General features: G+C 42.2%; 7 protein-coding genes across 11 annotated transcripts; 4 read left to right on the top strand and 3 right to left on the bottom strand.

The window, feature by feature from the left end:
• Positions 1–47,462: 47,462 nt before the first annotated feature.
• On the bottom strand, positions 47,463–48,762 carry LOC308318441 (hepcidin-like). Its single transcript, XM_080767998.1, has 4 exons — positions 48,532–48,762; positions 48,188–48,265; positions 47,992–48,069; positions 47,463–47,731 (listed from the first exon to the last, which is right to left on the bottom strand). Exons 1-4 carry the CDS (start codon positions 48,616–48,618, stop codon positions 47,618–47,620), a joined length of 357 nt encoding a protein of 118 aa, XP_080624124.1. The 5' UTR covers positions 48,619–48,762; the 3' UTR covers positions 47,463–47,617.
• A 7,379-nt stretch (positions 48,763–56,141) lies between these two features.
• Positions 56,142–75,027, bottom strand: usf2l (upstream transcription factor 2, c-fos interacting-like). 2 transcript variants are annotated; one of them, XM_080768652.1, is made up of 11 exons: positions 74,894–75,027; positions 74,355–74,395; positions 74,003–74,112; positions 72,531–72,650; positions 71,493–71,646; positions 70,861–70,948; positions 68,535–68,573; positions 65,826–65,884; positions 65,429–65,523; positions 65,153–65,300; positions 56,142–58,947 (listed from the first exon to the last, which is right to left on the bottom strand). In XM_080768652.1, exons 1-11 carry the CDS (start codon positions 74,926–74,928, stop codon positions 58,943–58,945), a joined length of 894 nt encoding a protein of 297 aa, XP_080624778.1. In that variant the 5' UTR covers positions 74,929–75,027; the 3' UTR covers positions 56,142–58,942. The 2 variants fall into 2 exon arrangements, with proteins under 2 accessions (XP_080624778.1, XP_080624777.1); XM_080768651.1 differs by having other exon boundaries at positions 65,172–65,300.
• etfb (electron transfer flavoprotein subunit beta) lies at positions 74,120–87,120 on the top strand. 3 transcript variants are annotated; one of them, XM_080768655.1, is made up of 7 exons: positions 74,120–74,300; positions 80,499–80,657; positions 82,258–82,416; positions 82,686–82,748; positions 83,312–83,470; positions 83,726–83,932; positions 86,261–87,120. In XM_080768655.1, exons 2-6 carry the CDS (start codon positions 80,553–80,555, stop codon positions 83,894–83,896), a joined length of 657 nt encoding a protein of 218 aa, XP_080624781.1. In that variant the 5' UTR covers positions 74,120–74,300; positions 80,499–80,552; the 3' UTR covers positions 83,897–83,932; positions 86,261–87,120. The 3 variants fall into 3 exon arrangements, with proteins under 3 accessions (XP_080624781.1, XP_080624782.1, XP_080624780.1); XM_080768656.1 differs by lacking the exon at positions 74,120–74,300 and adding an exon at positions 74,894–75,036; XM_080768654.1 differs by lacking the exon at positions 74,120–74,300 and adding an exon at positions 78,025–78,151.
• Positions 87,121–87,683: 563 nt separating this feature from the next.
• On the bottom strand, positions 87,684–95,961 carry LOC308318573 (NACHT, LRR and PYD domains-containing protein 12-like; the record flags this gene model as incomplete). The annotated part of the gene is made up of 8 exons (XM_080768189.1): positions 95,934–95,961; positions 95,199–95,546; positions 91,063–91,143; positions 90,847–90,897; positions 88,609–90,421; positions 88,372–88,458; positions 88,098–88,265; positions 87,684–87,996 (listed from the first exon to the last, which is right to left on the bottom strand). The coding sequence occupies exons 2-8, from the start codon at positions 95,524–95,526 to the stop codon at positions 87,684–87,686; spliced, it is 2,841 nt and encodes a 946-aa protein (XP_080624315.1). The 5' UTR covers positions 95,527–95,546; positions 95,934–95,961.
• A 703-nt stretch (positions 95,962–96,664) lies between these two features.
• Positions 96,665–100,960, top strand: LOC308318347 (myelin-associated glycoprotein). Its single transcript, XM_080767870.1, has 8 exons — positions 96,665–96,741; positions 97,387–97,785; positions 98,169–98,483; positions 98,638–98,904; positions 99,195–99,494; positions 99,791–99,899; positions 100,009–100,174; positions 100,282–100,960. The coding sequence occupies exons 1-8, from the start codon at positions 96,699–96,701 to the stop codon at positions 100,444–100,446; spliced, it is 1,764 nt and encodes a 587-aa protein (XP_080623996.1). The 5' UTR covers positions 96,665–96,698; the 3' UTR covers positions 100,447–100,960.
• Positions 100,961–101,442: 482 nt separating this feature from the next.
• On the top strand, positions 101,443–117,261 carry xrcc1 (X-ray repair complementing defective repair in Chinese hamster cells 1). Of its 2 annotated transcripts, none has more exons than XM_080767417.1 (17): positions 101,443–101,903; positions 102,079–102,171; positions 102,383–102,490; positions 103,198–103,356; positions 103,627–103,704; positions 104,096–104,216; positions 105,013–105,119; positions 106,409–106,580; positions 106,713–106,956; positions 107,113–107,229; positions 110,481–110,562; positions 110,679–110,778; positions 113,888–113,933; positions 115,506–115,642; positions 115,997–116,087; positions 116,273–116,348; positions 116,959–117,261. In XM_080767417.1, exons 1-17 carry the CDS (start codon positions 101,853–101,855, stop codon positions 117,064–117,066), a joined length of 1,890 nt encoding a protein of 629 aa, XP_080623543.1. In that variant the 5' UTR covers positions 101,443–101,852; the 3' UTR covers positions 117,067–117,261. The 2 variants fall into 2 exon arrangements, with proteins under 2 accessions (XP_080623543.1, XP_080623542.1); XM_080767416.1 differs by having other exon boundaries at positions 104,093–104,216.
• An 8,013-nt stretch (positions 117,262–125,274) lies between these two features.
• drd2l (dopamine receptor D2 like) lies at positions 125,275–134,715 on the top strand (the record flags this gene model as incomplete). The annotated part of the gene is made up of 9 exons (XM_080768188.1): positions 125,275–125,356; positions 125,920–126,110; positions 126,882–127,052; positions 129,202–129,311; positions 130,504–130,640; positions 132,675–132,886; positions 133,429–133,512; positions 133,989–134,343; positions 134,519–134,715. The coding sequence occupies 9 exons, from the start codon at positions 125,275–125,277 to the stop codon at positions 134,713–134,715; spliced, it is 1,539 nt and encodes a 512-aa protein (XP_080624314.1).
• Positions 134,716–144,179: the final 9,464 nt, after the last annotated feature.

Genomic DNA, 144,179 nt, shown 5'->3' with positions numbered 1-144,179 from the left:
AATGGTATGGATGAGACTGAATGGGTGTCAAAAATGAAGACTGTATCAAGAGCATTCATTTACAATCAAGGACTATTACATTCATGTTTGTCTTAGCAATAGATGGCCAATATTTTTATACTGTAGCTATATAAAACTACCCTTAAGATAAAGAGAAAAGTTAGTCCAAATGAAAATGTAGATAATATGGAAACCAAAAATTCAAATAACAATAAAATAAACCTGATCTCTAAATAGAAAATCCGTGCTGTATGCCTATAGTACCTAGTTTGTCTAGGATCTGTCTAGGCTTTTTCTGAGGAAAGAAAATTCTGCAAAGCTAGCCAATATTTGATGGATTACTGAAACGGAAATGGGATTTCAAATTTGAAAACAAATTAAAAACAAACTAGACAATCTCTGTAAATATTTCTTCACATACTGCTATCTTTGTGGTTCCAGAAGACTCCCATGCAGACAATTAGAGGTTTTTACCTCCTTAATAGCAAGATGGCATCTTCTTCTCCAGTGGAAGTCTAAGCCTCCCTCTAGTACTCAGTAGCTTAGAGAAGTAATGTCTTTTTTTTAATGAAAATATGAGATAATGAGATATTCTATATTCTATTCAGAGGTAATATGATTAGTTCCAAAATAAATGGGATTCATTCATATCCTTCCTGTTTACAAAAGCAACATTATGTGCCATTCAATTATATTTTTATTTTATTATATATATTTTTTCTTCATACCTTCTGTTGTCTGTTTTTTATGTTTGTGTTTTATGTTGTACAAAAACAGCATACTGTATAATGGCAAGTGTTCTTGTGTTGATGGAGAGTTGTCATTCTGTATTTTCCTGAATATGCTTCTGTGTGCAGTAATGCCATTGTAAACTTACTTAACATTGCTTTAGTGTCTAACTTCTAATACAAAAAATAACTCCACAGATCGTATTACTGCCAGGCCTGGGCCTAACCAGAGCTACATGTGTACTCTCCTCAATACGTTGTTCATATTTGGGATTGAACTGACAATGTTTTTGAGGAAAATCCCATGGTCTTGATAGAGCCCTAGACGGGACTGCCGTCTACCCGCTCCCATCCACATCAAAGTTTAAGTACCGACTGCTCCTGCAATATTGTCATTGGGGCCCAAGAGGGAAGGGTGTTAGGGTAAGATACTGTATGACCATTTCAGCACCACGGACAGAGACACAGTTGGCTTGGGCTAACTGCTACTATTCAGTATTAAAGACCAGCTGAAATGAAACATGTTTTTCATACTTTTAACACATCAGGAATTTGGTCACAAAAACCATTTCAGCCGGTCTTTAATGAATAGATGCCTATCTAGATTGCCTGCCAGTAATAATATTTCAGAATTGTGTTCTCCACAAGACTGTCAATTTAGGCAGTCAAATAGGCTGTCACTAACAGTCTCACAGTCAAGTTCTATGTGCTCTTTAGATACCGCAATAAAATGTATATAGTGCGCACATCTAAATACAAGAGATCAGAGAACAACTTATGATACGTCTTCTGTTATTTTCCTGAAACGAATATTTGACAAATACCACACTAATACAAAGTACCCCGCTTTTCTCTACCCCGCTTTCTTAGATTTCCATAAAATGTTCGGCTCCCACATGACATTGGACCATTCCAGAAACTTAAAAACTGTCCATTCCTATTATATTAGCATTGTGTCCTGTGGGATACCAATCTAATACATGCATTATGATCCAAGGATTCCTGCATTTTGGTCGTATGACCTATATGGTTCCAGAGGCCACAATGTAAAGTGGGCTGGTATGTGCCACCACGCATGAGACTGATTTGAAACATTTGGGGAGGAGTTACTTCCTTAGCCTAGCTGCTGTGCATGAGACATTTGGTTGATGATGCGCGCGCACGGAGTAGCTGAGACAACTAAAACAATGAACGAAAACAGGGTAAGACACAATAACCTGTCCTATAACGATTGAAGTCACCGCACAGAATTGGAACCATATCTTTTCATTGTGAAGGTCTGTGGCGGTCACCTCCACTTACTCTACTTATTCTGCACACCATGGTGTTGAAGCAACATCTCTCCTCTTCCACTCCCTCCTTCCATTCCCCAGTTTTGATCGCCGTTTCCTTTGTTTCACTCACTCCCAAATCAATCTTTCTCATTTCGTCCAGAATTGATTCTGCCATCTCTTATCGTAACCGCCATCCTCCAATCCACTCACCACCCCATCCACCTCTATCTTCTTCCAGATCCCCCCACCACCACCACTATCTCTCCCTCTATCTGTCCCTACACTGCATTCTACTACAACTCATTTCAAATGGGGCCCTTTCTGCTCTGTTTCCGTTCCTAGGTAACCTCCCCTGAGTTGTCGAACAATGTTTTGAATAGGTGTGGATGGCATCCCTGAGCAGACAATTTCATCCAAGAGAATTGCTCATTATCCTTAAATTATTCATGACTCCCCTCTATTCTAAAAGCAGGCATTTTAACAGTTAATACTTTGTTGTGTGTAGTGTGTGATATATTTCTTTGCAGCCCACATTAGTTTGAAAATACATTTGGTCTTTTGGTGTAGATGTTTATTCCAAAATATTTATAGCTTTATTTATATTAAAATTGGCTTGTGGAGTGAGTGTTGGATGTCACAAACAGAACATGTCAGTTCTGTTTATTTATAGGCATGCCGTACACTCCATATGTGCATAAAAGGGACGCAGACAGATACAGTAGAGAGTAGAGGAATCTCCAATATATGGGCATAAAATGGGGAGAGACCAAAGAGACTGGTACAATGAGTACACTAACAATAGTTGGGCAGCATTGCAAAACCAGGCGGGGAATGCATTCCCAACTTGCATTGTTCCCAACTTGCATCATCGATGTTCAAACTAACCAGTCTTTCTGCAGCAGTGGGTATGATTTCACATGCACTTACATTTTGATGTATTCAACTATGGGAAAGGGCAGATATTGATTCATTCTACTTACCTCCCTACTACTCTGTACCCTAACCCTATGTTGTGTAGCAGTGAAAGTGGCCCACACGCTATTGATTTATCTCTTTCTACGTGCTCTTAGATAGGTCCTTCTCATGGAAACACATTTCCCCTATAGAAGTTATGGGGTGTTGGTTGACTGATTGATGAACAAATGGAAGAGAATCTCGTTTCTGGAGTCGTATAGGGAAAGGCTGGGTGGGGTAGATTTGTGTAGCACAAATGCAAACTAGAGAGTTACAAAATTAAAACACAGACTTTATGGAAGTTAGGTTCTTTATGTAAATCTTCTCAAAAGATCCATAGAAAAGAGACAACAGTCAGCCGTTTCTACCGCAGTCAGACAAGCATAGACAGAGCGAAATCACCCATTTCTCATAAGCGCTTAACACACCCACACAATGTGACTGTATCCAATACATGAGCACAGAGGTATCATCAATCTGTGCCATGCAGAATATCTCAGAAGGCTATATGGATGGCCTTGAAAGAGCAAGAACTAAGAGAAATTCAGAGGTTGAAAGAGAAGCACAGAGACCCCCATTCCACCGGGAACCGGTTCAGTTCTTTGTGGTTCTTAGTCCATGAGCCAGAGCTCCAAAATTGGTGGGAAAAACTAGAGCTATATTTAATTGTTTATATGATCAATACAAGTAAATTAATACATGATAACCCTTCCACAGTAGTAGCTTTTTCATATTTTCGATTATTTTGCATATTTTCCTACATAATGCCTAATTTGCATATTTTAAAATGTAAAATTTGTATTACAATAAATCATTGTCTTCGTGTAAGTACTCAATTGGGGAAGTTTCATGTTGATAACAATCTAGTATAGGTACTGTATGGTTTTGCCCACTCAATTCATAATTAACGTTCCAATTTTGGAGCCCTGGCTCATGGACTAAGAACCACAAAGAACTTAACCGGTTCCCATTGGGAACCAACCGGTGGAAAAGGGGCCAGAAAGAGTTTCAGTTATGCATTCTGTTTTGTGTACAGCTTAAGTGTAGGCTTTCAACACAGTGGTGATAACTTTATACCATTAACTTTATTCATCATCTGAATCGGTGCTCCTGAGAATCAACACTATGGCTTCTAGAATTGATTATCGTCAGCCACACGTGTTCCTAAGTGGAATGGAATGTACAAATAATGTTAGATTGCTTACGACGCTGTCATTCATTTCGCCAAGCTACTGTATCTAATAAGCCATTTTCTGAAGCCCATCAATACCCTTTACAGTGGCATCTGTTTGACTGGCTGCACATCTAATGCCACAACTGTGGCACATTTGAGTTAACCAGTTTTAAATGTATGTATTGACTACTAAGACCACCGGATTCTTTCCAATTTGGGTTAAAGGAGGCAGTTTGAGGTCCATCCACTCTGCATGCTCCTGGTGAGTCCTCTGACCTGCACCTTGTTTTGCCCATTAATTAAACATGTCCTGTCCCCCTTGCAAACACCAGGGACCGTTTGTCAATTCACTTCAAATCGAATGCTTCACTGCTAATGTGGAATCTGTCGCAGCACTATGAGTGTGCCAATCAATGAAGTGTAACCGAGCTTCTCTACGTTTCTCTGCCTTCAGCTCTTCATCTCAGTCACTCATCTGATATCCATCTCGCTCTGACCCCCTCCAGCCCTCTCCTCTTTTCACCTCTATTATATCCCTCTCTTCAATATGCATGAATCATTTTAATTTCAATGCAGTGTCTCCCGTTTTTTATGTTTGTGCTATGTGCTACCGCAATACCATTACTCAAACGATACAGAGCAATATTGAGCTGAAACCTCTGGCTCTGAATCTTTTTTGATAGAGTCATCATGAAAAGACAACAGCTGCTGCTGTAACGTGGCTCTGAGGCTCAGCTGACGTTTCTAGAACCGAGCAGATTTGCAACTCAGCGTGGCTCTCATTATCATGTATTTGCAAACTTGTGTGACCTTTAGGATAATCTATTTTGGCGGTTTACGCAGAAGCACATGGGCCATGGCTGTGCACCACCTGCGAGACATACCTTGGACATACCTTGTGGGCAACTCATAATAGGCTACCTTTCTTGTCAACACGCACTATTATGGAAGTCTGTTGTTCTTGGTTGCTTCTTGGTTGCTCATAACAAATAACAATAACAATAACAACAATAACACTACACTATAGTACTTTTAGGATTAACACATACAGTATGTTTTGCCAAATACCAAATACCAGTGAACGTGAGGTTGAGTAGAAATGTATATATTGAGTATAATTGTATTTCCCCATATTTATTTGCTGAAATGACCACTGGGATTCACTTTGCAATTGTTTCTGGAACGTGTGCTACTTTGATCTTCTGTACTTCAGTTGTGACCTAAATTAGGAAAAGGAGCTACTAAACAGTGTCTGGCAGATTATACAAAGTCTGGGGATAGACAAGCTGTGTGTGCTGCTGTTGTTGCTGCTTTCATAAAGCAAAGTGCTTTTCTTGATGTTAGATTACATCTGCAGTTGATTTATGAGGCGCCTCTGGATGAAACTCTAGTGGATAAACAAGTGTAGAGTTGATCAATGTAAATGGGTGTGTGAATGGGCACCGTGACCTTTAGGAAGGTCCACACTGTGGAAGTGGAAGCCACTCTCTGTTCTAGTTCTCTGTTGTCCCTCCAGTCACAGCAGGAAACGGTTAATGGCTTTCAACGCACTGAAGATTAGCATGTCTGAGTTCTCTAGGACAGGTGTCTTCAACGTGTTTTTTTAGGCCAAGGAGCTCTTTGCTGAGAGAGGGAGGAAGCAGGGACCCCCACTACATATTGGATTCATGTGTATTTTCACGTGTATTTTCAGACTTTTAACGACTTAAACCCTCAATACTTTTAACTTGGTACTTGGTCTGCTCTTTTTTCCCTGTACACTAAACCTAGATCTACAAGCTCACAATGCGTCCTAGACCTATACTGTCCTAGGACATTCCTGGGCCTTCTATGTCTTTAAGTCATGGAGTAATCAAATACTCAACCAAATACAATCAAATACAACAACAAATACATTATTTACACTTGTGAAAAGTGTTTTTATGATTAACATACTGATGATTGCACCTGACTTGATAAGGCTAAATGGTTGAAATTCTTCCATGTACACAAATACATATGGCTGAGATTTCAGTTATTTATTTCTTGTTCTCAGTTTGCTGGAAAGTTAGTCAAATTGCTAGTCAAATTATTTGTGGTTTGTCCTCAAACGTCTTTCCAAGTTCTCTTTCTTCACCATCACTGTTCAGTTCTTGCTGATGAGACAAATAATTAGTAGAATAATGATGAGAGAGCTCTATCCAGTTCCATGTATGGCTGAGTAGATATTGTCAACCAGCTGTAAAAGGGAATGATTAAAACCATGATCAGTGCCAAATCTCTCACTCATAGAATGCCATATATTAAAGTAAAAACTCACACCGTGTGAACTGAGTGGTGCAACTCCCCTCTCTCCCCCCCCTCCTCTCCTCTCTCTCTCTCTCTCTCTCTCTCTCTCTCTCTCTCTCTCTCTCTCATTAGCAGGCAAATTTGACTCATAATGGAAGTCAATAGGGCTCTGATTATGATCTAATCATATGATGTGTAAAAGCTGTAGAACTTTTAATAAAATATTGAAAAAAATTGTCTCATTATGCTGAACCATTTACCCAAACCAGGGGATGGAGCCTACCCAAGCTACACTGGTGAAAATTAAGCTCAGAATGGTGTCTGTGAATGATGGCCCTCCTGTTCAGTCCCAAGCACTTAACTCTCACTGTGAAAGGCAGGCAATGAAAAAGGCTGTCTTTAGAAAAGCACTCTCAAGGTTGTGCAGTTAGATACAGCATTTCATTCACAGGTTTTAACATGCCAGCGGCACATCTACACTAAAATACAGTACTTACAGTACAGTACGTTTATGCATTTCTGCGACAAAGATTTTTATCAGCTTTAGCTGCACACAACATACTTTGATAATGTAGTTGTCTTTTCTTTTCTTTTCTTTTCAGCCTTTAGCCACACCGAACAAATACGGTGAGACCCTTGCTGGAGGATTCTATTGCAGCTAATAAAATTCCCTATACAACCATGAGCATCTGGACGGTTGGACCTCTCTAGCGTCTATCCCATAGAGTTTTAAAAGGATAGAGACTGAACCGGAGCGATAGCCCCGCTATTCGTTCGTTTCAGTGGAAGTTGGTCAGTGGCGTTTTGAAGCACCTGGAAGAACGGTCTACTTCAGTGCAAACACACTCAACGTTAAAGACCAGCTGCATGGGGTTTCCTCGTCATAACTCCACGTGTCCGCCTGCAGTCCCTCCTCTTACCACTAGGGCCCAGTGCTTCAACGTTGGAGAGCCTCACTGGGGCCTTGGTCTATCTTACTGTATGTATTGGTCGGGGGGGTAGGACCAAGGGATTTGGGATTTGTTTATAAACATTTTGGTATTTGTTTATAAACATTTGTGATTTGTTTATAAACATTTGTGATTTGTTTATAAACATTTTGGGATTTGTTTATAAACATTTGGGATTTGTTTACAAACATTTGGGATTTTTTTTTATAAACATTTGGGATTTGTAAGTCTCATGGGGGGGGTAGGACCACTACCAGTTGACCTGTAGTAAGTCTCATGGTCGGGGGGGTAGGACCAAGGGATTTGGGATTTGTTTATAAACATTTTGGTATTTGTTTATAAACATTTGTGATTTGTTTATAAACATTTGTGATTTGTTTATAAACATTTGTGATTTGTTTATAAACATTTTGGGATTTGTTTATAAACATTTGGGATTTGTTTACAAACATTTGGGATTTGTTTATAAACATTTGGGATTTGTAAGTCTCATGGGGGGGGGTAGGACCACTACCAGTTGACCTGTAGTAAGTCTCATGGTCGGGGGGGTAGGACCAAGTCTCATGGGATTTGGGATTTGTTTATAAACATTTTGGTATTTGTTTATAAACATTTGGGATTTGTTTATAAACATTTGGGATTTGTTTATAAACATTTGGGATTTGTTTATAAACATATGTGGCCCCCACCTAGCTTCTTAATTTTGATCTCAAAGTGCACCAGATTGAAGCATTTTCATGGCAAATTTACAATTTTTATCCGGCGTGGCAAAGCAGGAGGGGGGGGGCCTCTGTATAATATGTTGCCTAGGGCCTCAAAAGGCCTAGAACCGGCACTGTATGTAACGACCACTTCCTAGGGTCCTTCAGGCATCTTCAAAGACAGCTATGCATTTATATAATGCTGCCTCTCTCCAGCACCTGTTTCTGGAAGGTGAACTTGCTAACTAATGTCCTTGAGGGACACCTGTAACCTGAGACTGAAGCAGATGTTTGTTGCTGGGCCTCTTTAAAGGAGGCCAAAAGTGCCTGTTTACACATAATCTCCCTTTGGGCTACTACCAAGGGGCCAGTGAGGCACACGTTGAAGCACTGGGCCCTAGTGGTAAGAGGAGGGACTACAGGCGGACCCGTGGATTCATGACCGGGTAACCCCGTGCAGCTGGGCTTTAACATTGAGCGCTCGGTTGCACTTCCGCATTGGACCACCAAAATTTGGTGGTCCAATGCGGAAGTAGACGTTTTGAGACAGTCATTCAGGGTGCTTCAAAACGCCACTGAGCAACTTCCACTGACATGAATAGCGGAGGGGGCGGAGCTTCACACCAGATCAGTCTCTATCCTTCTCTATGGCTACTACTCCATGGGTGTCTGGTTCAACACTTTGCTTCGAGATACACTGCCTACGTATGAATTCCTCAACTAAGCACGGTTATAGTATGGTTATAGTATGTCACAGTAAATGTGTCAAAATACGTGTTGTCTTAATTATTAGCTAACACAAGTGTCATTGATTGATTGAATACTTTATTATAAATGAAAACAGTACGGGTACAGACAGTCATACACTTGTCTTGGGCTAAAAGGATAACACAAAAAAGTCCTGAGGACTTATTTCCTTGTGCATGTATTACATCAGATATATAAAAAATCTCTCCTGTGTGAAGTGAGGGGCACTCTTATCGTCATACATCATCTCATTCTGGCCAATCACACTTTTCCCTCTTCACTTTACTGTTTACACAAACCCAGAAAGCTGGGCATAGCCTCAAAAACACAATCACATTTGACACACTATCATACAGCAATTTCTATTGTTCTAACGAATTCTATGCTCTGCCACACTATAATGAGAGTGTCAAAGTGACACTCAGGCGTCATCCAGTTTGCCAGATTGGGTTGTTTTCCGCCCAATTGGGCTGCTTTTGATTTGATTGTGTAGGGAGAATGTGCTTGGGTTGGTGGGAAAAAAAGGTTTTGGTTTTCTATGATTTGGGTATTTTTTTTTAATCTAACATTCATAATTTACATTGCAATTTGTATAATTTATCTCCACACCCAGTCATTTATCCAAATATTGTATTCCATACTGCACTATTGAGTATATACTTACTTACTTGTTAGGTGCATACTGCGTGCACACACACTTTTTGCTACAGGTTACAGGTTTTGTCTCACACAGATCTCTACACATTCATGATTCATATTCTTTGAGGGGCGCTAGCGCCTCCTATATCAGCTTTTGTCCCCACACGTCTCAATATTTGCCATTGACAATGAAAGGAGAAATTAGGTCAAATATCTGCCAAATATGACGTAAATGACGGGGTGTATTTCTGAAATGATATAACTCTATTATAGCACTATAGCCTGCCTAGCATTAAGCCAGGCCTGCCACTATATAACCAACCACACTCTCAATTTCATCTCATTCTGGCATATGACATTGAAATTGCACATTTCCCACATAATCATCTTTTATTTGACAACTATAACTCTTAAATTGCTATTACTGGATCATTCACAGTGTCTTTGTTACATGTCTATCTGATACTACTGCAGCTAAATGAATCAAAGACCTGAGGACGATTCTACAAATGTCTTCTAAATCATTACAGTTTTCTGAAAAACCTATGCTTCTATATCAATGGTTCTCAAACAATTTCATGTCAAGGACCCCCAGAATGATATGTAATTGGCCGCCGACCCACACCTGAAAATATGGTGTTCCAGGGACCCCCCTGCAGAAGCAAAGATTTGAGCTGAAACGGTTCGCTCTGAAAGAATATATATTCAAAGATTTGTGCCACATTTTTGCAATAAAAAAGAAATAGATCTACAAGCTCGTAGCTATGAGCTTGTAGATCTGCTATTTTTCAATAGCTAAAGTATAACATAATGCTTAAAACACCAAAAGGGTTTCCAGTCCTGAATGGGTTAATTCAATGCTTTGTCTCAATACAACAGCTTCTCGAAAACATTGCCCTCTAAAAAAGAATAATAAAACAAAAGAGGTTAGCTTCATGGAACAGTGCAACAACCAAACCTGCAAATTAAAGCACACATTGTGAAAACTTTAAAGTATATGGCAAAAAAAACCTTGATTAGTTTGGCAAGATAGTCTTAAAATATATAAGACCCTCTGTAATGCCTGCTACAGATGACCTATTACTCATAGAGGAAAATAAAATAAAACAACCCTATAAAGTAGATTCCCTTTCAGCACATAATTTGGCCAGGCTGAGTCATAACTCTATTGATCCATGTACAATTTACAATGTAGGCATTCAGCAGATGCTCTTATCCAGACTTACAAAGTGGAAGGAGTAAATGGTATGAAACCAAAAGGCAGGGGGTAGGGCCCCTTAAAGGCGTAGTGAAATGAAAAATAAGTTTTTCATACTTTTCGACCATATCCGTGGTCATCATATGGGCATACCTAACAATGGATGCCAAAAAAATTATACCTTTTCTCACCGGTGCCTGAACCAGAAATGTATCTATGGGGCTTTTTCGGTTTTGTTAGGGAATTGGGGAAACCTGTTATGCGCAAAACTCGCGGATTTGTAGATGGCGAAATACATTTTGTCTTGGGAGATCGAACAAATTTGAAAGCTCTTGGAACGAGCCAAAAACGTTATTAATACATACATTTTTGAATTGTTTGTTTCCCAGATATGGCAAATGCCCTATCTGATACGGAAGGATGAAAGACATGGTTTTCTATCAGTGGGGCCAGGGTGGAGAAGATCTGTAGGTCATAGTGTCGTTTAAACTGATTCCAAATTTGTATTTAACAATTATATTATTTGTGTACAAGGAGGAGTTGCAATTGGGAGGGCAATGTACCAGAGCAGCCAGAGATACAGGCCTTGAGGGAAATGTCTCCATCTCTAACCACTCTGGTGGAGGGCTAAGTGCTCCTGGATATAGCCAGAGTTGTAGCATACTGAGATTCGCAGCCCAATAGTAGAATCTAAAATTTGGCAAGGCCATTCCTCCCAATGGTTTTGATTTTTGTAGAAAATCCTTACGGAGTCTAGTTTTTTTTTATTCAAAATAAAATCCAGTATTAAGCTATCAAACTTTTTAAAGAACGTCTGTGGGAGAAAAAATGTTATGCACTGAAATAAGTAGGAGAACTTTAACATTTTAACAGAGTTAATCCTTGCGGCCAAGTATAGTGGAAGCAGTGACCATCGCTGTCGCATACGAAGTAGGCATGGCTCAAAATTGGCCTTGAACAGATTGTTGAAATCACTTGTAACTTGAATTCCTAAATAAATAAGCAGATATTTTAAATGGGAAATTATGTATAAAAGATAGCTTTGGGCTGTTGTGCCCAGAGGGAAAAGTTCACTTTTGCCAAGGCTAAGTTTTATCCTGAAATAAAACTAAATGAGTTCAGCGTGCCAGCTGTGCAGCTGGAGCAGATATGGACAACTTGGAGAGGTATAAAAGGAGTTCATCAGCTTAAATTGTATATATTAGATATAGATCTTGACTCCAGAGCAGAGATGATGACAAAACTGGGCAGACTGGGCAAAATCTATATAGTGTGTGTGTGTGTGTGTGTGTGTGTGTGTGTGTGTGTGTGTGTGTGTGTGTGTGTGTGTGTGTGTGTGTGTGTGTGTGTGTGTGTGTGTGTGTGTGTGTGTGCGCACACACACACACACACACACACACACACACACACACAAATGGCATAAATAAAATGTATTCCATTTCCTGAAAAGTAACGGTTTTGGACATACAGTTGCAGTATAAGTTTTCCACTCGACAGTGACGAAATACAACACGATGGGGTTGTTATTGAAAGTACGTCAGTCAGTGAAGTGTCTGTATCCAAAATATACACCAATGTTTCTTTAAAACCTCTACAATGTCTCTTCCAACCTGTGATACTGAGTACAGCATCTTCCGTTTGAGACACATTTTCAAAAGGTGTAGCTGTGATCCACTCTTCCCTGTAGTCGCATTTTCTGAAGCGGTCCTTAAGAACAACTGATTGTTCCTGACAATCCTCATCAGAGCTGCAAATCCGTCTACTTAGATGGTTGGATTGTGACTGAGACAGGGAGGCTCTTCTTAAGAGATGTGGGATGGTAAGATTTCCCATGCAGTAATGCGTTTTTCTCTGTTCTCTTACGATAGACTCATAGTTTAGTTTTAAGGGCATTACCCTCCTAATCACCAGAATGTGTTTGTTTGTTTGATTGATTGAATAATTTATGAACAGTTGGCATAGACAAGCACAGGGAAGTAGTCTACAGTACAATACAAGGTCTGCTAAAAGGATTTATCCAAGAAAGCCTATTATGGCTTGATTCCATGTCCGAAGTTCGTTTTGTAAGCATCCATAAACCCCCATGGAATACATAAAGTGAATTGAACCTCATCCTAAAATAAGCTAAACAGAACTCCTCTTCAGTGAAGCAGCATATATAACTCTTTATTGTGCCCAAATCCCTCACTACCATGCTTTGTCATGCTACAAAAAGTGCATAAAGACCTATAGGCTCAGGCAATAATATATGGATCCTGGCCCAGCCCCCTGGGCCTGTTCCTGGGGGTCTGGATGTTCCGGGGACCCCCACACGGTAACTCTCATTTCTCGACCGTTTTCGGACACGGGGCAGCTCGCCGGAACCGGGCCGGCACCCTGGGCGCGGTCCTGTGGGTCTAGAAGTTCCGGGGACCCCCACACGGAGTTGCACCACTCAGTTCACACGGGTGTGATGTTTTAATAATAATCGAAATCTACAAAGTAACTAGTAACTAAAGTTACCAAATAAATGTAGTGGAGTAATAGTAGGTACAATATTTGCCTCTGAGATGTAGTGAAGTAAAAGTATTGGAAATTGGAAATACTCAAGTAAAGTACAAATACAGTACCTCAAACTTATACTTAAGTAATAAGTACAGTACTTTTAAGTACTTTTAAGTAAAGTTGATTTGTTATAAAATAGATATACCATAAGCGTTAAATGAAAAAGCAGTGGTGGAAAGCACCACTGCTTTTTTAAATGGAGGCCACAAAATAAATTGAAAAGACAGGTTCTCCTGCAGCAGAAAAAGAGTGAACTATAGAGCTACAAAATCTATAACAAGCGACTTTACATCTATTTTCCCCAACAAATCAAATGAAAGTGTATTATTTGGCCCTCCCCTGAATCCCTGCATAATCCTTCTTCCCCTCACCCCCCACCCCAGGAGAATTGTGTTCGTGGTGTGTGTTGTGTCGATCAAAGAAGGACCACCCTCTTGAGAACCCACCATTTTGTTAAAACACAAATGTGCAAAAATATTTGCTGACAAAATGGGCCAAGATAATACAGCAGAGACTGGTGAAATGAAATATAGCAGATACGTCCAGTGGTTGGTGATGACAGCAAAGCTGTGTGCAGCTACTGTAAATCTGAGAATATGCATAGTAATTATATACACACACACACACACACACACACACACACACACACACACACACACACACACACACACACACACACACACTTTAACAGTCAGTGTTCATTGCCATCTCCTGACTCCTCTGAAAGAAATATAGTACATGGCTCTATATATATATATATACTGTATAATTACTTGCGCGAGCAGAGCAGCGCAAGAAAGTAGGCTACTGTTTTCGGCTGCGTATGTCATGACGGCCTCGGCCAATCGGGGATTGTGAATTTTTGGTGACACCCTCGGCCAATCAGGAACCACCGTTTTGACATTAAACATATGTCATCAGCCAATCCCTGATTGGCTGAGAGGGGCATATGTCGGTCTTGTCCCTCGGCCAATCAGGAAAAATACACAGTTTATATATAGGACACTTAATACACATAACTCAGATGTTTGGTCAGCTTGGTTGAGTTGCGCGCTCTGCTCGCCATTCATGGCCAACAAGTAAGCCATTCATGGCCAACTTGTGTGTAAAGCGCAAGTTGGCAATTTCCCTCTCTATAAACTTTAATTTACTCTTTGGATGAATTGTATGACCGTCTTTCCAGTTCCAAGCAATTTTTGGTGGATTTAATCAAACTGTTCTGTCCATTTTATATTGGAACTATCTCTGCATCTTGGATCTTATACTTTATTTATTTATTTGACGTCATCTGGCTCTAGCTTAGCTTTTTTTTTTTGTGCTGGCCATGTATGAGGCAGCTGCCAGCCTGCCTCCTCACAACTTGCAGACAGCGATCAGCACTTGAATTGAGGGAGATGGATCTGTTTTCTTCTGGGTATATCTGCTGGCGGCACCACACAGACTAAACACATCTTATTATGTTCTGTGTCAGAGTGGTTCCCGACCGACACTGTCTGATTCTTTTTAAAGTGTGAAACAGGAACATTGGACACAGGAGCAGAGTGAATGGAGGTAGAGCAATTTGAGTTTTATTGCAAAGCAATAAACAGTCCAAAAGGGACGGGCAAAATCTCAAAATACAAAAAAGGAGGAAAAACAGCTGGCAAAACAAAATCTTAGCATGCAGAACTCAGTCAGAAATACAGGATACAGGCAAGCAGAAGGCTAGGGAGCCAAGACAGTTATTCACGCCAAACATATAATTAACAAACTGGCAAGGAACACAGTAAACAGGGCTGTACAATACACAAGATGGCTAACTAGACACAGGTGAACATGATTGACAATTAACACGGGATTGGTTGAGGGAAATGAGCTGAAGTGGAAAGCAATGTGGGAGTGGCCAGAGGGGACAGACAGGGAAGGAAGAGACAAGAGGTAAAATCTACAAGGGAAAAAAACACAATAATAGAACATGACTTCAAAATGAAAGGAGCAGAATGTGACAGATACTGTACCAACCTGCCATGGTTTGGGTCCTTTGTCGCTGCATGGGGCGAGCTGGCTCTATTTGCATCCTGCTGGGCCGGCTCTGAATGACGACCTGTGGCCCAGCGCGGCAACCTTCAAGCAAAGCCAAACACCCAAGCCATTTCCTCTTCAATCCAACTCACATTAGTAGCAGTACTCATGTTTATATATTCCTGTAATTATTAACAACTTACGAGCCGTCGTTCTATTGTGCACAAGATGTTAACAATAGTATGTCCTAATTTATAATGTTAACTAAGCAAAGAATTCAGATTTTGTTTTGTCATTTAGTTAATGGTTTTAATGTACTCTGCACCTCTAATTTAGACATGTCTGCAACATCTTCAAACTATCACAGTGGTCCTTGAGGGGGTTCCAGGTGGTCTCCAGTTAAACTTTAAATGATTTAGTTGGTAATGGACCTTTAAGATCTTTATCTCTTGAAAGCATAACATGAAACCAAATGGACCGGGTTTCTTTTTTTTTTTAAATATACAAACACCATGTTTTGTTTGGGGTGTCATAGCACCAAATCCTTGTGTTATGTCTCACTGACAACTGTTTGATTGTGCTGCGCTCGTTGCATATTCCTGTGTTCCCTTGTGATGATTGGGGGCATTATCTGGGATGGACTACTTCAGTCTTATACAACATGTGTGATGATGTTGCGTTTGCTGTTATGTTTACTCTGAGTTTGAAAGTAAAGAAGAGTTGTGTTTAAGCTGTGTCATGGTCCACTGATTGACAAACACAATACCTTGTATGAAACTTAATTCTTAACTGTTTACCAATGGTTTAATTGAAAGCTTCCAAACTCCAACACCTGCACATAATTTCTTGACAGAAAATAGCTCATATAAACATGTCTACAGTGGATTTTTATGAAACACTGCACAATGAAAGAGGATAATTCAAGCTTTCCTTACAGTTGCAATGTTGGTGAGTTCATCAGATCAGACCTTTCTGTTTGGATGATGGGCTGTCAATGGCTGATGTTGCAACTAGATTCAACCCGTTAAAAAAATATAGTGTTGCAAATTGCGGTACTATAGGCTGTATGCTGTAACCGGAAGGATGCAGTATACAGGCTGTGTATGTTATGTCTGCTGTTGCTAGTGAGTTGTGACAGGGTACAGTGTACAGTACACTACTGTATGTGGTTCTTGGTCAGCTTTCTATGGGCATTTCTACCTGTTTACTTTCTTATATTCAAAGCTTATGTTGTCTCTCAACCTTCTTCACAGGTACACGAGTCACGCCAGAGTGATGACTCCAGATTCCCAAGATCAGCTTCTTCTCAGCCCTGAGTCCATTCTCCAGTGACATGCTGTGAATGCTGAACCCTAGAGTCTGCCCTAAATCCCTGACCACTGCACTACACCAGAATGCTATGTTCAGTACTAAACATCCAAGACTGAGTGAGAAGATGGCAGCCAGGAGCATGAGGCTGGTCTGTGCCATTGATACTGGGAGGAAACTACTGGCCAGAAACGCCACTGGAGGCCTCATCATGAACTAGACTAGAGAGATAGACAGAGTTTGACTCTGGCATCACTTACAGGACTGATGAACTCAAGTAGAAGACGACTCAAGGTAGGAAACTTAAGGGGTGCTAGCCCCTCCTAACACACACACATTGAATGCCATTGACAATGAATGGCTAGTTTTGAGTGTTTGTGCAAACACTAACATTGAATGCCATTGACTTTGAATGGTCAGTTTTGAGTGTTTGTGCAAACACTAGCATTGAATGCCAATTATAATGAATGGACAGTTTTGAACACAAACATTGAAGACGAAGGTGAGGACGCAAATTGTGATTGGCCGGAATGAGATGATGTATGTCTGATGTATGTACTCAGTAGGTGCTTTGGCATAACTTCCGGATACACGTACTGTATATGATGATGATGTCACCGGCATGCCCTCTATAGGAGAATTACTAGTATATTTAATTTTCAAGCTAGAGGACTTGTCTAGGTCCAGTTGCAAATTGCGGCCGGTTTTGAAGGAGGGTAGGGAGTCACTCTATTTGATGGCTGGTGATATAGTAGGGCATTCCACATTTTGGTGGCATAGTAGAATTAATCCAACCCCATGTTTTTGCTGAATCTGGGGGCAATGAGATCAGTGGAGCTCCCTCTGATGTGCCCGTGGGTGTTTTTCACTTTTTTGAAGTAGTTTGACAGGTACATGGTCACTGGTCGCTTGAGTATCTTAAACAGGCCCATTGCACCTTGTCACTGTAACTATGGTTACCACATGAGAGAGGCCGGCGGGGTGAGTGGGTCAAGAGGTTGCTTCCCGTCTGAAAAACCCTTAACTTAAAGTACTTGTTTAAAATGTTGGCTAGATTAGAAGAATGGTAAATTCATTATGGTCAATTGAATTTTGTGTTGGCCAACATTTAATTAAATGAACACAGTTGGCAGTGTTTGTAGGCGGAAAGCAGGCAGGGGATTGTGTCCTTGTCAATGCGCTAACAACTACACTACAGTTGGTACGTGTTCAGCAGGGAGCAGAACTGGCTGAGATAGCGCGAACGTCCACGCACATCACACTCAACCATTGAAATTGAAAAGAAGCGCCTGGCAACTTCACGTGCATCGGAGGAGGCATGTGGTATAGTCACTCCCCTGTGACAGGGGAGTTGGCAAGCCATCAAGGCATAAGGAAGCTGGGGGGATAGCATTTCGATGACAAACAATGCAACTTATTGAATTTCTGGCATCCCCTGTCGGCAGTATGTGATAGTTGCAAGAGTTACCCAGCCCTGTCTAGGCAACCCAACCTGGTGGAGAAATGTGCTCGGTGGAAGACCTTTCTAGTTTACATATTACTAATGGACAGATCTAAGTGCTTACCACGCCTACGTTCTTATCCGTGAACGGCTGTAGTTTCAGTCCATCCAATTACATGCAAGCTAGGCCATCCCACCACCAGTATTATTACTGCTAATGCTGCACAGTGAACACAAAGAATCTCTTCAAACCCAGTCTGTGATTGCAGAATGACACACTTTTTTCCCCCTTTTCTTTTTTTTTTTTTACTGCATTTCAACATTACTGTTGTGTGAGCTGTTGTCATCAGTGAGGTTATGTGACAATGTAATGATGGGACAGGAGTAAGCTTGTAACCAGTTATTTGGAGACTGCAAAAGTTGCATTTACTGCTTGTAAACAACACTGACATTTTATTATGGGCTTCCAAAGTTACAAAAAGGTTTATTATTTCAGCTGTAAGAAGGTAGAACTTTGAAACAGTTGAAGTAACTATACCAACTGGGTCGAAACTCAAAACACAAGCTGTGCTTCTACTTTTCTTGGTAACAAATAGACAAAGGGTTATTAGTCCCTCAACTATCATTCATTCGCCTGTGGGATAATAAATTGTAACTCAAGTGGGTGTTGTTAGGTGTTATGGAATGAAAATGCAAAGGCAGTGCTTTGCATCTTGTCTGCAAAAACAAAAAAGAATAGAATGGGGAACATTTTAAACGAGGAGGTGCTTGCATCATTTGATGCACCCCACTCCTCAAATATACTGTGTGATCTCTTGAATGTTCTGCTCCACTGAATGCACTTTTCTTTTATCGACTGTAATGTAATGGCTTTATTTTGTCTCCGACGACAGAATAATGCACGTTCGGCAACAATGGCTTTTATTATACTTAGGTAAGAAGCGGGCACGGGAGGGGTCTTGGTGTTTCGCCGCCAGGGGAACCCATAACAAAATATCCTAAACTGATTATAGGACGTGAATAATAAACCAACGCAACTCAATATGGAACAACGTACTCATGACACTGCTGTGATTGATGAAGTTGTCGTGCTTGTGAATTAGGGAATTTCTAACCTATTGCCAATGTGGGCATCTGATGCTGGTGTATAAGGTACCAGAGGCCATCGTGTTGGATGTGCAAGATCAGGCAGTAGTATACAGAGGAAAAAACTCAGTGTTAATTTATTTATTTGTAACTCAGAGTTAGTGTATCTTCCTCTTGCCTTCTGCTCTTTTTCTCTTCCTTCCCTTCCTCTATACCTTTGCCTTACACGCACGCACACTCACACACATGCGCACAGCCGCACACAAGTGTGTGTGTGTGTGTGTGTGTGTGTTATGGTTCTATACTCGCCTAAAGCTGCAATAGCCGATCTATAAGTTTGCAACGTGTCGCGCTGTGAAGCATTGTGAGTATCTATTTATCTAATTGTACTATACCTTAAGACATAAGACATTAAGGCCCTCACAAGTATGGTAATACACACACACACACACACACACACACACACACACACACACACACACTCCCTCACCTCCCTATGGTGACAGATGACACTGAAGGCAGGGGGTCCAGAGTACCCACCCCCTGCTCCCCCCTCTGGCGCGGCATATGCCAGCCTCCGCATCACTGCAGCACCTCGCCTGCCCTTCCTCTCCTCCCTTTATGGATACGGGCAGACAGAGCTGCACAGCTTTTAATTACTGTGCACTAAAACTATTCTACATCCCTGGGCTGGACCCAAGCAACGGCTTGAATCTTTGTTTCTGTGGGACCTGGGTTCAAATCCCTGGTAGTACTTAAAACTTATTGACTGAAGTTTTAACCATGCACTTGAACCCCAGCATTCCTATTCTGGAAAGCATTCCTATTCTGGAATGCTGGGAGCTTGTGGATCAGCAAAGTTTGGCCGAGAGATTTGGTGTGGACGGAAAAAGCGGTCCAAATGGAGGTCCATTACTAGCATGCTGGCCACCTTCCTACTCTCCTTTATCTCTATATCTCTATGTCTATGTATCAATAGCTGTTAGTCTTTCTCTCGCACACAGACACTCAATATAAGTCAATATTCCTTCTTTGACAGGTGCTGACAAATGTGATGTATGTCAGCAATTGTTTGGCTTAATTTATCATATTTTCTCTTTTGCTATTTGTTGGACCTCTGGACTGTGTGACTTAAATCTTGCCCAGTCAGGCGGATTTAGGGATTTTTAGACCCATTTCAAGCTGTCATTATCGCTCAGTCAGGCGGATTTAGGGATTTTTAGACCCGTAAATGCATGTGTCATGTATTTGTGTATCCTCCCGTCTTTTCAGATTACTGCAACTAAGCAGTTTGTACAATATGAGACATATTAGTCGCACATATTAGTTAGTTACAGAGATAAACTAATGAAACACTGTGTGTGTGGACTCTTTTGGGACAGGAGGATTTGTAACATGACATGACGGAAACCATGACATAATGAGTTGATGCACATAATCTGCTTCACTCGAACAGACCACTATTTGAAACGACTGGGGAAAAACCCTGGTAGAACTGGGCCTATTTCATTTTAAACAGTGGATAAATAGCTAAACCTGCCTCTGAGTCTGCTTACAGTATTCCCCTTTGTTCCATTCCATCCTAGCAGTGAAGGCCAGGGGGGCAGAGGTAGTGAGTGACTTACACGTTGCTTTTCCATTCTTCCATCTCGTTCACCCTCAGCTTGGATCCACATGGCTGCCCTTCCCTGGGCTCCACTGGTCGGGTACTATCCGTGAGTTAATGGGCCTTGTCGTTCTTTTCTCATCTCCTATATCTTGCTCCATGGACTCTGTCTGGAACCGCCCCATGGTCCCCTTCATCTCTCCCTCTCTGGCTCCACACACACTCACACAAAGACATAGCTACGCTGTACACTCGCCACACACACGTGCCGTGGACACAGACCAGCAACTCCCCCCCGGCTCTATCCATTTCATGCCCTTCACTCTGTGGGGCAAAAAGTATCTCTGTCTCTCTCACTCTCTCGCTCTTTCTTTCATTCCCCCCCCATATCTCCTTATGTTGACTGTCTCGCTTTGCTTAATGTACTTCGTCCCATATGCTGTACCTGTACGGTGCCTTCTGCTGGCACTTTGTTTGTAATCTTCCCATCTTTCTTCTCCTCCTGTCATACCAGTATTCGTCTTATTTGCCGTGCATTTCACCATCTTGTTTCTTTCTCCTCGTGCAGCTGCAGACCCCATCTATTCTCTCTTTCTCTCTCTCGCTCCCTCATTCTTTGCAAAGCCCCCTGTAATTCATTGCCAATACATTTCTCACGGTTGAGGTGTAGCGTGCATTCAAATACGATATAGAATCTGTCATGCAGAAACATTACTCGACATAAATATTTATTTCCCCCTCCTCATTGTGGCTGCCTCCGTCTCCATCTGTTCCTCTCCAAGACCCCCACTTTCCCCGACTCTGTTCCCTCCCTTTATTTTCTCCATCATTTCATCGACTGCCCTCCCTTCCAAACTGTACCGTGCTCGGTTCAAGCGTGCCTGTGCTCCTTGCCGGGTCGTGGAAAGAAATGAAATAAATAAGACATGGCCATTGTTTATGAAAGAAAATCACTTCTGACAGATTGATGCACCATATAAAAGACCTCACCTTTTAATGAAAGTGCGAGTCAGCACAGCTGTTTTTGGCAGTCCCTCTGGGGCCAGGAGTAACAGTACAGTTAAACAGATAAAAAAGAGTGATGCTGTATAAGACTGAAACGATGAAACACGGGTAGAATTCACTCCAATCTCTTTACGTTTATTATTTCACTTATCTCTCTAATTATCTCTTCTGGTTCAGTCGGCCCCTTTGAGGAAGCTCTTGTGCACATTCTCGTTGGGAAATATAAATTACGGTCACAAACCGTAAACTGAGATTGTGTCTCCTTGATTACATTTGCCCCCCCTCCCTGTTTAAATTTCTACCCAGGGAAAAACAAAACACACTTCATCGCTCAGTCTCCGAAATAAAATTCAATATAGAGATCATTTGCTCATTAAGCCAGAAACCCACAAAAGGCTTGTGGGAATTTCCATTGGGTAGAATTAATTTACTTTGCCTTTCGCGTTTTGCCTGTTCTTGTTGATGATGTCGATGTTTTCTGCTTTCCTCTATCATATTAGTCATACTTTTATCATTCTTTCACATTCACTCCCATTAATCTGTTACACTTTTGCTCATTATTAAGGGGCGGTAGGCCCTTCTATAAACAGCTTTTGTCCCCACACGTCTCAAGATTTGCCATTAGCGGTGAACGGAGAAATTATGTCAGATGTCCTTTTTATGACGTAAATTAAACATTAAACGCCATGGAAGGGAAAATTTACGTCATATGTAAACGAGCAAATCAGCTAACCAATCACAGGCAACAGGCATTCTGATTGGCTAGTATGGGATGATGTATGATGATAAGAGCTGCTAATTCAGATAAATATGACGTAAATTAAACATCTGAAAATGAGCTGTCGATCGATTCGCTAACAACGGCCATCGTCTTCCTTGATTTGTATCATGGTCAAATGATAATAAATAACGACATTTCACACAGGTGTGATTTTCTTTAATCCACTTACAGTATATACCTCTTGAGAGGTTACCTGGCCTTTCCATGTTTGTTGGTATACCAGTGCCCTTTTGACCCAAACCCAGTTGATGGAACAGTGACAGGCCAGACGTCCCAGGCAGCGGAGGAAACCTTTTATTGGTTGTTTTGAGACTCTGCACAGCCATGATTGGATACTGAGTGACAGAGGTTCTGCCCAGTGGGAGTGGAACCAGTGAAGTGAAGAGCGGGTTCGCACAATGCCTGCAGCTCTGAATCAGCACGGGGATGACTTGAGACAGAGCATCAATCACATTGCCAGGCTGCGTCAGCTTTTCCTCCAGTCTTTTCTGTGTATAGCTATCTGAGAGATCATATCATGCACATCATACAAATGAATGAGTGGCGCAATAACAGCTTAACCCATTTAGACCTGATTTAAAAACATTCACTTTGAAAGAATATATATTCAAAGATTTTTACGATTCTTCTAAAATAGCAGACCTACAAGCTCGTAGCGCTCCACTCGGTGGCGCGCTATGAGCTTGTAGATCTGCTATTTTTCAATAGCTAAATTATAGCATAATGTTTAAAACCCAAAAATGGGTTCCCGCCCAAAATGGGTTAATGACATTGCAGATATTCTTTAGATATATATCTGAAGGTTTCTGTATTAGAAGTGATTAATTGACCATGACATTGTTTGATGTGGGAAAAACGAAATGACATGTATACTGCTCCGTTTATATGCAAATACAATGCTGGCGCCAGTAGGTTAGGTTACATGCTGAAGCATCATGCGCGTCTGCATTTGAATTACATTTGCCATTGGGCACGCATTGGGAAAGAATGCATATTCTGCAGTAATACACAAACGGCACACGCACACACAGTCAAATGCATGAGCAATTAATTGTTCCTTACCTTCAACATAAGTCTGACATTTGTATTTGTTTACAACAATCTGTAAATATCTGTAATCTGTAAATATGTTCATTGGCATATAGGCCCATCCATGTTATAAGTTGGATGCGAGTATGAGAAGAACATTTTATTATGATGTACTGGCATGGTTGTACACATAGTGTGATATAGCAAACGACTTGATGGAGGTGTTTTGCTCTGATGATGTTTACTGGGCGCTTCTCCCACCTGTCCTTGTTACATGGTGGCTGCCTGTAGCTGGAGCCACCTACAAGCCAGCCGTAATTAAAGTGTTTGATCTCCTTCTCCTCCCCGCCGAGATGTGCATTTCCAGACCGACTGACACACACACACACACACACACACACACACACACACACACACACACACACACACACACACACACACACACACACACACACACAGTACCGCTGTAGCAACTGTGATCAATGACTGAGGGAGAGGCGAGAGCTACGAACTGACAGTGCAGAGATTGAACCGGGGGGGAGGGGGGCGGTGGAGGAGGAGGAGGGGGCTACAGGAAAGCTGGAGGGTGGAGAGGAAGAGTGAGTTAGGGTGAATGCTGCTGCCAGGGCTGATGAAATAAGAGTCATATACCGTATTATATAAAGAATATACAAATGCCCCTTCTTTGCTTGGTGGAAAAGCTGCTTTGTTCAATTTCCTAGTAGGTTCTTTCTTGTACCTCCTAAAAGACAAAATCACTCATTTGTATTCAAATTGAGCAAATCCTACAGGCATTGTAAAGCTATAAACATCGCAAAATGAATGATGCAGAGTAAACTGTAGCAGGTAACGGCAATGGCGATTTTCAGTGCAAAAAACTAAAAAAGCTCAAGGTTTTGAAATAAAGAAGGGCTATGTGGTTTTATATTACCCTTACGGGTCTTACGGGCTCTTTTTGAAGAGCTCTTACTCTTAACTGCCTGATCGGCAAATAGTTTATGTATAGTGTCATCGATACAGCACACATTCATACACTCAAATATCCCATTTTGGCTGTCACACCAAGGTTAATCATCCCTTCTGCTCCAACTGGTAAGGTGGGTGTAGGAGGTCCCTAGCACCAGGACAAGTGAATTGGCTTTTGGCAACCTCTATCCCAGCGGCATGCTGATGGTGTCGCATCTTTGCACACTGCACACTGCATACTGCATACGCACGCATGCATGCACGCACACACCAGAGGGCACACAGAGGTCACACACAGAACCTGCTCAGGCCTGAGCTGTATATCTTGTTCTTAGAATCCCTGTCATCTGCTCCCCTCCCCATCTCACTCTCTCTGTCCCACTTTGTTTCTCTCTCATTTCTCATTCTCTATTGGTATCCTTTATCTCTTTCTTATTCTCGGTCACTTCTCACTTTCCTCTTTTCTCGCATCTCTCTGTCTTACTCACTTTCCATACATGGGTTTCACACGCACGCATGCATGCACGCACGCACGCACGCACGCACGCATGCACGCACACACACACACACACACACACACACACACACACACACACACACACACACACACACACACTTTTTTCACACCTCTGTGCCTGATGCCCACCCCCTCTATCTCTTGCATCTCCTTTTGCCAGTCAGCCAGCCCTCCCATCTCTACACTCCCCTTCTCCAGACCTCTGTGGCTGGCTGACCTTGGGCCATGGAGGACAGATCAGAGACAGACAAGTCGTGAGAGAGGCCCCTATTCATCTTATGTCGGCACAGCAGCCTGGCCAAACAAGCTTGGGGAAACAATCCCTCGCAAGGGAGGGCTCTGAGCGTCGCCGATCTGAGTGGCACGATCCGTCAAATTACCTTAGCTCGCTGGACCATATAGCCCAGCAACAGACTGAGAGGCTGACTGCACCCAATGCATGCACACAAGCACACACATATCATCTCATAGTGCTTGGCCAGTGATTGGCCAGTCCAGTTTGATAATGGATTAATACAAATGTATATTTAATTGTATTTATTTTGATTGGTTAGTTCTCATACGGATTTGTCATTTGACACAAGTGGCATTACTGTAGTGTAAAAATAGATTGTGTATGATACTTATAACTTATAACAAGGTGTTAATAAGGTGATGTCTTGGATGGAGCTCTCTCTGCAATCTCTCTGCAGATTTTCCTGCAAACTTTGAAAGCCAATGTTAGCCAATCGGGATGGAATATGAAATATCGGACAGATCCATCTTGAACACATGACTATAGAGATAGTGTGTAACGATTTGCGGTGTTTTTGGACAGAATCTGGAGGAGTAATATCAAATGTGTTTTTCAAAAGTCTGCCTCCTGGGGGCACTATAACAGGCCATTCTGGAAATTTTGGGGCATCGTTGGCATCCAGAGAGTGTGTGTGCAGAATTTGGCATCAACTGGATTAACGGTACCGGAGATTAGCTGTTCACTTTGCTGATGGAGTACAGAGTAACACCCAGTGTTCATATGTTTATAAGATGATGTATTTGCACTGTTTAGCCATATTGGTGATATAGTGACCATTTCTTGACCTGTGAGTCCAGCCCACCTGCTATTTACAGATATAACCAAGAAGATACCTTTAAAATGATTCATGAAAGGCTGTAATTGATCATTTATCTTCATCAACTGTTGAAAAACCCAGCTTTTGCACTGCAGAATCAGATATTAATATTGTATTAGCTTATTTAGCATCAAAGGTCGCCTATATGCATAATTTATTGCCACATTCCAGAGATGCCCATGTGCAAACAACCACCGGTAAATTTTCAACAGCCGTGTTTACCGTTGCACTGCCATGATACTCTACAAAACCTATTAAAAAAACAGTGAAAGGTCATGACGGTTTACAAGCTATGCAGTCAATACTTTATCAGCCCTTGTAGAGTAACGGAGAGTAAAACAGGATGAAGAGGTGGAAGTGGGTTTTATACAAGTGCCGCTCTGAGAGCTTATCCTACCACAAACATTACAGAGAAGCCGAGAAAATGAAAAGCCTTTCTGACCTGGTGGTTGGAGCAATTTTCCGTACACATTTTGTCCGAGTGATCCAACGTGAGACTTGATATGGCTTCAATAAAGTTACACGATTGGCTGGAAGAAGAGTGGTCTAGGAAGTGAAGTAAGCTGGGTGCCCAGAGGTATGACGGCAGTGGATTAACAGCGTGTGCTAACTGGAGCCAGCCATGGCACCATTCCCTCTGTCTATGTAGAGGTAACAGCTGGAAATGTCTCCACCCTCGCATCCTTTTGCACACTCCTTCCCAAAAACTCTGTTCCTCTCCATTTGGCGCGTCACGCAGTGGCAAGCACAGACGGGGAGCTTTTTGAGGAGGGAGGAATTCACACTTGGGGACCATGGGGACCCTACAGCTGCGCCATGCGGTAGCCATCCAGCTGTTGGAACTTAGTCCACATTGGGGGGGGCAGGGGTGACGACAGATGACAGGCTTACTGCACCAGCACGGCGCAACTCAGGGGCCGGGAGGATGGATGGAGGCTCAGGGAACGGGAGCCTGGAAGTTTTGCTGATTTATGCTCTGGAGATGCCACCGGAGAGCTGAGTCAGCATGGAGAGTTGAGAGGTGTGTGTGTGTGTGTGTGTGTGTGTGTGTGTGTGTGTGTGTGTGTGTGTGTGTGTGTGTGTGTGTGCGTGTGTGTGTGTGTGTGTGTGTGTGTGCGTGCGTGCGTGCGTGGTAGCGGAACCCCTCCTCATGTCAGTATAGCTTTACCCCACTTCCGAGCCAGAGAAATGTGGAAGGACTGCTTGGAGGTCACTGGCTGCCCCCCATTGTCCCAAGATCATATGTGATTAGTTTTTGAAGACAAGACCTCCCTATCCATTCTCAGGTCCTTGAGCCAACAGACAGTAGAAATGCTAATGAGTTTATTGATCATTTAAATTGCCATGAGAGTGCTGACTCATTACACACACACACACACACACACACACACACGAACACACACACACACACACACACAAATAGGCCCACACACATTTTGGATTCTTGAAATGCATCCAAGGCAGTGGGCCAATGTAAATGATCATTCTTCATGCACTGTGCTGTTGACATTAACATGTTGCTTTCAAGAGGTGCTTGGACAATTTCTTTGGGAAATGAGTGTATCAGAGTACTGAAAAAGAGGATGTAAGAAATTTGGGAGGCGTGTGCATATGAGCACACAGTGGAGTGCTGTGTCTTAATTAATACGCAATGAAGTTTCCCCTCTGCTTTTGTGAGAGCATCCTTGGAGAGACTGTGCCAAAAGAGCTGCATGTAAAGTGTTTCTCACACTCACACACATTGTATGTACTGTACACGGTACACGCGTACGCATGCATGAGTGCGCGCGCACACACACACACACACACACACACACACACACACACACACACACACACACACACACCCTTCATGAACACAGCATAGACTGCTGGCCACAATTCAGCATGTGTTTTTCTTTACATATTTTTTGTGAATTTTTTGGGTTGATAATTGAACCATTTTGTAATTTCTTTTGAAAAGTGTCTTTCCACATTTCTATTTAATCCTCAACCTCCCCCCCCCCCCCCCCCCCTTCTCTCTTTCTGTGATATTCCTCCAACCATTTCTCGACTGTACCCGTAGCGAACTGAAATGAAATTCCATTTTGCCAGTGAAATAGTGTAAAGACGGCGTTGGCTGTGTCACCGACTGAATCAAACTAAAACTACGGAGGGAGTGGAGTGTGCCATGAAAATGGACCTTGACCAGTGTAGGGAGGAGGGGAGAAAAGGGTGGGAGGGGAAGTATTGGCGTGTATATGGGGGATGGAGGGTGCAACCCAAAAGATCATCCTTAAGTTGTTTGTGCAGAAGCCGTGGCAATTGCGATGGGGAGGTGGGAAGAGTGCACATATTTGCCTGCAGATTTAATGCCGTCAGCAGGAAGCATATCTCCCCTGGGACCACACGGCGGGCCACTAATATCATTCCCTGCTGTAACCTGCACTACCACCACACACAAACGCATGCACGCCCTCACAGACGTGTGCGTGCACACACATACCTGTACACACACACACACACACAGTGCACCACACGCACACTTACACACCATGTGACCTTACTGATCACCAGACTAGAGTGTTCAACCCGCCGTGCCTCAGTCTGTCCAGCACAGGCAACTAATCGGAGTCATCCATTATGTGTGGATAGGCTTGCTTCGAGTGACCAGCTATTCTCTGTGATGGATGTGGGGAGAGAGACAGAGAGTCTTTGTGTATACAGTATACAGTTGGTGTGTGTGTGTGTGTGTGAGGTTTTGTGAAGAGAGAACAATGTAAGTAAGTCATCTATGACATTATTATGTGATCATGTTATTACATGCGTGTGCACCGATGCATGGCCTCTATGCTGCACGTCCCCTTATTTGTTGCGCAAATCCTGGACTAATTTGTCACTTTGACTCCTGCCACGCTCCCATAGCTTTGCATTGTGATTCCATACAAGAATTTACATCATCAGAGTATTAACATGCACCCATTGAATAATTATAGGTGCAGTGAATAAGACTACCTTGTTATGTTTGACATGATTTAAGTCAGAACTGACTCTACATATTTTCGATAGGTCATGTGAAACAGGACGTGTTGGAAGGATAACTGGGGGACATAGTGAGGAGGCATGCGTGTGGTACTGTGATCATGATTCAATTCAGGATACACCATCTAATTAAGTAGTAAAATAGACACTCAACAATGGGGGGGGTACAATTGCAGCTGAGTTAGCTTGAGTTTAATTTCACTTAGACAGTTTCAGCTCAGGATTAACCTCATCATTTATTTGCAATTTGCAATGATATTGCTTTCAGTTTGGCGGTGTGACTCTGCTCCTGTGATATAACAGATTACCTGTGCATGCATGACACAGAACCCCCGGAGCACGGCATAACGTTGAACCTTCAATTGCATGAGTTAAGATACTACATAGCCTACATATCATATAACAATCCATAGAATCCCAGTACAATTACAAAATCAACCATTACCATAAAAACTAAATGCCACAGGGATGGAGGGAATTTGAACTCTGACAGCTGTACAACAAGTTGTGGCAGCTTAGGCACTTTACGTATAGCCTAGAATGAACAGTGTAATAGAGACGGCATAAATGGACCACCCGAGTTTCACTAGTGTGGGTATGAGGGTGTGTGTGAGTTGAAGTGAGGTTGAACGTGGAGAGACAGACTGACTTGTGGGTGTATGAATGAATTAACTTGTTAGCGGGGCAGGGAAAGTGTACACATCCTGCCTTCCATGCCTACCTGAACTGTCTATGCTGGATGTTACAAACCATGATGGGTGGCGTTGGAGTTGCATGCAAATGGGAAAGGACTAATCATTAATGATGATACCACAGCTGTTACCCAACAGGAGGAGACAAGCTGTGCTTTTATACCTTGCTGGATTTATGAGTCACATGCCGGTGTGGTGAGAAGCCAAATGCAAAAACAATCCAGGTGGAGATAACAAAAAAAAGTTTGGGTGTTTTAATTAATACATGCAGGTGAAACTTACACAGACAAGAACTGAAGGATATAAATAGCATGCACAACACAAGACAACGAACCAACAAGGACAAAACTGGTATTAGCAGTGCTGGGAGAGACAGCTATGAAAGCTAGAATATGAACAGAATACACAGAAATACAAGACCTATAGACAAGAGTCTGTGACTGTGACAAGATGTACATTATGCTGAATACATACGGTAGCCTATACTTTGTTCCTTAATGCAGAGTTTGGCAACCATACGTTTCACAAGTAAAAAATCAGATGAGACTGTGCAACACTGTTCTGCACATCTAAGGACTGTAGCAGATACAGATAACCAGATATGGGATGCAATTCTGAGAAGATTACTGGAGGAAGGGCATGGACTAACACTCACCTACACGTTGGAATTGGCCTCACAGTGAAAGAATTGGAGAACATATTGCTGCTATATGTCTCTGAATGGAGAAAGGAGGGAGACAGAAACTATTCATCATACCACACAAACAGTAGAGGACTATAAAAACAGGATGTAAGATAATGGATAAAGAAGCAAGCCACTCAAGTGTGAAATCACATGGGGCACGGTGGCACAGTCGTTAGTGCTGTCGCCTCACAGCTAGAAGGTCCTGGGTTCGATTCCCGCTGGGAACGCTGTGGGTGCTGGGGGCATGTTCTCTCTTCCGTGTCATCAGTGCCCATACCCGAGGCATGGTTGCGAAAGGGCCTTTCTGTGTGGAGTTTGCATGTTCTCCCTGTGTCCCCTAGGGTAGGTACCCTCACAAAAACATGCAATAATCCTGGTCTCTAAACTACCTCCCCCTGGTCAGCCAGGGCGCCTGATGGAGGGGAAAGGAACTGGTCGGAATAACGTGTTCCTTCCACGCGCTACGTCCGGCCGGGGAAACTCTCCCCTGTCAGGTGAAAAGAATCAGCTTGGACTCCTCATGAATAGAAAGAAGCATGAGGTCAGTCCGCTGCCCCTCCAGGTTGGCAGAGGAAGTGTCGCGCCCAGGATTACATTAGATAATTGACACTGGGTGAAAAAATGGGTTGCAAAATTTGTTACAGGACTGATCAAGGTAAACCACACCTTGGGGGAAACGACAACCATGAAGCTAAGAGTGCTGAGAATAGGTCAATATGTCTCACAAAATCCACACTCCTGCAGCAATACACACATTTTGTTCAAGTGAGTGGGAAGGTTGAACAGATTAGCCTGTACAATGTACATTGAAGCTTCAACAGGTGGTGTAGGAAAAGACAAAATAATGGATGGACATGGGCATTGTAGAATGTGACAAAAGCACAGCCCTGTGTAAACGTGGAGGATCTACTAACCCTGACAAGGATATCAGGATGTGCCTAGATACGATATGAGAGGAGCCAATAATGCAATCATGACAGTGCTCTATTCTATTCAATACTCCAAAACAAGAATGGCTCGCCGCTCTGCTATGTTTAAGATTGACCTGACTATGATTTGAATTGACACCAGAGTCATGGAATACATTTGTAGAACACAACAGTATGTACAGTATGCCGATGCAAGAGGCCAACAGTTGGTGTCCAAAAGCAGAAGTGCAACCGAGCGCTCAATGTTAAACCAGTCAGCTCTCAGCTCTGACCAGTAGGGCTGAGTGCTCAACACTGGAGGTGACAAAATGGCACTGTTGAGCTTCACACTGCACAGGTGCATGATGGGAAGCTGAGTTTTTCTCAGATCTACAAGCTCACAACGTGTTGCCCTCAAGCCCCCAGCTCCGGTTCAGTCTCTATCCTTTTAATACTCGATGGTTTCCCTGCACCAACATGCCGTGCACCAACGCGTGACAAAGTGGCGCTCAACAAGTACAGTATAGTACTACGAAGAACGGTACAGTACAGTATAGTACAGTACAGTATAGTACTACGAAGAACAGTACAGTATAGTACAGTACAGTACTACGAAGTACAGTATAGTACAGTACGAAGAAGTATAGTACAGTACAGTACTACGAAGTACAGTACTACAAAATACAGTACAGTACTACAAAGTATAGTACAGTAAAGTACAGTACAGTACTTCAAAGTACAGTACAGTACTACGAGGTACAGTAAAGTACAGTACGTGCGTGCGTGCTCGCACACGTGCACGTATACTGTACACATGTAGGAATGACAAATTCCCACTCTGTGACTTTGTAGTGCTGTTAACATTGAGTAAAGGCACACTGGGGAGTCTCTACTGCAGCATGGTGGAGTGTGAGCCAGTAAAACAATGACAAGCCCTATCTATCCACCCCAGGGTGGCTCTGGCGAAATCTGCCGTATTAAACTGAGCTCTGCGATAAAGCGGCTTCATGCATAGTTCACCCGCGGGGGAAGGGTGGCGAGCGGGTGTGCGGGGTGGCCCTGCACTCCTTATGTATTCCTGTCGTGCTGCATATTGTTTGATATAATCAGCGTGGACCTGGGGGGTGCTGCGCTGCACTCAAACACACACCTCTCCCAAGGGTAATATAAGTCTTGGTAACATTGACATGATTTATGTGGATTCAACACATGGCTGTGTGCGATATTGCATGTGAGAGAGGCGGGAACCCAGAATTTTCCACGGGTGTCATGGTGAGGTGTTTTTTTTTTTTTTACGTATTCTTGGTGTGTTTGTGTGTGTGTGCACGTACATACATGCTTGTACACATGTAAGCCAAGGGAGAATGTTGCCATGGGGCATATTTTGTGGGCACAGTCCATGCACATCACAATCCTGCCCAGTCATTTATTACTGTACGCTTCACCTAAAATGCATTATTTCTCAGGCACAATCTGCCCTATATAATATATCGTAGCCTAATGCAGATTAGGCATGGATGCGTACCATAGCTTTGCAACGCACTCGAACACTGTATACATTTAGACACTTTGGCTGGGACTCAAGAAGCCTTGGAAAATGAAAAAAGTTCCACTTGCCTGGCCAAGATGGGTCTTTACATACCAATAGGATTAGTTGGGTGTTGAATGTTTCCAAAGCAGTGAACCTATTTCAGGAGAAATATAAATATAGCTGCAAGCAGCGATAAGGCGGGACCAAGAAGGTAGTTTATAAGCAATAAGAACAATATGCAAAATAAGCCATAGAAACATGGAAGACTGAACTTGAGAAAAAGAAGACACTGTACTTGCGCAGGCTTCTTGAAGACTCATACGCTGAGTTGGCGGTGGCCAGATTTGAACCAATGACCTTGTGGTCCAAGGTGAGAGCTCAACCGCTATCCAGACATAATCAGTTGTAGTCTTATTGTAAACAGCAACATCATTTAGTGTTTTTGATGACAATTATGTGTGTCCTGGTTTTGGGGATATCTTTATCCATTACTACAGTGTGTTTTGCTGTAAATGTTTTCACGTACAAACTTCTCTTCGACTTCAGATAATGGTCCATAGATTGTGTGTAGAATGTTTCAGGCAAATTTCTCCAAAAAACAGGCAGAAAATCAAGTATAAGCGTTTTTTAAACTGCTCAAAGTGGCGGAAAATCTGAGGGCAGAGCTTACTGGTCAAAGTGACAGATGTGTTCCCCATGAGTTTTCGTGGAGATAGATTTTATATTTTATATTTTTTTATATAATTCAAAATGGGTTTTAAAGGTCAGAGGTCAAAAGTCAGTATGTATTTGTCAGTAAGTATTTGTATCAAAGTTTCATTGCCAACAGTCGGCAGTTCATGAGCTATGCGCATTCAAAGTTTGCATTTTCAATTGAGTGCTATAGCGCCACCCTTTGGCCAATGGTCATGGGCTTCACATAGTCAGCGTTTGGCATGGCCCTCTACCATATTGCCCCGTTTGGCGCAAACCGATTGCACGGTTCAGCCAGAACTGCTATTTTGGGCGGAAGAAGAAGTAGGAGGAGAACTAATTGGTCCCTTAATAATAATAAAAATCAACACAAACCCCATTGGTTTAGAATCTAGTAGGAAAGCCTGGTGACGTGAGGTTATGAATCTAGGCAGGCAGTGGCACTGCAATGAAGAGGTAAACCATTCCGCTTGGCTACAAGGCTGGTTTGCCTATTTTGGTCGCAAGAGACTCAAGGACTTGATAGGTAATGTAAATCATGGTTTGTGCTTCAGTGGAGAGAGAGACAGAGAGAGAGAGAGGAGAGAGAGAGAGAGAGAGAGAGAGAGAGAGAGAGAGAGAGAGAGAGATGTACAGAGGAATTCTGTTCAGGACCCAAGCTCTCCAAATACAGCTTTGAATTACAATGAAGCAGATATTAAATGGAAGAGCCGACGAGCCGTCATAGGAACTATAGTATTTGACAGTGTCCAGCAGCTATTCCTCAATCCATTACTAAGTATGTATGTAAAGACTTTATGAGTTCATACTAACTTCTTAGTTTCATGTTAGTGATGTAAAAATGGTTAGGCTTAATGGGCCTCATGCGCCAACGGTTCTTAAGAACTTCTTAAGAGGAAATTTGTTCTTAGACCCACTAAGGAGTCAGGACGTTTTTAAGAAGGTTTTGGGATCCCTCAATGTTTTCTTAGCTGTGATTTGTTCGTAGGTAAGAACAGAATCTACGCACACTGTGGAGGACTCTTAGGGTGCCTTTTTTGTTCTTAAGAGCAATCTGCATGATGCTCAAAGTTTGGTCTGAGGACCACAAGGGGTCCTTGAGGAAGTCCAGGCAGTCTACAGCAAAATATGGAATATATTAGCTCACAAACGCGTCCCATTTTGAGCTTTTACATCGGCTATTTTCGAAACATTTTGATAAATCTTCAGAACATTTCCGAAGCAGAAAATATTTTCATTTGGGGGTCCTTGACATGAAAATGTTTGAGAACCACTGGTTTAGAGTTTACAACCCAACCCATACAAACGCACCATATCCACCACTATGCTTCTGAACATGACATATGGAAAATATTGAAAATATGAAAATGTCTGTTCACTTCAGTACCTCCACAGTACTATTGATTTTTAATGTTTGGAGTCTGGTGTTCCACCATATTTAGACTTTATTCTTGATTTCACTCAACTTTATTTCTGTGTGTGAGGTCCTGTGATTTCTGTGTGCTGCAATCACACACAGGTGTGACTGCAGGTAAGGCCATGGAGTCATGCAAAACCACACCCACCTGGGTGAACACAGGTAGGAAAGTGAATTACCAATGCTTTATATGGGATTGGTGGGGCGGTTCCCCATGGTAATTAGGATGCTAATTAGGATATGTGGGGCGTCATGGCACACCCCTTTGTGTGGATTTGGATTCATCACCATAAGAACATGCTTACGAAAAAATCTGACTACTTAAGAACGTTTCATGAATCTGACTGGACTTCTCTTAGGAAAAAATGTAAGAGGAAAAGTTAGGAACTTATTGGCGCATGAGGCCCATTAACTGTAACTGCATCCAAATCCAATCATAAAGGAATCAACAATGTATTATTTATTACCTACACATTGCCTCATGCTACAGAAACATCCAGTCACATCGCTTGGGATTCCCTGGTTCACATTGTGGGAGGTCGGGTGGGAAATACAACTCAGAGTGCAGTTTCAGGGGTTAGACACACGATGGCGCCCCTTGCTTTATTTCTCCAACAGATTCAAACAACGTCAGTTTTCACAAACAGAACTCAGTCAGTAATATTCTTTGTATGAGGTCCCGGTTCCGAGGCGGGAGTCGTCACTGCAGAGGATGAGAGGGGATGTTAGCATACGGTCAGAGCACAGGGTAAGTACAAAGTTGGGGCCTGAGACACCCGGTCTAGGCAGTCTACCAACTAGGCCTTTGTATAACTCTTTCTCTTCTTCTTTTCCAGGTTCCAGAGGAGGCCAGGAGGCTCCCCCGGAGGTAGGTAAGGGGGTGCGTATCTTTCTCTATCCACAAGGCACAGAAGAGTACTTTAGAGTAGAAGTACTCGGATACGGGGTGGTGAGTAATTAGAGTAAAAGTACTTGGTATGGTACCGGGCGGGGATGGTACGGAGGGCCCCTTAGGCTCGGCCGACAGGAAGATACACAAGCATTTATATTCTTATTTCTCTCTATCTACTGGGTGGCCGTGTCGGTACGACAACGGCAGTCAGAGGGTTAACACCAAGTAAGCGCTCTAGTTTCTAACGGTCTTCTTTCACCGGGCCTGGCGGAGCAAGCCAACTTAAAGTCTCTTCAAAGGGTGAAATAAACATAACACGGGCCTGTCTTCTTTCACAGGGTGGACGTGACACTTTATCTAGAGCCTGCTAGCTTCCATTAGTCTCTACGGGGTTATCTTCTTTCAACAATCTTCAGTGTACAACACCACGGTGACACTCTTCATTCACAGTCTTCATTTAGCATCGACAGGGTGACTTCCTTCATTCACAATCTTCGTTATTATCCTTAGCTGCTCATTTGCCACTATGAGTGCCTCTTCTTAATAACACGGGTGATAGATAGTGAACGGTTTGTCTTACTGCGACCTTATGGAGCTGTGGAGCTGCCGTTTCCATACGGGGGTCCCGTCGTCCGCACTCGTCCCCGATACGAGCCAGGTGGGTCTCCAGTATGCATGCGGCTCTCCGTGTATACTTGTCTATGGGGGGGTACACGCTCCTGCGTGTGCTTCCAGCCCCACTCCTACAAGCCTGGTGATGTGAGAATAAGAGAGCAATTGAGTGGTGATACAAACGATCAAACAATAAACATAGTCCATACGTGAGAGTCCATAAGTGAGAGGAGTGTGGACTTACCATCCAACGCCGAGTGGACGGCATATGCTGCGCGAGCGTCTGTGTGTAGCAGGGATCTGATACTGCTAGGTGCAGGTTGTTTATAAAGGGCGCGGCTGACAGGCTGCGGCTGTCCTTAATTGCTAACCAGGGCGGCGGCCGGAATGAGGCGCAGCTGATTTAGAATTGCTCTAGGATAGTACACTGAGTCTATGACACGGCCGTGGGCGTGCCTGGTTGTCATGGTAACTCGCCCCTCCCCCTGAGGTGAGACCTGACAGACTCCACACACTCCCCCCCTAAGTTTCTTGCTACCGCAAGGAGCTTGACTACTTCCCTCGTCTTCGTACAGTCTTGAGAGCGCGTCCGCGTGTTTCATCTTGGTCCCGGGCCGGTGCTCTATCTCGAACTTGTAGCTCTGGAGCTCGACGAACCAGCGGGTGACACGGTCGTTGCGGTCTTTGTTTGCCGCCATCCACTTGAGTGGCGCGTGGTCGGTCACGAGGGTGAACTGTCTGCCCCATAAGTAGTACCGGAGGTGATGGATGGCCCATTTCACGGCCAGGCACTCCTTCTCGACCGTGGAGTAGTTACGCTCGTGCTTCAGCAGCTTCCTGCTGATGTACAGTACGGGATGCTCATCTCCGTCTAGCGGCTGGGACAGGACAGCGCCGACCCCGGTGTTGGACGCATCCGTGGAGAGGATGAAGGGCCTTGTGAAGTCCGGCGCCACGAGCACCGGCTCGCTGCACAGGGCGGTCTTCAACGTGCGGAAGGCTTCGTCCGCCTCGTCCGTCCACTGGACGTGGTGGGGAAGGTTCTTCTTGGTCAAGTCGTGGAGGGGGGCCGCGATCGTGGCGAAGTTCTGGACGAACTTCTGGTAATAGGCGATCAGGCCGAGGAAGGACTTGACCTGCTTCTTGGTCACTGGGCGTGGCCAGGTCTGGATCTTCTCCACCTTCCTCGTCTGTGGTCGGATGCACCCTCGGCCGATGGTGTAGCCGAGGTAGTCCGTCTCGGTCCAACCAATGCGGCACTTCTTTGCGTTGGCGGTCAGGCCGGCCGCCCGTAGGGTGGCTAGGACTGTGTCGACCCGCTCCAGGTGCTGTCCCCAGGTGGCGCTGTGGATGATTACATCGTCCAGGTAGGCCGCCGCGAAGGCCTGGTGGGGTCGCAGTATCCGGTCCATCAGCCGTTGGAACGTGGCGGGGGCCCCGTGTACTCCGAAGGGCATCACTCGGTACTGGAAGAGTCCATCGGGAGTGATGAAGGCCGTCTTCTGCTTGGCTCTCTCCGTGAGGGGAACCTGCCAGTACCCTTTCGTCAGGTCGAGGGTACTGATGAACCGGGCGGGCCCCAGCCGGTCAATCAGCTCATCGACGCGGGCCATGGGATACGCGTCGAACACGGAGATCTCATTTAACTTCCGGAAATCATTGCAGAAGCGGAGTGTGCCGTCGGGTTTGGGGACAATCACGATCGGGCTCGACCAGGCACTGTGGGACTCCTCGATGACCCCCAGCTCGAGCATCTTCTGGACCTCTTCTTGGATTGCCTTCCTTCGTGCCTCCGGGATCCGGTACGGCCGTAGTCTCACTACCTGGCCGTTAGGGGTGTCGATGTCATGCTTTAGCACGGAGGTGTGGCCCGGTAACTCTGAGAACACGTCGCGGTTCCGATCGAGTAGTTCCCGCAAGTCCTGTGTCTGCTGGGGCGTCAGACCCTCACCAAGGGCCACGGCCGGGGCCTGCGGGGAGACAAAGGTTACTAAAGCGGGTAGGGGCACTTCCTCCGGCGTATGCCACCGTTTCAGTATGTTCACGTGGTAGATCTGGTGTCCGCGTCTTCTGCCTGGCTGACTCACCCGGTAGTTCACGTCTCCTTTCCTCTCTACGACTTCATATGGGCCCTTCCATCGGGCCAGGAACTTACATTCGCTGGTGGGGACCAACACCAGCACTTTATCGCCGGGGGCGAACTCTCGGATCTTGGCACCCTTATTGTAGGTGCGCGCCTGGGCCGTCTGGGCTGCGGCCATGTGCTCTCTTACGATGGGCCAGATGCGTTTGGCGCGCTCCTGGAGCGCGTCGACGTGTTCGATGACGCTGCGGAGGGGGGACGGCTGGCTCTCCCAGGCTTCTTTAGCCAGGTCGAGGAGGCCACGCGGTTTCCTCCCGTACAGGAGCTCAAAGGGCGAAAACCCGGTTGACGCTTGGGGTACTTCGCGAATTGCGAAGAGTACAAACGGGATGAGGCGGTCCCAGTCTTTGGCGTCCTCTTCCGTGACGCGTTTTAACATTTTCTTCAGCGTTTGGTTGAACCGTTCGACCAAACCATCCGTCTCAGGGTGGTAGGCGGAGGTCCGTATACGCTTGACCTTCAGCCATTTATACAGGGATGCTAGGACTCTGGACATGAAGCACGTGCCCTGGTCCGTCAGGATTTCGTCCGCTATGCCGACGTGGCTGAATAACATCAGCAACTCGTGGGCGATGGCCCGGGCGTTGGCGGTGCGGAGGGGGATGGCCTCCGGATAGCGCGTCGCATAATCCATGATGACTAGGATGTACCGGTGGCCCCGGGCGGACTTAGGGAGGGGTCCGACAATATCCATGGCGATACGGGAGAACGGTACATCGATAATTGGCATTGGAATTAGGGGGCTATGGGGCACGCCGCGGGGGGCGGTTAGCTGACACTCGGCACAGGAGCGGCAAAACTCCTCAATGGCCTTCTTAACGCCTGGCCAATAGAAACGGGCGGCGACCCGGTCGTAAGTCTTTTGTACGGCCAGGTGGGCCCCTAACTGGTGGGAGTGGGCGAGATACATTACTCGGGACACATACGGTTTGGGGACGAGTAATTGTTCGACGACCTCCCCAGCGGGGTCTTTGCAAGCGCGGTACAGTAAGTCGTGTCGGACGAAGAAGTGTGGGAAAGGTTTCTCACTCACCCCCGGGTTCAGCTTCCCGTCGACAGCCACGACGTTCCGCCTGGCGCCAGCCAGGTTGGGGTCGGCCCACTGAGCGGTGGCGAACGATCCTTGCCGCCGGGGGGGTGGCGCGTCTATTCTGGGGAACTCTAGGAAGGGGTCTTCACCGAGGGCCGGCGTGTCGTCGGCGTCGGAGGCCTCCGCTTCTTCCGGCCAGGGTTCTGGCTGGGGACTTCCTCTGCCGCTGCTGGTGGACGAGGTCCCGTCTTCGCGGAGGGCGGGGCAGGCGACGAGGGGTACGCTACTTCGGCGGCGTCGGCGGCGCCGCGTCCTGGGGGGCCCTCGTCGTCCCGGGTTCCAATATTTCTCGAACAGCGGACAGTCCGTTCCGATCAAGAGGGGGACTGGGAGTTCGGGGACCACTCCGGCGGCGACCAACGCGGAGCCACGGGGGGTCTGTACGGTCACGTGGGCGACGGGGTACCGTCGGACATCTCCGTGAACACACGTGACCGGGATGGTGGGTCCATTGGTGGCGGAGGCGAGGTCACCCCGGACCAGCGTCACCACGCTGCCTGAGTCCAGCAAGGCATGGGTGTCGGTCCCATCAACCCGGGCGGGGAGGGTGGTCTGTCGTCGGCTCTCACTTCCGGTGTGGAGGCAGGGGCGGGGCCCTCTCATGCTGTCCGCGGAGGGCATGGAGACATCGGGGCCGGGGGGCCGCTCTGGGCAGGCCCAGGACAGGTGGTCCTCCCGATTACAGACGTAGCACCTGCGGATCCGCGGGCTGCGGTCGGGGGGGCCGGAGGCACGGGGCCGGACCGGGGCCGGCGGGGTCGGCGGGGCTGGTCGGCATCGGTCTCGGCGGTCGTCTGTCTTGGGGACGGCGTCGCTCTTGGTCTGGCGGAGCATATCCGAGCAGACGTGGTGGTTCTCCAGGAGGGCGATCAGGGCGTCCACGGATGTGGGGCTGACTCGGGCAACATATTTCTTGGCGTCGGATGGCAGGGCCCGGACACACCGGTCTATGACTAATCTCTCAATCCACGGGGTCTCTCCGCCCGTGGTCAGCCAGCTCTGCGTCAGGCGGTAGAGGTCGGCGACCTGAGCGCGAGGGGGCTGGGCCTGCTGATAGGCCCACATGTGGTACCGCTGGGCCCGGGCGGGCAGGCTGTAGCCGAGGGTGGACAAGATGGCGGCCTTCAGCGTCTCGTAGTCTCGAGCGTCTCTGGCGGGAAGGTCCCGACATGCGCGTTGAGCCTCTCCCGAGAGGTAGGGCGCCAGTATGCCGGCCCAGTCGGCGGCGGGCCACTGCTCGCGGTCGGCGGTGCGTTCGAAGAGTTCGAGGTACGCCTCGATGTCATCCTCGGGGGTCTGCTTGGAGAGGACGGCGTTGGGGGTCCTAGGGACATCGCCGTGTCGGTCTAGCCTGCGGACCACCTCACGCACAGCGTTCTGTAGTTCAGTCTGACTTCGGAGAAGGGCGGCCAATTCGAGGCTGGCCATGTTTAGGCGGTGGTTGAGATCAGATGAATACCCACATTCTCCACCATATGTGGGAGGTCGGGTGGGAAATACAACTCAGAGTGCAGTTTCAGGGGTTAGACACACGATGGCGCCCCTTGCTTTATTTCTCCAACAGATTCAAACAACGTCAGTTTTCACAAACAGAACTCAGTCAGTAATATTCTTTGTATGAGGTCCCGGTTCCGAGGCGGGAGTCGTCACTGCAGAGGATGAGAGGGGATGTTAGCATACGGTCAGAGCACAGGGTAAGTACAAAGTTGGGGCCTGAGACACCCGGTCTAGGCAGTCTACCAACTAGGCCTTTGTATAACTCTTTCTCTTCTTCTTTTCCAGGTTCCAGAGGAGGCCAGGAGGCTCCCCCGGAGGTAGGTAAGGGGGTGCGTATCTTTCTCTATCCACAAGGCACAGAAGAGTACTTTAGAGTAGAAGTACTCGGATACGGGGTGGTGAGTAATTAGAGTAAAAGTACTTGGTATGGTACCGGGCGGGGATGGTACGGAGGGCCCCTTAGGCTCGGCCGACAGGAAGATACACAAGCATTTATATTCTTATTTCTCTCTATCTACTGGGTGGCCGTGTCGGTACGACAACGGCAGTCAGAGGGTTAACACCAAGTAAGCGCTCTAGTTTCTAACGGTCTTCTTTCACCGGGCCTGGCGGAGCAAGCCAACTTAAAGTCTCTTCAAAGGGTGAAATAAACATAACACGGGCCTGTCTTCTTTCACAGGGTGGACGTGACACTTTATCTAGAGCCTGCTAGCTTCCATTAGTCTCTACGGGGTTATCTTCTTTCAACAATCTTCAGTGTACAACACCACGGTGACACTCTTCATTCACAGTCTTCATTTAGCATCGACAGGGTGACTTCCTTCATTCACAATCTTCGTTATTATCCTTAGCTGCTCATTTGCCACTATGAGTGCCTCTTCTTAATAACACGGGTGATAGATAGTGAACGGTTTGTCTTACTGCGACCTTATGGAGCTGTGGAGCTGCCGTTTCCATACGGGGGTCCCGTCGTCCGCACTCGTCCCCGATACGAGCCAGGTGGGTCTCCAGTATGCATGCGGCTCTCCGTGTATACTTGTCTATGGGGGGGTACACGCTCCTGCGTGTGCTTCCAGCCCCACTCCTACAAGCCTGGTGATGTGAGAATAAGAGAGCAATTGAGTGGTGATACAAACGATCAAACAATAAACATAGTCCATACGTGAGAGTCCATAAGTGAGAGGAGTGTGGACTTACCATCCAACGCCGAGTGGACGGCATATGCTGCGCGAGCGTCTGTGTGTAGCAGGGATCTGATACTGCTAGGTGCAGGTTGTTTATAAAGGGCGCGGCTGACAGGCTGCGGCTGTCCTTAATTGCTAACCAGGGCGGCGGCCGGAATGAGGCGCAGCTGATTTAGAATTGCTCTAGGATAGTACACTGAGTCTATGACACGGCCGTGGGCGTGCCTGGTTGTCATGGTAACTCGCCCCTCCCCCTGAGGTGAGACCTGACAGACTCCACAACATTCACAAGGTTACTGATCCCCAGTTCATATATATGAGTGAATATATGTACAGTATACTGTATCATATCTCATCACAGTTATCCTTAACATGCATCTGTCAACTGTTCCATATAGTGCACACATCAAAGCCAGAGTAATAATGAAAAAGAACAGATATTGCCAGAGTCAAAGCAGGAGCCAGTAATCCAAAGAACAAAACAGACGGTGCAGGTCTAAGCTCTCATATGTGGGTCAGGCATGGTTGTGAACCCTGATGGCTACTGGCACAAATGACTGTCCAGTCGGCATGGCACAAATGACTGTCCAGTCGCTTTGTGGTGTGGGATGGATGAGCTGAATGTGTTCCTCCTCAGGCCTACTCATCCTTAGAGAGGGGATGGGTTAAGCCGGTTTATCAAGTACGCTCCCCACCCTCACCCTCTGTGCAGCACAAGAGATACTAATGGGCTACCATGTACTCCAGACTAGAGCATGTGAATTGACAAAATGCATTTGACAGAACCATGTTGTTGTTGACATCTCAAGATATTTCTTGACACGCCGGAGGTGTTGTTACTGGTAATCACAAATTAATTACAAATTAATCTCTCTAAATTAGTTAATCTACATGTCAGTGTATTTTTCCCCCTTGCCTCAACCCACCCAACTCTGCCAAGCCTGCTGGGCAGGAGGTGGGATTCTGGACAATAACACTGGGAGACTGAGCCTAACAGAAACAAATGATTACAAATAAATAAACAAATAACAAATAAACAGCGGGATGAGGGAACATCAGTATTCCGTTGCACTCTGAGGGGACGAGTGGGAGGGGGGAGGGAGACCCTATCACTCCCTTCTGCTAATTAAAACTAACGACACCAGGTGTGGCGCTGGAGCCGGACTGGAGGAGAGGCTGGGCGGGGTGTTTGCGTTGTTGGTTCACCTTCATTACCATCTCCATCCATTCTCCTTACGATGCCGCCACGGTATCGACTGGAAGCCTGACATACAGTATTGCAGTGCTGCAACAGAACGGGGTGGAGGATGGTGGTCTAAATGCAAATCATACTGCAACCGCGTGGCATATTAGACACGCGGTGTGAGTAGTGGTGATATAGGCAGTGTCGTGAGGAAGCTATCTTTTTTTGGAGAGCATGCACGTCGTGGTGCAATCTCAATAATGGCCACCAGTCAATAACGGTACCACACCTCTAAATGTTCCCCAAAGCCATGTGGAAGGAAGTTTCTCTGGAGTCAAACAGTCAATTAACATGTTATTTCCCTGGCCTTTAAGCAAGGCTGTGATCAATGAGAGAGATCTGTCAGGCCTGCCGAGCCCTCAGGTCACACCATAGACTGTAAAAAATATGGACAAAGCGTTCCCCGGGTCTAACATGAACGTAAAATGAAGCCTGTCAGTCCTTGCAATGGAAGTCGCCATCTTTCTAGATCCGTTTGGGCCTAGCTGGCCCATTGGCTGGCCCAGACAACGAGGCGGGACTTCCCCCCTTCTTCTTCGTTGGTTTTTATTTTGACTCGAGTGGGTGGGGGATCGCGTTCATAGACTGTAACGGTAGCCACGCCCCTCAGAACATGCACGACTTTATGGTCATTCTTTTTATAAATGGGACCATAATTTTCCAAAAAGAATATTATGTCATTAGAAATGAGACTTTAAACTAGTGACTGGAAGCAAAAAGTATTCATGACCATGTTTATTAAGGTAATACAGTCTAGGTGAAGTTGGGCCCAAATACATGGACCTCTATGTTGTTTTTTGGGCCCAATGACAGCGCCACAACATGGCCATTATATGAACTTTCAGGAAGTCCCGATTTCCTTAGTGGCTTCACAAAATATCTGTCTGACTGCCCCCCTGGGTCACACGCACACGCACACACACGCGCAATGTGCTCTACCCAAAGGCTGCCAACTGCATTGCAGACATTCATAACAATGACACATGATGTTGATTTGCCCAATATATCACCAACACAGTGGAAAATTGGCCTGCATTTAATTCTAAATAATGTAGAGTAGTGTTGTGTAAAAGATATCCTAATGTGCCACGGCTCTGTGTGTGTGTGTGTGTGCGTGTGTGTGTGTGTATAATGCATGTAACTCGAGAACCGTTCGTCCCACCGACTTCAAATTCGACACACGTGTTCCACACCCCCGCTGCCCGCAGGGAGTGCAGTGCCCGGCCTCGAGTCGGTCGGACCCACGGTTCCCCAGAACCACCACAAAAGGCTCTGGTCAGGCTCTGCCAGTGGGCCTAATCAGCCTAAATCCCTTCACCTGTGCAATTTCCAGGCTCTGCCTCAGCCAATTGATTGCCATGGCAACCCCACACCTGACAATTGATTAGCCTACTTAACCATTCCACTTTTCACAGTCGTCTTCTCGTATTTTTATAGATAGAAAGATATGGATGAATGGATGTAGAGAGAGATGAGATAGAGAGATGGATTCAATAACATAAGACTAAGTGCCTCATCATCGTCATCTGTGTCATTGTTCTGTTATTACAGGTATTTGTTATTCAATTGGATGTGGTGGGTCACTAACGCTTATAATGCGGGCCAGTCATCTCATCATGACAACCAAGCTATGGAAGTAATTGAAGTATAGCCTATGAATAGAGGTAAGGTAACGCCTCGGAAATAACAACACCTGGCAATACTGTAACTGTACTGTACACATAATCTGGGTCTTATTTGTCACTGTTTGCAGTATAGGCTACATGATATAACTACAAAGTTGGACCCCAATGGAAAGTGATTTATTGGGTAGATAGAGAGATGGATAGCTGGATATACCAGGCAGGCAGGCAGCGTGGATATGCACGGCTTGGGATATCCGTGGATATGCACGGCTTGGGAAACCGTGGATATGCATGGCTTGGGATACACTGCCATGTCTTCCTTCTCAGAATGACACTACTGCTGCATGGGGCTGATAGAATTAGGGATGTTTCTCACCCCTCCCGCTTGCATCTAAAATGTAATACTCACATTAACACAGTTGATGAGATAAGTTTAATTTGAACAAAATCCAATAAATAAACTTGCCTCAAGGGGAACTGCTAAGTTATCAAGAATGAGACGAGATACAAGGATGAGTTGAATGCTGTGCCAACGGCCTTAGTTGGGTTGAAAACAATTATCCAAGATGAATTTAGCACTTAATGACTCTTTACAACCATCTTGCATTAACTGTAGACAAAACCAGTGGTGGGAAAAGTACTCAAGTAAGTTCTACTCAAGTAAAGTATCAATACTGCAATGTAAAAATACTCTACTATTATTAAAAGTCTGGAATTTAAAATTACTTGAGTAAAAAATGATTGGTATCAAAAACTCAAAATGTACCTAAAGTAGGCTACCAAAAGTCGAAACTACTCATTATGCAGAATGTCCCATTTCACAAGTATTCACAAGTTTTCAAATGTATAAATTGTGGTGTAGGAGTAAGATACTCGTACTGAATGATTGCTATATAGATTAGACTGTAGTCTGGAAATTGGGTTACATATTCTGTGAATTAAAGTTTTGGAAATTCATTGGTAAACATGTGGAGGAACCCTGTAAAAATACTTCAAAAGTGTACTTGAGTAAATGTACTTTGTTACTTTCCACCACTGGACAAAACAGGCACAAATCTCCAGGTTTTAAAAGTAATCTTTTTTTCTCTGAACACAGGATTTCCCTGAAGTTTGTCTTGTCCTAATAAGCATAGGTGTATAACTCTTTGTATGACCTTTTGACTGGATGCAGATGGCACTGGCATCACTCCAAAATGTTTTACCTCCATTTCACCTCAAAACTTGACCTTAGTCATGCTATCTTTTCATTGAAGGCCACATCAGGCCTGCTTTGTTTCTAACTTTAGCTGAGTCATATGCAACATTAGCTTACGATTAATGTAACTTGCCTGATAGAGTTATGTTATGTACATATACAGTAGATTGTTATGATACATAAATAACAGTGATGCCTTATGTTTAAAAATGAGATATTCAGTTCAGAATATCACCAGACAGTGGCCTTGTGGTTAGAGTGTCCGCCCTGAAACTGGGAGGTTGGGGGTTCGATCCCCAGCCGGGTCATACCAAAGACTGTAAAAATGGGACCCAATGCCTCCCTGCTTGACACTCAGCATCAATGGGTTGGATTGGAGGTCAAATCAACTAATGATTCCCGAGTGCGGCACATGCTGCGGCTCACCGCTCCAAGAGATGGGTCAAATGTGGAGAACAAATTTTACTGCAGTAACGTGTTATTGAATGTCAATAATGTGATATCTATGAAATGATGCATTGCACAAAGTCACAAACTGATTATTGTACGTCTTCTACATTAGCATAAGTCCTGAGTTGACAAAATGACACTTCTACAGTCTGAATTTTCTTAGAGATATTATATCTATTGATAAATGTATTAGTTAGGCTACTGATTTTCCATTTACAGATTGGATATATAGCATTTTGGATATGCAGTCTTATCATTAATAAAAAGCACCAACACCTTAGTTTACATAAAGGGGTAAAATCCCAATTATTTTAAATATTAGTATTTTGGCACTCCCAAATATTGAGATAATTTACAATCTGGAACTATAGTTAACTTTGAAAATGGAAATCACTGTGGTGTCTCTGAATTCAGTGAGCTATGAATCCTATTTAGTGCTGCGGTAATGATAAACAAACAACACATCAAGGCAGTTTTCTTCTACTGTTCAGTGAACCTATTTATTTAGCACCAAGTGCAGACTTTGGACCAAATTTAGATAAACACACTGTCACATTTGAGTAATTCCTTTTCAACTCATGTCTTTCATGCTTATACAAAAAAAGCATGGGAAAATATTAGAATCTTACAACAAAATAAATAGAAAAGAGTATTATTTTAATTAGTTCCAACACATCTACTTTTGTCACATTGACAAACATCATACAAAACTAACTAAAATAAGGTAGATGGCAGCAGGGCCCCCAGCCCTGCTGGCCTTTGCAGCAGCTATCGCAAAAGATGCAATGGAAGATATGGCGCTTCTGCCTGGTGTGTCCTGGCTTCTGTGTGGGGAAAGAACAGTGACGCATGGTGTTTACATCTCTAGATGTACACAGTAGGCTACACATACACAATGCACTGCAAAATCACGAGTGTTCATTTTTACACTCAGTTAACAGTGAAATTAACACACACACACACACACACACACGGCTCATTCTGCGGCAAAAGCAGAGTGGCACTCCATTGGGAAAACACATCCACTTAAGGTTTTAATTTGCTCACGGTAATTGGTTTAATTCATTCTGTAAATGAAACATACCATCAACGATTCCATTGACATCTCTTGATATTCTGCAACCGGAGTGTCATTGCTCCCTGTCTCCTCCAGCTCTTGTACCTGATAATGAATTAAGTGCATTCAGGAATAACGTCTTATGCATTTGCTGACAAATCATTTATAGCTAACAAGCAAATGAGGTGAGCTTGGTTTAATTCATTTTGTAAATGAAACATACCATCAATGATTCCATTGACATCTCTTGATATTCTGCAACCGGAGTGTCATTGCTCCCTGTCTCCTCCAGCTTTTGTACCTGATAATGAATTAAGTGCATTCAGGAATAACGTCTTATGCATTTTCTGACAAATCATTTATAGCTAACAAGCAAATGAGGTGAGCTTAACTACTTAAGACCTTTTTTCTGAAGTGAAAAGACACAATATACAAGCTCACAACACGCCACATCACACTGCGTCACATCGTGTCGTGTTGAAACTTGTGAGCTTGTAGATCTTCTATTTTTCACTATTAAAAATGTGTTTTTGAGCGACAACCAGGTTGTTTAACTCAAATACTTACCCCAGTAACGGGGACAGCATAGCTCTCCATAATGCAAATAAAGGCGAGCACGAGTGTCACTGCAACTGCAATGCTGAATGCCTTCATTTTCCTTCTTTAGTTTAGATAGTTTATTTATTCAATCCTTTGAATGTCAGGGTCGACGGGTCTTCTTTTCTCATGGGTGTCGAGTCAAAATCTTCTTCAATTAATTATTGGGCTGTGATACCTTCTTCGAGTCGTTTGAGTGCCTCCTCTCAGTCCTCTGTATGGTGGTTGACTGAGTTGGTACACCCTTTATACACCCTTTGGCCCCAGCTGTTGCCTCATCCTCCATGGAGGTGCAGCCCATTTTTGGCAAGGGTTACCTAACTCCAGCAGGGAATGTTTTGGACCCTTATCCTTTCTGGCTTTCTCCTCTTCATATTTCTGTAATACAAAAAGTAAGGCACATTCTCTAATCTGTTTTTGATTATGGCCCCATAATATCAAATCAACGATAACTTTCTAAATTGTTTTCCACAGACAGGACAAACAATTCCACACGTGAGAAATGCTCTGCTGAAGGAGGCTGTTGTCACTCAAGGGCCGCGGTAGGAGCAATATGCGCTGTATTGATGGAGTGCTAATGCCATCTGACAACAACCTTAAAAATAGTTACCCCCCACCCTCGATTATATTAAAAGGGGAATTCCCACACCACAGGCTCCAAGATTGCATCAGAAGTGGTTAGAATAAGCCTCACTCCCAATCTTCCACCGTAGTCTGAAAACCCACCTCTTCAGACTCCATCAGGGCCCGTAGCACCTGATGATCTTACAGGCGTATGCAAAGGCTCAATTTATGTAACTTAGATAGCATTTTATGTAGACATCACTATAAAGTATATATGCATAGTTTCTTAGCTTACGTATGAGTTGATGTTCAGAAGAATGGAACAAAGAGATCAAGTACAACTGCAAAGGAGAGGAAGAGGGGCCCATAGAGGATGTGTGATGGAAGAGTAACTCAAAGGGGAAGACAAAGAGCCAATGTTTTGATCCATTGATCAAGTAATCAATCACAGCCTTTTAATGAGAGAAGCTGGGCAGCGGGTCCAGACCGCTCTCTGAAAATCAACGGTGGCATCAATAGTAAGAATATTCAGGAATTAAAAAGTTGACTGCGTGTTGATTTATATGTATTTCAGTTCTACTGTAAACTATAATTATGTATAACGGTTATTCCATCCATGTCCTTTATGGAATGATCAATACACCCTTTTCTCCCCTCACAAATGTCTTTACTGAAGTCAAAGACAGGCCTGGGCTGTTGAAACACTTGTACAGTCTTCAATGCAGAGCAAGAAACTGCCATAGTGTGTATGGTTGTTGCCAACAATGCCATCAAGAACACCAGACCAATTCAAGAGCACAATATATGTTTAGCAATGTCAACAGTGTAAGTGCATGTAGCCACATGCTGACCAGGTCCTTACTGTAAAAGATGATGGGATGATGGGAATACCATATGCAAAAGTGAAAGTAAAAGTTAAAGTAGTATAAAAATAATGTAGCCACATGCTGACCAGGTCCTTACTGTAAAAGAAGACAGATAATGGGAATATGTAAAAGTAAAAGTAATGACCGGGTCAAAGTGGTATCAAAATAATGTTGCTGTCGGGAAATCTCGTATTTCATAATCTCGGGCTTTCCTCCGAGGTGGAAAGCCTGGTGAGGTTAATACATGTCATATGATCTTGTAAGCTAACTGTTTTGGACATGCTGTACAAGATGTCCACCTGACAGCAACAATAATGTGTGTTGAAATCTGTAGTGAACTTGTTCTTACACACCTTCCCATAATCTATTTAATTACAATAAAGTAAAGATATTTGCTGCAGCTTTTGCTCTTGAGTGAAATTCTTACTACTATGGTCTTCTTTTGGTATTATCTTTTCCGGCAACAAGAATAGACCATGCTGTGGTCAGTGTGGTGGTAGTGGATTGCCTTTACAACTTAATTATAGTTTCAAAAGTTGCGCACACACACACACACACACACAATAGGTTAGCAATGTTAGAGTATAGTTGCTGTTAGTGTTCATTGGGCCATTGTTTAATGATCGATAGACATAACATTCTGTGAGATGAAAGTTATGCTGTTTTGGTAGGGGTATTTTTGTTGGACATATTTGTTGGACGTTAGACGTATTCTATGTTTTGGTGTCATTTTGGAAACTCTGAGACCGTGTTAACTGTTTTGCAATAGTGACTTCTGTTTGGAAAATGTGCTCAAGCAATCAAGAAAACATTTAACAGGTGATAAACTGCCTGATTAAGATTAATTAACCTGGTTGTCAATATGTTAACAAACTAAAAACGAAATAAAAAACAATGTCAATAACAATATTGATGTTAAAAACACAACTGGATTAAATCGATTGATTGCTGTATAAAATTAGGGGGGGGGAGCATTTAAATAGTCATAAGAGTAATATATATTTATTCAAAGCCTTCATAAATGTCTATGCTATAATACTATATAGGTATAACATGTTATGGGAGCGCTGTTGAAAATAAAATGTGGCATCAATAGTACGAATATTCAGGAATTAAAAAGTGCCTGTGCTATATGTATTTCAGTTCTACTGTATACATTAATTATTATGTAAAACTGTAAACAGTTTTTCCATCCATGTCCTTCATGTAATGATCAATACATGACAGGCCTGGGCTGTTGAAAGGGATACAGTCTTCACTGCAGAGCAAGAAGCTGACATAGTGGGTATGGTTGTTGCCAAGAATGCCATTTGATTCAAGAACACCAAACAACAGTAATTCAAGAGCACAATCATATTAATATTAATACTGTTTTATTTCCATTTCAACTTTTTATGTTTTGTCATATTGAAAGCTATACAAAAAACAGCAGGTCTGCCGGTATAAGCTTACAATGCCTTGCAAGCGACATGTTGTGAGCACAATAATAACCATGTGTGCTATCTGCAGTGAACTTTCCCACCTTCCCACAATCAATTTCATTACAATAAAGTCAAGACATTTACTGCAGCTTTTGCTCTTGAGTGAAACATTAATGAAATAGGTGGTTATTTAAATTGTCACAAGAGTAATATATTTATTTATTCAAAGCCTTCATACATGGTATAACGCTATAATACTCCTGGGTGCAACAACATGTTATGGGAGTCAAGCTAGACTGCGTCAGGCTGTCTAGCTCACTGATAACCTTTGTGGTTCTATGTGTTGACTTTGGGTGACCACAATGTCAGTGTCAACGAATTTAATCCATGAATGACTCTGCATCCAATGGAATCTATCCATATTTTAGGAATCAGAAAAGATTAAAGTGTTGGCCAAATGGTGGTGCTGGTTTCTTGCAGTAGCCTATGTATACTTTCCAGAGAGAGAGAGAGAGAGAGAGAGAGAGAGAGTGTGCGCGTCCATGCAGGAGAGAAAGTACAGTCACTACATTCTTGAACTTGTACATTATGTCCTGTCATAGTTGACACAATTTTCAGTATGCATGAGTCAACAAACAATAAACATTAGTTGGCAGTTTTCTGCCTCTGAAAATTGATTAACTGTACCAAGATAATGTTTCATTGAATGATGCATAGTGCATACGAGTATGCGTGAATGTGAACGACTAAAAGATACACATGAGAGATACTACAGAGAAATGTAGCCAGGAAACAAGAAAGAGAGCACGAAAGCACATGTTTGTGCATTCCCATCTGTTCCAACCACCAGAAGCTATCAGTGAGGATCTTCTGGTCAAACAAAGCGAGGCACCAGTGCGGCGGCCGCATTCACCTCAACAGGCGCCAGTCTACCTCTTCCCCCTGGCCCAGGGCATTGCCCCCTGTCTGTTCCTCTTTCGACATCCAGGCAATCCCCACCCCATATACTGTATTACATAATGCCCTGATCCATAGTGACTACAGAACCAAAAGGACAGCCAGCTCATCTGAAGGCCAACATTAGACATGGGCTATTTTTTCAAATGTGGTTAGAAACTGTTCTATATCATATCCGTGTGACTTGCGCCGGGGCCTGGACCCTTCTTGCTGATCATCACCACGATGTCTCCCTTTTGACTCATACCTCTCCATTCAAACTCTAGACGGGCCTGCCCCAAAGTTATTAGTGCAGCCGTGCCCGACAGCCTGCGAAAACTAGAGTTCTCAACAGGCCCACCTTTCCATTCAAACTCTAGACGGGCCTGCCCCAAAGTTATTAGTGCAGCCGTACCCCGCAGCCGGTGAAAACTAGAGTTCTCAACAGGCCAGAAAATGTGTTGGTTTTCTGCTTTGTTGGTTTTCTGCTTTATATGTAAAGTGTCTTGAGACAACTGACTTTGACACTTAAATAAAATTGAATTGAATTGAAGAGAATGTCCCCGCTACCACCCTTAGATCTCCATATACTGTATGGTGAGGTGTACATATCAGAGTAAGAGTAGAGTCAAGAACCAGGTATTGTCCAGTAATAACCAATTTCTGGGGAAACATATTTAATTGGTTCTCCAGACAAATGGAAATGGATATTTAGCCATTGCTGTTTAGCAATATGTTGTGCTCTGATGAGACAAGGACCCTTCCTAATTCCCACCAAAATCAGATGTTAAGCTGGAACAAATCCGTCATGACAGACGCAAGCAAATTCCAAAAAAATGTGGATGCCATTCCTGGCAGTGTTTGACAATAGTTGAGAATAATGTTCTGTATATCTGGCTGCTATGGTGCAACCTTGCATCTTTCACTATTGGACTCATAACTAGCCCTGCTTTCTGATGGTCATCGATCCCACCAATGTGTCCCTTTATCTGTATTGTTATTTGTTAAGCTTACTTTTCTGTCATTTGATGTCTTGTATTGTTGTGTCTTGTATTTGACAAACAATCTAAATAATGTAAAAAATAAAATAAAATAACTAAATAAATAAATTAAAGAAACTGGCCCTAGATAGCTGCAGTGGATCTCTGAATAAGTGAATAAATGTACATAAAATTTAGCCTATGAATGTGGGCTACATTCTATTAACAAAGAGGTGTGGATGCTGTGAATGAGACAGGGCAGTGCCGTGTAGTGATTACTGGAGGCGTTGAGGAAGATGAGACTCTGTGTGATATCTTTGTACCATACAAAGGTGTGAGGAGCACTGTGCAGAAGACGGAACAAAGCCCTTTCTGCTCGACAAATAACAACCTCCAAGAGAGAGGCATTGCGAATTAGGCTGAGGCAGTGGACAATACCCGCTGCTGACATTGTATTTCTTTACACCCAGTATAGCTCAAAACACAAAGGGAAGACAAGCATGTGGGCCGTGTAGTTTCTGGCTTGTGTTGGCCTTAGGTATTGAAATTCAATGAGAATCGTTCAACCATGCATAGTGTTCTTCACACCGGCCGTTGGTAGAAGTAGTTAAACCCAGGATGAAAAGATCAGATTTTCAGGTTAATTGAAGTTTGCTGTTTATTTTCCAATGCAGTCAGGATATATTTTGAGAAACAAACAGAAAGGTCAGATGGGTAAACACATTTGACACTGACCAGAGATAGACAACTGGCTTTTTCAAGGCTATCATTTCAGCAATTCAATGTTATTACTTGCAGCAAAACAAGTGACACAGTGATGTACAATAGATGTGGATTTCTACTTCACCCATCATTTTAACCCTACACTCATCTCCGAAGAGATGATTCATGTCTTAAGAGATGAATGTCGGACTGAGAGGTCAGTGATGAGCGGCAAGATCATATCAAACAGACTCAGCTGCATTTGACTGGACAGTCAGATTAACTGTCCGTTGAGGGTGAGAAGTCAAGCGATGCCATTGGCCCTGACGCGACATGCACAAGAGAACTGGCAATGCCACAAGTGATTGATTAATTACATGCTGTATCAAAAATATTTTGAGTGTTTGGCTGTGGGCCTTTGTAGCAGTCGATTATGTATACTAACTTCGTTCCAATAATGTAATAACTGTGTGTGTGTGTGTGTGTGTGTGTGTGTGTGTGTGCTCGCTCGCGCTGTACAGTAGACAGGCAGGCCCATGCATAGTGTATGTTGTTCATAAACCTGATTGCCTGTGAGAAGCAGGCCTACTGGTTTTATGCACCACTAAAGAAAATACATGTCTTCAAGAAATAAATACCATTTGGTCCTGTTTTCTACTCTTTGTTGAACTTCTCATTGCTTCGTTCAAATAGCCAGGGTACATGATTCTTGGCTATTTAAATGAAGCAATAGGGAAATTCTTGATACCAGCTCAGTGGCCTTGTGGTTAGAGTGTCCGCCCTGAGACTGGGGGGTCAGGATTCGATCCCCGGCCGGGTCATACCAAAGACTGAAAGAATGGGACCCAGTGCCTCCCTGCTTGGCACTCGGCATCAAGGGTTGGATTGGGAGTCCCCTACGACATACTAACGTCATGTCCAGGGGGTGTACTTGTATATCAAGCTGCCTCACGCTACAGAAACAGGCTCCTGCCCCTATGGGCATCATGGCTCGGCAAGGTTTACTAATGGGAAAACTATTTAGTTTTGGTATTCCTTTTTCATGCAACATTTCAGGAGTGATAGCCTTTAAAGATTACAGAGGATAGCATTGCAATAAGAGTGCGTAAACCACGATAATGGCACGGCTACTCAAAACAAAGATTTCAGCCGTGCTTTTCTCTCAGAGCGCAGCAGACTCGGTGGCTAGGCTAACTAGTTTCTTGGCTAGCTAGTGGCTGTAGTGGCCACATCTGTCATTGAAAAAATATTATTTTTCAGCGATTATCTTAGTTTTAAGGGTAACTGTAGTATAATTGCACTAATGCACTTCTGCGATACCTTCCGGAACTCGCCCTGTGGGCGAGTTCCTACAGCACCGCAGGTGTGCATTAATGATGATAAAGAACACCCTCTCGTGTAATATTGCTTAATTAAATAACATTTTCAGGACAATAAATGGTCTTAATTATGTAAATCTATGCATCTTCAAAGAAGCATTGATTTCATAATTACACAACATGATTTTTATTTTTATTCCAAAGGCGTGCTCACCTCACACATTTTTCAAATGGCTAATCAGTAGATGACAGGGCCAGAGAAAAAGCTCAGCATGAAGTACCTCAAACAAATACAATCTGTATAAAACGTAAATAGTGATGTACGTACATTATTAGTTTAGGCTTTCAATAAAAATATATTACTGGAAGTTTGCGGTTACTATATTATATTGGCTGCGTTATACCCAGCCAATAGCATATTACATTATGTAAAACAAATGTATTGAGAAATGTTGTTCCGTTATTGGATTATTATCGACTCATCAAGAATTAAAAAATATATATTGCCAGTCATTACATTATTGGAAATTAAATGATCTGCTGCAGGCCTACTCTTCTGGTAATAGGTGATGCCAATAAAATATAGAATACAATCTTTTGAATAGAGGTCCCATTCTGACATTCAATCATACCTTTCACCCAAGGTGCCCTCCATTTCTCCAACCCATTTATTAATTTAAATTTCACCAGTGCATTTATCAATTAATTACATGAACAGCAATGAATGGAATGGGTTATATGGGAAACGTCTATACTGTGGGGACAGACAATGAGCCACACCACCACAGCCCATCAAGGTTATTAGCCAGTGAAGTTTTATTTTACTTAGAAAAGACAATCTAACCTGAGAACAGCAAGGCTGCTACCAAGCGGGCTAAAAAAAACAAGCTTTCAAGTTTTCGTTCCAAAAATTAAAGTGGAAGTAAAACTAAATTGTCACAAATGACCTTTCATCTGCATACAGCATTCATCTTATCTTCATGCTCAGACCTCTGGTTCTCCCCTCTCTAGATGTATAGAAGTCTACTGCAAAATATTTACATTAATAATACATTCAACTTTGGCTAGGCTTTTTCTTTATTTTTGAAAGCTCACATACTGCGCACTATCCAAGATAAATTTGAATTTAGCAGCAAGAGCAGAACATCACTTCCAAAGCACATGACATTAACGTAACAGTCCGAGATATTCAAATGTGATAAAAGTCTGCGATTTTGCCAGGGCGTCTCAGCGTTGGTTTTGGTTTGCTGGATCCTGAGCTGTTGACACAGAGAAACGCAATCACACTCCAATAAGTGACTCCAAACCTTGATATCTCTCTTCCAATTTCACCCACATTGCCCAAAGCAGGAGAAAAATAAATCATGTATATTCATACACATCATCAGCATGATTAATATTATTTTTTCAGTTTGTACAACCAATTACAGCTTGGTTATTGTTCACCTGAGTGGGTGGAGAAATATGCAAGACATTTCTTTTCTCTTTTTTTCCACCTTGGAGAGTGTGTTCTGCTCAGCTAAGAAGTGCAACACAGAATATTCTCTGTTGTCTTACTATATTGAGCTGAAAGTCTTTCAGTGTTTCTCTCCAGGGTACTCGTCCTCTTGTGCATTGAACTCCATTTGAAGGGTTGCATTACTAGAATAGTGCAAACCGCTTCAAATGAAACACATGTGGGATATTGTCACATATATCGAGACACCAGAAAACCACACATGAACAGAAGATGACCAAAATTATATATATATATATATATGAAAATAATGTAGTGCCTATATTTAGTTTGGCAAAAGTTAGAATTCTGCACTGCACCCGATCTGCAAAACAGAGTATTTTGGAAATGTTGTACATCTGTACTTGATGAAAGTTCACAGATCTGCCATTTCTCTGGCGAATAAAATGTTGTAGAACACTACTGCAATGAAGTATTAAAGGGTAAGACCACTTTTTTTGAGGTTTGGGTTGTGTAGTTACTTTGCCATGATGCTACTCCAAATGTGGACAAGAAATAAAAAAATACTGCTCCAGTGATTAGAAATTGACAATTCAAAATATGCTCCTCATTGACTTGCATTGTAGCTCAAACAGCTCTCAAAGGCACTCTTTTAGTACGTATACAAACACAAACAAAGTTGATTCAGACAATATAGAGCATCACCAAAACTCATGCAGTTTTATTTTTTCATAAAAATGTTAGATTCCTGTTGATTTTACTATTTGAAGATCTGGATCCGGATCCACGGATCCAGTCCGGGTTTTCTTCCCAATAAAATGGACAAATCAACAGGAAGATAACATTTTTATGAAAAAATAAAACTACATGAGTTTTGGTGATGCTCTATATTGTCTGAATCAACATTGTTTCTGTTTGTTTACATACTAAAAGAGTGACTTTGAGAGCTGTTTTAGCTACAATGTAAGTCAATGAGGAGCATATTTTGAATTATCAATTTCTAATCACTGGAGCAGTTATTTCTTATTTCTTGTCCACATTTGGAGTTGCATCATGGCAAAGTAACTACACAACCCAAACCTCAAAAAAAGTGGTCTTACCCTTTAAGGTTGCTTACACTTATAGCAATTATTATGACAAAGGGCCAGCATAGTTAATGAGTTATTGATTACTATTCTTTCCTATGTTTACACTAGCAACATAATCTTCCTCCAACATCTTAAAACATCCGGAAGTTGTATCAAAACCCATTTCACCCAAGCACCATGAACTGTCAAATATATCAAAGTAATGCTTCTGCTTTGCGTGGAACAATATCACAGATATCTGTGTCACTTGGATAAAACAGAGGCATTATTTCCCCACTGTGCCAAATCACAGCGGTTTGCATAATTTGCAATTTTCCACTTCAATCAAATTCTCTAGGGTTCTTCAACGTAACTGGTCTCCGTCAAGGTTTCTGACAGCAAGCGGACTAATAAATTAACATACAACAGCTAAAAACAACAAAATATTAATACAGAACACACACACACACACACACACACACACACACACACACACACACACACACACACACACACACACACACACACACTCACACACTCACTCTAAGTCAGGCAGTTGTCAGGAGAAGGGGAAAAAGTGAATGACAAAAAGGTCAACATCACAGTCCATGAGTGAGGTTGCATAAGTTCAAAAACAAGAAAGGAGTCAGCAGAGATTTTGCTTTTCTAAATGCTAGTAAATGGCTCTTGTAGCGGTGTTGGTGGTGGTAGTGGCAGTAGTAGTGGTGGTGAGCGTTTTTGTTCTTAGAGCACATTTCTAAATGGTGGTTATCTCAATAGGAGTGGAAGAGTAGAGCAGCCAGAAAATATCAGCCAAGGGTTTCCTGGAACACAGCCTGGGATCCCAGGAGAAAGAATGCGTTCGGCAAAATAAAAAAGCAAAAAAGAAAGTTCATTGTCATTTTGTCTGCCCTCTACTTTTTGTCTTCTCCAAGTTGGTGATGTATTCAAGTGGTGGTACTCCTTTTTTTGTTCTCCCTGTCCTTCACTGAGGTGGCGTTTCACCAACCATCTCAATGCCGTGTTGCTGGAGTTGCGCTCGGAGCAAGGCATTCTCGTTCTTCAGCTCCTCAATCTGAAAAACAAAAAACATCATATTACAGTAATCTTCATCATCCGTCACAAGTATAGAGGGCCCAAACTTTACACACTCATGTGTTGCACACATGCTTTTGACGTACAAACGGGACTAGTGTCCCTGCGACTGAACAGTATCACACTCGGCACCTCACAAAGATTCTCCTGCCCACAAGCACCTACTGTAGCTTATGAATTCTGAAGGTAAACCCACTTTGCTCTATTCCCTTGGGTGAATCCCTAATGCGCTGTTCGCTCAGGCTGTGGGTTCGACAAGCGGATATTGAGCTTTGAATGTAGGAATTGGAATATATCTACCGTCAATGCCCTTGCGGGCCTTTGTTTGAGCGGGAGAATGAGACGGTAAGGTTTCACATTACCTTTAAGTGCATTAGTATGCCGGTAGTCCTTGCACAACCCCATAAAGTACAACACCGCTATCTCTCCCACTGCTCGTTTCAGGTAACAGTTCTTGTTGTAAAAGCATAAAGTCTTTGTCAGGGCCTGATAGTAAACTATGCAGGCTAGGACCGTTGGGGGTTGTTTTAAAGAAATTACAGAAAATACATACGGGGATGGGTTGCAGGCATTGCTGTGCACTGTGAAGGAGTCTAATCTAGTTGATATGAAGCGCATATGCACTGCTGTGCTCAGAGATTGGGTAGCATGGTGAAGAGAGCCATCTCTGGAGCCACATTGTACAGCTGTACTGGCCTCAGATTGAATGCCAGCTGAGCTGCATGTCCCCTTGCGCTTTTCTACCATCTGTCAAAATGAAGTGAGAATACTAATAAGGGGCGCTCACTTCTCAATAACAGAAAATCGTCTATCTATAAATGCACCAAGTCTCTGTACATACATCTGTAATCCACGTAACTCAAGAACCGTTCGCCCCACCAACTTCAAATTCGACACACACGTTCCACACCCCCACATGGAGTGCAGTGCCCGGTGTTGAGTCCGTCGGATAGCCGGTTGTCGAGAACCAGCACAAAATCCTCTGCCCGGGCTCTGAACTTGAGCCCGGTCTGGCCTGGTCATCTGGCCCGGAGTGCGCTGACGGACCGCGGGGTCTACAACTGCGTGGTGCTTTCCCAGTTCGACGTGCGGGTGCGTAGTGTCTCCGTTGAGGTCTACACGACAGTCCAGCTCGAGATCGTGGACGAAGCGGAACGCCTGGAGAAGTGCGTCGTGAGGGGCGCCCACCCTGCTGCTGAGATCACGTGGCAGAGGAACGGCCTGCCGCCGATAGCCGACGGGAAACGTGTCGTCGTCGTCTGCACTGTGACGATGGACCTGTCCACCACCTCCTCTTCTCTGCGGTACATGGCCAACTGGCCACCAGGGAGGACCGACAAATGTTGCCCATATACGGGCATGCCCTCATGATGACATCAGGGATCTCCATCATCTCCATATATATTTGGAGCCATATATGGGCATATAAGGGACCCAGGCGTACAGAATGGTACAGAGATCTCCATCGTTGACTCATTCGGGAATCCTGGGAATTACCGTATGCGGTGCCCAGGACGTCTGTGGACGTCTTTAAAAAAAAACATTTTTCTTCTCTATTTTGAAAGGGTTGTGTGGGCACACAAAGCGTTTTAAGACTAAGAGCAGGGAGTTATACATATAAAACCAACCTCCCAGGGGAAAACAGAACCCTTGGGGAAAGCAGAGACAAATGATGGTGCGGTGGTGGGAGCAAACAAAACAAATTCAGTGACACTGACAAGAGGAAAAACAGTGAATGAGATGAAATAGACCGCCAAATTGGTCAGCTGCTTGACAGATCAGTGTTGCTGACACGTCACATACAGTATACTGTACATTTCCCACATAGTGATGCAACCCCTCGAGTGTATCAGCCTGAACTTGCTCACAAGCTACGCATCATTAAAATTCACAGCTTTTCACACATCTTGCAGTTTTGTAGTTGCAGTCTGGCTGACCATGCCAGACTGCAACTACAAAACTGCAAGAGCCCATTGACTAGACCAGGGATACTCAAATAGATTTACCTGTGGGCCACATTACAAAAATGGCAAGGGGCCAGGGGCCAGTAGATAAAATTACGACATTAATGATACTTGATAACTTCTCTTTCAATTGCTTTATTTTCGCAAAATGTATCAAAGTACAATGTGCATGCACACAATATGTAAATAAATAAATGTGTTACATTTTCTTGCATAAACACAAAGAGCTGTTTCCATAACTGCACAAATTATTGCACATAACATGAGTAGCTGTTATAATAACATAATAACATAACATGAGTAGCTCTTTGCCTGCCTGCCTGTCTGTCTGTCCATGAGTAGTTATTTGTCTGTCTGTCAATGAGTAGCTGTCTTACTGTCTGCCTGTCTATGAGTAGCTGTCTGCCTGCCTGTCTATGAGTAGCTGTCTGTCTGCCTGCCTGTCCAATTGTCCATGAGTAGCTGTCTGTCTGCCTGTCTGAGTAGCTGTCTGCCTGCCTGCCTAATTGTCCATGAGTAGCTGTCTGTCTGCCTGTCTATGAGTAGCTGTCTGCCTGCCTGCCTAATTGTCCATGAGTAGCTGTCTGTCTGCCTGTCTATGAGTAGCTGTCTGCCTTCCTGCCTGTCCAATTGTCCATGAGTAGCTGTCTGTCTGTCTATGAGTAGCTGTCTGCCTTCCTGCCTGTCCAATTGTCCATGAGTAGCTGTCTGCCTGCCTGTCCAATTCTCCATGAGTAGCTGTCTGTCTGCCTGTCTATGAGTAGCTGTCTGACTGCCTGCCTGTCCAATTCTCCATGAGTAGCTGTCTGTCTGTCTGCCTGTCTATGAGTAGCTGTCTGCCTGCCTGCCAGCCAGCAAGTTGGTTAACAGAAAATAAATTGTTATGGCTGAGTAAAATAAAATACAATAAACACAATTTGCCTGAAAATAGATTACCCAGCTATGACCTTTTTCATGAAAAAAAATGAGTAGTGATATGGCTGACTGAGTAAAATAAAACAATCTACCTGAAAATAGATAGCTATAAGTGAAGAGCAATTTCCGCAATTACCATTTCCGCAATTTCCATTTCCGCAATTTCTGCAATTTCCATTTCCGCAATTTCTTCAATTTCCATTTCCACCATTTCCGCAATTACCATTTCCGCAATTTCCATTTCCGCATTTCCGCAATTTCCATTTCCACCATTTCCGCAATTTCCGCAATTACAATTTCCGCAATTTCCATTTCCGCAATTTCCAACTATTAATGGCAGCTGGGTTTCATCATTCAAATAAAATAGAATTCTGTCCGTTTAGCTATAAAATTATGTCAGGGAATAGGGATACACAGTATATGTCTTTCATTTGCATTGCATCCCCCCCCCCCCCAAGCTTTTATTTTCGTTCGAGTAATAGTACAACTCTAATAGTATTACTTATAATAATGTAATTAAAGATAACTTCATTCAGATTTATTTATTTTTATTTCATTTTCCAGATTTTTTTTTCTTCTTTTTTTTAGATTTTCATTGGTGGGCCAGTCATAATGGTCCCGCGGGCCTGATGTGGCCCGCGGGCCTGAGGTTGAGTATCACTGGACTAGACCCACAATATACTTGACATTCCTGCTGTCCTTTTCCCCCAAAAATGTTTTTTTTTTGTTTTTATCCGAGTAAGGCAAGCCATCCATTAATTATAATAATTATACTGATCATGTTTATAATAATCAATATGCAGCGACTGTAGCATCCAAAAATATGGACAAACGTTTCTACACGACCGTTTTGAAGCCACTATTTCAGCTAATTCAAATCCACCATCTTAGAATTTCCAATACTATTAGGTGGAACGGCAGAGAGGGTTAATGGGAACATCATTTACAAAAACGTGATATTTTAAACACACCCTCTAGGCCGGTCGGGACCCATTCGTGGGTTGCAGATCCATGTGTGGGTCGCAAGTGAATATCCCTTTGTTTTTTGTTTCCTAATTGTCATTTTAAAAGGATTTCCACAAAAATTACAAATTTCCATTAATTGAAAATTAATTAAAACTTAAAACAGATCTACAATAACTTGTAGATCTGCTATTTTCATTGGTTTGGGACCCGACCAAATATCTGATTTCCATTTTGGGTCTTGAGCTAAAAAGTTTGGAAACCACCGCTCTAGGCCATTAACCCATTTTAGGCAGGAACCCCTTTTGCATCATGTCGTGCTTTAGCTATTGAAAAATAGCAGATCTACACGCTCATAGCTACGAGCTTATAGGTCTGCTATTTTTGAAAAATCAAAGAACGACTGACATAGAAACAGCTTTTTCAGAAAACTGTCAGGATGTAGAAGACTTGTAGAAGGATTTGTAGAATCTGATCTCAGGTCAGAATTTGTTAATGAGAAAACAGCAAGGTTAATCATCCCGCTACAGAAACTTGCCACCGGGACTAGAGCCCTGCTCAGTCTGACCACTCCTGGATTTTGATCATTTCCAACCGTGTTTCCTATTCAAATCTGTCAAACAAAAATGTAAAATGACTAAAGGCCGTTTCAGACGGGGAGTGAGTGACTCAGGCGCTCTCACCTGGATCAGCTGATCAGTCTGCTCATGAGGGGATCACCAAAATCCAGGTCTAGTCGACCACAGGCGCATGCACAACAATTTCACGGGACCGTACTCGCTTGCCCCACAACTTCTCTGCGCTTCCAAAATAATCACCCGATAACCTAGTATCAATCTGACGTTGCCAGACCTCGTCTTTCTCAAGAGAAAGGACAGAGATGGCCACACAAGATTAATGTCTGGAGATTAGTTTACACGTCATAGTTCATGGAAATGAGACTACAGTGGGTTGAACAGACTTGGCATGCACACATACACGTACGTGGTAAATACCTTATTTCCGCTATATTGTCGCTCTCGGCCAGAAAACAGTTACTTTCCAGGAAATGGAAAAGATAACCAGTGTTTCAATGGATCCAATGTAATTATAATCTAGTCACAAGCTCTTGTTAATACTTAGCCCTCAGACCATTCGACCTGACTTCCTTATTTTGGGTATGTCATTACAGCGAATGTTTTCTAAACATTTCATGAATAGAAAAGATTGCAGAGATACAAGCTCCATGCGACACGGCTTGTAGATCGGCTAACTCATGCAACTTTCATACGTCAAAGTATACATTTGTTAATCAATTTATGAAAAAACTAAGAAAGTGAACTATGGTTTGTCCCCGATAACGATATTAAAATGTATTTTTTGATCCTGTGTTCATGATCCAACAGGCGTCAGGCTGACCACCTGACGCTAGACTGCAGCAGAGTAAAACGTATTTCTCTCTGTATCTCACACCCTCTCTCCACTGAAAGCACATACTGTGACTTGAGCCAAATCTCAGCATTAACCTCATTTCATATGTATTGGGCCCTACGTATGTATGTGAACCTGATCCCGTAGCAGTCCACTATTGAAACCTCCTTGAGATAGCTAATCCAACACACATCATTGGGTTATATTATTGTATTTGTTGCATTTTGATGAAATATTGATTTCATCCATTGAAACATCCACAGCTATTAACCGCACAAATCATGTTCAGGCAATATTGGCTCAATTATTTCGATAATTGGTTGTTTTAATGACTTGAGATGTTTTAATTACTTTAGATAAAATCTAAAAAAAAAGTACATAAATAGTCTGTTTATGTACAACAAATGGCTGAAGCTGTGAATAAACAATAAAATGATACTGTTAAGGTCCTTTAAGAGAAATAACCAAGAGGGCAACCTTTATTACATAATTATTTGTTTAATTACAAGAAATATCCAAAAGCCCCAACAGTAAATTGTCAGTATTGATCAGATTTAGCTACCTGCAAATATCCTGAAAGTGAACACACATACAGTACTTAGTTGGCAACATCACAACATGAAAGCTTAGAAACACAAAGTGCTTAGTCCATTAAATCAGGACATAATGTTTGACTGATCAGCACTAGTGGACAGCAATAAAAATGCATTGATCTTTAAGAGGAGATCGTCTTATCTCCTTCATTCTTATTCAAAGCTCTGGAGAGCTTATTTACTGACAGAAGGGATCTGATCCACACCAGCACCTCTCTTTATCTCTATTGCACCACATACTGTGACTTGTGCCACATGCACATCGCATCTTAATCATCATATAATATAATAACATTCCTGGAATCCACTACAGTACCTAGAAGGCCATCTGTATACATACTGAATATTTGACAGGTTACCTGCTGCCTGCAGAGCTCATTGTCCACCTGTATCCTCTCTGTCTCCTTCAGACTGTCCTGGAGCCGTTGGTTGCTCTGCCTTAGCTCTCGGATGTAGTCGCATGCCTTGGACAGGATGCCCCCTTTGCTCTTAGAGGACAGAGAGACGTGATGTCACACGGTTTAGAAGTTGACAGGGGACAGGAGTTTTTACATGGTAGATGACAGAAATGCTAAGCAGTAACCCGACAAGTTAAACTGAAGATAAATGGCCTTACTGCGCCTGTCTTGGTGCTGTCCATGTTGCAGTCTGGGATGATTTTAGAGAGAGTGACAATCCAGTTGTTGATCTTGTCTCTCCGCCTCCTCTCAACTTATGTGTTGGGGGAAAAAAGACAGATGAAAACAGGTCATTAGACATAATAAATCATTTGAGTTATTGTTGGAAGAAATTAATGAAATTTTAATTCTAGTCTCCACAGATGCAGAATTAGTTTTTTTTAGATATTGTTCATTCACTGCTCCCCCACCCTGCCACCCCAACCACAATATCTTCTCTCAAGTATGGCAACAGCAGTCTCTAGTGGCCAATTAAAGAAAACTATGGTGACATCAACATACAACGGCAAAACTTGGGGCCAGACCACAAAGACACGAACGGAAGCCTCTGCCCACCTTCATTATGTTGAGCTCTCCTCCTCTCATCACGGGGTGTTCGAGGTCCATCCATTTTCCTGTGGACAAATGCCAAATTAACACACTTCTCATGCACAACATCCTTTCTCAGTTGCATAAAAATCAGCCACAAATCCCCAAGCCTCACATCCATCAAATGTGGTGCCAATTAAAAACCGTTCTCCCCATTATCCTTAAATCGGCCGCTTCTGTAATCACAGCCCTCACCACCACCTCTGTGCTACTTGACGAAGGGGGCATTAGAGGCTACATGTTGATTTATATCCATATGAAGCAACATATGCCGTAATGACACCATCCCCGGGGTGGGAACTGGGGAAATGCTCTGACTGGAATATTGAGTCTGTACTGTAGCAGACTTCTTATTCTATCGGGTTGTCCTCTTCCCAGGTGTGGCCCTGAGGGAACCTGCTGTTTTATTATGTGGTAAAATTACAGTGCTGTTAAAAAAAGAAGAAAAAGATAACACAGAGGTAAAAAAACACAGACACACACAGATGCTGTCTATTGGAGTCTGGGCGTACGGCTAATGACACGACTGTCTCCGTGTCTCTCCCCCTAGGTATTTGGTTAATTAAGTTCCGGAGACGTGACGGGGAGAGTTATGCAGCTGCCCACCGCGCTATGCACAGGGCAGTGGCACACATACATAATGACACCGCTCTATAAATATCAAGCATGGTTTTGTCCTGCTAGTGGAGTGTCCTGCTAGTGGAATGCATTTCAACCAATTCATGTGAAAATACAGGCTGTGTCAAAAACATACCCGGGTATTAACCCATTTAGGCCTGACCTCAAAATTAAATAAAAAAAATATTCGAAATCCTCAGTTTTTCTGAAATAAGCTCGTAGCGCGCCACTCGGTGGCGTGCTATGAGCTTGTAGATCTGCTATTTTTCAATAGCTAAATTATAACAATGTTTAAAACACCAAAAGGGGTTCCCGCCCAAAATGGGTTACGGTAGACTAGATTATGGGTACGATTAAGATTTCATTTTAAAGTGACTGAATTGTTGTTTCAACAGTCAAATTAAAAAAAAACTAATAAAAACAAAAAAATCAGACCCGTCTGAAATGAGCGGTGCTGTACTGTACTTGTGCTGTACTAGCCCTCCTCCCTGGCCTGTGTGTGTCTGTGTGTTCGGCTGTGCAACAGTGACACTGGGTGGTGAACAAAGGCTATAATGCTATTTTCGTGCTCGGACACATTTTCTCTCTCTCTCTCACACACACACACACACACACACACACACACACACACACACACACACACACACACACACACACACACACACACACACACACACACACACACACACACACACACACACACACACACACACACACACACACACACACCACTCAAAGAATACATGGTACATAATGCACATATGATGGGAATTATCTAAATACACATAAATTATATACACAATGGCAAACCCCTTCCTTAATGAAGGGTTAATGGGGGCTACACGTGTGTGTGTGTGTGTGTGTGTGTGTGTGTGTGTGTGTGTGTGTGTGTGTGTGTGTGTGTGTGTGTGTGTGTGTGTGAGAGAAAGTAAATGAATGTTATGCAAGGTCACTCACAGCCATTTCCGATAAATACATACCAATTTACTAATATTAGTGTCGAGCTTGTGATCTACAATGGCACAGCACTGTTTACATCTTTGCTCAAGTAAGCCAAGCAAGAAACTGGATTCTATCTTTTATCTCAATGAATCTTAATGGAATTTCAACTGTATAAAAGGATCCTGCCCCACAGTAGTTGTATGTATGGTGCGATAAAAGTGGACCATTGATATGAATGACTTGGCCAGAAGATTAGCCATGAACAACCTGACTGGTTCAATGCCCTTATACTGTACTGTCTGGAGGAATAGACGTTGGCAATGTTTTCACCCAATATGCCCCATTTCAATTCAAGGCCTGGAATCTGAGTCAGACACACTCATCCATGTCCTTTGCGGATTACAATCTTTGCTAAATGTGACGTAAGGGACAAAAGATGTCATTTTGATGCTTGGACAATTCTCTTGTTGGATGCTAAACAGACAGGTGATTATGATGGATCACCAACAATTTGTATGCTAAATTTTGTTCTGCAATGGATAAATGGCCAATCTTTTGATTAGAACTACAGTATTTCTCACCATTGTGAAATATTTTACTCTGCTGTTCCAATACTTTTATAATACTACTGACCAAATTAAAGAACAAGAAGGAAAGAGGACGCACGTCTTTTAAATCGACACCAGAATAGCAGTGAAGATATCATCCATTTCCAAATGGATAAGAGTAACCCAATTTCCTAAAGTCCTAATGGAAAAACAACTTTGCCACAGGCATAACTAACAATAGTGGATCAAGGACGACATTGAAGAAAATGCTATATCTGTGTCCCCACACATCAAGAGCAGGGAGAAACAGGAGGGAGCCATAGTAGAGTGTGCTGCATCCTTCTTTGTGCGATCTAGGCCAATTTAATTAGTCTATTGGCTGCAAAGGTGCGTGAATGTGTGTGTGTGTGTGTGTGTGTGTGTGTGTGTGTGTGTGTGTGTGTGTGTGTGTGTGTGTGTGTGTGTGTGTGTGTGTGTGTGTGTGTGTGTGTGTGTGTGTGTGTGTGTGTGTGTGTGTGTGTGAGTGAATGTGTGGTGAGGGTGGAAGGGTCGTGGAAGTTGTCCTCACCAGTTTAAACCATCATGTTGCAGCGCCTCATTTTCATCTCTGTGAACGGCAGGTAGTTTTAATTAATTTTACTCAAACACACAATTGATTATGTCAGTAGTAATTACGTTACACTTCCATGTCAGGCGTGAAGCCTTTGTCACAACGAAAAATGCCAGTACATAAAGAGAATCACGAGTCATTTTATCAGAGGCGATCATTAGAAACGAACATGTAGATAGGCAGGCCGACAGATGAGAGAACAAAGTGCTTCTTGTTTTGACATACTGTACAGATGTGCAGGAATATGAATTATGAAACTTGCCTGTTCTCATAACTGACAGTAAAGAGGTCTGTGGTAGGTTAGGGTTATCCAAGACAGTCCATTTGCTGCTGAGATTACAACACCCCAACAGTAATTCCAAATGGGAGTACAGATCTGTGACTCAAAGCAATGCTTAGCTGAATGTTACAGAGGCAGAAGCAATCTCTGCTGTGGACCCCCTGTGATTCATATTCTAATCCTATCCACACACCAGGGGCCTCATGCATAAAACTCTGTGTAGAATTCATATCAGTGAGTGTACAGACAAAATGAGAAAAACATTGTACGCCCCAAAAACATTGAGACGTACAAAACCATCATAAACTTTCACAAGTAATCTTTATACATCCCAGTTCAATTAAAATTGTACACACATGAATGCACCTCAAATTTTTAAGCCCACCTCAGTAACTCCCACAATTAGCCATGAATGGTAGCTGAAACACCCTTCAGTGGACCTCAAATGTACAAAAGGCCCATCACTTGAAATCTCTTGCATCGAACCATGAGCCAGGACCAGCACGCAGAACAATGCTCAGCCAATCATGTGAATGGACTGGAACAGAGAATGCTGCTTAGCGAGACAGGAGGGGGAATTGGCAATAGACAGTTGTAGACTTGGTAGACCTTTATTAATCACATGGGGGAAATTCTGTTTTAGCTTCACCCAGTGGGTGGCTGCTCAGATGGTTGTGATGAGTGCTCGGAGGGTAGCTGTTAGCCAAGTGTCTTGCTCAGGTACACTTCCACACAAAGACATAGGGCCGTGAATCGATGACGTTCTGATTACGAAACCTAGCTACCCAATAAGCTCCGACCTCCCCAACTTGGTGTTAAGAGAAAGATAGAAAATGTTTCACCTATTCATATGCTCGCCACAAGGTCACTCACAGCCATACACTTCATTAAACTTAACTAAACCAAAAATCACATGGACTGGAAGATGTAGACCAAATACAATAATTTAAACTTACTTAATTACTTCCAATGTAAGTGTAATTTGATAACTATAGACCATACATGACATGCCCATTTAAAAATCTAGAATACATTGAATAGATTAGTATGAAAGCCACATTTAGCATTTCTGAGGTGGAGGCAGCAGAATGGCCTAGTGCTCAGGAATAACAATGGGAAAGTGTGTTCCTCAACAACCACGTGTTTGTGTCCTTGAGCAAGACACTGATGGACTACCTGCACATTCATAGTAAGCCGCTCTAGCTAAGAGTGTCAGGCAAATGCCTAAAATGTTGTCATATTCAGAGAATGCAAGTGTGGAGGGAAATGGCAGAAATATACACTCAGCTCCATGATAATTTAATTTGTCAAATAGATCATGTGCTCATCTTGAGCAGATAAACAAGTAAAAGGACTGTGTATTCATTTTTCTCCAAATGCAAAAGAAACAACAATTGACCTTAATTAAATGGCTTTATATTTCTGTGCCATAAGGCTCATGAGAAACAGCCTATCCAGAACATAAGCATATTCTGAGTCAGAATGGAAGGACACTGGAATACTATTTCTGAATGAAAGTTATAGCTAATAAGCCTAAGGTACTATATGTCTAGCCAAGGAATATGTAGCCACAAGTACATTTTCTCTATATTTAAATGCACCCTGATTGTCTGTTACTGTAATCTATCTGATTGCAATCAACAAATTAAATGTCAAATAATAATTACGATGCACAGTTCTGCTGTCGAGGTAAACAGAAGGAGGAAGAAAAGAGAAACCAGGTCAGGCAGGACATGCAGAGATAAAGATCCCCAGGATTACATCACCCTGCTCAGCGGAGAGCTGAGAGAGAGGCAAACACAGTCTAGCTCAAGTTAGAAAAGTATACATACATAGTAGTTCTATATCGGTCCTCTCTGCTTTTGAAAAGCAAAATATATTCAGTCAAATACAGTACTGCAATTTGTCTTATTCCCCAGCAAAATAAGAAACGGTGCAACTGCACTGTCAGTGGTGTCCCCTTCCCCAGTTGGAGGTAGATAGCATAGTGGAGCAGATACTCACGCAGGATAGGGCTGTGTGCGTGGCGCTATGGTTCGTTGCGTGCCTGTCTGAATAACATCAGGGGGGGTCATCATCACGTAAAACTGACCTGGGGAAGTGATGAGAGGGGTCAGAAGAGACGAGTAGAAAGACATGGGAAGTATATGATTCTGGTCTTGTTTAGGCATATAGTGGCATCACTCATATCTTTTGGTCATTTTTAGGTAATTTCATTACCGTTCCTTTCCCCTCCTCCCCATAGCCGAGCCTTGCTGTGAGACTTCATCTTATTCTGTGCCACGTCACAATCACTGTTTTAATCCGTTTATAAGCTCACAACAATTCAAGCTGCGACTTTCAGTGTACGACAACGGCACTGTCTCAAACTAAGTATAACCCATTTTGGAGCGGGAACCCCTTTTGGTGTAAGCATTATGTTATGCCTTAGCTATTGAAAAATAGCAGATCTACAAGCTCATAGTGCGCCACGAGCTTGTAGATCTGCTATTTTTTGAAAAATCGAAGAACGACTGACATATAGACATATAGAAACATAGCTTTTTCAGAAGACTGTCAGGATGTAGAAGACATTTTTTTAGAATCTGATCTCAGGTCAGAATGGGATAAATCAGGCTATTAGTGTCTTGACTCACCCCCTGCCTGTGTGAGAGTGGGATCCGTGGTGGCCTGCACAGACACTGTCCCGTCGCTCACCGCCGTCGCGGGGAAGTAAGCAAAGCGTGTCTCTCCTCCCACTGCCTCCCCTGCTGGGCTACCGCCATTACTGAAGGGGTTCTGGATCACAGCCTGTGACAGACAGAAAGAAGCCTGATTTATACTTAGTTGGGTGCCGAAAATAGCTGATCTACAAGCTCACAACACATAACTTATAAGCCATAGGGGAGAGAGTTTTTATCAAACAGCAACACACCTCTCTTGTATACGCACACACTGTATATACACAAAGACTCTCTCTATCTCCACATAGCTGGTCACTCGACACACACACACACACACACACACACACACATACACGCGCGCACACACACACACACACACACACACACACACACACACACACACACACACACACACAGTTGGCACAAAGGGAGGCGAGTGGGAGACTTGTTAGCAGAGACAGGAGTGGCAGGTGAGAGGTCTGCACATAGTATGTCACATAATACTACTGCCAACTTAGGCTCAATCATAAAACCTTTAACCATTATTTTACACTTTAGATGTTGAAAAATAGCAGATATAGAAGCTCATAGCGTTGCACTGACCAAGTGCCCGCTATGTGCTTGAAGACCTGCTGTTTTAGAAAGATCGTGAAAATGTGTACACATCTTTGAATATACATTCTTTCACAGCAAACATTTTTAACTCAAATCTTTGCTTCTGGGGTCCCTGGAACAAAATATTTTGAGATGTGGGTCTGCAGCCAAATGCAGATCATTCTGGGGGTCCTTGACATGAAAATGTTTGAGCACTGCTCACTGACATGGAAACGAAAAAGATGCGTTTTTCAGAAAACTGTTAGGATTTAGAAGACATTTTGTAGAATCTGGTCTCAGGTGTTAATGTGTTATGGTTAATATATACATTTTCAAATGACCATATATGCATATATTAGCCTTTAGTGGAGCCAGGTTCGTGGGACACGGTTGCCAAGTTGCTGTGGGTTCTGGTACCTGTGCTACTGCTTGGGGACCGCCAGAGAAGGCGGTCGAGGAGACCACACTCACCGCCCCTCCTCCCTCGTCTCTCCCCTCCAGCTGCTGGTCCGTCACCTGGACGACACGGTACGTCACCTGAGGGGCCGTCGAGACGGAGAGAGGGCGGTGTGATGCAAAGAGACAGACCACAAGAGAGAAAGAGAGACCCATGGAGTGAGAAAACAGAGAGGGCTCAGTCAGCCTCTCATGAATGTAAACAGTACCTACCATGTAGAAGATGTCTTTATCGTATCCAGTCGTTTCAGTTCAGACAATTCTACCATTTGCCGCAACAGTTCAAATTTAAGCATGTAAAGATCCCAGGCATTATGCCTCAGAATGTGTTCAATTTAATACAAAAAAAAGAAATCAGCCTGTTTGTTCAAAATAATCTGTATTTGTAACCCGTAATCATGTGACTCTCCGCCTGACTGACATGTGACACGGCCGCATGCCAATCCTGGTCCAGACTGGAATCACATGATCACTCACACCAGCGCTGTTTATGCCAAATGAGCAACACGCATCACCTATAAACTTGTTTCCTCTGTATTCATTTCGAAACAGTCTGCCGCCAATGTCAAGAAAATTACCCTAACTGAGTTAATTAGTAAGGCTGAAGGCACTGCAAGGCAGAACAACATAGCCTATCTCCCTTTTAAAGCAAAATGCAGTATGGAATTAATGTGTGGGCGGAAAAAATATATATATACTTTTTCTTTTACATTGCACTAAAATGGCATGAGCGAGTGAGGGGCTGAACTGTTGAACAGAAACAAACGGACCCCAATAACAGGGCTATTTATATGGTACATAAGTGGTAGAAAACATTGATTAATCAGACAAAGTGTGAATGCTATAATGTCTTTCACAAATAATGTATAATCGTTCGTCTTGAAATGACAATGACAGCAGTACTATTTTCAATTTTCATGAACCATTTTCATGTACAGTATGGGTAAACGCATGCAGATAGTGGATACAATAGTACTGTCTACCAGCCTGGACAGCTCCTGAACAATTAACGTCATGATAGTAAACAAACACCTAAATGTTAAACATTCAGAATTATTGTTATTACCTTCAGCTGTGTTTACCCTGGCCATTATGTGATGTGAATGGATACTGAAAGTAATATTTACTGGTGTTGTTTTGCACTGCATCTGAACTTGAAGTATGTGTACGACACTGTAAAGCACTTTGGTACAACGTTGTTATTTAAATGTGCTATATAAATAAAGGTGGTATGGTATGGTACATCTGAGCTTCAATGCAACCAAGATCCATTCCTGTATTCATATTTCATTTTCATTTGACATCATGAAAATAAAGTGTGAGCACTGCTTTTTCGTGTGAACTCCTACACCAATGTAGAATAGCATTGTTATTACCAAATTATTATTCCTGTGCTGCAATGTGAAGGTATTATTTTCCCACTCACTACGTACCTGCCCCCCCTCGGTGCGGAACTGGTATTGTATGTTGTGGTCACCGAATGCTGAAGCCTGCTGTACGCTGGCTATTGTAACAGCTGTCTGCTCCTCACCCCCTGCACCGTCTCCAGGAAAGGGAGTAAAAAGGCAGTATAAGGAGAGGGGAAACAATGCAATGATGACATTGATGATCCTACCAAGTCAGCTGTGTAGGACAACAAACTGCTTTGTATTGGTATAGAACTAAAAAATACATAAGGATGAGCAGGAAAACACAGACAACTCTATCCATCAACATGAATGCTGTTAAAAAGTGAGTCAATGCCCTGTCCAATATAATAGACAACACGACCGCAGGATCCAATACCTTCAGATATCTGAACAATCTCCTCTTCTTGCTTTTCTTGGCTGCAAAACAGGATTGAAAGCAAATAAAAAAAACTATGTGAATGTAATGATCACCTTATATTCTTTAAATTGGCAGCAAGCTGCAGTAGTAGTACTGACTGACAGTATCTCTTGCCTAGTTTAAAGTCATCCTCAACTTTAGATTAGATAATTTGATACATAGGCTACAGAGTTTGTAATGCAAAATGTCACCAACGTCCATCGTACTTAAGTTACTTAGTTGCAACAGTCAGTGAAATATATAGTTTTATGTTTTGATAGATTAAGCTACCGAACATGTTTCTGCCTTCGTGTTGCCTCCAACATCTTGGCAACAGCTTTCAACCGTAAGATGTTCGTGGCCTGCTTCTCTAGCTGAATCGTGTATTTGAAATAAGTAATAATTACTTATTTTTTAAACTTGTTAGTTTTCAGGTCAGGCCTGTGCTAGCGTCACCAGCTAGCGCGCATAACATTAGCCTGGGCTCAGTTAGCCATTTTAGCTGGCAGTGAATTTACCTTGTGGTGTCCAGACTCTGTTCGAGCATATCCATCAGGGTTGGAATAAAAAGTGATATTCTGTGTCACAGACGGAGATGGAAGTGCTGATCACGGGAACAAACACTCGGGTCATGTGAGAGAGACAGCCCAAGACACGTGAGGTATGGATCGGTCTCGGAGTTAAAATGGAGAGCGCTGCTGCAGCTGGTTATAGACGGTTATAGATGTGGATCTGGATCGGGTCTGATCCACTGCCTCTGGTCTGGTATATGGACCGTCGCAGTATTGTTTTTGTTGATGGGAACTTCAGTGGCGCACGGCACAACCCATTCAAAGCTATGCTTGCACAAGTTTAATACTTAAAATATATAGGCTATATGGGAAGAGAGGAACTATATATAAAAGTGTCTATTCTAGTCTTTCGCTAATATCGGGTACCGTCCGTTATACTTCATCATTCAGAACAGCTTTCCGTGCAGAAACAGAGGAACAGCTGCCCAGACCACCATCCACTCTTATCCCAAACAGGGATGTGATGTGTGAAGGGCCTGAAGGCTGTCGCATTATTCTATTGTGTTTCTTAATAATTTGTTGTTGACAATCCATCAAAGGGCGTGATTTGGTACGATTGTGATTAGCCTATGAATTTTTTGCTCAAGTGAAGGTGTTATGGCAAAAGTAAAAACTGTCACAAAGTATGCTACTGTACATGGAAAAAATATTTCAATCAATCAATAAAAGTGTGAACTGAGCGGTGCAGGCTGTGTGTGTACTCTACTGTTATAGTGGTCAGTGTGAAGCTCAACAGCTGTACTGTAGCCCTGCTCAGCAGTGTCACTTTACTGTTGGTCACCCTACGTTGATTGATTGAAATTTGTATTCAGTTTATATAATGTATACAGTTCAAAGAAAGTACAGTTCAATACTTTTTATTTTTTTTTAAGATATTTTTTGCGGCTTAGGCCTACGCCTTTTTTTGGTTTTTGAAGGGACAGACAGTAGGCTGACAGGAAACGGGAGAGAGATGGGGGGATGACATGCAGTAAAGGCCGGGCTCAGGAGTCGAACCCGCGGCACACTGCGACTGGATCACCAGTCGGGTGCCCAGACGTTTATGCCACCGCCTGGGCACAGTACAGTTCAATACTGCTACGAGGATACGTATACATACATACCCAGCCGATCTCAGCGATCTGCGGGGGGAGCAGGGACTTTAACTTTTTACAGGGGCCAGTTTCAAATTGCAGTTGCCCGTAAGTACTATTTGAGAGCGGTTTTGAAGGAGCTGTCCGTGCTCAAACGGACATATACAAAGGGACAGACACAGCTGTTCATTGGAGCGGTTAGGCACCGCCCCTTTGAGACATTTTGACTCATTAGAAAATGATGCCCACAGGCTTCTTTTGTTTAAAGTGGGAAATTTGGTATATATATATTTTTTTTATTGGCATACATTCATGAATCCACTTGCCCGGCAGGCCCGTCTAGAGTTTGAAATGTGAATGGACAGGTATAAGTCAAAAGGGAGACATCGAAGAGGAAGGATGGATGGTCGAAGGATCAACATATTGAATGTCAGAACAGGTATGGACATATATCCATATATGGAAATCTAAGGGTTTGAGGTCAGATGTAGAGTTGCTGGACAATATTGATGACATCAGGGATCTCCATACATGGGCTTAATTGCGCCTGCAGGTCACATTTACTATGACATCAGGGCAGTGCCGGTTCTAGGCCTTTTGAGGCCCTAGGCAACATATTATACAGAGCCCAAAATGTTTATAAACAAATCACAAATGTTTATAAACAAATCACAAATGTTTATAAACAAATCACAAATGTTTATAAACAAATACCAAAATGTTTATAAACAAATCACAAATCCCTTGGTCCTACCCCCCCGACCATGAGACTTACTACAGGTAAACTGGTAGTGGTCCTACCCCCCCCCCATGAGACTTACAAATCCCAAATGTTTATAAACAAATCCCAAATGTTTGTAAACAAATCCCAAATGTTTATAAACAAACCCCAAATGTTTATAAACAAATCCCAAAATGTTTATAAACAAATCACAAATGTTTATAAACAAATCACAAATGTTTATAAACAAATACCAAAATGTTTATAAACAAATCCCAAATCCCTTGGTCCTACCCCCCCGACCATGAGACTTACTACAGGTCAACTGGTAGTGGTCCTACCCCCCCCCCCCATGAGACTTACAAATCCCAAATGTTTATAAACAAATCCCAAATGTTTGTAAACAAATCCCAAATGTTTATAAACAAATCCCAAAATGTTTATAAATAAATCACAAATGTTTATAAACAAATCACAAATGTTTATAAACAAATACCAAAATGTTTATAAACAAATCCCAAATCCCTTGGTCCTACCCCCCCGACCAAATCAGGGTCTCCACATCTCCATCCCTGATGATCCCTGGTGACCTGGGCACCATATATAGGGGCTTGCCTGGGGTGACCAACCAACAAACTCATTGACAAGAAATGCAGGATTCCATAGTAAATGCGACCTGCGGTCAATAATGATACTGTTACATATAAACCGCTATGCTCAATACCGACATCCGGTCAGCTTGTGGATTCACAAATGTTACTGTATGTATTGTATATAGACAATATTTTAGGCCAATACAAAAAACTATATAGCCTATACCAAACGTCCCACTCCACACCCCCAGCTGCCGGACTATATGAGAATTGAGAAAAGTCACATCATATGTTTATGGATTTTGATCTCCTGGCCATGACAATCATGCATGGATAGGTAATTGCACCTACCTAAATATTATAAATATTATTTCGGCCGAGGTTGGGGGGATAATGCCTACTTATTAGCTGTGTTATGTCCAATGATGACCGCATATCACAGTCAGTCACCCGCCATGAACTTTACTCTACTTACCGGCAGCGGAAGTTGCGGAACGTTTCTGTACGAGGGTTTTGTTTGCGACGGAGATGACGAGAACACACTACAATATGGACTGTGATTGGCTACGAAATTCCATATGATTGATGGTTTGCATTACGTGCAGCTTCTGATTGGCGTCTATGGTGGGCGGTCCCATTTAGTCCCGCCTTCAGTGGATTCACTCTAAAACATTTCCGACCTTCCTTTAAGGTTCATTGCGGTGACTGCCTGTGTGGCTAATTCAGTTAGCAGAACTTGCAACAATAACACCACACAACTGCAATGTCTGGCCGAGTTCTCGTTGGAGTTAAACGTGTCATTGACTACGCAGTCAAGGTATTGTCTCCTAACTCTCCTTGTTTAAAAATAATTTCCAGAACATGCAAAATATGCTATTTGTCGTACTCTTTGAGGTGCTGTGACCTGCTATCCTCTGGGTCGTCTTTAGCCATATCTGACTGACGGCGTACAGTATACTGCGCTGCCAGTAGACACGTTACAACAGCTTGTATTGTAGGAAAACTAACGTCGTTACAATACATTGCTAATAACACACGGTTTTACGTTATAACCTATAACGTGTCAAATCAATTGACCAGTTTGATTGATTGAAAATTGTATTGACAGTTTGTAGAATGTGCACCTGCTGGGATACCTTTCATAAGGTTGTTGCGAAAGGTATGTAATTAATTAGCCCGATAATGGCTGATATTCCATGCAATGGAGGACATAAGGGGCTGAAGCTGGTCAGCTGCAATGTTAACAATTTATTTTTGTAGTTATAATGTATTAATTCCCATACATCTAGCTGCAAAGATTAACCTAATCCTATTCAATTTGATCAAAACGTGCTACATACCTGTATGTGTAAGATATTTTAACTGTTATAATCATAACTGGGGTGTTTAATCAAGAATTCTATCAAATTCATTGCCTCATCTCAAACCACGTTTGCTTGATGTTATTTTTGAGGGGGCGCTGTCCCACCTATATTCAGCTATTAATTAGTGTAGATTTACGTCTTATACAATCATTAAATTCCCATTGACAATGAATGGAGAATTTACGTCATATGTGGACGACCAAATCGGCTATTTATGTCCTCGCACAAATTAAATTCCCATTGACAATGAATGGAAAATGTATGTCTTATGTGTCTGAGCAAATTTGTTATTTCTGTCCTACACAAACTTAAATTCCCATTGGCAAATTATGAATGGATCATTTACGTCATATGAGTCTGAGCAAATAGACATGTTACGTCATGAGGATGTACCCCCTCAAGAGCGCCCTCGGCTCACTTCACACAGGGGTGTGATTATGTTATTTTTATTATCTGCATTTATCAGTATCTGCATATCTGGCAACATTGAAAAATAGGAGTATACCGTATTCACTTAGTATTCACTGACTTACGGTATTCACTTCACTGACTTAAAAGTATTCACTGACTTTGTATTCCCTGACATAGTATTCACATTACGGATTTATGGCCCGTCTGCATATTATCAAAGGGATGTGTAACACCCATGGCCATGCTCACTTTTACCATAGAGTCGCGGGTTGAGTTGTCTTTATTCTTTAAGGATGATATTTTCAGAGGAGAAATTTCAATTCAGAAGCACTGCCAGAGATGGGCTGAAAAATCTGGAGTCTCCTGCTAAATTCACAACTGTTGGCATTTATGTGTATCTATCTGTTTACAGCTGCTCTCTGCAGTGGTCAGAGTGTTCCTGCTTTAGCTGCACTCAACTGGATCCGTCATACAGCCAGGCTTTCAGTCTGTTTGTACAGTGATACAACTCTTTCCTACTAGCAGTTTTCTCAACTATGAGACAGGCAAAACGTGTCTGTCCAAGCTCTGTTCAGGGAAGGGTCACTCTGGGAGAGTTGGCACTTTCGAGGATTAGTCTAAGGCTTAGATAATTTTTGTGGATTAAAATGTACATTGCCATAAATGTTCCTTAAATACATATATTGTCAATCAACATATTCAATCTGTATTTTATATATAATATTCACATGGTATATGATAGTTCGTAAAGACTCTTTGTGTCAATGGGCAACTGATAGAAGATGAAATATTAATTTGACGCTACTATACACAATGCAAATGGGATACAACTATCTGAAGTGAAAGTTCAGACCTACATTAGAATTTAGAATAAATTAATATATAGTCAGAGTACTCTGTAGTTAATGTTCTCTTTCTCAGCTGCTCACTGGAGTGCATTACGATACAGTCATACAGATGGTAACAAAAGCATTCGGAAGGGGACGCAAACCCTGCACTCTCCCAGTGCTGAAGCAGCAGAAAAATTCCACAACTTTGTTTTATAGCAATTAGAACATATTTCATGGTGCATCTGGTCTGTTGTGGGGTGGCATGCACCAAAGGTAGTCAACCGAGTGGCATCCAAGGACCATGTTGTCTAATGCATATACAGTGCATGGATCAAAGCAGCTGAAGAAGTGTCACCTTGGTTTATTGCCTTTCAACACAATGCACCAACCTCTCTCTCTCTCTCTCTCTCTCTCTCTCTCTCTCTCTCTCTCTCGTTGCTCTCTATCACCCCGTCTGTCAGGTTGTCCTAGAATCTAACGCTACTTGTCCCTTTCATCATGCTGTGCCCCCATCGTGACTGTCTCTGACTGTCCTAATGCTTTCTTCTTCCTCCTACAGATTCGTGTGAAGCCAGACAACAGCGGCGTTGTGACGGATGGCGTGAAGCACTCGATGAACCCCTTCTGTGAGATCGCTGTGGAGGAAGCGGTCAAGCTCAAGGAGAAGAAGCTGATTAAGGAGGTGGTGGCTGTCAGCTGCGGGCCGCAGCAAGTACAGGTGGGTGTGACGGAGCACCAGGCCTCTGCACCACTGCCTCATTATCCTGTCCTTATAGACATACAGGGAGTTGGCCAATAATAGCCATATAGTACTCATTCTTGGAGCAGGTGCACGTGGAGTCTCCAAGAGTGAATAAATCTTTATTCTGGTTATGTTTTCATTTGTTGATTATAACCATGCTAAAAATAAGCGTTTCCATAGATTGTAAATGCGCTATGCTCAGCAGTTCTCTTCTGAAGTGCTGGGTGAAGCAGGATTTAAGCATTGAAAGGTGAAAGTAGTGCCATACGCCAAAATGCTTCATCCATGGCTTATAATAGTACACATTTCTTCACAGCTACAAGTACATTTGCAGAACAAATTAATTTAACAATTGTAGAGCCACCTGCTATGGCCCTTCTCAGATATTCAGGGCCACAACCCAGACGGGCTTAATATGCACAAGGGCCTTTTTACCAATGTCCTCTAGACATGCACTGTGGCAGCTTGTCTGCTTTGTGTTCAGAATAAAAATTGAGGCATAGATTGATTATTTTGAGTTTTATGGGGTACTTTGTTAGCTATTGTAGGACTGTTTTCTTATTTGCCATTAGGGCTGCAAGGCCAACTATCGATTATTTTCTCAGCGATTATTCGCTGAGAAGTTTTATATTATTATTGCAAAAAATAGTGAAGCTTTTCGACTATAATGACATTAGGGTTCAATTACTAAGGCATTATATTACAACGTCTGTTATGATTATTTGTTATGATGTATTACATTGATTATTTTTATTTACTGTTGCACTCCTAATAACTATGTTAAATACCTTATATTAACATAATTGTTGTTGTTTGTTTGTGTGCGACTTTGCAGCCTCTGTCCAGGCCATGAGCTGTTCTGACAGCTTGTTGTGTTTGCTGTCTGAGAATGTTTGAGCCCACATCCTAGGCTAGAAAGATTTGTTACGTAACCATTTCATGGGATTTAGTGAGGTGGTGAGTGCAGTTCGTCTGAGGTGGTAGTGAGACTGAGAGCCATGCCTGAGGATTCTAATTAATGTATCTGATCAAATGGCATAATATTCTTTCAAAGAACATGTCTAAATCTGAACATGAAACTAGCTCAAAAGAAGTGCACATCAAGATAAAAAAAGAAAACCTTTTGAAGTGCTGGACCCAAAATTAACAAAGATCAAAGGCAAAGAAGCACAGCTTGCATTGTAGCTCCCTTAAGTAAATTAAGCATTTCAAGCCAAAGCTCTCTTATTCAGACTCAAGAGCTTTAAGCTTGAAACTTCACACATTGGACGCCTTGATTAAATGAATTGATTAATAAAGTCACTTAAGGGTGTGTGCCTGTGGACTTCCTTTTTGCCTTTAAAACCTAACCATACCATTACATACAAGTTTGACATACAGTTCTGTTGTCTTTGAGCAAAATAACCTATATATCCAAACCTATATATCGCTACCACTTAAAGAATATACTACTGTATGTTTTTAGTCATGGATTGCAGAACAGAAAATATTGTTACTTGGGTGTTGCATTCTTGGAGCTCTTTCTTTCTGTCTTGTCAGAGCTGTGTCTCAACTTAAGTGTATGTTGTTTATTCAGGAAACCATCCGCACTGCACTTGCCATGGGGGCAGATCGTGGCATCCACGTGGAAGTCGCTGCAAAGGATTACGCTAACATGGGACCCCTGCAGGTCTCCAAGATCTTTGCGGCTCTGGCAAAGAAGGAAGAGGCTCAACTCGTCATCCTCGGCAAACAGGTTTGAGATATCCAAAAGCAAAACTACCACTTTAGTCAAATTCCACTTGAAACATTACTATTGGATGGATATCAATAAAATGATTGAAAACCAACCACATAATATTCCCATTAAAACATTGTCTACTTGACTGCATATCATTAGGTTATCTCATCAAAAGTTGTTTTGGTAGCTTGGCACTTCATTCCTTATATCCAATATATTATATATTCTAATATTTTAAGACTCACTGCTGTTTCCCCCCCCCCCCCCCCCCCCCCCCTCCAAAGGCTATTGATGATGACTGCAACCAGACAGGTCAGATGACAGCTGCCTTGCTGGACTGGCCTCAAGTGAGTTTTAACTTTGATGTGGTGATTGAGTCATAGTATACTGACTTGCACCTAAAAGCATACAGTGTTGACATTATGTCACTGTACCACGTGTCTTATCAAGTATGGTGGATACTAGTTTGAGTCAGTCAGAGCTACACAAATCCTACTATGAAGGTCAAAGGCTCTTTGGAATCAGTGTTGTAGGGTGTAGTTACTATGTTCAGCCAACAGAGGAGGCACTAACACTGTTAAAAACTCATCCTAAGGTTTAAGCAATCATAACTTTCAAGAGTAAGTGTTTCAAAATGCCCATCCAACAAGAACAAACTTCCATAATTATTCAACCTGATGCTTAACGACTGCTGGATGTTGCTACTTAAAGCATAATACAAATGTGTACATCCTGCCTGCATATAGGTTATTTATGGTACACCAACTTTCAGCAGCTGTCACTGATTCCCCTAGTGATGAAATGTATTAATCCTGACTACAAGATGACATAGGGACTTAAACAAGATAATGTCATGTTAATGTGTCCTGTCCCCGAGGTCTTGAATTGAGGCTCAGTGTTGTTATTTCAGGGCACCTTTGCATCTGAGGTGACATTGGAAGATGGTAAGGTGAAAGTGGTGAGAGAAATCGATGGTGGACTGGAGACCATTAAGATCAACTTGCCTGCAGTGCTGACTGCAGACCTACGACTCAATACCCCCAGATACGCCACTCTTCCCAATATCATGGTACAGACATCCACACACACTAGAGTTACAGAGTTGATTTCAGGGATGTGTTGACCAATAAATCAGTCAACTCTTGAAATATGAAAGCTCTTGTTCATCTGGTCTTGAATGCATTTTGGTGTAGTTTGGTGTTGTGCACTTACTCACCATTACCCACTCATGAATGAATGCTCCAAAGATAAGCAGTTATTACGGTACACCCAAATTGTTTTAGCAAAGATTCACTCGTGTTCTTCGTCTCTATTACTTATTTAGAAAGCCAAAAAGAAGAAGATCGCTAAAATGCTGCCAGCAGATCTGGGCGTTGACATGACGTCACGATTAGAGGTGGTGAGAGTGGACGAGCCTCCTCAGAGACTGGCTGGCGTGAAAGTGGAGACGGTCGACGACCTGGTGAGCAAGCTCAGGGAGGCAGGGAGGATATAGAGGCCGAGAAGGAGAGCACAGGAACAAAACAGAAGGGTGAGTCTACTCTCCATATGTACACATCTTACACTGAACTCTCACACACACATTTACAGCCTTTCTCTTACACATATACACCGCTGCAATAGCCTCACCTCAATGGCAGTGTCCAATCTGGGCAATCAATGCAATTCTTATACTTTGTTGAATGTTGAACTTCCGAGATGTTATCAATAAGCTGGTGCCAAGTATCAATATTTTACTAAAATATTATGAATACGCACAGGTACAGAACACTGAAGTCCTTAAACCAGAAACCGAACCCTAACCTCAACAAAGCGAAGTTGTTGTATAGTGCAGTTTCATCATGTTTTTGCTTCAGCGACAGTCATTTCACATCCCCGTTTCCTAGTCGCCTACTGGCGTTAGGCAGTATGTGAAAATGTCCATATTTCCTCCATTGCATGGTCTTGATAAGAACATAATTGGTGATTATCGGTTGATTCATTCGAAGCAGGTGTTATAAGCAACCCTAGCAACGGCAAATATTCATCTCTTTGCATCTCTGTTCCTTATAATATTGCTCACCATAATGTTGCTCTGTCCTCCATACTTGGATATTATCTGGTTTGTGAATACTGTGATATACAGTAGACATTAGACAGTTTGTCTTCAGTTACGTAGATATCATGATATATCGTGAATTAATCTATTATTGCAGATATTGTGGAGTCAAATATTGTCACAGTATAGTATCATCATCCCACCCCTAGTCGTACAATAGCATTGCTTGCAGAAAAAAGCTGGCAGATCTGTTAATTCGATAAATAATCGAACAATGAAGTATAATAATTGGGCACTAATGTGTTTTGTTCATCAAGTTGGCTAATATTTGTCTTGTCAAACATTAAAGAAGATTACTCTCGGTTCAACTTCTCAGCTGAGTGCAGACTGCAGAGCATGTGGGGGTGGGACTGATAGACAGACTGGTGCGTAGAGATTAATGGTCATAAATGTACACGCATGGAAAATCACAACTTGTTAATTAGTTCAGAGGCCATTTGTAAAACATGCAACACAAACAAGGTTGTGTTGTGACATTTAGCTGTTTATTTTGTGCACTTTAGGTTATGCCGACACTCTTTTTAGCATTTCACTGTATAACACATCATGTTTGACCCCATAATCAGAGCATAATATTCAGCAACTGTTGAAACCCAGCCATCACGGCTAGGAGAAAGAAAATAGCCAAATCATCTGCATACTTAAGATGGTTAATTGGGGTGATGCCAACGAGTTTTGCAGCCTCTTAGTTGTTCGTATAAATCATTCATGTACACATTAAAGATGGGGGGGGGGCTATTTTCATCAGCCCCCCGTCATAGTCTATTCAAACACCAAAGGAGGCAGAAACGCTGTTACCCCATCTGACCTGCATGCTTTGGTTGACATGCCAGGATTGTTATCGTGGTATCGGGCACTGTTGACTCTATTTCTGAAATAACGTTTCATGGGTGACCCGGTCTAAAGAATTTGAAGCCAGCATCAATAACACGGGGTAGACTGTCTTTTCCACATTTCAGCTACCGGTACTTGTTTCAAGGCACAAATAAGTACCATGCTTAGCCTTGAAGTCAAACTGTTTTGTTCATTAATCATTACCATATTTATATTCATGAAACCGATCCAATAGAATCATTTCCGTGACTTTAGATACCACACTAGCTAATCAAAGTGTGCAGGCCTAGGCTATAATTACCTCCCAGCAGCATTGCCAGATTTGACCTTGGTGGCAGGAACAAGAGTTATGGACAATATAGAATCTGTCAACAGTCGTGTTTGCAAATATAATGACATGAACCTCGCATTGGTCAGCTTTTTCTAGTCCAGGGCAGGGCTCTATGTGGGCCTACCTGAACCCAAGCCTTTAATGCCTCCATAGTTTCTGTAGTCGCATGCTTATTCCAACCTGGCTTAATGTGGATGTGGAGGATCTACTGGATCTCCCTTATACACAGCTCCCACAATACCATCATACATACTGTAGAGCAATAGTACAGGTGAAAAACAATTCAGGTACAGGGTAGTCCGATTTATTTTCCTTCCTTGTTTCACTTAATAATAATTTCACATTGTAGAAATACTCTAAAGGCTTGTATAAAAAAAATTCGTACAATGCCAAAATAATACCTCTGGATTGAGGAGCGAGAATATATTTATATATTTGACCAAATGGTGAACAGTGATATGTCCCAAAATGTAATCAAAAGACTATATATCAAAGAGTAAAATGTAGCAATTCTTTCATGATTAAACTAATTCAATGTTGCAGTTAAAAACCTACAGTATGTCTGAGTGCTGATGACTTCTCTTTCTTGCTTGTAGGAGTCCTGGGTGAATAAATGGACATCATTATATAAGCTCACCCTGAGGACTGGTTGCTCGTGGCGGAAGCCTATTTATCCACCTAATCCCTCTGTTTGGGACTGTGACTCCAGCGGTTGTTCAAGCAAGAAGTACTGAGGGTGGAGTACTGAGAAACACTGTCTTGTAGCAGCCATCTTCCAGACCCATGGGGCCAGTCCTGTCTTTTATGTGCATTTTGTATCACATGGTACATGTATAATGTGGGTTACATACCTGTTGTGGAGTAATAGACAACCTGCTGCAGAAGCAGCAGAACATTCTTAACATGCAATACGTTCAAACTTCTTGCCACCATCCATTAATGTCCCTGTTTGTATTGCACTATACATGTTGCCATGATCGGTACAAAGCAATTTCATTAAGTGACTTGAAGTCTGAATTATACCTTATCGTACAACGTTGTCACACGCCGAAAATAGCCGATATACAAGCTCACCGTACAACACGCCGGGCGTCACTTTGCGACACATTGTGAGCTTGTAGATGGGCCGTTTTCGGGGGATTAGGCATGTCTCAGCTGTGTAAGTTTGTGTAAATGGTATATGTAAATATGGAGCCCAACATGTTTATTTGAATATGTTGCATATTGAGCATTAGTGACATGTCTACTGAGTGACTTTGTCTGTATATTTTATAAAATATAATTGAAACTGGGCACCAGGTCTGCCTAGATAGTGTCTCTCAGTACGAGCAAGAGAAGAAAAAAACGAAAAGAACATGTAAAGCTTACTATTTACCACAAGCGCCTCGATTCTGTGTAGATTGTACAGATACCTTCCATGACAATAAAGTAAACAGTTTTTTAATATCTAATATAATCAATGGTTGTCATTTTATTTGGGCATAATTTGGATTTGTTCAAGTTTTGAGCTAAAATTCTCCTAATATAATCGGACTGACTTCCTTGGATCAGAGTGCCTGTTTCTATGTGTCCTGTTTCTTAGATTACCTTAATGTTTGGAAATTAATGAAAGGCAAATGGCCTCGGTACTTTGAAAGGGGAGTCAAGTGAACAGTGAGGACTTGTTGATATCATGCATTCAATTGGAAAGGTTTGTCATTTTCAACATAGCCTACCTACATGTATACAAATGTATAGTTGTCTGATTTTCAAATTGTTACATTTTTATTTTCAACTGTTAATGGCATATTAAATTGTAATAAATGTTACAAATAAGGTCATGACATCCTAAAAAAAAGTAACATGTTTCATAGTGGTGTAGTAGCTTAAGCTAGTGTTCAAGGCACTGTGATTCAAATGGGATTTGGAAAAGACTAACCTATACTGAAAACTTTTTATTGTAATTGTTTCATTGTTTTTCTCAAGCTTTCTGTGCTTTAGAATGAACTGCACCCCCTAAATATACATCTAATCATATGATCATTTTGCACCAGCTCGAACAATGGAGGGCTTCAGCAACTCCAGAATCTTGGTCTTCAGCTCCCTGGCTTTCTCTGCATTCTCTCCCTCCTCTACTACCTGCAGACCCTTCAGGACAGACTGCAAGGCATCAGCGTTCTTCACTGAGTCCATCTGGTCCCGGTCAGCCCGGATCTCTTCCACCCAGTCCAGGTAGGCCTGAAGTAAACCAAGGTCATCTACAAAGTTTCCAATAATGCGGAGATCCGGCCTTCGTCGCTCTAGCTCCCTCAGCCTTCTCCTTCCTCCCTCTCCGATGTCATTCCCCGCAATGCTGATCAAACACACAACAATAGAAATGTAATTCTCTCCACACTCCAGTAGATGGCATGGCAGTGTGAACATGTTTCTGGAAACTGAACTCTTTGTACTTACGTCAGTGTCTTAAGAGAGGTGTTCTTGCTGAGGCAGTGGACAATGTTCTCTGTGCCCATCTCAGTGATGCCAGTGATGTCCAGGTAAAGTTCCTCCACTGTCGTGTTGTATTCCAGAGCATTCCACAGCTGCAAAACCCCTTCTGGACCCAGATTATTGCCACACATACTGCAGGACCAAAGGCATTCCATTCAATAATAGCATTCAGTCTATATAATTATATTTTAGGTGGTAAAATGTTCTTAAAGTAATACTTAATATTTAATATACTTACAACAGCTTCTTCACCTGGCATTCGCTTGATTTCAAAACAGCAGATTCTAAAATGGCTGCTTGTCTGTCAAGGCAGTTGTATCTCAAACTGAAAGAGATACTTGGAGTAAATAAAACATTTCGGAATGCATGTGTTTCATTAACTTTCATGTGGTGTTTAAAGTTAGTTGCTATCTTTGTTTTGTTATGCCTATTGTAATCACACATTATATATTGTATGTTGTATCATCACACTCACTAGAGAGATTCACAGCGATGAAGGATTGGACCCAGTCTGCTGAGTCCTCTGTTTCCGATGTTTGAGTAGCCTAGGTTGAGCTCCTCTAACTTGTGTGGGGAGAACTGCAGCACGTAATGCATTGCTGCACAGTCCACCACACTCAGCTTCATTTTGAACAGGTTCAGTTTCTTGATCTCTGGTGCTGCAGTGCTTGTAGCTTCTACCATGTGAAACTCCATTAGACAGTGGAGAAGATTCAGGGCATTTTGGTTACCCAGTACCCTGCCTTTAAACTGGGCCTGGAACCATAAACCTAGCTTCTTGGGGAGGCCATCCTGTTGCTCCATGGGGGTAAGGGCCAACCCCTCAAGCTGACCTGCCAGCCTTGCACGGAGAAGACCCATGAAGAAACGTGTGAACATGTGCAGGCTCTCCAGCTTTTCCACATCCAGGTCTTTATTTAGTAGAGGTACCGCAGTGGGGGATGATGGGAATTCACCAAAACACCAGAAATCCAGAGCCTGGATTATATCTTCCTGGTTGTCAAGGTTGATTGCGCAGTAAAGGGCAGCCAGATGCTCCTGAACAGTCAAGTGAAAGAAGGAAAACATGTCGCCTGTCTCTTCTTTAAGAGGCTGTAGGATGTTGAGGAAGGTGCTCTGTACTTCAGCAGGTGCAAGACCGTATTTCTCCAGATCTGCCCGGTCAAACAGGATCTTTCTGTTTAGAAGGTTTTCATAAGCCAATTTTCCAAGGCTGGTCAGTTGTTGTCTAGCCAGTGACAGGACCTCTGATTTTGGGGTGCTCCTCTCTGCCTTCCCCTTCAGTGCATGGTGCTTCACGGCTGTGAACAGGTAGCAAAAGTAAACCTCACTGACTGTTCTGGGTGGGTTCAGCTCCAGAGACTTTGAATCACCGTGATCATCTTGTTTCCCTGAGCTGAAAAACTCGGCCATAGCCGTGCAGATGATGTAGCAATAGAGAGGGATGAAGGACAGCACAAAGAGGTTGTCATTGCTCAGGACATAATCATAGACTTTGTCAGCTACTTCCTTGTCTTTGAAGAACTTTGAAGTGTACTCCTTCACCTGCTGTTCTTCAAAGCCCAGTACCATGCAACATCTCTGGAAGAAACGCTTGGGTGCTTCTGTAGAAGGCCTCATTGTGACAATCACTGATGCCTCTGGAAGAAGGCTCCCTTTGATCAGGGACACCATCAGCTCTGACACTGGCACTGTAGAGTTCACACCAATGTCACAGGTAGGAGCATTCCATCTGAGATGGAATTTGAACTCATCCAATCCATCGAGGATGAACAGCAAAGAGCTTGGTGAAGCAAAAAGGTCCGGTAGAACTGTCTTTAGATACAAGAAGCGTTCTCCAAGCAGATCGATTAAGCTCAATGGCACTTCAATCAGATTGAGCTCTCTGAAGCGCAGGTCAAAGATGCAGGTGAAATTGCGCATGTTCTTCCCCAACGCCCACTCATAGACCAGTCTCTGTACTGCTACACTCTTTCCGATGCCAGCAATACCTTTCACTTTAACCCTTTTTGGTGGCCTCCCTGTTGGGCCTCCCTGGGGGCTAAGGAGGTGACGTGGCTGTATGCGCTGGCAGGCCTGGTGGACATAGATGCGTGCACGCCGACTGGCTAGGTCAAAGTACTCATGTTGGCTGCTGTCAATGAATTCATAGTCTTCTGTCAAAAAGAGATCTGTATAGCGGATCTCGATGTGAGATGCAGAGTTTGAAGCATTTCCCTCACCCTCGGAGTAGCATTTTAGTTGCTCTGTGCGTTTCAAAAGAGTAGTTTTGTGGGCAGAAATTGGAACTGTAGTTGACAACACAAAATCACAAGCAATTTATGTCAATGGATTTTCTTTTCACATAGCTTGTTAAAGATGGAGTGCTGTGATTTTGTTTTACTTTTTCTGTTTTGTATGTGTGGAGTTACTCATATCCTTACTAATTATCCTTACTAATAATAGACCCAAGGTGTGGTTAGAATATTCAAATACTGTATGTCTTCCCTGTGTATTTTTGAGGGGTGCCGCGCTAGCCCCTCCTATACACAGGTTTAATGTTTGTCTTTAGTTCAAAGTTTTTTTACACTTTCTGTACACAAATCTTAGTAATCTTAGTAGCTGGTGATCATGTTTTACGGGGTTAAAAAAAATCACGGCACTCCATCTTTAAGCAGTTCTGATCAAAGACAATATTGGGAGAAAATGGTAAAAAAAAATGTTTTTTACATACCTCTGATATTGGCTGACTTTATGCTCCTGCGAGGTTTCAACTCTTTTTTAACTGCATTATCCAAAAGATAATTTGAATTGTCATAACATGCTAAATGTAATTCAAAATTATTAATTCAATATTTAATTAATTTATTCTACAAATGAATATATGACATGTCTTTCATTTATAGTGGTACTAGGAGGAACTAACTTCCCATGATGCATGAGTAAGGACATTTACCTTCAGTGGTTACGGTGAAACCTTTACTCTTCTTCCCCGTGAATAGCTTAGCAATTCGGCCTTTAGATCTTTTGTCTGTAGTAAGGAAAAAAAGATGCTGCCATTATAAACATACAGTATACTGTACAACTTTAGTTGACAATTACCCTATTGCACTTGCACAATAACATCTTTGCTTGGGTTATGGCACTGAAATTGGCAAGACATCAGAGTATCTGAATTGCACCCTGTAAATAATTTTCCTTCAATACTTCTGCTCATGCAGTAAATCTTTGTCTCAATTCCAATCCCTTATTGTTCTGATTGCTTGGTTTTGAAAAAAAACATTAGGGCTTAAGTTGTCCTGGAAGCAAGGCAAAATGAGATGCCAGTAAAATCTAATGATCTACCCATATTGCAGGATGTCTTCTATCAATTTAAATGACTAGAATTTCGGCCCCCTTCGGGGGCCTCATCCCAGTGTCGTTGCAGCGCAATATGGGAAGAAAGAAATAGCGGGAGGTGACAGACTCCACTTCATGTTTCAGCTGTGTTTTTAAACTCAGTAGTGTGCCCTGCACACAGCGCACACTCGCAATTGCAGCTGGCGATGTGTGGATAAATCACTGAGATTTGGGAAATGTGTTCTGAATGGGCCTGAATATATGTGTGTAGGCTGCAACAATGATTTCATAAAGTGTAGTTTAGTTTGAACAGGCAACTAATGTAGTGATAGATTAATTGAATGGGCCTGAATAGATAGATAGATTTCTTTATTTTTGTGTCATGCACCAAAGGCGCCCAGCCCACATGGGCTTACAGGACACACCATATCATTGCATTCAATATTGCATTGTGTACAATAAACAGATATGTTTTGTTGATATTCCCTTTTTTTTTTACACAAACAAAAGATTCCACTTCATGTTTCAGCTGTGTTTTTAAACTCAGTAGTGTGCCCTGCACACAGCGCACACTCGCAATTGCAGCTGGAGGGCGACGCGACACACACACACACACACACACACACACACACACACACACACACACACACAGAGAGCGATGTGTGGATAAATCACTGAGATTTGGGAAATGCGCACGCAAGCACAGAATGCACGGCGTTACAGGATTGTATAGGTCACCAGTTTTGGTGTGACACACACGGCTTCCACATTTAGCTTCATACTGGGTGAAAGTGTCGTTATATAGGCGAGTAATAATTGCGGCTGGAGGGCGACGCGACAGCGACACACACACACACACACACACAGGGCGATGTAGTAAATATAGGCGAGTATTAATAATGTGCATGGATAGTGCGTGAGTTTGGGTTCAAATCTGCGCACACTCGCAATTGCAGCTGGAGGGCGACGCGCCACACACACACACACACAGGATGTGATTTGGGAAAAGCACTGAAAGAACAAACGATGCACGGGCGTGCAAGCGATTAAGCACGCACAGGCAAATGTTTACACACACACACACACACACAAACACACACACACACACACACACGATGTGATTTGGGAAAAGCACAGAAAGAACAAACGATGCACGGGCGTGCAAATGATTAAGCACGCACAGAAGCACGCACAGGCAAATGTTTGGAGAAGCTGAGAAGCACACGCATGGAACATGCTGTGATTAGAGACTGACACGGGAGTGGATTTCCACTCCTGTCGTGTCCCACTCCCACAGAAAAAATCCTGTCCTGTCCCAATCCTGGACCAATGTAAAAATAAAATTCCTGTCCTGTCCCACTCCTGTAGAATGACTCCTGATCCCATCCCGCTCCCACTCGAGATGACTCCCACTCCCATCCCGCTCCTGTTTTTTTTTTTTTTTTTTTTAAATACCGCATTGTGCCGATTATAGACCACTCCAATAATAAGATGACCCCCATTTTTAAAGACTAATTAGTGAAAAAAGTACATTGAAATTCAATTAGTCTAGTCCCCGTCCCCGATAACAAAATAAATAGTGTTATATTCAGCACAATATGGTAAGTTAGTCATTAAGGCAATGGATGGCGTTCTTTTTTTTTTTTAAGAGTATTGTTTCATGCCATTAAACAATGTGGCACCAGGAACAGTTAACGTGGTAAATGTAATGTTATATTATATATATACCATACGGCATATAATTCCTTAATCCAGTGTAAACAACAATCTTCAAAGGCCCCAACACATAATACCTTACCATACCTTGCTATGGTGGAATGTATGTCAGTTAAAAAACAAAACATTGGTCAGTCACACCACGCCTATGGTAACAGTACCTTAGTTGAATAAACCCAAACATGGTATTTAATGTTTTATTTTATTAAGACATTGTTTCCTTCTCTCAGTCCCTGTCGCAGGGTAAACAAAACGTCATATAGCACATGGCTAATTGTACCGTGCCAGGGAGGAGGAGGAGGCGGAGCGGCTGTAACTTTCTCCAGGCCAATAATGGATTTAATCATTCCAAAAAGGTCTCTCCATTCATTGCTACGGTCGACATGCTCGTCTCACTGTAACTCGCTTTTAGTTTTGACTAACGCAAGCGCAAAGCAAAGCTACTGCTGCGCTGTGCAGAAGAGCCATTTAAGTTGAAGTGAATGCGCAAGATGTGCGACATTGAGGGGGCAGAAAACTGAGCGCTCGAGCACTGTTCATGCAGCCTGGAGTTCAGAGGAGTGGGACTATAGCTGGAGTTTGATAGTTGAGATTGTAGAGCTTGTAGATCTGTCTGTTTTTGCAGCTCCGGTGTCAGGGTAACAATAAGAAATTATAGGCAGAGATGAAGTGAAGTTGAACAGCCAAGCAGCAGCAAGCTACGCTACGCTAAGCTAAGCTAACATCACCACCACCATGGCTGGTGTTGTGTTAGCTTAGCAGCGAAGCCTTAGCTTCTTGCAATGCCATAGCGTTCTCACTGCGGTCTCACGGTTATGTGGGCTGCTGCTTGGAGAGGAGAGGGGTTTCTACAGGCGGCTCAGCGGCTGCTATGACCGTCCGGTACAGTGGGTCGGTCACACACAGCACAGAGGAGCAGTGAAAGGGGGAGGAGGCTCTGTGCTGGTGGAGAGTTTGGCAAACATGACGATTTTGACGTCACAGAAAGTTGTCCCATGGGATCGTGTGGTGATGTAAAACAATATTTATAGAGTAATTAAGACATTTCTTTCAATTAAATGTAGCCTATATGTATTCTGGGAGTGTGCCGAATTTATTTTGCATATAGAGATGTGTGGTAAAAGTGTGGTTCGGTCGGAGAAAGCTGTTGGATAAACGGCCACTGTGCTTATGTACCCCTGTCTATTAGGGTAGCAGGATGAGTAAGCATCTATGACAAAGGGCCATGAAAATATGACCTTTTAAAAAAAAGTGGTCATGTGGCTCAACTTGCCCCAGGTAAGGGATAAGTTGATCCAAGTCGAGGGGTAAGTTGAACCACATGGTATTTTAATGTTAAAAGCTTAAAGTTGAACAGATAATGTATTCACTTATCGATAATAATATAATAACAGTTTTCCCTTTTATTTATTTGTTTATTTATTATTGAAACAATATTAAGACAATTAAATAAAGTTTGTTATTCAGAACCTTATATTTGCAATATTGTTAATACAATATTGCAAACTTGTATGTGCATGCAAATTAAAGGCCATTCAGTATAATTTGAGTAGCAAAGACTTAATAAAAAAAATTGACTCAATTTACTCATTTTAGAAAACAATTACTAGAATAAGCTACTTCCGACAATTTATTTGCTAAATGATTCACATGGTTCTATCCATTGGCAAATCATCAACGTGTATGATATTACATTTTAGACCTAGGTACATTTTGCTTTGTATAACAGTCATTTTACATGATGTGTCGAAGTTTTACTTTGACCGACAAAAACAGTTTTTTGTGTAAAAGAATGCTTTCTACTTTCCTCATGTGCTTCCCAACTTCACAGCCAGGTGTAAATGATGGATGCTTACTAGATTTAAGGTCACATGGCAACATAGTTTTCTAGATAAAGGGGGTGGTTCAACATACTCGCTCATCTTACCCCATTCTCCCCTACAATTTGTCTGTGTTAAAACCTAAACTATATTATTTTCCTAATAGGTGCAGAGATCATAAATATATCTTGCTATTGTAGCCTTACTCTACCTTCAAGTTGAACAGGAACAGGCTCCAGCTTTGTGTCTGTCTCATCTCTGCAGTGTCTCTCCACCCAAGCCTGAAGATCCTCGCAGTAATAATCCTGCACCTCCCTCAGCACTTGCAAGAAACTTTGGCTACTCTCCTCGCTGGCACACACTGCCTCCAGGGCCTGCGCCACAGCATTTGAAGGTGACCGCTCCAGCAGAGACAGGTAGAGACTGGAGGAGAGCACATTGGCGTCACGTAGCCAACGCAGCAATGGTGCCGGGTGGTCACGGGTCCAGTTCAGCAGCAAGTCTCTCTGAGATCGGAGTAGCTGCTGGGTTGAGCTCATGGTTTATAGGAACGGTGTCACTGTCAAGAATGAATGTTGATTATATGTAACTACATTCTTTTGAACTTTTTTACCCCTCCCTCCCCCAGAGTTCCTGCTCTGAAAGAGCCACAACCCATTAACAATGAAATAAAAGGCTCAATCTTGTCTTTAAGAAAGTTTAGGCTAATAAGTCAAACCCACACATAAAGAAGTGGGTATAAATTAGCTTTGCATCATAATCTGCTACAGTCCCTCAATTAAAAATCTCTTGTCTCTTGCAGAGTATGCTATGCTAAACTATCAGAAAAACTTTTAACCTCATTACAGAGTCTGTAATGAGGTCTGTAATACAGACCCACACCCTGAATGTAAACCATACCATAAAGAAAAGAGAAAACACAAATGAATGAATGTGTTTAACATACTTAGCTAGAAAAGATAATGCATCGATCCACTTCCCCCATAGTCCGTGTTCTACTTGCCTGTCTTGCTTGTAGTATAGAGAGGATTTATTCTGTGCTGGAAGGAGGAGTGTCAAGGCTTGGACACCAATTCAACAGAGTCTAGAGTCCATAGTTTATATAATATGTTATATAGTATGACCCTGATTGCATTCTTTTATTGGAACATTGAAAAACATTAATTTGTGTGGCGTGACAAATGTTTTACAGTTTGTTTTATCTTTACATTTTAATATTTTGCATTAATATTGTTTCAGTAACATCCTACATACTGTAATAATAGTGGTTGTAAAAACTTTTGAAATGTCACAACATTTTCAACAGAATTAATGTCGCACAACTAGTGGTTAGGTTTTTGATTCAGTCGGAGAAATTGCAAATAGCTGGGCAAGTAGGAAAAACCCTGGCATGAGTGACTCATTCAGTGTCATGAGTTATCTCACATTTCTGCTGTAGTCTGTCTTTCAGTTGCAAACTTTTACAATGGATAATTCCATCAATTGAACTACTGACCTTTTTAAAAAAGAAAAAAAAGCAGTCAAAATGAGGTGAATTAATTTCTAAATAATCTAAATATTGTCTGTCCCCCAGTAAGATACTGCAAGTTTAAGAGGACAGATGAACAGGACAGAAGATGCCTATCCACAAAGGCAAATGAAACCAATCACAACTTCCTCTTCCTGCGACTTTGTCTCCTCGCCTGTCTGTTGGCTGAGTGGTGTTGCAGTCATGCATCTGGACACGATGTTTCTTGTATGTCCTGTGATTTTTGGTGAGTGTGTTCATTCTATTGGTTTTTAATTTCAATGTCGACTATTGACTGGCCTTAATTGTATATTACAACAGATACAAATCATGCTAAATTGAAATTTACTGCAAGAGATGTAGGGGAATAATGTATTTCTTTCTAAGCTGAAATGTTAATTGTTTGATGCAGGTTTTTAAAGTACAGGTATAGGACACTGCTCATCGGATAGGTCCACATTATTATGTTTTCAAAGACAATTATTTCTATTTTAATAAGGCACTGCACATAACCCAGTGTAAAAAAAAGAAAAACATGCGTGCTAAAGTTGCTGCCGAATCACATAGTGAAGAGGATGCTGTTTCTCCTTTCTAAAAATACATCTGTTGTGAAACATATTTCATTGTGGCACATTAGATTAACACTACTTGACAATTTGATACATTAATTTAACCGCTTAAGCCCTATGTTATTACTGTATACACACTCACACATTGTAATAGCAAATAGCTATTGTCATACATCCAATAAAATTGGGCTTAAGCGTCAAGTAGTGTTAATCTGCTTCATGTACATTTGATACTTAGTTCCATGCACTGTGCGGTGTGTCCATGTCCACTTAATAGTCATACAAACATTACCTTTATTGTGGTTGTGTCCTCTCTGTCATAGCATCAGCCTTTTGGACAGGCGCCCAGGCTGTGTCCCCAAAACCCTCTGTCCCTGAGCGTGTGCACGCCCTGGCGGGCTCCTGCGTGGTCATACCCTGCTCTTTTACTCCTCTAGCTCCTCACGCTGCCAGGGGGAGGGTGGATGTCAGGCTGAGGTTCAAAGCCAAAGGTGGCACCTACTTGTTCCCTCTCCGCAGCACAGCTTTCAACAGTGAGGACGGAAGTCAAGTGAGCAGGGACTTCCAGGGTCGCACGGCCCTTTACGGACGCATGGCAGATGGAGACTGCTCTGTGAAGATGGAAAGGGTCAGCATGGATGACTCTCACCTCTTTGAGGTAGCACTGAAAGATAGAGATGATGACTGGGGGAGGCCAAGTAACTTAATCTTGGAAGTTTCAGGTGAGTGGGAGAAAGCCCCCCAACAGTCTATCGCACGCGCACACACACACACACACACACACACACACACACACACACACACACACACACACACACACACACACACACACACACACACACACACACACAGTTCGCATAAACATGTTAAATAAACAATTTATTTGAAAATAACTATTGAAGTGATTAGCCTGTTGTGAAGTCTCTGTTACAGCATGTTTATTAGTTATACATTGATACCTAAAATTCAGTCTGTATGCATTCCTACTATTCCTTGAGTTAACAATGTATTGTAAATATATTTAATTAATTTATGTGCAATTAATTAACCTTAAATAATATAAAGATAATGAAAATAATGGAACCAATCTGGTCATCGTGGACAGATACCCCAGAGCCTCCTGTCATCAGTGGCATACAATCAGCCACAGAAGGACAGTTGGTGACCCTGAACTGCACCGTCAGCAATTATTGTCCTATCGAACCTCCTGCACTCTTGTGGCACTGGGAAAGAGGATTCCTGCAGGGAAATGGCAGTGATCATGGGGAAAAGGAGGTGCTACATCCCCAGTTGCCCAGTCCTATGATAGTGGCCTCTTTGTCCTTTATCGCCTCATACCATGTAAAACCCAGGCTCCGCTGTGAGGCCACCTATCCAAGCAACAACATAAAATCAGCTTTGAAGGATCTTCACGTAACATGTAATGTAACCATTTTGATTACTATTGTCTTTTTTGTGTCATTTTTCTATGATATCATAATTAATTTGTGTAAAACATTATTGCAGGTAATGTTTTGCTGTTCATTGTTTTAAAATAAATATTTATACAATACCCCTCTCTGCGTACTCTCCAGTTCCTCCGAAAGATGTGAAGGTTCAGGTTCAGACCTTGACCGTGCTGGAGGGGGCCACAGCGTTGCTGAGCTGCTCCTGTAAAGCTGACCCCCCTGTGTCAGACTACCACTGGTCCTACACCCAGCACGGGGTCACTGTGAAGCTTCACCGGCGCACGTCACACATGGTCCGCTTGTACAACGTGACGCGAGACATACGGGTCCGCTGCTCAGCTCGAAACATGATTGGTCAAGGAGAGTCCCATCCTACGCCGTTAAGTGTGCAATGTAATTCTGCAGTACCTTCATTACATACAATTCAATTTAATATTTCCAACAGGGCTTTCAAGTAAATCAGTGGCTCACAAAGTAACGGGTGGCACATTATACTTATTCCAGATGATTATTTGACACAGCTTTACATCACTTCCTATGATTGAAGTGCAGTAAACTTGAACACCTTACAGAGGCTAATTCTTTAGTTTGGTTGTGGTGGGTATCACTTGTCTTAAAGCAATATAATCCCCCCATCACTGACTAATACAACACCCTCTTTCTCATATACTTTCTCTTCCCAGACAAGCCAGCCATCCTCCATCTGTCATCCTTCTGTGCCGTTGAGGGTTTGGTGGTGCAATGTCAATGTTCAGTTGACTCCTACCCCAGGCCAGCAGTCACCTGGAGTGTTAATGGGAGTGTGCCCCCTAGTGGTTACAACATGTCAGTGACATCTGATCATGGAACTCAAACAGCTTCACTCAGGGGCCACGTGTTCAAGCCATTTTTTTACAGTCTATGGTTCAAGCCTGTGAGGGTGGTTTGCTTTGCTGTGAATGCGTTGGGCAATGACTCCCTCACCCTGTTTCAGGGAGAAGAAGGTGTGTTCTAAACCCGTTCACCCCATCCATCTACAACTGTATCTACAGTATCTATTTTATCTATCCATATATCTGTAGCCTACAGCCTACTCTGTATAATAATAATTAACCCATATCATTAAATATTGTTTTCTAGCACTTTTGCCAGGCAACCGATACTGTACCTTGTACTGTACTGTACCAAGACACATCTTTTTAAAGGGTAACTAAATTATACTGAGATGAAAAGAAAGACATGCTGACAACAATATCCTGATCCACTGCACTTTGTTTTCTTTTTTGTCGTCAATGTGCAGTGATGGGCTCTTTGTTGTGGTTGGTGATAGCAGCTGGGGCCATCAGCCTGATCATCATATTCTTAATTTCATTTCGTGTCCTGTTATATTGCCGAAGGAAGCCTGGAAAGTAAGGAGCTATGCAATGCCGCCATGTACCGTAGTAGGCCTACATTACAGTTAATTTGTCACAGGTGTTGGCCAAATTGGAATTGAATTGGTTTTATTGATCCTTTCAGACATGTCCTCAGTAGACCTCCACCAGTCTACCCAGGAGAAATGGGGATCTATCAGGACCGGATGCCCCTCTACATCAACTGCACAGAAGTGACCAACATTTACAACAATGGCAGCTATCAGCTTGTATACCAGAACTGCACCCCTCTGTTTGTCCGCACTAAACAGGTAGAGTATATGGATGACCTTACATTATAGCCGGCTGCAGAGAGGCCATATAGAGAAAATCATAATTGTGCCTCCCTGATTTCATGATTAATGTGTCCCTTATCCAGACTCGCCCAATAGGTAGAAGGGGAGGGGAGAGACGAATGGGTGAGAGGAGAGGAGGAGAAAGAAGAGTGAGACCCGTTGGTTCCCGGGTTAGAGCTACGCAAGCGACACATAGCAGCACGACTACACCTGAAACTGAGACGGCCATCTACCTGGAAATACTCTGAGCTCCACACAGGACTTGTCACATACCCTCACACAACTTATGAATACACATTTACCCTTTGTTAATGTTCTTGTTTTGGTTTAAAGTGCTTAGTACTACATCACAATTTAATAAAGTGCTACATCAGAGGATCCGTGATGGCTAAAACCATGTTCATCAACAGTGATGTTGATGACAAGATCTCCCTTGTGACTCATCAGTGCATCCATGGCAATGCTCCCCCCTACCTCAAAGAACTTCTCAAACCACAACCCTCTATTCCAACCAACCTCCTCCTTGCCCTCATGACCAATCTCCGCACCATGGGCGACCGGGCATTCAGCTACAATTCCCTGCAATCTACCGATGATTTTTTTAAATGGACTCAAAACAAAAAAAATTAACAAAGCGTTTCCTCCTTCTATTTTTTTTAAGGTCATTTACAATATGCCTTAATACTTTTTACCCCAAGAAGGGTTTTATGTTGCCAAATGTTTTTTGTTATTTTCGATGTCATTGTTTTTAAACCATGTAGCATGTGCATTACAAATAAAATATTTGTAATTACAATACAAATATTAATATTAATATTATTACAATAATATTACAATATTTTGTAATTTGTAAATATTTGTATTATTATTATTATTATTATTATTATTATTATTAATCAGTGTCTTTCATCCAGTCAGACTGACCCTTACACCTGATGCACTGGTGTGTTTTGTTTCACTAGTTTATCTTTGATGATGAATAACTGTTCAGTAACTGCATGCACAGCACACATAATCACTCGTAATGTCTTCAATTCGAATTTCAAGTTTTAAAAGAATTAAGTCAGTATTGTTGTCACTGTTGAGAGATGACTTCACTGTACTTAACAGTTGTGTCCACTGTCCAGGCAATTCCTCCTTAATGTCGGTAGGGGGCGACTAACCTCACGTCAACAGCAAATCTTCGAAGAAGAAAACGGCTAATCTAATTGGCTGAAACTACGGACTGGCGGAAACTACGTCATCAGTCAACGTCAGTTTTTGGTGCGAAATTGAGTTGGTATTGTCATTGGCTTTATTTTTAAATTTAAAGTATGATTTTTTATTTTCGGGTATTTCTTGAAACGCAAAGATACCAGTATAACAATGAGATATGATCCAAATGCGTAATTCTTCTCAACGTTCACATGAAACGAGTCTTTAGACGTATTATTTTAACCAAGCTAGCTAGTTAGCCACAGTAGTCATTGTTTGCTTTGCTAGCTAAACGTTAGCTCGCCTGGCTGAAAACCAGGCATTGGTTGACCATAACTAGTAACTAACTACAATATTAACCTGTAGTAACCATAGTTCCGGTAATATATAAATATTTTTAAACAGCCAATTTATATAGGGACATTTGCTTAACCTACTTTATTGGTGTGTCAACAACATAATGCCAGAAATCAAACTCAAGCACGTTGTGTCTTGCAGCAGCGAAGACACTGTAAGTTGACATTCTTTTACTCTCAGTAGAATTGTAATAATATAATAATCAATCACAATTATAGTTTCCCATCACCTACTGTTGCTTTTCGTTGTTTTTTCCTCACTATTTCTAGCTTATTTAACGCACATTTGCCACATTCTTATTTCTTTATCAATATTGTATTGCTTTGCAGGCTCACAAGGCTGAAAACTTGCTTAGCTCTGACACCTACAGGAAATGGAAGGCAGCAAAACCAGGAGAAAAACAAACCTCAGTCATTCTACAGGTATTCCTCTACGCCTATAGTATTGTGCTTTTGTTTAAACAATGTGTTTTGTGCTGATATGACTCGAGTATGCCAATTCCATATTCTTTACAGTAAGCTGTGAGTCACAGAGCTCAAATAGGTTCAACTGAAGTTTTCAGCCATTTAATGAAGAGCTATTTAATGAATAACTGGAACGTGCTTTAAATATGTGCTGTTTTCATGTTCCCAGCTTGAGAAGGAGGAGCAGGTGCACAGCATAGATATCGGGAATGAAGGGTCGGCTTTCATCGAGGTGCTGGTGGGAAACTCATCAGCTGTCAGAGACCAGGACTATGAGGTATTAATTAGTATGAAAACCAATGCACCTCAGTGATCATTAGAAATAGAATCCAAAAGGAAGTACGCACATCTCTAAAAAAAAAAGAAAAAGATACGTACAGGAAAAAGGAATGCAGTCTGCACACTGTTTAGCAGCTCCCAGAGGTAGTTTTATTTAAGGAGTAGGATGACAATGTTTCAACCCCAATGGGTCTTCGTCAGGTCTACCTGATGAAGGATACAAAAATACTTGGATTATGCTCTTATTCAATCAGCGTAAACTAATGGAACAAAGAATAGTAAGTAATACAAAGTAATTGACAGAGGAAAAAGTTATTTTGACTCTTGAGGGAGAAGTACTCGCCCCTAAACCATCTCGATTTTTTCCGCCGACCGCTCGGTCTGGCCGTTCTTGTATTCTTTATTTTGTTTTACTGAGAAGAAGGTTAGAAATAAGTTTAGGGTTAGGCATAGTTTTACTGGGGTTAAGTGTAGGTATAGCGTTAGTTTATGCATAGTTTTACTGAGGTTAAGGTTAGCAATAAGGTTAGGTTTAACCGTTTAAGCATCATTTACTTAGATTACTTTAGGAATACCAGGCCGCGCAGTTCCGCCGGCTGTACACCTGGGGCGAGTTGGTAAAGGGGTGAGTCGTTTGGTATTCTATCATTTTGTCAAAAGATCTGTCATTTTTATAGTTCAAGGTAATTTCAATGTTTCTACTAGGTTCTTCTGGTTACGTCATCCTTCATGTCTCCCACTGAGAGTCGAAACGGCACCAACACGAACCGAGTGCGTTTCTTTGGGTCCAACCAGCTGCAGAAGACCACAGCCCAGGAGAAGTGGGACCGTGTAAAGATTGTGTGCAGTCAGCCTTACAATAAGGTGAGTGACGTTTCACTCAGAGGGTTGTCTGTGCATGAATTAAAATAAATTTGAATCATGACATTCACGAAACGTGTATGATCACTGATTTGATAATAAAGCATTGATACAATGTTTCCGCGAGCATAGTCTGATTCATCACCATTGAACATCAGTCAGTCATGTGTTCAGATTTGAGTTTTGAGAATTTATAGCAGATTTGTTAAAGATTGTATTACTTGGAAAGGTTATTCTACAGATACAATTTGAAATTATTATTTTACTCCCCAGAGCATAGCATATGGAGTTGCCTTTGTGAAGTTTCATTCACCACCAGATAAAAATGATCCACCAACAGCAGCATCGCCGGTAAGGAGGGCTCATTCTCTTGTCCTTTATACTCTTTGCTGTTAACTTTTAGCTCTTGTCATATGAAAAAGAAAATCTTTTTAACTTGCACAGAGCAAGTTACGTTCATGTGGCAAAGGGAGCACAGAGCCAGCGTGAATGTCTCACACACAGACATGTGCATCCGAAATCTTTTGCCTACTAATTATTATTGTTACATACATATTCTGTATTGTGACTGTTTTTACTGAAAAAGTCATTTGAATTTCTTGGTTTCCACACAGTTTTAGATCTCACCAGATGTATCAATAGGCAGAGCTATCTAGTCGTCTGGCTACATGAAACTTGAGTCACATATCTCTAACTCATATTTTTTACACCAAACTGGCTAATTCTTCACCCATGGCAGAAGTTGACAAAGCTGGGCCAGTTTAAGGTGAAGGATGAATCTCCCTCAGCAGCCCCCAGTCTGCAGCCTGGCCACCTTTTCTTCAACCGGGAGAACATCACAAAAACCAGCCCTACACTCAAAGGTAAAAACATCACTTTTTAATTTATTGAGGCAGTGATTGGAATTAAAAACCCTACAGTGATCATCTTTTATTCGCAGGTCTTTATGAAGTAGACAGTTGACATTTGTATTGTAAACACTCTTTATTGAGTAGTATTTTGTTAAGGGAGCTTGTCATGTTTTGGGGGAGATTCGGAGAACACAATTTTGTGGAGAACTGAATTTTAGAACCCATTTCTAAGCACTAAAGAACACTAGGTCTAGGGTGCATGCTGTCCAAATTATCTTTTCTAGTTTGCACTAGGGCAAATGCAAGTGTAATACTCCTTTACAAACATGTCCCTCCACCAATTAAACATATAATCATTAATCATTATAGCCTGGATGGCTGGCGTAGAGGTCTGGGTACCTAGGCTCAATGTAGTCTTGACAGTGTGTTGGGGGTTCAAGTCCTGACGTCCCGACGTCCTTTGCTACATGTCACTGCGCATTAACCTATTTAGACCTGAGGCCCATTCTGAAAAATAAATCTAATTCCAAAATGTTCTGAAAAATAAAAGCACAAAAATATGTTTGCTATAGCTATATATCGCCTGTCAAGTGGAAACTGTTAGCTTTCAAGATAAAAACGAAATAGAAAAAAAAAAGTTTGGATCTGCTACTTTTGATGCCTTCATGTGACACTGTAGTATGATAAATTAAGGCATTATTAGTATGGAGTATGGAGAGTGTGTAGAGATGTCTTCAGAAGAACATTCATAGTTTCATCTTTATTTCAAACAATTGAGTGTCTGGTGTCCCCTCTCTCTCTCCTTTAGTTTCTCCTCAGATTGAGAAGCTGAGCTATGCTGCGGCCACCCTGCAGTCTAGTGGTGCCTCTCTGTCCTCGGGACCGTCCTCCACCTCTAGCAGCACCTCGTCACAGGTATAGAATAACAGTCTACAGCAGCACTTCTGAAAGGGGGTTTGAATTATTCCAGGAGGTCAAGATGTTTCCCGTGTGAGTCTATACGAAAATGAAACTACATAATGTAAGCTTTCATATGATATATTGTTCATTGAAATTGGAAAAGAAATGAAGAAGATATGACCATCTGAAACTTGTTGAACCGGAAACCCCAAAGTACAGAACTTCCCCTGCAAAGGTTCCAAAGATTTGAGCACCTCTGGGCCCCAGGAATGGGTGTGACAATAGATACTTGTCTCCACATGTACAGGTGGAAGTACACAAAAATCTAAATACAAAAAAATCACTCGGAGGGGGGGGTATAAGGAGGTTGGGCACTGGGCAGTCTCCTTTTGACCCGCTGACATTGATAGGTGACACGAGGATAAAGGAAACATTCAATCCAAATGTCCAGTTTGCTAATTCACAACTATTACTACTTTGATGTTGAAACTTTGCATTTCTCTTATAGGATTATCTGACGAGGTTAAACCTACTAAATTGGTCAATATAAGTAAAATAATATAGCCTTTCCATATAATAGGAGTATCTTTTTATATTTTTCCAAGGAGAATACAGCCAGTAGCATATTTGAAATAACTAAAACATTATAACTCATTTACCTCTGAGAATGTTTTCATTCTGGATAAGATCATAAAAATGGTCTGTGGTCTAATCTAATAAAAAATAAATGGATGTTCAAATGCAGGAGTTTTCACGACTCATCTAACTGTAACTAGGGCCGTCACCTTGCCCCTCCCACCCCTCACTGGTGCGAAACTGGGTAGGAAAAACGGGGAAGCATTTTAGACTCACAAAGCACAAAATTGCCAAAGCTTCCCCGTCGTGCTGCCAGAGCTCTGGGTATCAGGTTTTGAGATGGCAGAGTCAGAAGATTTAAAGTGGTATTCAGTGATCTGCAGTCTATGACTGACTCTTTGACTTGATCATCCATCAAAATTAATAGCCAGTCTATTCCCCTAGGACTGGGGAGAACTAAATCACGCAGTCATCTTTCAATGTGTTAAATACAAACTTGTAAATGTTTCCATTACACCATCTCCCAGACTCCCACACTATCAGGCAGAGGCATTCGTATGAAAAGAGATTCTAGTGCAACTTTTTTGTTTTTGTTTAGTTTAGCAGAGTGTGAACAAAATAATTGGACATGGCTAATCATTTGCATGTTCTGTGCTGTGTGTTTGTGATTGCCTCTGTCACATTAAGAACAAATGACATTCTTATTTTATATCTCCGTTAACTCATAGCCTCCGGTAAAGAGAAAATTTGAGTTCAGTAAAGATCGCCTGTCATCACCGGCTCCATCCATCTCAAAGAAGACCAGTCCCTCAGGGTCACCCGAGTTGAAGGCTGCCACTCCTAAAGCCAAGCCTAAACCGAGCCCAGCCAGCACCCCCAGCCCAAGCTCTACTAATAAAGGTAACACGCACACTAGCAATAGCTCCAACCACTTTCTATTATACTGCATGTTATATAAAGTTGAGGGATATAGTCATTGACAAATTGCGGGGCATTTAGTCTTTTATTAATACAAAACTCTTTGTGCTTCAGCCTCAACGGCTCAGAAGACCAGTGACAAGAAGCGAGAGAGCCAGTCCAAACCAGAGCCTAAAGCTAAACCACACAAAGTGAAATCCCAGAGCCCTGAGCAGGTGCCTCTCAACCAGATCATGCAGGGCGTGGTGTTTGTCCTCAGCGGCTTCCAGAACCCGTTCAGAGCGGAGCTGAGGGACAAGGCACTGGCCATGGGAGCAAAGTACCGTCCTGATTGGACCCCTGACGCCACACACCTTATGTGAGTGACAGTGAAAATCCATTTTCATCCCCTTGCACCTGTGCATGTAAAAGCATAATGTGGCACACAACTTGACAAGTGCCTGCTGCTACAAAACGGTTGTCTCTCTGGTGTCGGCGTCATTTATTTTTGATTGCGTCTTGTTTCTGTGTCTAGCTGTGCCTTTGCCAACACCCCCAAGTACAGCCAAGTGAAGTCAGCAGGGGGCATCATTGTACGGAAGGAATGGGTGATGGACTGCCATAAAAGGAAACAGAGGATCTCCTTTAAACGGTAAAGCTCACAAATAATGAGTAGACGAATAAAATAATCACACCTGTGTGAATTGAGGGGTGCTCTTATCATCATACGTCATCATAGATCATCTCACTCTGGCCAATCACAATTTACGTTCTCGCTTTTGTCTTCAATGTTTGTGTTTACACACTTACACCCTCAAAGCTGGACATAGGAGGGCCTAGCGCCCCTCAAAAAGCACCTTACAGACCTATAGTCCACTAAAATGGGTGATTGATATTGCACACACGGCACTAAAACACTGTTTTTCACGCAGACACAGATAACGTACATCAGGTTTACAAAAGAGCCTGAAAAGTAAGGACTCCTGTATAACTAAATAAGTCACTTGCTCTACACCAGGGGTTCCCAACCTTTTACCTTTCTATTACAATTGCATGGTTATAGATTCACGGTCGTACCGGTGTTATATGTCCCACGGATCGTTGAAGTACAGTGGTACAATGGTGGACAATTAAACACTTTGAAAGACAAATATTGTACATTTGACTACACTACATTTATTCAGATCTACAGATCTGGTGTATTGTGAGCTTGTAGATCTACTATTTACACTATTATTTATATGTTTGATTAATTAGCTATTATTGATGACGGGCACGAATAGTTCTTATAATGGCGGTGGTTGCCCCCCCTCCGCCCCATCGTCTTCTCTCTTCCATTTCCTTAAGTCATTATCCGATTGTACAGACAGAGACCACCTCCTTCTCGATCCTCTCTCATTCCCCCAGCCGGATGAACTCAGGCCCCATCCTAGCCATTCTATTGTGCAAGAGTGCTGCTTTGATGATTTATCCCTTATTTAAAAGCTGCATCTGTCATGTGTAATTAAACCAGCCACTTACTTTGATGATAAGTACCCAAACACACACACAGACATGGAACACACATAAACACACCCACTCTCTCTGTCGCTCCTTCACACACATTTGTATGTAAATGCACAACCTCTCTCATGGTGGAACAGTGTTAATAAATTAATGCCTTTGCATCAGGCACAATTCTCTTATGTATTTTTATGGTATTTCGTCATCAGCTAAGCACCTCAGTAATGCTCTCTCAATAGTCTATCCAATCAGAGAAAACCTGGGGACTGAAAAGAGTAGAAGGGGGAAAAGTGGCTCTGGCTTCCACCTTCCACTCAAGTCGTGTAGAGTAAACAAATTTCTCATTAAAATGTGAAGGGCCTGTAGTAGCATTCATTCAGAGAGCATGGTGAAAACATTTCAGATTCGCATTTTGGCAATCTCACAGGGAGCAGATGTGCCTGCCAACTGTGATGATAACCGTTTGAACTAAAAATATGATTGATAGTGATGTACTTCAAAAGCTTGTTCGATATAGGGGAAGTCGGGCAGTGGTTATGCAATCTTTTCAAACTTCAAAGTCATGCTTCTCTAGTCTGGATCAGTAGAACTGTCTAGAATAAATTCAGCGTGTAGTGATACACGAGAGACTGTTCTGTTTTGTGTGGTAAAGGATCCGATCTTAACCTTGCTTCTAGGTTTACTGGACTCATAAGAAGCCACTGTGTGCTTTCTTTAATGGCATCACTAGCTGTAGCTACTAGCTAGGACATTCAACAATGATTACAATATCAAGTGTATGGGCTAAGTCATTTTATTTATATATATATATATATATATATATATATATATATATATATATATATATATATATAAAATGAAAGATCAATATGGGCAGGTGAGATATTTTCTTTTTAAATCAGCAAACTGCAAATCTATCACCAATCAAGAAGCTGTTACACTGACGATGACTTCACACCACCACAGCATTTTTCTTGTGTGTACACTTCATACTAAAGTCATTCACCCAGTTGATTGTCACTAGATACATGTCTGTCTGCTTTGTAGGTATAAGCCTCTGTTGCCACAAGCAACAGTGTCTGCACTCTCCTTTTTTAAATTTCCTTTTGGCCGCATCTTGTGCGATAGATAAGCATGGGTCTGTTCATTTCTCCCCACAATGTGACGCGTGATGATGGATACAGGAAGTGTGGACATCTAGGAAGGTGGGCACATCGATGTTGAAAGGAAAATTGTCTTATGTAATTGTAGAAATATTTATGCTTTACATTAATTACGACCATTTTCTTTTTTTTTTACATTTTGGGAAACACCAATTTAACATAAGGTGCACATTCTTCCTTTGTGCCTAGACTGCCTACTCTTCTGGTTGCCACGATATGATTACCCTTTGTGGTGGTATTTCATTCTCTTGAGTGGGGGTGGTTTGGGGTGGAGGTCACGTCTTCACTGAGTGAGAATACCATAGTCACGTAGTGTTTGCACAACCACATAATCGCTCGGCCCAATTTGGTACTACTACACGCTCCCTTATCTGCACTAGACTCTTAATTTACTTCTTTACATTCTGTCAGTTACACATCACCTTGTTGTCCAAACACTACACACAATCCTCAGTTGTTGCACACACTTCTCACGTAAAATCCCAAAGCATCAACCTACAACACAAATGCCGGCCTTATGCTTACATTATCTTTGTGAATATTTGTGTGTTTGACTATAAAAAAAAGTAGGCCTACGCAGAGTCATTTTACAAAAGGAGAATTGGCTCATTCTCCAGAGTCATTGTCATTCATATGGTGTGTTCCATTTCTAAGATTGTGTTTTCAATTTTGCTGTAAATGTTTGGTAGTGTGCAGCAAATGCTTAGTTGAGTGTACTAAATGCACAGTATGTTTGTCATTTGAAAATATGGCTGTGTACCAATTGAAAGCACAAGTTCCATTTTGTGACAGTGTCAGGGTTTATCATTTTGTGTGTGGGTTTGAGAAAGCAGTTTAATAACGTGTTAACAATCGTGGGAAAAACTGTAAGCTGCAGCTACTGTACCTACCTGACTTCAATGGATGGCATCTAGTTCCCACTCTAGTGTTGATGGCAACAGATGTGAAATTAGCTTTCATGCAATAGCTCGACAGGATAGATCTATCTTTTCCAGAAAAACTGCAGTATACATTATTCTGTGGTATTGTGTTGTCAAATAAAACATCATGATAACTTCACACCTTGTGTGCACACCACTGTCTTAATGAATGTCAGAGGTTTCCCCTCAACTTTGACACATCACAGGTTTACGCAACAGTATGTTTTCTGGGGGCAGACACAAATGAATACAGGTCAACATACAGTGTTTGTCTTGTTTATTTTTGTTCATCTGTCTCCCTTTCACCTTAACACCAGGCATTTGATGGATGGAGCAGAGTCCAGCTCAGAGAGTGAGATGGAGATGGATGAACAGAGCGAAGAAGAGAGAGACACCAGGGTAAATGTGTTATTTTAGCTACATTTGTTATTTAGCGGAAAAATAAGGATTAGAAACTAATTGGAGGAAGAAACCTTTTCACGCTATACACACTGACACTATGCTCTGTCTAATAGCGGGCTCCAACAGAGCAGCAGAGGCAGGCCACCCCAAAGAAGATTCCAAAGGTGGCTGAGGAAGACGAGTATGGCGGCTCCACAGACATGGATGAACCAGGTTTGACTCGAGCTCCTCCCCCAATTGCAACTTCTAGATATCAGCAATACGCCTTTGTTAAATCTGGCACAAGCTGTCGAAAAAAAGAAGAAATAATACTGCTGTTTTGCGTGTGGTTGAGAATTGGAGGAAAAATAAATGTGCGTTTTGCAAAGTGTCTGCTAGTGCGGAGGGCATTTACAACTTGACTTGCTATGATTTTGTATTCAGTTACAATCTGATCATCCAGGACACATTAATCCAGGTGTAAATGGGGTCATGTGTGTCCATCATGGATACGTTCACAGCAATAGTTCATTTCTAGATTGTTGGTCCAGACTTGCCTTATAAGAGTGTCACACTGGAAGTACCTGTCTGTTTGCTAGAGAAAACGCGGACAGTGGGCTTTGAGAGTCTGAGATTGTATTTTTCCACTTGAATGAGTCCTGAGAGGGTAACACGATGGAGAAAGAAGTGGACAGACTTACCCTTGAAAGTCAACAGCAGCACAAATTGAACGATTGACTGCCAAGATAAGAGTTCAGCTGCAGTACAATAATACAGTCTTATCCACAGGGCAACTCCCTTGGTGCCTTTTTTATTCCTCAAATTTGAATCCTTTAATCTTCCTTTAATGAATCAACAACCTTCAAAACTTCTGCCCTCTAATTGTGTGCTGATCAACTACATACACAAGTTGGCTGAGAATCTTTTACATGGCCGTGAGACTTTGGTAGGGATTTTTAACTTAAGCTGTATGAAATACTATTATTTGATTGCCCGAGTCCCGTGGTGGGAGTTCTGCTCTGGTTTTGGTCAATATTAAAGGAGAATTCCATACTAAAAGGCTTTCTTACCTTTCTTTGTAGTTACGTCCCCATCAAAGAGGTCCAGGTGTTATTTTGTGCAAAAGCTCCTTATTGGCTATTTCCCCTACCATAAGCCCTAAATGAATTGCATTGAATTTAATGGGATGTATGGGGTGTCGTGCTAATTTGCTTATTTCCATCGAAATAAGTAGTAAAGTGTGCCGCTTGGGTAATTATTTACATTATAAAGAGAGGATACATACATTTTGAGCGATTGAAATAAGCGAATTAGCACAACACCCCATACATCCCATTCAATTCAATGCAATTCATTTAGGGCTTATGGTAGGGGAAATAGCCAATAAGGAGCTTTTGCACAAAATAACATCTGGACCTCTTTGATGGGGACGTAACAACTACAAAGAAAGGTAAGAAAGCCTTTTAGTATGGAATTCTCCTTTAAGTAGTTCCGGTCATTTTGTGGGGGGCACTGGGGCCACGCAGTAAAAGTAAATTAATTCACAAAACTAACGTAATTTGTATTGTTGACCTATTTCTAAAATATTAGCGCAACTTTCGTACAACATTGACCCCTCTATCACATGGAACTATTTTGTTTTGGCGTAGTGATATGGACACAAAATGCATAGTTCCGTGTGATAGATATAAAAATGAACGAAAGTTGCATTCATATTTTAGAAATGGGTCAACAATACAAATGACGTTAGTTTTGTGGATTAATTTACTTTCACTGCGTGGCCCCAGTGCCCCCCACAAAATGACCGGAACTACTTCTTAATATTTAACCAAAACCAGAGCAGAACTCCCACCACGGGACTCGGGCAATCAATTAATACAGTTGCAACCACTATATTAATGGCAAGTATTTCATACAGCTTAAGTTAAAAATAATCTGATCTATCCCTTAGTTTAAGACGGAGAGAGGGCATGCCATACGGCATACTCTATTGAAAAAGCTAAAGTATGGGCGCCCACTGGTCTAGCGGTCCAGGCGCATGCCACCTATAGGCTCTGGTCTTGTTCCTGTCCATCTTCACTGTAACTATCAATAAAGGCACAAAAGGAAAAAGACAAAAACGCTTAAGTACAGTAAATGAAATGAATTGAGTGGGGCAAAGGCACAGGTTTGAGAGTGAAGGGATTGGAGGAGAGAGACCACTTTTAGTTTTATGAAGGTCTGGCAGAGATGGATTGATGGGACACCATGAAAAGGATACGGAACACAATGAACCGTGAAGGGACTTGTGCATGATTCTCATTTCTATGTTAATGTGAGGCCAGGAGTAAAGTGGCAAGGTGCATTAGTAAGGCAACATGATGGCACTTGCGTACAAATGGCTGCCTGGCACCCTTTCCATCCTATTCAGCCTCAATAAGGATCGGTGTACTTACAGAGGCATTCACTGTCTTGCTTCTCTTTCCTTGAAGAAAATAGGATTGAAGCATAATAGTCTTAACCCATTCTGGGCGGGGACCCCTTTTTGGTGTTTTAAACATTGTTATAATTTAGCTATTGAAAAATAGCATATCTACAAGCTCATAGCGCGCCACCAATTGGTGCGCTACGAGCTTGTAGGTCTGCTATTTTTGAAAAATCGTGAAAATATTTATTTCAGAAAACTGGAAGATTTAGAAGATTAAAAAACAAAATTGAGGTCAGGCATGAATGGGTTAAGTCTTATAAGGAGCTATCGATAAACTCCTTTAAACCCATGTGTATTATTGATAGAAATGGAGGACGTACTTAATGGTTCTCCCCCTCTTATGAGTCATTGCTAAATGTGATTGTGACAATAAATTTAGGGCACATGAGAAGATCATAAGCTACCACTTTCCTCAAGACCACATATATCATACATCTCTGCAGCTGGAAAACGATTTGCACTTCTGTGCAAGGATACCCAAGACTCAAATGTAATGAAACTAGTGGTAAAATTATGTGCAAAGTATCCGCGCAAACTTGCATCGCTACCGAGGTGATGTCCAACGCCTGCATAAGAATGGAGAATGTGTAATGCAGCCGTGCAGTTGTTGCTGATACTTTTATTTAAAATATATTAACACACATTGGAGAAAGATCTGTGTTTGAAGGGATTAAGCTTTAGTTTACATGCATGTATGTGATGGAGACCACAGAGATCAGTAAAGTTGTAATTGTGCATCAGTTTGATCAATTTCCTAATTAGTTTCATAACCCCCCTCTTAAGTACAAGGCCATGTTGTGACCAGATATTTCCCTCAACATATTGTAAGATGGCTTAACTTCCTTGTTAATTACAAATGAACACTACATTTCCCAGGAGACGACGATGACTCTGCCATGGACACAGAGGACGAGCTGAAGAGGTGAGATCAATTCCAATGTGTCTGATATTGATCGTGACAGGGTGTGTTGTGTGCTCAAAACTGGCCAGTAATAGATTCCCTTTGGCGGGCTCCACATCAGCATAGTTTGAATCGCTGCAAGAATAAAAATAATTAATGAATGGAAAATTAGAATATTTTTCAATTATCAGCTTAAAAAAAATCACACCCGTGTGAACTGAGTGGTGCCCCCCCACCTCTCTCTCTCTCTCTCTCTCTCTCTCACATTAGCAGGCAACATTGCAGCACTATCCCTCTCTGTTTCTGGTGCCCCCTACTGGTACCCTATAGTCATATACTGGTGCTCATGACCACATAGGCAGTGTTGGGCAGTAGCTAGCTACAAGTAGCGACGCTACATAGCTTAACTACATTTATCAGTAGTGTGACGGTAGCGTCGCTCCTTTTGAACCAAGTAGCGTTTTCTGTAGTGTAGCTATTTTTAGACCCAAGTAGTGACGTAGCGTCCAACAAACGCTATACGTTACAAATTGACTGTTAAATAAGTTTTGTGGAAAAGAAATCCCTGATGATTGGTTGGTTGGTTTAGATAAGAGTCTGACACAAACAGCGGTGGCGCGGCCGATCTACAAGCTCACAACACCCTGTTGTCCCACTCTGTGCTGCGCTGTGCTGTGCTGGCTTGCGCTGCAGAATTAGAGCAGATCTACAAGCTCACAATGCGTTGCAGCGCGACGCGTTGTGAGCTTGTAGATCGGCCGTGCCACCGCGCAACGCATGCAGTCGAATTATACACACAATGGAAACGAAACAAAAACAAGTTGCAGGCTAATTGAGTGCACAACGGCTCCGCTCACAAACAAAACGACTCGTCACTCGAGTGAAGTGAAAAGGTATGCTGTCATGTCATGTAGGACTGTGTGGACAAAAAAAGGTTTTATTTCAAATAATCTGTCACGCATGGATCGACGACCTCTCTCTCTCTCTCTCTCTCTCTTTCAGTCTCTGTCAGTCCAGTGTCATGATTTCACAATTGAATTTTGATCAATCACAAACTGTCTGCAGGCAATCAAGCAAATGTGATGATACTTAATATTTATAACAAATAACAGCAACACAAGCAGCTGTTCATTTTACTTTTATAACCAGTAATTTGAGCTGCACTGCAGGGCAGACTGGTACACTGGTTGTGTGGTGGTTTTTATGATCATGGCAACAGGTTTGTGTTCCATTGGTATTCGTTGTAGAGTAATACATAGACAAGTTAAATTGCTCATATAGATCATCAGACAGGGGATAGCTTCCGTGTAGTTGAGCTATATTTAATAGAGAGTAACTGGTAGTGTAGCTTACTACATTTTCCAAGTAGCTTGCCCATCACTGCACATAGGTACATAGATAGGTGTACACAGACATTGCTGGTTGTAGGAGTGGTTGCACCACTCAAAAATAGTGAAAACATCAATGGTTTTTGTAATTATGTTTTCCCCCCCCTCTCTCTATATAAAATGACATCAAGTAAATATTTGTGGAATTGGTGACAGTTTGAAGCTGAAGCACTGAAGTGTCCCCATGTCTTTGTCTACCCGACAGAGTTGAGACTGAGAGCAGACACAAGAAAGCAGAGACCGGAAAACACAGAGTGAAAGACGAGGATCCCTACGGGGGATCGACGGATGAGAACACCGACGCCGAGGAAGAGGTGGACTACCCCATCCCAGAGTTACCAGGTCTTATATATCTTATTTCTATATTTTGTACAATGTATACTGTATATACACTGACTGAATGTTTAAACTGCACATGGTATGTTTCATCCATTTAGACCTTGAACTCCTTTTTGTTGTTACTGTATACTTTTCAATCTGGGAACCACTTTTTGTAACATTAGCTGTTGCGCTATATAATATATAGAGAGAGAGTAATGGATAGATAGATAGATATAGAAAAAGTTAAATTAAAATATGAAGTCTTCTTTCCTATCAAAGGGAAGTAATACATATCTCTCTTCATATTAGTAAAGCTAGTGTTATTCTCACTGTACCACTCCACACCCATTTATTTAATCTTTTTGTTCATTTCAGTCTTCCTGACAGGAAAAAAGTTTTTCCTTTACGGCAAGTTCCCAAACAACGACAGACGCCTCCTTCTACGGTACATCGTTGCATTCAACGGGTGAGGAAGTTGAGGTTTTGTTGGTGGTGCAACTCCACGCCAAAAGATATTATCAAGGAAATGTTGTCAGATAGTTGTCATTGTCACACCACCCTGTACATTGACTGGCAGTAAATATTATAATGACAAACATAGCTTTAATACTGTTCTTTACTCTCTCATTCTGGTCATTGTGTCCCCTCCAGGATGGTGGAGGAGTACATGAATGAAAAGGTGCAGTTTGTGTTGACCAGCGAAGGATGGCATGACTCCTTTGAAGATGTAAGTTGAGGCTTCATGTGCAAATAATCTGTCGATTCTGCCTTCACAATTTTCTGCACACATGTACTACATAAAGGTTTGATTGTTTCTGTGGGTGAGAATCCAGTGAGGGATCATGTCGCTGCATTACTTGGAATGTCCACTGAAAGTGACTTTCACATGTGAACTTACACCAAATAGCAAGGGATTTTCGGAATGGGATTGATACAAATTCTCTGAATCCACTCTGACATCTACCGGGGTGGTAATGAAAAAATATATCACCCAATCTGATCTCTGAACGATCCTGGGAGTTACGGTTGTTTGGTTCCGTCATTTGAAGAATATATCATATCTTGGAACAAAATAGAGTGTGGGTCCATCATTTTGGACCCATGAAGACCTATAGTGGAGGAGATGGCATCAACCTTTGTGCAATTACGCTCTCTGTGATGCTACTCGTCGGGTGAGGCAGTTGGTAGTCTATACCCTCTCCATTCCAACAGCGGAGGGGTTCATTGGTTGGAGGTTTTATTTAATGTCCAAAGATATGGTTTATTTGTTCAGACAAAGAGCGTGTGCGTGTAATATGTTCACATCACTATCATGTTATACCTTTTTTCATTTGCAGGCATTGATGGAGAATGGCAATTTGTGTTTTGTCAAACCGACATGGATTTATGCAATCAATGAACGACAAAAGATGCTGCCCTATCAGCCATACTCTGTTGTCCCTTGAACACTAGAAATGCACATACATACATACATACCGGTACATACATACATACATACATACATACATGCATACATACAGTATGATACAAGCAAAGGGGAAAGCCATAAACTATTTGTATGGATTTTTGTTTTTGTTTTTGTTTTCCCAATTCACTTCTAGTTGAATTACTCGTTTGAAGCAATAAAGTTATACTGTAGTTCATAATTATCCTGTCTTAATTTAAATTTTAAATATAATTGCGAAATTTGCGACCGTATGTCGCAGATTTCATGAAAACCTGCCAAACCTGTCCGTCTCTCCATCACTCACATCTCCATATATGGTTGTCCATCATGCCTCGTGACATCACGCCTCATATATGGCTGTCTCCACTCTCCATATATGTAGATCACAACGCCTCGTGACAAGGTTGTCAGTCCGTCACGCCTTGTGACACGCTCCATATATGGCCGTCTCCATATATGTACAACTTCCTGGTCTCAACTGCGCATGTTTCTTTCCTTCCATGGAGCAACATGGCGTCACCCGTACGTCTTTAGACAGTCCTTGTCCCAGTGTAAATTCTTCCGCCTCTCCTTCAACACACATCGCTCCAACGAACTGCAGTGGCCATCTACTTTTTAAATATCTACCTTATACCTTTTGTCCCAACCCAACCCTTTGGTGTGGTTTGGGCTTAAGAGTGCTCGTTGGATATCACTCAACGGCCCTGTGTACCACTGTTTTGAATTTGCACATAATGCAGGAGGCAGCAGGATGTTGCTTTGATGAAAGCAAGTGCTTCCAAACTCTGACACTGAATTTCTTGACAAAGTTTCTCATCTTTAGTTTAAACCTGGCTCGCTCCTTTGCACATGAATCCTAGCATCCCTATTTTTGTCTAAAATAGTATCTGTGGGGGAAAATGAGCCAAATACTCACTCAATACTGTTTTTCACTGAATAATAATAAGTTAGCTTGAGGAAAGGAAATAAGACTTGTTAGAAATGGGAATATGTTGTTAAATTGTTTGATAACGAATACAATATATATATATTTTTTAATTTTTTAATGTCATAGACTCATAGTAGGTGAACATTCTGAGAAAGATTACAAGCTTGAAATGTGTCGCGTTGTGAGTAGCTTGCCTATATTCTGCAAAGATAATTGGTATAGAGAGTTAAGAGTAACATCCGTTGATGCCAATCGATAAAGTGTATAGGGTTTGAGTGATTAAAACTATCAATATTTAAAAAGACAGTCCCATTTGTCATCACCCCTTAATTCTTTGGTGCATAGCCACAGCGCCTCAAAGAGCCTCAGTCATGAAGTCTTTCCACTGGCTCAATAATGAGACCCTTTTTTATGTAGGACCTTTTTGCATTTAGGACCTTTTTGCTTTTTTGTTCTTGGCTTGTCTGGTGTTGCTCTCCTGCTACACCAGGATTTAGTACAGATGGATGATGTTAATTGCGAACACCTTTCTTACATGAAGTCTTGGCTTAGGTACATCAATATATTGATTGTCTTTTCTAGTACTGTTTACATCCTAAATTATGTCTATATGAACTCTAGGCTACCCTCTGAAATTCTCATTCAATTGAAACGGGCCTCAAGCCTCCAGGGGCCTCCTGATTTATTTTTCATTTTTTTGTAATTATTATTTGTAGTAGTATTAGTAGCAGTAGTAGTAATATTGCATTTTTGTTTGTAATTGTTCCCACTTCCCGGTGTATGCATTCACTGCACTAGCAGCGCTGAGAGTTGCGATGGCATCAGTTGCGATTGCATCAATCAAGGCTACTATCTGCCGATAGTAGCCTTGACAAAAGTTAGACATGGGGATTTACTTCAATATTTAACAAGACAGTCCATTTGTAGGTGCAGAGCCAAATTCAACTTGGGGAAAAAAAAACGCTTTGCATTCTGGGCTGCAATCTGGCATTACTCTCCTGCTATCTCCGGCTACTCCAATGGCCTGTGATGACGGCTACAGGCACCTTGTTTTAGTGGCCACACTATTTAGAGAGCAGCAGTAAGTCAAGTGAAAGGTGTCACTGTAAGTGGTCCCATAAGGACTGTGTCATAGTTGGCTGAATGGTCAAGGCTCCAAAAAGATCAGTGTGTCCCAAGAATGCACATTTGAGGTTTTTATTCACCTCCCAAACACCAGCAGTCCACTGTGCAGTCCAGTCTATAATAGTGCACCCTCTGCAAATACGAAAAATAAGACTGGCCTAGATAACAGTTTTACAAAACAAACATACTTGTAGGCAAGACTAAGGAACAACACCTAAACAGACGAGAAGCTGTAGCAGGATATACCCTTACTATACTGCAAAGGGCACACTATTAACCCATTTTGGGCAGGAACCCCTTTTGGTGTTTTAACTAAGCATTATTTTATACTTTAGCTATTGAAAAATTGCAGATCTACAAGTTCATAGCACGCCACCGAGTGGCGCGCTACGAACTTGTAGGTCTGCTATTTCTTTTAAATCGTGAAAATGCGGCACAAATCTTTGAATATATATATTCTTTCAGAAGACTTTTTTTTATTTCAAGGTCAGACCTAAATGTGAGAGCAGCAAGTCAAGTGAAAGGTGTCACCGTGAGTGGCCGTGTGTTAAAAGTTCTATGTTTATAGTAGTTTATTTTTGTTTATGAGCTACAGAGCTAGTCATAACAGCTGTGAGGACCACAGTGTTTTGCATTCCAAAATTCTCAATGTAGGCAGTCTGAAAGTGGTTTGTCAAATGGAAGTGTCTCAGCCTTCTTAATGTTTACTCAAATCCATTGTTAATAAAAAACTAACAGGGTTTTAATTGTTTTTATTTTTTTAATTAGACAGTTTCTATTTGTTTTTTTCTGGCCCAAGGGCCACTTTCACGCACCCATCTTGCATCCCTAGCCCTCTCACTCCCTTTCTAATTTATTGCTCCTCCTGTTTTGTGCTCCAGACACTGGGGGGGAATTAATAAGTGGGAAGGAGGACAGGCTTGATGAGGTTTACTCTGGAGAGGGTATGCAATAGGCCTTAATATTGGTGTGTGTTGAATCCTCAGCACGGTTGACTGCACTCTTGGGGTGCCGCTGGCCTGGTGGTTAAGGCACATATCACATGCTCTAAAGCAACCTGACAGCGAGTCGCAGTTTTGAGTCCCGAGCCCGACAAACTTTTTTCCTTTTTTATGAGTAGACATTCTTTTTTAACCTTTTTACTCCGTAATCTAATCGCTATGCCAATTCATTCTTCCCCCACACATTTCTGTGTTGCCATTTGTCACTGCTGTCTCACTGAAAAGATGGTGCTGTTTTTCCTTAATGTTTTGACGATGGGTTCTCAGATTGCTGCTGTTGTAGTGAGGAGCGCCCACCAGGAGGACATAGAAGAGCCTTTGTCCTACTGCTCCTGAAGTATTGAAAATAGCAAATCTACCAGCTCGTAAGATCATCTGTTTTCATTTGCTTTGGTCCCATCCCAGGGTTACAAATCAAAAATCTATTTTGGGTCTCCATGCAGCTACATAGTCTAACCCTGTTTAGAATGCTTGGGCTTCGGCCACAGCCAAGTCACGTCAAATTTGATTTGTAAAAAACAAACGAGCAGTAATAAAACAATTGCTGTATATACATACACATGCATAAACGTCACACATGAAAACGATGTAAGCAATTACTTGGTTCAGACTAGATTGTATCTGGCATGTACTGTGTAGGGAGATGAGTACAGGGGTGACGTGATAACATTTTCATGTCCTGGTTAATATCCTGACAGCGGTGTTTTGAATGAGTTGTAATTTGTTGGTAGTTGATTTAGGTAGTCCAGAGAGATGGGTGTTACAGTAGTCTAGCCTAGATGATACAAAAGCATGGAGTGTTTCGGCATCAATCATTGACAGAATGGGGCTGAGTTTGGCATTATTGCGCCGTAGATGGAAGTATGCCGTCTTTGTAATTCATTGATGTGGTTCTTAAAAGAGAGATGTGAGTCAAATAGGATACAGATTTCTAACAGTAATGCTTTGTGGAATGTTTGAGCCAGCTAAATTTAAAGTGAGATTATTGAATTGATGTCTTATCTGCTCTGAACATCTGTTTTCCCCCCAGAATTGAAGAGTCAAACGTTTGATGACATCCATTGTTTGATTTATGAAAGTCACAAATAGTGATGGTGGTTTACATGTGAGCCAACATGTAAACTGAAAAGAGAGTATAGAACACACTGTTTTAAACATGCACCTCTAAATCTGACTCTTTCACAGATGCACTCGAAGTGTGCTGCCGTGATAGATTAGCCCCCCCTTCTTGCTTTCTCCTAGTTTTAATGTACGGTTGGCCGCCCAGTGCTCGTCAAACAGGCTGCTGCTGCTCAGTTGCTCTGACCCCCAAGCACCGCCAACCACACAGACTGCAAGGGAGGGGGTGTGTGTGTTGGGGGGGCAGCTCTTTGGGAGCGCTGCCAGCGAAGTGTGCTGCCCGTTAACTCGTACCACGTTGGGTTTGAGGTGGATGTGCTACAGACAGACGGCTAACCCTGATTTGTTATTCATCGTTGTCCTTAATGAGGGAGTGGGGATCCCGACCCGTGACCACCACTATTGAGTGAGGGTAAGTGGAATTCTTATCATTGGATCCACGGATATGTTTGTATTTGTCTTTTTTCACTGATCTAGAGAATAATCTTAACTTTTTATGCATTTTCTTATAACAATTGATTGATATCATCAATGACCATTATTTTGATTACTCATTTAGCATATTAGTACTATGTTAGGGGAGACTGAGAGTGGGGTAAGATGAGCCACTATTCTAAGTTATCCTTGAGGCAAGGCAAAATGAGAGAAAAGTTCAATCTGTCTTCTGTCGATTGAAAAACATGAGTAAAAATGACCTGAAATGTCCATGGCTCAAGTCGATTCAAGTCCTCTGATATAAAAAATGTTCAACATTAAATTAAAATATATATATATATTGTATTCGTTATCAAACAATTTAACAACATATTCCCATTTCTAACAAGTCTTATTTCCTTTCCTCAAGCTAACTTATTATTATTCAGTGAAAAACAGTATTGAGTGAGTATTTGGCTCATTTTCCCCCACAGATACTATTTTAGACAACCAGCTAGTATATTATACAGGGGCTGGGTCAACTTACCCACTGAATCATCTTACCCTGTTCTCCCCTACAGTGGATGTAGGTATAATGTAGTTTGGGTAGGTTACCAAAAGGTACCGGCACAAGTTATCTTGTATAACAATGGGACGATAATGATAGTTTATCGCAATAATCATATATTTATTGTGAAATTCTCCATCATACACTGGACCATTGTTGGCTCTGTACTTGGACTGCTTTTTTCCATCTACACAAAATCTCGTTGCCAAATCGCATATCTACAAGCTCATAACAAGCTCATTGCAATGCATTGTTGTGAAATGTAAATCTACTATTTTGGGCTAATGTTCCCACCAGAATATGGATACTGGGGTGCAAGTGGTTAACAAAAGTGGCGTTTGAGAGTTTTAAGCATAATATTTTATAATCGTTGATAAATTGTGTCATTTAGGATCTCATGTATGTTGTATGACTGTTTTGCTGGACAACATATTTTCATTTTTGTCACTCACACAGTCATGCCACTAAGTATAAATTAGCCCTGCTCTCTACAATACCACTTTCCAGAGAGCAGAGGAATGCATCTACAGTATGTCCAATAACATTAACCTGATTGATTATTGTTAAAGCATTCATGATGAAGTACCAGCACAGTGGCCTTGTTGTGTAGTGTCTGCCCTGAGACTGGGAGGTCAGGGCGGTCAGGGTTCGATCCCTGGCAGGGTCATACCAAAGTCTATTAAAATGGACCCAATGCACTCAGCATGAAGAGTCCCTGTGACATGTTAGCGTCATGTCCTGGGGGTGTACAGTACTTGTACATCAAGCTACGTCATGCTGAAGAAACAGGAGATAAGCTCTATGGGCCACATACTGTATGGCTCGGCAAGGCTTACTTCCATATTCATGATCCATTGGGAAAATTAGTGTAACTTTACTTGGACAGTGTGTGAGTCATACTTTACAAAGTATCCCTGTGACTTGATTTTACGTTTGAATAGAGTATGTATAGTATATTAATATATTATACAACATGTTCAAGTGATGTGTCCCATTGTTGTCTTAGAAATCTGTGACACTGATGCAGGGGATAAATTAGGCTGAAGAGAATAAGGTATTATGGTAAACATTGAAAGGAGTAACAATGCTGTCTGACAATATGACGTAAATTAGTAATTACATATTATGACGTAAATTATCCTTTCGTTGTCAATGCGTTTTCAAAACAAACAATTTTCTCTGTGGGTCAGAGTTCAGACAATCAAAATGGTTTTGGAAGGAAGTTCTAAATAAGATGAATCAATCCATGTCACAGTATATGTAGGTTGCAAATCTTCTATGTATTCTTGTGTATTGATTGTATTGACTGCTCTGGGTTAATAGAGTGTTGTTTTTATTTAACCTATATTGGCCTTAATTTAGGCCGAATAGAAGGCATGGCCAAGACTGTTTTGCACCCTCTCCCCCAATTTTTCAGATCGGTCAGTTATAGTGCCACCAGTAGGTCGATCTTTGCAAAACACTTTTGTATCACTCCTGCAGATTTTGTCCAAACATCACGCAAATCGGTACACAGTACAGTCAACAAGTGACTCAACAAGGATCTGTCCGATTTTCCATATTCCATCCTAATTGGCTAAGATTGGCTTCCAATATTGCAGGATTGGTCAGTGAAATTTTGCATGCACATTCACACTATGCCGAGGACAAATGGCACTTGAAATGAGTCCTGAAATAAAGCCAATTATTCAGTCTGACATAAACACTTACAATCAATAGCGGTAATGGCTTCATGCGTTACCTTGCCCACAGGCTATTGTATTCAGCTGTGTGACTGACTGTTAGTTAAATGCAGTAACGGATGGGGTCAAAGAGTCAAAATCCAGACAAAATGTATACTTAAAGGCTCATATTTCAGGAAGGAAGATGTACTGTAGATTTTTCTCAGAAGTCAGAAGGAACACATATTGACCTTTACAATAGAATATACATTACATAATAATAATACAATATAGTGAAATGATTGTCATGAAGCCCCAAAACATCTAAAATCTTTGTTTTTATTCTGCTTGAGTGGTACTGGCAGAATAGACATAAAGGACCATGCTGTGTCATCCCCCAAACTCTACTTCACCAATACAGCAGTACAGTTCAGGAAGCACATCATTAACCTTAACGTCCATATTCTGTATTTAAAATGGAAGAAGCAAAGTAAGCAACACAATTGTCAGGTGCTTAAAATGTTATTCCGGACACAGATTAAGTGACACTAACTGGAAGTCAATGGTGTTTCAGTGAACTACGGAGCCCAATAGGAATTGCTTGTTGTAAAATCAGAAGCATATATACGAACAGAATGTTCAACGCTATTTGATGCGACTCTTCAGCTACATGACCAGGAAAATCAATTGGACTACAGTTGATTAATATTCATTGATCCCTTAGTAATTTGTATATTATCCAATACCGTCACAGAGAACAATTACCATTGTTTCCCATAACCAGGATATGCCTATACTATTATGCTTCATATAAAATAAAAATCACACTTGCGTGAAGTGAGTGGCGCCCACTGTGGCTGCCACACGATTGTTGCCTTCGGAACACTATCATCCTCATCCTCCACGAGACATAAATGCATTGTTTTTGTATGAAACGGAATTAATAAGAGTTGTATATATCGGCCATATGACATCTCACGTTGTCATGTAGTGCGCAAAACAAACATTAAAGTCAATAAACTTGGCTGGCAAACAATTTTTGTTAGAGCTCTAAACAAACATTAAAAGTCCATAGACTTGGCTGCCACAATTTCGGAAAGCCATGCATTGGAGGGACTAGCGCCCCTAAAAAGAAAACTGTTAAATAAAGTGACTGTAATGGGCCTAATGGCAACTACAGGTATGTAATGGGTATTATGCATTGTCTGGTTTGGAATCCATACTGTAAATGTAAACACATAGGCACACTTAATGTATCAATCATGTACTATGGATGAAAAAGTTGAAATGATTTAAGTCAGTTGTCAGTGAAGCCTCTCCATGTTGGAGCTTACACCAGAAGTCCAAGTAGATCTGATATTTTCACAAGACAAAGTAATGTTGAAGACCAATGTCGCTCTCCAAGGTGCTGATCCTGCAGAACTTGCTGGTGAGATGGGAAACGTCCAAGGGACTCACCATCTGTCCCACTGGCATGTTTGATTACTGTGAGTGGGAATGCATGACCAATGGGGGAGGGATAATCAGTCATGCCTTCATTATGATCAGCTGCGCTATGTGTGTCTCCTCCCCTGTCATTGTTACTAAATCCTGGAAAAGCATTGATCCTCCCCTGTCATTGTTACTAATCCTGGAAAAGCATTGATCCTCCCCTGTCATTGTTACTGAATCCTGGAAAAGCATTGATCCTCCCCTGTCATTGTTACTGAATCCTGGAAAAGCATTGATCAGATAACGCATATCTGTGGGAGTGATTCCTGTATACGTTTAAAAAATAGTCCTGCAGCTGTACTTACAGTTTAGTTATATCCCCTGCCCAAGTTGGCAGTAGTTTGTATTGCTTTTCTACTGAATACAGTATACAGCAGTGATTCTCAGTGGGCCACAAATAAGGGCCTTGCAAGTGGGCCCCCAGCAAATTGGCAAAAACTACAATTTTAATGATAATATAACATTAATAGGCCTATTTGTAAAGAATATATATTATGTAGAAATAAATGTTTAAATTACAATTCCTGTCTTCTTTTCTGTCCAGAGTGTTCCAGTCCAGGGAGCGAAGCCATGTCTTTGCTCAACGAGACAAATGGGACCTTTCTCTTCTCCCCCCTGGCCCACGAGCCACCTTCCCTTTCCTCTTCCTCCCCTCTCTCCTTCTCTGCATCATCCTCCTCGTCCAACTGCTCCAGCGTGCCACCTCTCCCCTCGCCCCCGTACAACTTCTATGCGGTGTGTAATGGAATTATATGACAATACTACACTGTTCCATGATTATTGTTAACTATAAGGTTAGGCCTATATTATAGGCCTTCCACTGAAAGGAAATTTGCCCACTCTGTAGGTCTATTTAGAACTCACATGTTCTCACCTGTTGGTAGCCTGTCAGAATAAATATTTCTAAATAGTACCATGTATGACTGTTAACTAACCACACCTCCAGCTATTTGTCCGTCTGTTTTTGTATAAAAGTCGACAATGCATTTCCATGGTGTAGTCTCCGAGAGCTCTCATTTTTGAGGGCCACTAGCACCTCCTATGTCCAGCTTTGAGGGTTTGTGTAAATACAAACATGGCTAGTTTTCCGTCATTGTCCCAACACAAACATTACGTAAACACAAACTGAATTGAAGACGAAGGCAAGGACGCAAATTGTGATTGGCCAGAATGAGATGATGTATAAGGGCCAATTCATACTCCTATTTTAGAGCCGAATAAAAGTCGGTTCGGTGCTGTAGAACCTACAATGTGACATCATTTGAGGTTCGTGGGGGCGGGTATCGTCCTAAAGTCATCTCTTCGGTGATACTGAAAATTTCTGACGAGCCGAAATCATTTCGGCACTACAGCGCCGAAACAGCGGTAAAATAGGAGTCTGAATCGTCCCTCACTTCACACGGGAGTGATTTGTTTTGTATAATAAATGCACTGATTAATTTCACTCTACCCTCTACCCATTTTGTAGTACTGAAGTAAAGTTGCATATTCCTGCGATGATGACAGGTGCTATTGGTGCTGCTCATCTTCTGCGTGGTGTTTGGCAACGTGCTGGTGTGCGTGGCGGTGTCGCGGGAGCGTGCCCTGCAGACCACCACCAACTACCTCATCGTCTCTCTGGCCGTTTCCGACCTGCTGCTGGCCACTCTGGTCATGCCCTGGGGCGTCTACCTAGAGGTACTGTTGACGGGAACCCCTTATGGTGTTTTATGCTTTATTTTATACTTGTTGTAAAATAGCAGATTTACAAGCTCAATGCGCAGCACTGAGTGCCGCGCTACGAGCTTGTAGATCTGCTATTTTAGAAAATTCGTGAAAATGTGGCGCAAATCTTTGAATATATATTATTTTAGAGCAAACGTTTTAACTCAAATCTTTGCTTCCGGGGGCGCTCCCTGGAACAACATATTTTCAGATGGGGGTCGGCGGCCAAATACATATAATTTTTGGGGACCTTGACATGAAATACTTTGAGAACCACAGATATAGAAACATTGTTTTTTCAGAAAACTGTATTTAAAAAAAAATCGGCCTCAGGTCTAAATGGGTTAATCTAACCATGGGGATCTACCTAGAGGTGCACTGTTGATTTCCTTTCACTAAATCAGTGGTGGAAAAAGTACTCACATTTTCCTTTACTTAAGTAAAAGTACCAATACTGCAATGTAGAAGTAGCCTATACTTATACTCTGTTACAAGTAAAAGTCCGGAATTTAAAATTTACTTGAGTAAAGGTACTGTACAAATGTATCCGTGTCAAAATGTACTAAAGTACCAAAAGAAGAAAGTACTCATTCTGCAGAATGTCCCATTTCACAAGTTTTCTAATAAAGTTTTTCAGTATAAAATCTTTTAGCAGATCTACAAGCGCATTGTGAGCTTGTAGATTGGCTATTTTCAAGTGGCCAAAACTTATATATGTCTGAAGTGGTCAATGCATGTTTTGTAATATTAATCAAAATCTATAAGTAACTAACTAGTAACTAAAAACTTCAAATAATTGTAGTGGAGTAAAAGTACAATATTTGCCTTTGAGTAGAAGTAAAAGTGCTGAAATTGGAAATACTCCAGTAAAAATGTACCTAAATATTATAGTATAGTACTTAAATGTAAATGTACCGTTTTGTAAAACTACCGTATTGTCCCGAATATAAGACGACCCCCATTTTTTCAAGAAAAATAACATTGAATGTCAAATAGTCAAGTCCCTGATTATAATTCCACCGTGTATTTTAGCATATTTCCAATGTGAAAATGGCCAATGGGGTAGTTACTTTACACCATGAAAACTATGGAAAAAATGTTCGTCGACTATACCTTTCTTCACTGATGACTAAAACTAAGACTAAATATATTGACAATTTCATCAACAAGAGGGGCTAATATTAGGCTAGAAGAAATCTAGCAGAACTAAAAGACGAGTCATTTTATGTTTGGTTGCTCTCAGGTGTTGCGCTCTGAAAATAGCAGATCTACACGATCACAACGCATCGCATGCAGCTATTTGCGGCTATTTTCAGCATATGATTGATCTGTCATGATTTGTACAGTGCGTTATTTATTTATTTATTTCTCAATTACAGGTGTTTATAGCAAGTACTGTTTAGTGTTTACACCTACATGAAAGTGGCATTATTATTGGGAAGTGGAACCAGGGACGTGCAGAGAGTCTTAGAGGGGCAGGGTCTGAAATCCCGTAAGAGGGCACTTTTGGACACAAATAGCGAAAATAGCAGATCTACAAGATGTAGATCAGCTATTTTCGGGGCGCAACCCAGCACTCTTTAGCTAGTGGAGATGGATTTCTAAACAAATTTGTTCAACGCAAAATACTTCCGAAAAAAAGCAATTCTCCTGAATGCTGCCTTCCGGTATGGCATGGAAAGGAGTGGCATTTGCATTTCTTTGTAGTAAAAAAGTAAACGCTGCATTCGTGGTCTGGAAAGGGCAATTCAATCAATCAATCTTTATTTGTCACATATATATTAAAAAAGTAGTATCTAGTGAAATGTACGTAGGTCAGCCCCACAGAAGTGAGCAGTAAAACAGGACAAGAGGGCTAAAGCTAAAAAATAAATCTACCATTTAAAAAACTTCCAACCCTATAGCAAGACTATAATAAATAATTAAGTTGGACTACAATAATAAATAATGTCCATAGAGGTATTAAATGGCATGTCCATGTGAAGGACCTGTCTGTTTTACAGACAGGTAAAAGGGCAATGATGTCAATTATGTCTATGTGTGCACATCCCTGAGTGGAATGTGTTGCCATGTGTTTCACAAGCTCCTGTTCATATGGCGGGTGTTGTTGGTTTATTTGCAGGTGGTGGGAGAGTGGCGCTTCAGCCTCATCCACTGTGACATTCTGTTGACCTTGGATGTCATGATGTGCACAGCCAGTATCCTCAACCTCTGTGCCATCAGCATCGACAGGTATGCAGCGTGGCTCTGGGTCATTGTTCCTCAATCTTTTCTTCCCCTTCCCATCTCGTCTTAGCTTTTATTGTTTTTATTGATTGGGTTGCAAGGTGAAATGATATATCCTTCTCTCAGCAAAAGGGAATTCAGGTTTCCCTGTGAAGGACTTAATGAAACGGATACCTGTTGCTCTGCTGTTTTAACCAGTAGTAAAGTGGTGGCGGGCCAATTAATATACCTTTTAAATTAGAATTATTTTACTAGTACTTTGCTGGGTGTTTTATTGTATTTCTATATTGTCCTGAATGCATTGACCTGAGCAAAACAATGTTCCCTTGTGGATAATAAAGACATCTAATCAAATCTAATGTAAATAGGAAATTGAGTGGAATGAGTATGGTCCATTGGGTAAAGCCATTAGCCCCTCTAACTCTGTTGGTCCCTGTCCCTAACCCTCTGCCTTCTCTTACTCATTAAAATGTTGTTTTCCTACAGAGAACTGTTCACACCTGTGCTTTAACCACAGTAACATTTTGGGTGCTGCTGGTAATGGGTATTTGTTGTGAAGACACCTGCAGTGTTTTCAGTTTTCACTATCAGGCTGAACCACGAATGGCAGCTTTTGTCCATGTTTTTCACATGGCTGAGGAGGAAAAATGGAACCCTTGCATGTCCAAAACCCATTACTTTTCAGGAAAGGATCCAATGGATCATGGGATTATAGTCATTATAGTCACACATTCTTGTTAATACTTTTCATTGGTTACAAATTTGCAAAAATCTAGTTAGGCTTACAATTAAGGAAATATTCAGGTTATGATTACATATTTAGAAGTTAGGTTTAGGGGTTAGTGTTGGATTTATACGTAGTTACGTGCTGCCAGGAAATAGACAAGGTATCTATAAGCTCACAACGCAGCTATCTTTCAACTTTATGCTTATGGTTATGGTAAAACAAATATATATTTTTAAATTCCATTCATAAAATTGCCATCCTAAAATGTTGTCCTCACAACAGTGTGTGTGTGTGTGTGTGTGTGTGTGTGTGTGTGTGTGTGTGTGTGTGTGTGTGTGTGTGTGTGTGTGTGTGTGTGTGTGTGTGTGTGTGTGTGTGTGTGTGTGTGTGTGTGTGTGTGTGTGTGTGTGTGTGTGTGTGTGTGTGTGTGTGTGTGTGTGTGTGTGTGTGTGCGTGTGCGTGCTCTTACAGATACACAGCGGTGGCCATGCCCTTGCTGTATAACACCAGATACAGCTCGAGGAGGAGAGTGACAGTGATGATTGCTGTGGTGTGGTTCCTCTCCTTTGCCATATCCTGCCCTCTTCTGTTTGGACTCAATAACACCGGTAGAGGCAGCTCCATCCAGCTGACATTCATGCATGCACGGGAGTCCCTCTTTTCAGGGTGTTTTGCCTGGGATAAGCATGGTTTTGAGGTTCGGTTCAGGCGTATTTTTTGTGAGGTTAGGGATAGGCACATTAGGGGCTAGAGTCTAGACTAACCCTAAACACAATTTTCCCCTTTAAACACAATAATACCCATGAAGAAACGCTGTAGCCGTCATGCATATTCCTGAGTCAGTTATATTAAAAAACACTTAAACCCTATTTTGTTGACGAAAATAGCCGATCTACAATACTAATGTGCCGTTTAAGGACCTGGCATTCGGGGCGCCTGCTGGCGAAGTGGTCCAGGCGCATGTCACATATAGGCTTTGGCCTGACAGTGCGTCACGTGTTTGAGTCCAGTTCATGACAACCTTTGCTGCATGTCTGTCCCCTTCTCTTTCTCCCTCTTTCCTGTCTTTTCTTCACTTGATACTATCAATAAAGGCAAATCTTTAAAAAAAAAGGGACCTGGCATTCAAGACTATACATAGCCTACTTATAAAACTGGGGATGTACTCAGTCATAAACATGCAGGCATAACATGCACATGGCCATCAACAATATGCTGGCCCAGCTGGCTCTGAATTGAATTATCATCTGTTGGTGAGAGACTAAATTAATAATCAATCCTATACATCTGTTCACTCGAGATGCCTAACTGTGTGGCAATTTAGAGCCCTATAATATGTTTCTAAGCACAGATATATGGAGTGGAGTGTTCAGTAACATATCTTGGCTCCATATGCTTTGCTCCTCACCTATCAGTAGAACAGGTGTCCTCTGAAAGACATGCCTGATGTCTGTAAAAGCAGACCCTGTGTCTGTGACGCTCGGTGGACAAGTGGGCACACATAATCCTTGATTTACCTCATCTCACTTGAAGAGTTGTGTCACAAAGCACCAAGTGATAGCTGAGGCTCTCAGTGTCTAAGCCCCTTCCTTAATGAATGCAATTGCAGTGTGGTTTTCAGTGTCTAAGCCCCTTCCTTAATGAAGGCAATTGCAGTGTGTGTGTGTGTGTGTGTGTGTGTGTGTGTGTGTGTGTGTGTGCGTGCGTGCGTGCGTGTGCGTGCATGTGCGTGTGTGTGTTTCCGTCGAGCGGAAAAGCAACCACTTGATCTGAAGTGGCTAGCAAGTGATGAGATGTAATATATATTCACCAAATATGGCAAAGGATGGGTACATCAAAATGTATGCTAAAACGTAGACAATTCATTCAATTAAAAGATGCTTTGCTCGTACGAACATTTTGGACAGAAAGGTATAGCTCCTCTGAAGATGAATGAATCGTTTTAAACCCTATACTTTATTGACCAAAGTCCCGCAGGGATTTATACTAGGCTCCCTTCTTTGCTCCAGAATAGGGGATGCTAGGGTTCATGTGGTTCAAACCTTTCTGCATAACCTGTATGGTAAAAGGAAGTTCTTGAAGGAGGTGGAGTGCCAATAAGAGATTCTGTACTAATGTATTGGCTGTGTGTTTAATGAGCTATCAAGTGTTCTGCGGTTTGACTTGGGAGCCTGTATGCCTTTCAAATATTTGTTCCCTTCAATCCCTTTCATGTGGGAACTTAAGAACTAATGTCTTTGATCAAGACCCAGCTAATGATGGTGGAACTTTACACAATTAAACATAACTATTGGCGACTTTCCCTACTTTAATCTGTTCCTTTTAATTAGTCCACTTTCCAACAGTCTGTCGGGGAATAGGCAAGCTTTCGGTATTGACTGCAATGTTAATAAGAGATTTATTTCATAAGAAGAAGCCGAAATTCACAAATCGATTCGGGATGAACCAATCTGTTTCAGGGAAAGTCAAAGTATAGAGTATATAGTAACTAACTAACCTGTGGGGGATTTCTTTTTAGCATAATTGGCTATTCAAAGTCAATAGCTCTCTGTCCCCCATCCCTGGAGGAAAGGAGACTCCTCAACTCACTAACCTGTACTTTGTATTTTCCCTAACAAGTCCTCATATTTTTCCTTCACCAGCAAGCCGGGAGGGGACCAAATGCAGCCTCGCAGACCCAGCCTTTGTGGTGTACTCCTCGGTGGCCTCATTCTACGTTCCCTTCATCGTGACATTGCTGGTTTATGCACAGATCTGTGTGGTGCTACGCAGGCGTGGCCGACGCACCGCCCCGCCTCGCAGACACAGCCTGCACCCACAGGGAGAGGCAGCAGAGGGGCAACGGCACAGGAAGGTGACCCCTGAAAATTCTCTGCAAACAAGGGTAGCCATAGATGATTCTTGAAAATCACACCTGTGTGTAGTGACTAGTGAGGGCGCTCTTACATCATACATCATCATATTGAGGAATGAGGACTTTTCTGTCCTCGCGTTTTCGCCTCCGGTCCAATATTAGCTCTTGAGCCCCAAAGGGCTAATCACTTGTGGCATCCTCAATTTTCTGGCATTCAGTAAAGGGTTTTGTGGCATATGTGCATATGTGATTAATTCATAAGGTCTTGGAGTGGAGTCAAAAGTTCAATATTTGTCTTTGAAATGTAGTGGAGTGAAAGTCATTAGTATCCAAAAATACAAATACTCAAGTAAAGTACAGATACTCAAAGGTTATACACACAATAAGTACAGTAAGTCAAGTAAATGTACTTCACTTCCACCACTGTTAATAAATCACTTTGTGTTAGCCTTTCTCTTGACATCCATTAAGTCACGTTGACTTGTAAGTTTTGCGTCCCTGTAGAGCACTTGCATGAGATCGCTCCTATTGTTCCCTGTCAGAATAAGTGTACACACCCAGAGGATGTGAAGCTGTGCACCATGATTCTCAGACCACCCACTGCTGCCCCGCAACGCAAGAAAGTGGTGAGTGTCTTGAGTACTCTTCTACCGTCGAAGAAATGGCTTCACAAAGGAATAGTTATACGGAAAAGGGCAGCTAGTCTTTCAAGAACCTTCATCATAAATTATAATGACATTTGATGTTGTAAATACTCAGTCATGCACATGGCTGTCCATTCATCCATCCTCTCTGACAATGCTTTTAATTATGCTCTTATCCATATGTACTAAGTAGTAAGTAAGTCATTCATTGTTTTGCTCAATGTTCACATAGTGCCAGGTTGAAAGTACGTGGTTATGGTAATGGACATTTTCTTGGAAGGGTTACACCAAAGACCTTTTAGTTAAGCAACACTCAGTCTAAGGACAAGATTACCATGCCTGAGCACCCTCTTCTTCTCATTTAAAATGGGCATGCCTCTGCTTTTGACTTGTGCTTCCACTTACCAAGGTGATCTACTCCCCTTTCCCTGACGCCCCCTCCCCTCGTTGCCTTCCAGACGCTGGTGAAGGAGGCGGTGGTGCACCCCCTGGAGATAGAGCCGGGGCGACTCCTGTCCCAGGGGGAGGAGAGCCTGGCCCTTCACCCGGCCCCCCCACCGGCCTTCCACTTGGGACGAGCCAGAATCTCCCTGTCCATCTCAGTGGGGCCGACCCCGGCCCCACCCCCAACCGTGAACAGATCGGCCCTAATGCCTCGCCCCGCCACCCTGGAGGATGGCATGAGGGGCCGTGAGGGATGGAGGGACCGGCACAGGGACAGGGACAAAGGTGGAATCACCAAGGAGAGGGTGAGAGGACGGCTGTCACAGCAGAAGGAGAGGAAGGCGACACAAATGCTGGCTATTGTGCTGGGTGAGGAAAATAGAAGGATGGAACTGTGAAATAATGTATTCGTTATTTGTTCATCCTCAAATACAGCAACCTCCTTTGAAAATGTTCACGTTATGTGACTGATATAGAGACGCCCAGTTTGAAAGTGGTTCAACACTCAATCCTCTTTGTGTGTTCTTTATGCCCACCCTCCCAGGCGTGTTCATCATCTGCTGGCTGCCTTTCTTCTTGACCCACGTGCTGAAGGCTCACTGTGGAAGCTGTTGCATTTCCCCCTCGCTCTACAGTGCCGTCACCTGGCTGGGCTACCTCAACAGTGCGGTCAACCCTGTCATTTACACCACCTTCAACATCGAATTCCGAAAAGCCTTCATTAAAATTCTCCACTGTTGAGAGAGACAAAGAAAAGGGGCAGGAGGAGAGGGGACTGCCGGTGGACCGATATTAAAATCACAGGGATGAACGAATGAGTGAGTAAAAAAAATGAGAATACATAGAAAATACATGATAATTTACAATAACTTTGGTCCCGCCCATCTTCGCACCCATTTGTTGCTGGTTGGACTGATATATGGGCACATCAATTGGACTGATATCACAACATAGGCAAACAGTGGATGAAAGTAAGTTATGATTTTGTGCCAATATTGGACTATCTCCAAACAGGAAGGAACCATGGCGAATTTAAAAAAAAGCGAACCCCCCTTGGGGTCGCGACCCACGGGTTGAGTACCCCTGCTTTAAGAGACCGGCATCACTATGGTTACGAATCTGCTGTAAAGCAGGTCGTCTCTGGGTGACTAACGTGAGTTGTTGTGACTCTATGTATACATGCTGCTGTGTTGTTGCCGAAGCTTTTCAGTAAACTTTACTATTTTGATTATAATCACTGTGTGGACATTCGAGACATATTACAAAGATGCCCCCGCCAGCCCACCCCTCTGCAATTAACTAGCCTACTTACTTGCGTAGTTTTCTAACTTAGAAAGTTAACTATAAGGCAACACTGCAGCAAGCAATCGGTAATAAACAAACTTGCAGGATTGCAGTGTCCTGTCAATGCGGGTTGTTGTTGTAACTTGTGGTGTGCTTCTGACTATAGTTTGTAATCATCTCTCTTATCATGACATGATGACTCGCTGTACGGCTATAGTGCGTGTGTGTGTCATCAGTGTGTGTGTGTGTGTGTGTGTGTGTGTGTGTGTGTGTGTGTGCGTGCTGCTGTCTTAAATAACACATTTTTAGGGGCTATTGCCCCCCCTGGGGCCATTCCAAGCTACGCCCATGGAGGGAGCTTCAAAGTCGGAGTTAGGCCTTACCAGATCTCAACCCGACGGAGCGAGATCACCTTACGTTCGACTCTGTCAAGCACTTTAGGTGGTTTGAGTGACACTTTGAGGACCCAATGGAGTTAGTTAGTTAGTTAGTTTAGTCAGAAGTGCTTTTTAATACTTTTCATTGGTTCAATATTTGTAAAACCCACACACAGACATAAAGGGTGCTCAATAGCACTGATTTATATTTAAAAAAACAATAGTAGAAAAATGTAGATAACTGGTTTCTGCCTGACAGCAACAATATGAAGGAGTGAAAGGAGACAGAGGATGACGACACTGGAATACATAGAATAGGTGAAAGAGGTTACATCATCGTGCGTGTGTGCGTGCGTGCATGTGTGTCATCTAATGATGAGAGACAATATGTTGACACTATGCCTCTACTAGTGTATACATCAACTGAGGGACTGCACATAATGAATGTCAGACTTTCTTTCTGTTGGCTGTAACAGCATGGGATTATTCATTTGTATGTGCCTGCCTTTCTCAGATGGCTGGGACATTGTCACGGAAAAAAGACAACAACTAAAAGGCTGCATCTCCGTCCACATTTTTGAAAGATCCATGAGGATCATCAGGCAGACAGGGAAGAGTATTTCAATGTCATGTTTGTATGTTAAGGCATTACTACTTTCGAGCAAAGATTTTGATTGATTGATTGATTGAATACTTTATTAACAGTTAGACAGAATTATTATTATTTTTAATTAAATTGATCATTGTAATAATAAACTATGCTATAATTTATTAACTATCACTTTCACCATGTATTTCATTATGGCCACACACGCAGTTTTGGTTCCAGTTATTCATTCCCAAATAAGCTATGCATTATGTTTACTGGAAATTTATATTAATTATCATATTCATTGTAGACAGACAATGCATATTCATTCTTATATGCTCAGTGGTGATATGGTACTTTTAATAGACCATGCCTATATCTATATCTACTAATTTTGTATTGTATAATATTCATTCATATATTCACTTGTGATAGATATATAGTGATAGATATATATTCACTTCACATAGATATTTATTGATACATTGTACATAATGTTCACTGGTTCACACATTCAGAGATCCAGTTCAGTATATCTTGGGCCAGCACCTCAGTATTTTATTTCATCTAATCTTTACTTTCTAAATCTTGGTTTTGTCTCTTTCCTGTACTGCGCCTCCTGTTTCATTCTCACTGCTGTCGCTGTTATGACGCCTGGATTTCCCTCTGTGATCAATAAAGTTTTATCTTATATTATATTTGAGACCCTAGTTTGACAAACCCATGTAGCGAATATCATGACAAACTGAAGGAAATTGTTAAAATGTCCTAAAATATCATTGTTATAAAAGTCTTCAGTGACAGATAAATGGGATTTCCCACCGATTAACATACCGTACACATACAGTAGTGTGTGTGTCTGTCTGTCTGTGCGTGCATGCGTGCTGTGTAATGTATAGTATAAATGTGCTGCATGTGCACCTAACGTGCCATCCTTACTAATCCTGATCACCACCGAAACAAAATCCACACTCCCTTTGGCCGCTATGGCAACATAAACCAATACAGTAATTTATTTAATGTTGAAATTTGAACACTGTCAGAGTTTATTGCTGGGAGGGACCAAAAGATCAGTCAGCTTTGCAACAAGGGTTGGAAATTGATATGAGCAGGGAGACACCAAGCGCTATCTGTGTGTGTGTGTGTGTGTGTGTGTGTGTGTGCGTGTGTGTGTGTGTGTGTGTGTGTGTGTGTGTGTGTGTGTGTGTGTGTGTGTGTGTGTGTGTGTGTGTGTGTGTGTGTGTGTGTGTGTGTGTGTGTGTGTGTGTGTGTGTGTGTGTGTGTGTGTTTTGGGGCACGTTGGAGCAGTTGTAGATGATGAAGGTGTATAGAGGAAGGCTCTCTCTGTCTACAGTTACTGGGCAGCCATACCATACTGTAACATGATAGGATGAACATGGCATGAAAATGTCCTGGCTGAGGGAAACATGACACACATACACAGGTATACACACACCCACACAATTAGGCGTCTTTGTTTTTACAATAGGGGTGTGATGTGATAATTAAGGTATACATTCCAAGCATATTGTATTTGCTTGCAGGTATAGGCTATTTATTGTCTGCACATAGCTGTGTTCATGTACAGGCGCTCTAAACTCTCCTGTCTCTCTATCTCTCTGCTGTGTGTGTGTGTGTGTGTGTGTGTGTGTGTGTGTGTGTGTGTGTGTGTGTGTGTGTGTGTGTGTGTGTGCCAGTCTGTGTGCACATTATGTAGCTGCTGTATAAGGTTGAGTGGGAGTGACCCATTATTTATATATTACCCTCTGTTGTTAAACTCTGACCCAGGCTCACTATTATCACCATGCATATTTCATGGGTCCCAGTCGACACACGTATCCATTACTGCCCTGAACACTAGCGTTTACCACAGACCATGATCACAGTATAGAGAGATGAAGGAGTTCCGCTATAGAAGTAAGAGTGGGAGTGTAGTGGCTGGATAATGCAAAGACAAAATGTGTTAACTGTGGAGGGGAGGGTGTGTGGAGGTACAGGAAAAAGGTTACAAAAAGTGACAATAGCTGGAGAAAAGATCGATTTGTGGTGACAGAATAGATGTCCTTGGATAAAAGATGCATCGGGGCAGGAGGAGTCTTTTGGAACCTTGTTACCGACAGATTATTGATTGGTGAAATTGCTGGCAATTCTGTGAAGGTGGTTACTGTGATTGATGTACTAAGGAGAGAAGACTCACTTATACAATCCCTCAAATCGCCACATAACAAACACCATGGCTGACATTCAGGTAAGAGCTATTCAAAATATATAGCCCATGATTGTCAATTATGATAGTGATGAAGTATAAGGTATCCTTTTTCTTATTCAATAATGCAACTGTGGCTCATCAAATCAACATTTGACAATTTAATTAATTTTAGCCTATTGGCCTACTATAATTACAAATAAACCTGGAATAGTTATTGCCTCATACATCACATTTAAGCAAAGTATATCTGTTTAATATCATTCAGATAGTGTTTTAAACATGGTGTAAGGGACTGTTATCCTCTTTGCAACTACTCTTTCATTGATACTGACACATGTGGTTTCTGAACTAGTGTACATTTTCAATTTCAACAAGCCTTGAATCCTGCAATTTGTGATCACGCAATATCATTGGCTAACAGCCCTCCTAAACCCCTAACCACACCAACCACATGCCAGTAACTTAACTATCTCTAACATAATGCCTAAATGCAAATATTTTAACCAAATACCTAAACTTAACCATCTCTAACATAACACCAAACATTTAACAACCAGGATTTATGTCGCCTCTGCATGTTCGCACAATTCATTGTGGGTAAGAGCCACTACCTAAATAAATAAATAAATAAAAAGTTACTGTAAATTAGGGGTTAAAAGTATGTCTCCAACAATTCAGTTCGGTCACAAACAAAGCTCGACTTACACCTGTTTCTTTGTGCAGGGAACTACATCTCCCATTTCCAGTGCTGGCATTTCAGGCTCGGACAATGCCTCTGAGGCCTTCCTTCCAGTTCAGCCACATCTAATAGCCAGTGGGTCTTCTGGAGAGCCATGCCAGAGTGCTACTCCAAGTCCCACACACAATGCCCAGGCAACACACCTTCAACCCCAGGAGCACCTCAATGATGTGTCCACCGTGACTCCCCCCACACCCTCTGATGGCTGTGTCCTTACTTCCAACTTGACATGGACGCTTTCATCAGACCAGACTGGGAGCCACAGCGCCACTACACCACAGCCAGCCGTTACCTCGCTTTACCCAAGCCTCGAACATTGGTCGTCATCATCTCCTCAAGCGCCTGCTAGTTCCAAAGTGATGGCTGTGTCATCCATCACCCCTGCCACTCTCCTCACACTCATGCCCCACTTTGGTCCTGCCATACAGCAATGGGCAGATGGTGGCCATCGTGAAAGATTATACCCTGACCTATCATCTTTTTCTGAGGTCAGCCCGGAGGCTGACACTCCAGACACAGCAGCTTCAAACCCTGGTGCCTCAGACATGCTCATGCCGTGCCCAGATCCAAATGTCAAACTCTCACCAACTCCCGACAGTGACAATCCTCAAGATGTTCAGCAAAGGAAGTCATCTGGAGGGATCCCAGTAGAGGAGGGATTGGTTGGGTTTACATTACCCAAAGATCCTCCTGATCAGCAACCAGGTATACAGTAACTGAATGGTAAAACCGAGGCTGATGGATATACCTGTAGGATACTGTAGTATGGCAACTGGTAGTGTGGGTGTGTGGCCAAACTGTTCCGGGGATTCTGCACTAAATTTGACCCTCTGCTCTTATAGTTGAGCTATGCTTAATGCCGATTTCATCAGGGAACCTGTATATATTTCAGAGAAAAGATGCTTTACTTACCAGATTTACATACACTGTAAACCCTCATTTCCTTTTGCAGTTCCTTTGCATTGTATGTATTGTATGTAAAAACAATATGTATATGCATAATACAATCACAAGTTTCTATACATCTATAATATCGCCACATCGTCAGGTTGTCCATAAGGTGTTGAAATGCTTCAGATAAGTTCTGCATGCCGCCATGTTGCCTTTTTGGGCAACAGCTAACTTCATGATGCATGTGTATGGACCTCATTCAGAGCTCACATCAAAGCTGCCTCCAACCTCCCCTTGTTAAAAAGCACAATGTTTGTCTGGCCCCAAACAAACAATACCATATTTCACTTTATAATTGTGGGGACATTTTTGAAAGTCCATGCTCAGATGAGTGTTGAAATTATTCCAGTCTAGACCTCTGAAGCCAGTGTGGAGTCGAACCACTCCGTCCGGCTGGCTCGGCAGCCTAGGTCCCCAGACAGTTGAGCGAACCGTCTGGGCCATATAACTTGATTTTTGTAGTATAGAGGGTATGTGCTTAAAGTGAATGGCACATCGAGTGGCAAATCGAGTGGCAAAGCAACATGCAAAGTGAGTTTAACATTGTTTAACGTTGTTTAATGCAATCAGATAGGACTTCTGTGTGGATGTATGGGCTGTCAAGGCCAGAAAGTAGTTTTTTGGCACTCAGTAGACATTCCTGCATAACTTCCAGGTTTGATGATGATGTCACGCCGCATAACCTCTATTCTCACTATAAATGCAATGGACACTTTCATACAACTGTTCAACAGTTCAAGTTGTTGACAATGACATGCATCTTCTCTATATAAACAGATTGATAGCACATGTTCTAATTATAATAGTGCAAGTAATTTGAGTGTCAGAGTTAATTTGTATACAGAGTTAATTTTATACAGGATAGAAGGAAAGGTAGTAAGTATTTCAATGTGTATATTTCAAATCCATAGCATACCATGTTTCTCACCATTATCACCAGTAGGACGCTCTGAGGGGCAGAGGTCGCGTGCACGCATCCGCCTGAGTGACGGCAGACTGCTGGGCGAGTGCTGGCACTTTGGCATGAGGGGTCAGATCAACATATGAAATGAATTCTGTACTGGCCATATATAGGGCGTGTCTTGAGTGTACAGGGTTTGATGAGGTCAGATCAACACATGGAATGTCAGAACAGGTCAGCTTCATATGGAGATCTAAGGGTGGCAGCGGGGTCAGTGTCTTGAGTGTACACTGTACAGGGCAAGGCCTTATGTTTTGGGCCTGTTGAGAACTCTAGTTTTCGCCAGCTGTACTGTACAGGTACTGTAACAGCAAACATTGAAACATAGAAGTCCTTACATACTTTTTAATGAGTCAAGTTATGCTGTAATATTGTAAATCGTATGACTGTGTATATTCTTATCTCTTACAGATGTTCAGCCTTCACAGCATGTCTGTCCACCTTTGGAGATCCTGCTGGCTGTCGGCATCCCTGTCTTCGTAATGTTGGTCATCGCTACTGCCATCTTAGGTGACCGGCATGTTTCCAATACTGTAACCTAGTCTGATGTAGATAACACCAGCCAACTAGCTCTAGCTTCTAAGCTCTACTATTATATAGCCTACCATGTGGACTCAGAGTATGTTTAACCAAATGTGTTTATATGTATGTGTTTGTAGGTACAGGATGAACTTTATTTTATTTATTAGTTTGATACTTAATTCAATTTCCCATTCTGTCTTAATTTAGCAAGGTAGAAGATGTGTATAGGGCAAGGGTAATAGGGTCATAAATAGATGTGCCATCTTTCTACGGTAGCATTATCGTCAACTGAAGTTAAAACATCCAAGGCTAGCAGGGATTTAGGGAATTGTGGTATTTCATTTGAGAAAGTGCAGAATTTGTAGGCCTACATATAAAAGGTCAGACAGTTGGAGGTTGAAGGTACTATATAATTGATCAAGCTGGTACGAATGTCTTCTTTAAAGAGATAGTGCTAAAGCTCTGTCTATCCCAATGAGCAAATATGAAATCAAACTTTGCTGGTTGTTGATACTGTATTAGTGTATTATGTGTAGCAAAGGGAAGCATATTCTAGCCAGCTTGTTGTTGTTGCTGCTGCCAGATCTTCCAAAGAAGACAATTATGATTAATGGATTAGTGTATTGTCTGGGTGTGTGCTGGCTGTTGTAGCAACGATTATAAGATTGTGACTCTAATTGGCACCGTCTGATATGCAATATTTAGTATTTTGGCTGTCCAGAAATAGAGTTTTGGCAACTTTTGACTTGTTCTGTTGTAATGAGCCTTTGTTAAGTCTTGGATTCCTACCGCACAATAATTAATCCAGTATTGGTCGAGAACAACTGTTTCCTCCACCATGTCTCCAAATTGATGAAGCGGCATGGCACCTCTGTTTCCTAATCCCTACAACTATATATGTCCCATTGAAGAAGAACCTCCCTCCCACTACATCCTATTCATGAAGCACTTTTCACCTCTATGTCTCATTGATACATAGAGGTGCTATTTTGCTATGCTTTTTTGTAATTTTACCTTTCGGTGGCTCTTGTCAGCAGTCAAACAATGAATTGGGTTGGGGTGCAATAAGCATGGATCTATAATTCTGCGTCATTGTTGAAAAGCTTTGTGGATCCCTGTCCTAGGACAATACAGTAAATGACAACTACAAGGAGTGATGACTCATTGTAAGACAATAAGAATAATGTATGCACTTGACTTATTAGTACTCATTTATAAATTGCAGAAACCACACTGCTGGCCTTACCAGACTTTCCTCCGAGGTGGATACCGGTAGCTATATGCTGGATAGACGTAGAATAGATATAGACCTACGCCTTCCCCGGGGTGTGTTGTCAACTTGTCAATGGTTTCCTAGGAGGATGCATCAAATCTCTGGTTGTTTGGGGTGGACTAGGCATCAGCTTCCCTGATTGGACAATATTATGATTCATCGGTTTCGCCGATTGGCACAGCTTTATCGTAACGTTTGTGCCGCTGCGGCACTATAAGTGGTAGCGTGTACAATGGATCTACAGTATAGGCGAAACATTGATTTGATTCCATTTCACGATCCAGATTTTTGGAAGCCCTAAATACCTATCATAAATAATGACTTGCGTGAGTAGAGTGTGCAAGTACTGTATCCCTCGGCCAATCAGGGATTTGCTGATGACGTAACTAAGGTATGTTTGGTGATCGGCTGTGTGTGTGTGTGTGTGTGTGTGTGTGTGTGTGTAATAGACATTAGTTTGTAGCAGTACTTGCACGCTCTGCTTGAAGTTGGCACCTCGACAGAGTGCATTTCTAGTTATTTGTCCATGATCAGCATTTTAATGCCTACAAAATCTAATTGATTATTCAGCATATAAGGTGATGTTTTTGTGATTTTGTGTAATACTAATACTAGACTCCACAACACTGTTCACTTAACTTCATTGTTTTTCTTTCCGGTGTATTGAAATTAGTGAAGTTCCTGTGTTTCCCCTCAAAACCACAAGACGTATCTTTTCCATGTTCGATGAAGACCAACTGCAGCATCCCAACATACCCAACTGCCCTGCACAAGAACCCACTCAACCACACAGGAAATATCAGTGCAGGTAAATTATACCGTATGTTTAGCATTAGTACCGTCATTGTTTCACCTCATCAGTTTAACCCCTCCCATTTCTCCATCATTGTGCCTCTGTCAGCCTGCTCAGATTCAACCAGCGATGGTACGGGCAGTTGGCGTATTGTCGGGGGGACGTTGGCGGCGGAGAATGAGTGGGGCTGGCAGAGCAGCTTACACTGGAGAGGGAAACATGTATGTGGAGGGGCAATCATCTCCCCACGCTGGGTCATCACTGCTGCTCACTGCTTCATTGAGTAAGAGCTGTAGAGTGGTAAGAAAGGTGGAATTATTTAGAACACGGATTGTAGCGGGAAAGACCCTGAAGATGGAGGGGCCCCTTCAGGGAGGCATGGTGATCCCATTCTATTTTAGATGTGTAATGCCAAAGTAAAGTTAGACTTTGTTGCACAATGATGAAACCCAATTAAAATACCATATAATACCTATAATAAATTAGGCTTTAAAGGTGACAGAATTT

This window comes from Protomyctophum bolini (genome assembly GCF_963924005.1).
Source record: "Protomyctophum bolini genome assembly, chromosome: 7".
Classification (NCBI taxonomy): domain Eukaryota; kingdom Metazoa; phylum Chordata; class Actinopteri; order Myctophiformes; family Myctophidae; genus Protomyctophum; species Protomyctophum bolini.
The sequence above is the reverse complement of the archived record's forward strand: the minus strand, read 5'-3'. Positions and strand labels throughout refer to the sequence as shown.

What these genes read in the sequence shown, in the direction of transcription:
- LOC308318441 (XM_080767998.1), bottom strand. Translation starts at nt 48,618, where the DNA reads ATGAAGGCATTCAGCATTGCAGTTGCAGTGACACTCGTGCTCGCCTTT. An exon ending in ATGCTGTCCCCGTTACTGGG is followed by an intron (nt 48,266 to 48,531) that starts GTAAGTATTTGA and finishes ATTCATTATCAG; the next exon opens with GTACAAAAGCTGGAGGAGAC. An exon ending in TGTCAATGGAATCATTGATG is followed by an intron (nt 48,070 to 48,187) that starts GTATGTTTCATT and finishes ATTCATTATCAG; the next exon opens with GTACAAGAGCTGGAGGAGAC.
- usf2l (XM_080768651.1), bottom strand. Translation starts at nt 74,928, where the DNA reads ATGGATATGCTCGAACAGAGTCTGGACACCACAAG. An exon ending in GATTGTTCAGATATCTGAAG is followed by an intron (nt 74,113 to 74,354) that starts GTATTGGATCCT and finishes CCTTTCCTGGAG; the next exon opens with ACGGTGCAGGGGGTGAGGAG. An exon ending in CGCACACAGCCCTATCCTGC is followed by an intron (nt 68,574 to 70,860) that starts GTGAGTATCTGC and finishes TGCCGTTCACAG; the next exon opens with AGATGAAAATGAGGCGCTGC.
- etfb (XM_080768654.1), top strand. Translation starts at nt 78,098, where the DNA reads ATGTCTGGCCGAGTTCTCGTTGGAGTTAAACGTGTCATTGACTACGCA. An exon ending in TCATTGACTACGCAGTCAAG is followed by an intron (nt 78,152 to 80,498) that starts GTATTGTCTCCT and finishes TTCCTCCTACAG; the next exon opens with ATTCGTGTGAAGCCAGACAA. An exon ending in CCACTCTTCCCAATATCATG is followed by an intron (nt 83,471 to 83,725) that starts GTACAGACATCC and finishes TTACTTATTTAG; the next exon opens with AAAGCCAAAAAGAAGAAGAT.
- LOC308318347 (XM_080767870.1), top strand. Translation starts at nt 96,699, where the DNA reads ATGCATCTGGACACGATGTTTCTTGTATGTCCTGTGATTTTTG. An exon ending in CCTGTTTCAGGGAGAAGAAG is followed by an intron (nt 99,495 to 99,790) that starts GTGTGTTCTAAA and finishes GTCAATGTGCAG; the next exon opens with TGATGGGCTCTTTGTTGTGG. An exon ending in TGCCGAAGGAAGCCTGGAAA is followed by an intron (nt 99,900 to 100,008) that starts GTAAGGAGCTAT and finishes TGATCCTTTCAG; the next exon opens with ACATGTCCTCAGTAGACCTC.
- xrcc1 (XM_080767416.1), top strand. Translation starts at nt 101,853, where the DNA reads ATGCCAGAAATCAAACTCAAGCACGTTGTGTCTTGCAGCAGCGAAGAC. An exon ending in CTTGCAGCAGCGAAGACACT is followed by an intron (nt 101,904 to 102,078) that starts GTAAGTTGACAT and finishes ATTGCTTTGCAG; the next exon opens with GCTCACAAGGCTGAAAACTT. An exon ending in TCAGAGACCAGGACTATGAG is followed by an intron (nt 102,491 to 103,197) that starts GTATTAATTAGT and finishes TGTTTCTACTAG; the next exon opens with GTTCTTCTGGTTACGTCATC.